The following is a 144,179-nucleotide window of genomic DNA, read 5'->3' on the forward strand; positions in this document are numbered from 1 at the left end:
AGTTCTTTGAATATATTGAATATTAGTCCTATATTGGATGTAGGATTGGTAAAGACCTTTTCCCAATCTGTTGGTTGCCATTTTGTCCTAATGACAGTGTCCTTTGCCTTACAGAAGCTTTGCAGTTTTATGAGGTCCCATTTGTCAATTCCAGATCTTAGAGCATAAGCCATTGGTGTTCTCTTCAGGAAATTTTCCTCAGTGCACATGTATTCAAGGGTCTTCCCCAATTTTTCTTCTATTAGTTTGAGTGTATCTGGTTTTATATGGGGGCCTTTGATCCACTTGGACTTGAGCTTTGTACAAGGAGAGAAGAATGAATTGATTTGCATTATTCTACATGCTGACAACTAGCTGAACCAGCGCCATTTGTTGAAAATGCTATCTTTTTTTTCCACTGCATGGTTTCAGCTCCTTTGTCAAAGATCAAGTGACCATAAGTGTGTGAGTTCATTTCTGGATCTTTAATTCTATTCCATTGATCTACCTTCCTGTCTCTGTACCAGCACTATACAGAACAATTTCCCTTATGAATATCTATGCAAAAATACTCAATAAAAGTCTCGCAAACCAAATTCAAGAACACATCAAAACAATCATCCATCATGATCAAGTAGGGATGCATCCCAGGGATGCAGGGATGGTTCAATATACGGAAATCCATCAACGTAATCCACTATATAAACAAACTCAAAGAAAAAAACCACATGATCATCTCATTAGATGCTGAGAAAGCATTTGACAAAATTCAACACCCATTCACGCTAAAAGTCTTAGAAAAATCAGGAATTCAAGGCCCATACCTAAACATAGTAAAAGCCATATACAGAAGACTAGTAGCCAACATCAAACTAAATTGAGAGAAACTTGGAGCAATCCTATTAAAATCAGGGACTACACAAGACTGCCCACTCTCTCCCTACTTATTCAATATAGTTCTTGAAGTCCCAGCCAAAGCAATCAGACAACAAAAGGAAGTCAAAGCGATACAAATTGGAAAGGAAGAAGACAAAATTCACTATTTTCAGATGACATGATAGTATACTTAAGTGACCCCAAAAGTTCCACCAGAGAATTCCTATAGCTGATAAACAACTTCAGCAAAGTGGTGGAATATAAAATTAACTCAAAAAAATCAGCAGACTTCCTCTACTCAAAGGATAAACATGTTGAGAAAGAAATTAGGGAAGCGAAACCCTTCACAATAGTCACAAATATTATAAAATACCTCCATGTGACTCTAACCAAGCAAGTGAAAAATCTGTATGACAAGAACTTCAAGTCTCTGAAGAAAGAAATCGAAGATCTCAGAAGATGGAAAGATCTCCCATGATCATGGATTAGCAGAAGTAATATAGTAAAAATGGACATCTTGTCCAAAGCAATCTACAGATTCAATGCAATCCCCACCAAAATTCCAACTCAATTCTTCATAGACTTAGAAGGAGCAATTTACATATTCTTTTGGAATAACAAAAAACCCAGGCTAGCAAAATTTTTCCTCAATAATAAAAGAACTTCTGGTGGAATCACCATCCCTGACCTCAAGCAGTATTACAAAGCAATAGTGATAACAACTGTATAGTATTGGTACAGAGACAGGCAGGTAGATCAATGGAATAAAATTAAAGACCCAGAAATAAACTCCCACACATCTGTTCACTTGATCTTTCACAAAGGAGCTAAAATCATCCAGTGGAAAAAAAGATAGCACTTTTAACAAATGGTGCTGGTTCAACTGGCAATCAGCATGTAGAAGAATGCAAATCAGGCCATTCTTATCACCTAGTTCAGAGCTCAAGTCCAATTGGATCAAGGACCTCCACATAAAACCAGATACACTCAATCTAAGAGAAGAAAAGTTAGGGAAGACCCTTGAACACATGTGCACTGGGGAAAATTTTCTGAAGAGAACACCAATGGCTTATGCTCTAAGATCATGAATTGACAAATGGGACCTCATAAAATTGCAAAGCTTCTGTAAGACAAAGGACACTGTCATTAAGACAAAATGGCAATCAACAGATTGGGAAAAGATCTTTACCAATCCTACATCCAATAGAGGGCTAATATCCATTATATACAAAGAACTCAAGAAGTTAGACTTCTGAGAATCAAATAACCCTATTAAAAATGGGGTACAAAGCTAAACAAAGAATTCTCGGGTTGGGGATTTAGCTCAGTGGTAGAGCGCTTGCCTAGCAAGCGCAAGGCCCTGGGTTCAGTCCCCAGCTCTGAAAAAAAGAAAAGAAAAAAAAAGAATTCTCACCTGAGGAATAAAAAATGTCTGAGAAACGCCTAAAGAAAGTTTCAACATCCTTAATCATCAGGGAAATGCAAATCTAAACAACCCTGAGATTCCACTAGACAGAATGGCTAAGATCAAAACTCAGGCAACAACAGATGTTGGAGTGGATGTACAGAAAGAGGAACACTCCTCCACTGTTGGTGGGATTGTAAGCTGGTACAACCACTCTGAAAATCAGTCTGAAGGTTCATCAGAAAATTAGACATTGTACTACCTGAGGACTCAGCTATACCTTTCCTAGGCATATACCCAAATTATGCTCCAACATATAACAAGGATACATGCTCCACTAAGTTCTTATCAGCCTTATTTATAATAGCCAAAAGCTGGAAAGAACCCAGATGCCCTTCAACAGAAGAATAGATATAGAAAATGTGGTACATCTATATAATGGAGTACTGCTCAGCTATCAAAAATAATTACTTCATGAAATTCATAGGCAAATTGGTAGAACACGAAAATATCCTGAGTGAGGTAACCCAATCACAAAAGAACACACATGGTATGCATTCACTGATCAGTGGATACTAGCCCAAAAGCTTGTGTTACCCACAGATAAAATCCACAGACCACATGAAGCTCAAGAAGAAGGACGACGAAAGTGCAGATGTTTCAGTCCTTCTTAGAAGAGGGAACAAAAATATTCGCAGGAGGAAATAAGGAGACAAAGTTTGGAGCAGAGACTGAAGGAATGACCATCCAAAGACTGCCTACCTGGGGATTCATCTCATATACACACAGCCACCGAACCCAGACAATATTCCTGAAGCCAAGAAGTACATGGTGACTGGAGTCTGGAGTCTAATATTGCTGTCTCTTGAGAGGCTCTGCTAGAGCATGACAAATACAGAGGGGAATGCTCGCAGCCAACAATTGAACTGAGAACGGGGTCTTTACCTGTGTGTTTTAAGCTTAGGGATGGGAAGACTATGTTTTAGTTTGTCCTGGCATGTCCACATGCTAAATGTCTTTCTGAACTGGAAGTTTCTATGTAAACTTTCTCTAAGGATAAAGGAAATTCTTCCTGGGTTGCCATTTTTCTAAAAATAAGCATTTGTGTGAAAAGCTTATTTTTCCATACTGAGTATAAGCTAGTTAGCCCCCGTGGTCTGTCATCTATGTGTTTCTTCTATTTCACATGTAAATTCTCATGTGGTGTGGAATAAGCTGGCTATATAATGAAGGCTTTTATTTGTCCTAGAACATTTAAGTGTGTTTGAAAATATCTATAAAATCATTAGGAATCCAATAATGGCTATAACAAGGCAAGATGGATGGACACTAGTGAGGCAGTGAACAAGGGGGAGCAAGAGAGAAAGTGTATTCTTGTCACTTTGTAATATAGCCAGTGAAAAATACTCAGGAACAGTGAGACTGTGCTACTGGATAAGTTCCTAAATTAACAAAAAAAAAAAAGGAAGAAATGCTCAATGAAATTTTGAACAGGCAAAGAAATCAATTCTTTTTCCATAGTCTGTAGGGACCCTTGTTTGGGTTGCCTGATGTCTTGAGAGTGGTACTCAGGTCTTAAATCGGAGTTGACTCTGGCAATCTACCCTCAAGGATGTGCTCTCAAAGTTCATACATATTAGAATGTACACACGTATACACACACACACACACAGACACACACACACACACTTTAATTACTAATGCTCTTCATTATTTATCAAGTGTTTGTTGTTATTTGTAATCTTTAAAGGAAGTGAAATTAAAAGAATTACAAAACAATTATCTGGGGAAAAAGAAATCATTGTCCCTGGCTGCAATCACCTTCTGAGGGAGAGCTTTGCTCTGAGGTTGTAGCAGGAAGGGAAATGAAGTGCAGAGACACTACAGAGGCTCCTGATATTGTGTTCGAGGAAGGAAGAGTTTTGACTAGTAGTGTGATATGACAGCATAGTCCTTCATGATGGCTCAGGAATCAGAAAGAACAAGACTATTGCTTTATGAGAGGTCTCTGAAGCCACTGTTAAATTTCCTAGACTGCTGGAGAGATAGCGACTTCCTTTTCAAACCTGCTTGCCCATCACCATTGTGGAAAAGAAGAGGATTGGTTTAATGTGGGTAAAAAGGCACAAATGACAGAGGAAAAACCAACTAGGAAAAGAACCATGTGCAGCATTTTCAGATTTCATGTGGAATTTTGCACTTGGGCTGATCCCTATCCTTTCATCTCAGGTTACTCGTTTTGTGTGATGGGGCTTCCCAGTTCCTTCTGCTTTAAATCTAGGTAGGTCAGAGCTTTAAAGACCCTGGCTCTAGTCATCACTGTAAGAAAATTATGAGAACCTAGAACATCATGAAGTGTTAAATACCTCCAAAGAATTTTAACTGAAACCATGGCGGTAATCCTTACCCCTCCAATTGTGCATGGACAGGATTTCTTGTTTGTCTCTCTCCATCTGAAAGAGAGACTACTCCTTGGAAAAGCACCAAACAGGCCATAATATCTGACAGGATGTCTATCTGCACTGCTCGTAGATACTTATGTAAGGAACAGACTTGCATTCAGCTTCAGAGCCAACATACTTTTACAAATTTTTAAGGAGCCTGTAACATGGCCCCTGATTAAGCACTCTAGAAGAGGAAGTGTTGAACTCTGTGAGTTCAAAGACAGTCAGGTCTATACAAAAAGTTCCATGCTAGTGGAGGCTACATAGTGAGACCTTATCTCAAAAAGAAAAAAGAGGACCCGCGGATCCCGGCCCGCAGCAGCTCTCTGCTCCCAGACCCAGTGAGAGAGAGAACCAACCGCCTGGTCAGGTGGGCACTCCTGAGGCTGCAGAGCGGAAGAGACCACCAACACTGCTCACCCCTGCCCACATCCCTGGCCCAAGAGGAAACTGTATAAGGCCTCTGGGCTCCCGTGGGGGAGGGCCCAGGAGCGGCAGGACCCCTGTGCCTGAGACACCGCCGGAACCTGAAAGAAACAGACCAGATAAACAGTTCTCTGCACCCAAATCCCGTGGGAGGGAGAGCTAAACCTTCAGAGAGGCAGACAAGCCTGGGAAACCAGAAGAGACTGCTCCCTGCACACACATCTCAGACGCCAGAGGAAAAAGCCAAAGACCATCTGGAACCCTGGTGCACTGAAGCTCCCGGAAGGGGCGGCACAGGTCTTCCTGGTTGCTGCCGCTGCAGAGAGCCCGTGGGCAGCACCCCACGAGCGAACTTGAGCCTCAGGACCACAGGTAAGACCAAATTTTCTGCTGCAAGAAAGCTGCCTGGTGAACCCAAGACACAGGCCCACAGGAACAGCTGAAGACCTGTAGAGAGGAAAAACTACACACCCGAAAGCAGAACACTCTGTCCCCATAACTGACTGAAAGAGAGGAAAACAGGTCTACAGCACTCCTGACACACAGGCTTATAGGACAGTCTAGCCACTGTCAGAAATAGCAGAACAAAGTAACACTAGAGATAATCTGATGGCGAGAGGCAAGCGCAGGAACCCAAGCAACAGAAACCAAGACTACATGGCACCATCAGAGCCCAATTCTCCCATCAAAACAAACATGGAATATCCAAACACACCAGAAAAGCAAGATCTATTTTCAAAATCATATTTGATCATGATGCTGGAGGACTTCAAGAAAGACATGAAGAGCTCCCTTAGAGAACAAGTAGAAGCCTACAGAGAGGAATCACAAAAATGCCTGAAAGAATCGCAAAAATCCCTGAAAGAATTCCAGGAAAACATAAATAAACAAGTAGAAGCCCATAGAGAGGAGACATAAAAGTCCCTGAAAGAATTCCAGGAAAACATAAATAAACAAGTAGAAGCCCATAGAGAGGAGACACAAAAATCCCTGAAAGAATTCCAGGAAAACACAATCAAACAGTTGAAGGAATTAAAAATGGAAATAGAAGCAATCAAGAAAGAACACATGGAAACAACCCTGGATATAGAAAACCAAAAGAAGAGACAAGGAGCTGTAGATACAAGCTTCACCAACAGAATACAAGAGATGGAAGAGAGAATCTCAGGAGCAGAAGATTCCATAGAAATCATTGACTCAACTGTCAAAGATAATGTAAAGCGGAAAAAGCTACTGGTCCAAAACATACAGGAAATCCAGGACTCAATGAGAAGATCAAACCTAAGGATAATAGGTATAGAAGAGAGTGAAGACTCCCAGCTCAAAGGACCAGTAAATATCTTCAACAAAATCATAGAAGAAAACTTCCCTAACCTAAAGAAAGAGATACCCATAGACATACAAGAAGCCTACAGAACTCCAAATAGATTGGACCAGAAAAGAAACACCTCCCGTCACATAATTGTCAAAACACCAAACGAACAAAATAAAGAAAGAATATTAAAAGCAGTAAGGGAAAAAGGTCAAGTAACATATAAAGGCAGACCTATCAGAATCACACCAGATTTCTCGCCAGGAACTATGAAGGCCAGAAGATCCTGGACTGATGTCATACAGACACTAAGAGAACACAAATGCCAGCCCAGGTTACTGTATCCAGCAAAACTCTCAATTAACATTGATGGAGAAACCAAGATATTCCATGACAAAACCAAATTTACACAATATCTTTCTACAAATCCAGCACTGCAAAGGATAATAAATGGTAAAGCCCAACATAAGGAGGCAAGCTATACCCTAGAAGAAGCAAGAAACTAATCGTCTTGGCAACAAAACAAAGAGAATGAAAGCACACAAACATAACCTCACATCCAATTATGAATATAAAGGGAAGCAATAATCACTATTCCTTAATATCTCTCAATATCAATGGCCTCAACTCCCCAATAAAAAGACATAGATTAACAAACTGGATACGCAACGAGGACCCTGCATTCTGCTGCCTACAGGAAACACACGTCAGAGACAAAGACAGACACTACCTCAGAGTGAAAGGCTGGAAAACAACTTTCCAAGCAAATGGTCAGAAGAAGCAAGCTGGAGTAGCCATTCTAATATCAAATAAAATCAATTTCCAACTAAAAGTCATCAAAAAAGATAAGGAAGGACACTTCATATTCATCAAAGGAAAAATCCACCAAGATGAACTCTCAATCCTAAATATCTATGCCCCAAATACAAGGGCACCTACATACGTAAAAGAAACCTTACTAAAGCTCAAAACACACATTGCACCTCACACAATAATAGTGGGAGATTTCAACACACCACTCTCATCAATGGACAGATCATGGAAACAGAAATTAAACAGTGATGTCGACAGACTAAGAGATGACATGAGCCAAATGGACTTAACGGATATTTATAGAACATTCTATCCTAAAGCAAAAGGATATACCTTCTTCTCAGCTCCTCATGGTACTTTCTCCAAAATTGACCATATAATTGGTCAAAAAACAGGCCTCAACAGGTACAGAAAGATAGAAATAATCCCATGCGTGCTATCGGACCACCACGGCCTAAAACTGGTCTTCAATAACAATAAGGGAAGAATGCCCACATATACGTGGAAATTGAACAATGCTCTACTCAATGATAACCTGGTCAAGGAAGAAATAAAGAAAGAAATTAAAAACGTTTTTGGAATTTAATGAAAATGAAGATACAACATACCCAAACTTATGGGACACAATGAAAGCTGTGCTAAGAGGAAAACTCATAGCGCTGAGTGCCTGCAGAAAGAAACAGGAAAGAGCATATGTCAGCAGCTTGACAGCACACCTAAAAGCTCTAGAACAAAAAGAAGCAAATACACCCAGGAGGAGTAGAAGGCAGGAAATAATCAAACTCAGAGCTGAAATCAACCAAGTAGAAACAAAAAGGACCATAGAAAGAATCAACAGAACCAAAAGTTGGTTCTTTGAGAAAATCAACAAGATAGATAAACCCTTAGCCAGACTAACGAGAGGACACAGAGAGTGCGTCCAAATTAACAAAATCAGAAATGAAAAGGGAGACATAACTACAGATTTAGAGGAAATTCAAAAAATCATCAGATCTTACTATAAAAACCTATATTCAACAAAACTTGAAAATCTTCAGGAAATGGACAATTTCCTAGAGAGATACCAGGTATCAAAGTTAAATCAGGAACAGATAAACTAGTTAAACAACCCCATAACTCCTAAGGAAATAGAAGCAGTCATTAAAGGTCTCCCAACCAAAAAGAGCCCAGGTCCAGACGGGTTTAGTGCAGAATTCTATCAAACCTTCATAGAAGACCTCATACCAATATTATCCAAACTATTCCACAAAATTGAAACAGATGGAGCCCTACCGAATTCCTTCTACGAAGCCACAATTACTCTTATACCTAAACCACACAAAGACACAACAAAGAAAGAGAACTTCAGACCAATTTCCCTTATGAATATCGACGCAAAAATACTCAATAAAATTCTGGCAAACCGAATTCAAGAGCACATCAAAACAATCATCCACCATGATCAAGTAGGCTTCATCCCAGGCATGCAGGGATGGTTTAATATACGGAAAACCATCAACGTGATCCATTATATAAACAAACTGAAAGAACAAAACCACATGATCATTTCATTAGATGCTGAGAAAGCATTTGACAAAATTCAACACCCCTTCATGATAAAAGTCCTGGAAAGAATAGGAATTCAAGGCCATTACCTAAACATAGTAAAAGCCATATACAGCAAACCAGTTGCTAACATTAAACTAAATGGAGAGAAACTTGAAGCAATCCCACTAAAATCAGGGACTAGACAAGGCTGCCCACTCTCTCCCTACTTATTCAATATAGTTCTTGAAGTTCTAGCCAGAGCAATCAGACAACAAAAGGAGATCAAAGGGATACAGATCAGAAAAGAAGAGGTCAAAATATCACTATTTGCAGATGACATGATAGTATATTTAAGTGATCCCAAAAGTTCCACCAGAGAACTACTAAAGCTGATAAACAACTTCAGCAAAGTGGCTGGGTATAAAATTAACTCAAATAAATCATTTGCCTTCCTCTATACAAAAGAGAAACAAGCCGAGAAAGAAATTAGGGAAACGACACCCTTCATAATAGACCCAAATAATATAAAGTACCTCGGTGTGACTTTAACCAAGCAAGTAAAAGATCTGTACAATAAAAACTTCAAGACACTGAAGAAGGAAATTGAAGAAGACCTCAGAAGATGGAAAGATCTCCCATGCTCATGGATTGGCAGGATTAATATAGTAAAAATGGCCATTTTACCAAAAGCAATCTACAGATTCAATGCAATCCCCATCAAAATACCAATCCAATTCTTCAAAGAGTTAGACAGAACAATTTGCAAATTCATCTGGAATAACAAAAAACCCAGGATAGCTAAAGCTATCCTCAACAATAAAAGGACTTCAGGGGGAATCACTATCCCTGAACTCAAGCAGTATTACAGAGCAATAGTGATAAAAACTGCATGGTATTGGTACAAAGACAGACAGATAGACCAATGGAATAGAATTGAAGACCCAGAAATGAACCCACTCACCTATGGTCACTTGATTTTTGACAAAGGAGCCAAAACTATCCAATGGAAAAAAGATAGCATTTTCAGCAAATGGTGCTGGTTCAACTGGAGGGCAACATGTAGAAGAATGCAGATCGATCCATGCTTATCACCCTGTACAAAGCTTAAGTCCAAGTGGATCAAGGACCTCCACATCAAACCAGACACACTCAAACTAATAGAAGAAAAACTAGGGAAGCATCTGGAACACATAGGCACTGGAAAAAATTTCCTGAACAAAACACCAATGGCTTATGCTCTAAGATCAAGAATCGACAAATGGGATCTCATAAAACTGCAAAGCTTCTGTAAGGCAAAGGACACTGTGGTTAGGACTAAACGGCAACCAACAGATTGGGAAAAGATCTTTACCAATCCTACAACAGATAGAGGCCTTATATCCAAAATATACAAAGAACTCAAGAAGTTAGACCGCAGGGAAACAAATAACCCTATTAAAAAATGGGGTTCAGAGCTAAACAAAGAATTCACAGCTGAGGAATGCCGAATGGCTGAGAAACACCTAAAGAAATGTTCAACATCTTTAGTCATAAGGGAAATGCAAATCAAAACAACCCTGAGATTTCACCTCACACCAGTGAGAATGGCTAAGATTAAAAACTCAGGTGACAGCAGATGCTGGCGAGGATGTGGAGAAAGAGGAACACTCCTCCATTGTTGGTGGGATTGCAGACCGGTAAAACCATTCTGGAAATCAGTCTGGAGGTTCCTCAGAAAATTGGACATTGAACTGCCTGAGGATCCAGCTATACCTCTCTTGGGCATATACCCAAAAGATGCCTCAACATATAAAAGAGACACGTGCTCCACTATGTTCATCGCAGCCTTATTTATAATAGCCAGAAGCTGGAAAGAACCCAGATGCCCTTCAACAGAGGAATGGATACAGAAAATGTGGTACATCTACACAATGGAATATTACTCAGCTATCAAAAACAATGAGTTTATGAAATTCGTAGGCAAATGGTTGGAACTGGAAAACATCATCCTGAGTGAGCTAACCCAATCACAGAAAGACATACATGGTATGCACTCACTGATAAGTGGCTATTAGCCCAAATGCTTGAATTACCCTAGATGCCTAGAACAAATGAAACTCAAAACGGATGATCAAAATGTGAATGCTTCACTCCTTCTTTAAATGAGGAAAAAGAATACCCTTGGCAGGGAAGGGAGAGGCAAAGATTAAAACAGAGACTGAAGGAACACCCATTCAGAGCCTGCCCCACATGTGGCCCATACATATACAGCCACCCAATTAGACAAGATGGATGAAGCAAAGAAGTGCAGACCGACAGGAGCCGGATGTAGATCGCTCCTGAGAGACACAGCCAGAATACAGCAAATACAGAGGCGAATGCCAGCAGCAAACCACTGAACTGAGAATAGGTCCCCTGTTGAAGGAATCAGAGAAAGAACTGGAAGAGCTTGAAGGGGCTCGAGACCCCAAAAGTACAACAATGCCAAGCAACCACAGCTTCCAGGGACTAAGCCACTACCTAAAGACTATACATGGACTGACCCTGGACTCTGACCTCATAGGTAGCAATGAATATCCTAGTAAGAGCACCAGTGGAAGGGGAAGCCCTGGGTCCTGCTAAGACTGAACCCCCAGTGAACTAGTCTATGGGGGGAGGGCGGCAATGAGGGGAGGGTTGGGAGGGGAACACCCATAAGGAAGGGGAGGGGGGAGGTGGATGTTTGCCCGGAAACCGGGAAAGGGAATAACACTCGAAATGTATATTAGAAATACTCAAGTTAATAAAAAAAAAAAGGAAAGAAAAAAGAGGAAGAGAGGAAACAAAAAAAGAAACAAAGAGAAAAGGGTGAGGAGGTCAGGGAACTGGCTTGAGCTCCTGAGAAATAAGAATGGTTTGTAACCTTGTTACACAATGCTCCACTGCTCTCCTGGCTGGGTTTTCAGTGTCTTCTTTGTATCATTGTCTCTAATCCACATACAAACCAGAAGTGTCTTGCAAAGGAACCCAACCATGTTTTGTGAGCTGTGAGATCCAGTATTTTGGGCATGTATGTGGGTATGTGAACCTGTAGGACTGGCTGTGAAAAGCATTTAGAAAGTATTTGTCTTTTTTCACAGGCCTTCAAGAGGATAAATTGGAGCTTATTGAAATGGCCTTAAACCAAACTTTCTATACAAAATAGACTGCTCAGATTTGCTTAAAGTGGAATTCTCCTTAAGTGGTTGAAACTAATAGCTCCCAGCCACTGGCTCATTAGCTGTGTTTGGGGCTTAGGACAGGATCAGGAACTTGAGTCTTGTAAGAGCTTGGATCCCAAACAATTGTTCACATTGGAGAATGTTAAGTCCTCATGTATCTGTGGTGAACCTAATGTCCACAGAGGAGGTCAAAAAAGCATGGACTCAGGCCTCAACATCAGACTCCTAGCTTAGTGGCCTTTATCCTGTTTAGGAAATAAAAACACAAGTTTCCTCACAGGCTTACTATGTATTACTTGTAATTCTGTTACTGCACACAGTTGGGGCATTTGTTTGAAGTAGCTTTGCTCTTCTAGTTCCTCTGCATTTGCAGCCTGACATCCGCCTTGTCTACCCAAAGGTTCCTCAGTATCTCTTTCCAGATTTGAAATTTACAAGGCTCTTAAATTCCCCAAGTTCAGTGACTTTCTTGTTTTGCCCTGGTGCATCCTGTCATTTACCCCTGTCCTCTTGTTCAAACAGTAAGCTCCTCTGAGAGGCACGTCCTTTGTTCTTCCACTGAGTAGTGGGAGAAGCATATAAATAAAAGATGGAAGAAATTCCTGTACACTGTTAGCTTTTGCTTACATCATTGCCATTGGCTTCCTATTTAGGCTGATGCTCTGAACCTCTAAAAAGCTTTTTCTGTGGTGGTGATAGGTTCCCATGGAACTTGTATTAAGTCCCAAGGGACTGAAAGCCATAACACTACATGCATATAATAAAACAAAACAAAGCATAGCAAAAAGAAAAGTCCACCACCAATGTCCAAGACATCAGAAATCAATAGAAGTGCTGAACTGATTGATAAGATATGATAAACGTCTCAATATTGTAAAGAGAGGAAAACTGCAAGCGATACAAGGTTGTTTATAGAAAAGGCTGGGACAACAGATGGAGGAAAACATGAAGCCAACAGTGGGTGGCCCTTGGTTGCAGAGGTTGAAGGCCGAGATTGTAGAATGGTTCAGAAAAGTTACCTGCTTCAAGCCTCCCAAATTATGGTAGCAGGTGGGTCTGGTTATGATTGTATACTCTATTAAAAGGATAAAGAACAGGAAATTTAAGATGCTATGATACGAGAGCATCCAGAGGAAAATTCCTAGGCCAATTTTTGCAAGAGGGGATGTCACTAGAGTAGAAGCAGAGAAATATTATAGAAATTGATGCCTGAATTAAAAATAGAAAAAATAAATAGAAATAGCCACAGATAGAAGGGATAAGTTTATCCAAGTTATAAGGGACACTGTGGGCAAAGGTATGTAAAACTTGGGAAATAATAAGTTCTCCTGTGAGGGTAAGACCTCAGACACAAGTAATTATGAGAAAAACCCAGGCTAAGGTTGCCAGTGGCTTTGGCCTATATAAGCTTTAAGACAGAGCTCAAAATCTTGATTCAGCAATAATGAGGGAGAAACTGAAAGGGGTTGGACTTGAGGAGGGGAGAACTGTGATTTGATTTAGTTCATTCAAATCTCTTTTCCTATATTACAAGATAGCTGCAGATATAGGAAGAAGTACAGCCAAAATGAGGCAGTTGCAGGAGTCCAAGAGAGATAATATGGTGACTTACTCTTAAAATACTAATAGAGAGTTTGGAGAGAAAGGAGAAAAAGTGAGCAGTTGTTGAAAGGTAGCATATATGAGACAAGGGAACTGACTGGATCGTGAGTCAAGGACAGGAGGGTGTGAAATGTGACATTCAGGCTTGTCACTTTGGCAAAGGGTAGATGGTAGTGCTGTTTATGCAATGGGGTACCACTAGCATAGAAAAAGCAGGAATTCAGGTTAGAACAGGAGTTGCTACTAATATATCAAAGTGGAAATGCTTAGTAGACAGTTGGAAGCACAAGTCTGAAGGTAAGAGCTCTAGTATAAACTAGAAATAAAAGTTTAGGTGCAGAAGTAAAGGAAAATCCAAAAAGAATAGACAATAAAATATTCAGAGATATGGAGGTTAGCACACAAGTTTCTTATTTCTCCTTCCCACTGCTCCAGAAATGTCAAACAAAATTAAGATGGATATGTAACCAGTTGAGGTAGCAAAGTGGGCCCCATAGTGGAGTAATAGAGCTAGTGGTGAGAATGGGCATATTTAAAGTATTTTGTTTTGTATTGGTTAAGGTGGAAGATGGTGGCTTGGGGATATGGTACAGTGGTAGTAGTAAATGTGGTGGCAAGTGGATGAATGCTAAATGGTAAAGTTAATTTGTATGACTGTACTTGTCAATGCTAGGTTATGGAGTACGCAGAGAAGAGTCAAGTCTGAGTCTTCAACTTGAGTAAGACTACAACAAAGATTTAGATGTCGATACCTTATTTGGTTGGGAATAAATAAGGAAGGAGCACACTTAGTCAAAACATCTGGTTCATAAAATATCCTTTCAAATCTGCATTGCAATGCATTGCTCTTGTGGAGATGACAAAGATGCAGCTTTTGACATGTTAATTCAGTATTCAAGGGACAAGTTAGTGGAGAGACAAATTTGGAAGCTTCCCTTACCTAATGATGGCTGAGATTCCTAAGATGGTAGCCCACAGCAACCAGCATTTAGAGAGCAGAAGGGGGAAAGATCTCTAGCCAAGAAAGCAAGGCAGACACAATTGTGTAGGCTGACAAGCAGACCGATGGGTGTCTAGGTGATATCCACAGAGGACAGTGTGTCAGCATTAAAGGAACATGCTGCAGAAAGGGCAAACGTGATGAGCACAGAAAATGACCACAAGCTTCAACAAGATGTAGTTATTTTATGAATTGACAAGATTTTAGTGGTTGAGGGGGACACCCTTATAGCAGAAGGGGGAGGAGAAGGGGATGGGAAACTGGGAAAGGAAATAACATTTGAAATGGAAATAAAAATATCCAAGAAAAAAGAGAAAGATTTTAGTGAAACTGTGTGCCTGTAACATAGAGAGTATTATGTTTCCATTACTGTTAAAAGTACAAGAGATCATCAATTTAAAAATAAAACAAAAGCAACTTTGGCTTGTGATTTTTAGAAGTGTCAGTCCATAGTCTCCTGGTTCTCTCACTTTGGGCCAATCCTGGAAGAGAGTAAAGATATTCAGGAAAGATGGTGATAAGGAAACAGGCAGAAAGGAGCTGGAATCCAATATCCTTTCCAAAGATGTACCCCTCATGATCTAACTTCCTCTCAGCAGACCTTATCTCCTAATCAAGGTGTGATTACATGGGCTTTGGGGAACATTTAAAGATCAAAATATTTAAAGGTCCACTGTAGATGAAAAACTGTCAGCGATAAGTCCTCCATTGTGTATGAAATACCAAAAATAGATATTGGTAGAACTCATTGTGAACATTGGTTCCACCTAGTTAAGGATAATGGTAGCTGGAGGAGAATGGGTGTGGTATTGGCTCCCATAGACTCATGCATGTGAATGCTTACCCCATAGAAAGTGGCACTATTGAGAGGTGTGGCCTTGTTGGAGTAGGTGTGGACTTCTGGGAAGAAGTGTGTGATTGTTGGGGTGGGTTTTGAGGTCTCCTGAATTCAAGCTAGGCCTAGTGTAGCAGTCTCCTTCTGCTGCTTGTGGACCAAGATGTAGAACTCTCAGCTTCTTCTCCAGTACCATGTCTACCTGTGTGCTGCCATGTTTTCTGCCATGATGATCATGGAGTAAACTCCTGAAACTCTAAGCCAGCCTTAATTAAATGGTTTTTTTCACAAGAGTTGCCATGGTTATGGTTATTCTCTTATTTCACAGCAATGGAAACCCTAAGACAATGAGGATTAAGGCTTTGAAGATTAAATCATATTTGCATATCAACACAAATGATTTACTAGAGAATAGAGCAGTGATATTCTGGAGCAGGTGAAAGGGCACAGAATTGGTGGCTGTCCTAAGACATGTTTATGCAGAGTGACAGCAGTTTGCTGGATATATGAGTAAGGAAAGGGAAGTGGAATTTTGTTCTGAAAAAATTCATAGAAGGCTCTAGTAAATATAAAGAGAGGTGAATAGAGCAAAGGTCATGGTTACAAACTGATTTTAAGGTTATTTGAAAAACTTCTACTCAGAAAAGGGAAGGGAATCATTGTAAGTTCTGCAAAAGCTCCACCTTTGGTTGGAGGATGGTCAGTGAATTATATAGCAAGACATCCTTCTTACACCAACATTTCAGCTGCTGTCATTTACTGTTGTTATATGGCTGATATTTGTATGGACAGAGCCAGGAGGCTGGCTGGGTAGCTTCTGGCCTTTGCTCTGCCACAGATCCCTGGCCTAGAAGGTTAGAGCTCCGTGTGTATTTCAGCCTCATAAATTGTTCATCAAGTCTGACAACAAGCTCCAGATTTGTCACTCCCTAATGTGGTTGTGGCTACAGCTGTCTGACATCAAACTCTGCAGAGCAAATGCAGTAAATCATTTGTCCTTTTGTGTGAGAAGAAAAATAGAAAATTACATTCTTCGCAGATTTCACTGCCCCATGTGCTGGTGCTTCTGTCAAGTGCTCCCTCTTGGAAACATGAAAGCATGACGCCAAGGACCCTACTTCCTCAGTAACTCGCGGGTGGATAGAGGGAGAACACTGAAAAGCAACAGAAGCACATTGTGACTGACGTCAGCTCACAATCCTCTCAACGGCAACGAAAGCTAAACATCTAAAAGCTGGGTTTCATATTTTGCAGACCAGAGGCTACACTTGAGAAAGACTGAGAATTTCTTTAAGTCATCTAATCTATCAGGGAAGAAGCAGAGATGTAACTCAGTTCTGAGGCACAGCTTGAAGTCTTGAAAATCAAGTGGTTCATTTGGTCCTGGCTGTGAGTTAAAATCTGTACCTGCCAACCTGTTTAATAAATGAAAAAGCAAATTACTACTGCTGCTGCTGCTGCTGCTGCTGCTGCTGCTGCTGCTGCTGCTGCTGCTGCTACTGCTGATATGACAATGATGGTGATTATAATAACCAGGATGGCAATTGTATTATTTCCTTTTTGTTACTATGATAAAGTGCTGAGTAAAGCAATTTAAGAAAGACAAAATTTACTTTGGCACACTTTCCACATCATAGTGAGGGAAGGCATGGTGGCAAGAACATGATAAAAAAAAAAACAGTCACATTGCATCTGCAGTCAGGAAGCAGAGAGCTACATGGTTCACTTTCTTAGTTTATTATTAATTAATTAATTAACTCTATTTTCTCTCCTCCCACTCCCTTCCCCTTCCCCCACCATGCTCCCTCTCTTCCTACACAGAGAAGGAGAGGCCTCCCATGTATATCAACCTACCTTGGCATATCAAGTTGCAATAGGACTAGATATATCTTCTCCTATTGAGGATAGACAAGGCAGCCTGGTTAAGGAAAGGGGTCCAAAGGCAGGCAACAGAGTTATAGACAGCCCCTGCTCCTGTTGTTAGAATATTTTTAATTCAGTCTAGAACCTTAGCCTGTGAAATCATGCTGTGCATATTCAGAACAGATATTTCCACTTCGATTAACGTATTGTAGAGAATGATTCTCAGTCATATCCAGAGATTTGTTTCCATGAAGATTCTAATTCCTACCAAGTTGACAGTAGCAACCATTACCAGATGTCTATGAAGAAGGAGGAGAATGAGAACTCAATCAATTTCTCTGGAAATCAGGAAAGAGGATCATAGATTCCAGGACACTTCAGCTGTCATTCATCATTCAAGGCCCGTTCTTATAGCCAGGTGGAACAGCCTGGCACCAACTGTAGGCCCCAGTATGCTCAAAAAGGATAACCGCTGAAGGAAATGTTTGAGTTCTTGACACAAGACTTACAGCAACATGGAGGTAAAGGTAGCAGCTAGGTTTTCTGAGTCGAGTTTCTAGGATCATCTTTCAAAATAATCAGATCATCTCTTCTCAAATAGGTAGAGCTCTAGAGGCCAAAAGACAGAAGTAATCCAGAACCAAACTATTCCGAGCTTCACTGGGGAATAAGCATTGCCAACTGAGACCAACCTTTAAAGCCCTTTCGAGTTTTCTTCTGCTAGAATTCAATTAGTCATCTATGTTCCTTTTCTCTCTCCCTCTGTCTCTCTCCTTGCTCTCTCACTCTCTTATTAATGCTGTTATTTCTTTTAGTACAGGGTCTTGCCTCAGGTTTCCTGGTACTTGATAGCTCAGTCTGGCACCAAACTAATGGTAATCTTTAGACTTCAGCATCAAAAGTGCTTGGATTACAGAACTACACCACCACAGCCAAGCTCAGTCTTTTCTTATTTGCTTTATTTACCAAGCACATTGGGGCTTACTATAAAAAAGTAATTGGTAATAAATATCTATGTTTTATCTAACCAAATGTGTATACTTTTTCACAGAACTCTAATGCTGTGCATCTGGATCATTCAATGAATAGTGGCAACCTTGGTCAGAATGCCTTTTTAACCAATTGACAAAGTTTCAGAGGAATCTCCTTTCATATGCAGCATGAATGGTTCCTTGAACATGAGGACTTCCAGAGATGGCTAAGGAACATTAGACTTGGATTTGGATTTCCCTCGCATGGTATTTATGACTATTTGTAGAAAAGGTGAGAACAGTATCTGGGAGCTTGTCATCAAGAGTCAGAGGCCCCTTTCAAAGGTACATGAGAAGAAACCTGGGACAAACTCTCCAGTCATTGCAATGCAAGGCTAAGGAATTTGTCTTGTCAATCAATGAAGACCTTTCAATCTTGGGAAGGGAAACATTGAATTTCAGTTTTCATGAAGGTCAAACTGAAATTTCTAATTGTGTTCCTCTTTGAGCATAGGCAATGAAACAGGAGCATTACTAATACACAAAATTTAGCTAGTGAGAAAAATCATATTTATACCACATTCTTATTACAGTTACCTCCAGATAGCCTTTAGGGTAGACATTACTTAGAAATGACATTAGATTTTTAATTTTTTGCATTAATAAGAAGCATTCATTCTGGCATGTACATCAACCTTACCTAATATTTAGAAATAATTTATCATTAACAATCTTATGTATGCATATTATGCATTAACAACATTCTTCTGACAGGTCCATGAGCTTCAGCCAACACACGGGTCATGACTGAGCATGTCACAAAAGAACACTAGAGGTTATAAAGCATGTAGCGTTGAATATAGCACACATATTGTCTCTGTTCGTGATATTCCTTTAGGCACCTTCCAGTGTCTGACAATAACCTGGAAGCACCCTCTTCCCATCTACCATTAAATCTCACAGCAGCTCACTCTTCTCCAATAAGTTTCTTTAAGATCTTGGTCTGATCTCGATGCATCATATGCTATTCTACAATCTTTTTCACCATCCAGACTCTGGAAAAATTCTCCTTTCAATGTGTGACCTCATCCTCTCCTTACCCTTGCACATGTTTCACTGAATTCTGCTCTCTTTTGCCTCTATACCTTCTCATGGCACAATCATCTCATCAAAAGTGGCCGTGGTTTTTCATATGTTCAGCCTCTAAGTTTCCATGTAGACAGTGGGGTTAGGACTTTAAAGAAGTGCTGGGTTGTTCTTGTTGCTTCAAGGTTAGTATGTAGATCAACAGCAATAGACTGGCTACAGACCTGAAGTTCTCTACTCTATTATTTCATCTTACCATGTTTCTTTTGAGCCTTAAGTCCTTTAAGAGCCCCGAGTTCTCAAAACTGTTTAAAGGTAATGAAAGGGAATTTTCTTATTGGAAGTCAATGGTAGATCTGCCTAGGAAACCCATTTAGGTGAGAGAGTGAACTGGGAAGGAGAATACCTGGCTTCTGATCTTGATTCTACTAATTAGAAGCCATGTGACTGTGAGGAAACTGTTTAGCTTTTCTGTGTCTCAGTATTCCTAGCTGTGGTATAGAGAGAATAACAATGTTCATCTCATTGATGTTTGTGAGACTGAAATCCATTGTTCTTTTTGAAGCAATTAGATCATCTTAGGCACTGAATTGATGACAGTATTATCATCTTTTTTAAGTAGGTATATATTTATGGGAGAGACTCAATGAACAATTCTTGTGAAACATGTGTGTGATTCCTAAAAGCAGTTTTCCCCTGAAGCCACTCCATTTCAGAGCCGTCCTTCATACCTTACCTGTGTTGTCATTGTGTTGTTGTCATTGTTGCCCATTGATGCAGTCTAGTCTTCTACATCTGCCCAGAGACATGAAGCTTAGACTTTGCAGTACTCCCACCCTAAAAACCAGCCATGTGATGTGTTTAATTCTCAGCCTGTTCCACTCTTCCCCTACTATTTTGACCAGGGATGAAACCATGCCACATATGAACATGATTCACCTGAATATCCGCAGAAGAGATTGTTGTAATTTGTTTTGTCCTTTGTGCCTTGGGTACGTGACAGTGACCTGAGAAAAAGTTTTTCCTATAGGTCCACCCTCTGTGCACATTATCATTACCTGATGGCGATCTAGACTGATCCCTCAGTCTACCTTCCCAAACTGCCTCTGCCAAGAAAGTAAGCTGAGGAAACTACAAAATGAATGATCCTATCTATTGGCTATGTTTTTGGTCATGGAACCAAGTGTATGTACATTGAGTGCTGATGTACTCTATCTGTGCTGGATGCTGCTGTCACAAAGGAGACCGAAGGTCATAGTTTGCTATGAGAAGCAATCTCTATTACCAGCCAACAGAGTCAGGGGAGTTGTGAGGGTTCATATAAATAGCCTAGCTCCTTAAATCAAAACAAAGTACGATTGTTCCCAGTTCCATCTTGATGTTTTCTGCAGCCATTTATCACTTGTTCCAGCTGTAACCCTTCTCCACTTCCCAAGGATCTCTAGAAAGAGAGAAATTAACAGACAAATAAGGAAGCCCTTTCTATGATGAATATGTAAGGTAAATTTTTGGAGGCTATCCCACTGTTGACAAAACTCAGGCTCCAAAGCAAAACCTGAGGAGGGACCCTGCAGTCCTGCTCATAAGTGGTTTTGGCCACAATGGAAGTTATAACTATCATCTCACTCTACTGTTTGAGTTTAGTGAGCCCATGAAGACTCTGCTCATGGGGAAATATATAGTTATGGTCTGTGGGAAAGAGCCTTGAACTTCATTGTTGTTAAGGATTTATATTCTAATTCTTAATTAGCCATGTGACATTGGGTAGTTTATATATCACCCTCCAATCTCTCCAATTGGTTTAATAATGGTATTTTTCTCGGGGAAAATAATATTGAATATTTTAAAACTTCCTCTATGGAGCCAAACACACTACGTGTAACCTTCCACTGTTTTATGCTATTTTGATTAGAAATTCTTCCCCTTTCCTTTCTCCTTTTTCTTCCCCCCCTCTTCTCTTTTATCTCATCCTTGTACCCATTCATTTTTCCTCTCAGTGCTTTCTTTCTGTCTGTCTTCCTGTTGTCTAGCAGACTCCCTAAGCAAGTGGGCAGCAATAAACCTGTAAGTGCAGATGTCAATGTCATCAGGTGGATCTAAGCTGATTCCTGGCAAAGAATTAACAGTTGCAGCCACAAGGTTTCTGGGATAGAGAAGGTGAGGACAGAGTTCATATGGTCAGATTTCTGCCTTTCTCTGAGGAGGTTAACCTGTACATTTCATCTAATGAGTATGTTAAAGCAGTAATGAGTTCAATGCAGTCCATTTTTCTGGGAATTAATGGTTGAGGAAACAATATGGCCCTTTTTGGAGCCATTAGTGCTGGACTATTACTGATTCCGAGAAGGACTATATTAATGCTCTGGTAAGGGTATGGACACAATGCTTTCTTGGATTGCCTGATTGCCTGTGGGCATGTACTTGGTGTTTTGAACCTCAATGTCCTCCCTATTAGCTACACAGCTGCATATACTATTTTCTTTCCACTCTATGCTCATACCAATAATATTGTATGTTTGGGCAATTTAAAGTAATGTGATGGTCAATGCCATTGCCAGCCCTTAAATTAGACAGTGCCCTTTAAATGAAAGGCACTTTGCTCAAACACAAAAACATCATCTGGAAAAGAATGAATGATGGTTTTGGTTGCCTTTGGTTACCTCCTTTTAATCTGAGCCTAGAAGTCACAATGCCAGGTTTTTAGTATCAGGAAGCTAAGAGTCATGCTTTTCTCCTAAATATGTTTTGTCAAGGTCTGTCTGCAGCATTGGGGAACTCATTGTACGTTTCCAGATAATACCAGCATAGTATGTCCTGCCACTGTCTAGGCCACATAAAACTTATGAAGAAGGGATGAAGAGGGGAGACAGGTAAAAAAAAAATTAGTGTTTACATGGCCAATCACTGATCACATAAAGCATGCCAACATCAGAATTAGAACTAACATTAGGGTGTCCCTTCACATCTAGTCATTTCTATTCCCTGAGTACAACAGGGAGGCCTGGAAGTATTCAAAATATGTATTGCTCTGGGTGCTGGCTTGGCTTCTGGTGGAGCTGAGGGCTTCCACTAGAGATGTGGGCTAGGATAGAGTGATTATGGGAAGGGGTAACTAAGGTTAGCATGGGTGGGTTCTAGGGGAGTTTTGGTGGTCCCCAAGTGGAAGCTTCCCCCAGGATCTGCTCTGGACTTTAGTGGAGAAGGGTGCTTACACTTCTGGATCTGGATAGGGTGACTTGAACTGGGGGAAAAAACAGGATAACTGAACTTGTGGAAGCTACGAAGTAAAGAAACGACTAGAAAGAGCCAGGGATAAGATCATGTCCTCCAGTGCATAAATCATCTGCTGGGAACCCAGCAACTGAAATTTCCAGTACCCTCCATAATAGTGCCTTCAGCTGAGGACTAAGCTTTCAATACACAAGCAGAATATAAATTGATGAATCAAATCTTCCATGGAGAAAGTCTTGCTAGGAAGAGATGCCAGGTGTATTAAATGATGAATTTAGTGATACTTTGGTTTACACACTGGCATGTGATCTTTATACCCTTAAGGTGGGTAACTATCTTTGGACCACACCTAGAACAGCAATGGACTAGATGATGACTACCATAAGCTTTGAAGAGACCAGAGACTCTTTATGCCTCAATAATTTTAAAAGCTATATATCCTTTAATCTATATGTGTTTTTTGTAGTTATATGTTAGGCTAATTAATATTTAGTGTTAATTCAGAAATAATGAAAAGTAAATGTTAAATATAATTACTGTATTTGCCTGACTTATTTCACTTAGCATAATTTTGCAAAATACAGAATTTCATGGTTTTTATGATTGGGTAACGTCATATAAATATATATATACACATACATACATGTATACATATATATATACACACACAAACACACTCACACATATATTACTATGAACATTTTAAAGTAATTGAGTTGGTCTGAGTAGCACACAATTGTAATCCTAGCACTTGGAAGTTTGAAGTAGAAGGACTCCTCTATGTTTTAGGCCAGTATGGGCATATACTACACATACACATACACATACACATACACATACACATACACATACACATACACATACACATACACATACACATACACATACATGCATATACATGTGTATTTTCATGTATGTATAGCCTGAACAAGTCTCAAAAGCACAGAAAACATAAAGAGGAATATGAATTGACAATAGATTAAGTGAGAATCTGATGACATTAAAACAAAGGAAAAGGAAATAATAAACTATGTTAAATTTAATGATATAAAAAGTGGATTGAAAGTAGAAATTATTAAACCACACAAAGGAAATACCGACTATCTGTTATTTAAAGTAGATATGCTTCATATATAAACATATAATTGTACTTTGTACAGTTGCCAAAGGAAAGTATCAGCAACATAAATATCAAGACAAAGACTATTGGGAGAGATAAATATTAATCTTTCATAATAATAAAACCACAATGAATCAGAACCATTTAATAACCATAAATACATGCTTAATACATAAATACAAGACTTAATAAATGAAATTCAAAATGCATGGATCATAGATTAACAGAATTGAAAGAGAAACATGCCCAAGTTGTTGTAGTGCTTAAAAACTTTTCATGAAATATAATTTGATCACATTATTTTCCCACCTCCAACTCATTTCAGAACTTTCTCCATATCTACCTAACTTCATGTTATTTATTTCTCTTTTTAAAAGACAAATCAAGCACACAATCACAAAAAAACGAATAAATCATGGAGTCTATTTTGTGTTGGCTAATTACTCCTGAGCACAGAACCTGCCCTAGAATGTAGTTGATATACTCTGTGTCACTGCTTTAAAGAAAACTGTTTTTCCACATCCCAGGAACTATTAATTACAAATAGTTAATTAGAGGTGAGAATTTTTATCCATTTCCCTGTCTCTATGTTGGGATTTTTGGCTGGCTTGAACTTGTGCAGGTCTTGTGCATGTTGGCATGGCCTCTGTGAGTTCATATGTGCATCAGTCCTATTGTATCGGAAAATGCTGTTTTGATTTGGAGTCATCCACTGTTTCTGGCTCTAACATATACCTGCCTCCTTTTCCTCATAGACCCCTAATCCTGGAGGAAAGGTATGTGATCCAGACATCTCTCTTACTGCTGAGTGCTCCAGTGCCTCTCACTCTGCTTGTTGTTCAGTTATAGGTCACTGTGTTAATTGCCATATACTGAGAAAGAAGCTTTTTCTGATGAGGGTTGCAGAAAGTGATGATCTACAGGTATTATAATATGGCATTAGAAGTCATTCTGTTGGCATATTTATTTGACAGAAAAATAGTAGTAAGTTTTCTCCTAGGGCCCACTGAACTATCTTCATTACTATTGTCAATTACTGGTCCCATCTCATGGAGCAGATTTTACATCCAATTTAAAAATGGTTGGCTATCCCCATAATAATGTTTTTTTCCAGTAATGCATAAGTAGACATAGCTTGCATTGTTCAACAAGCCTTCCTCTTCCAGTAGTATATGTATTACCTTCTAGCACCATGAACACCAGTCAGTAGTGGTAAAGCTTCTAATTGAGAACCACCTTGATTTCTCCATACTCAATGACAAGTGTATGTGACATATTCAGCAATAGAATTGCACCATTAACTTGTAGAGGATAGCCAATAGCATTGCTATTGCCTCTAATATTTGCGGGTACCTATGGTACCCTTTTGACCAATGACTCAAAAATGTAATTCATTCCTGGCACTGGGGTGTTTATTTGGTAGAATATAATGTCTGGTTGTAGCATTGTCTCCCCATTATATGCATGTTTTAGGAAGAGTCTACACTATTAGGTTTGCATATAGCTTTTCAAAAGACTTTTTGTATTAGTTGTGCTCCCTACATTTCCTCCTTTATTCTGCCCTTCCAAACCTGTATTAAATCTTATTCAAGTTTCCTGTTTGTCCTTTTTTAACTTTACTCTATTTCCCTTTCCTTAGGAGTTACCATTTTTAACAGTTGCATCTTACCAATTAATAGACTACTAGGAAAATTTCACTGAAATATAAATCTTAACATTATTCTTCAAATTGAAGTCATCCATGGAATTAGAATTGATTTTAATTTCTGAATGATAATGAAATACAAGATATCAAAGCATGATTAATGAAAATAAAGCAATGCTTAGAAATAAAATGTGACCTTTGAGTCTTAGTACTGTCGTAGCTCTCTAGCCAAGTTCCATTCTCTGGAGTGCCTTTCTCTTGCTTAATGAATTGCTTCTCTTTCTATTACCAATAATACAATGAAGTAGGCAAAATAAAATCTAAAATTTTGTTGTAGACAGCTACAGAAAATAAAGTAAACAGAAATTATAAGGAAGGACATGTGGTGTGTGTGTGTGTGTGTGTGTGTGTGTGTGTGTGTGTGTGTGTGTGTGTGGTGTGGGGGGGGGAGGAAGGTGGCCGGGAGACAGGGAGGGAAAGAGAGACTGAAACACAGAGACAGAGGGAGAAGAGTGATAGCAATAATTAGAGCCTATTTATCCACATTTAGGGAGCTGAGACAAAAGGATCACTATAAGTTTGAGTCTAGCCTAGGCTACTGATTTAATATAGGCCACCTTTAGATTCTGTGTCATAATTAAAACAAATAGTGCAAAACAAAAATAGTAAGAAATTAGTTGAAGAATGAAGGTTGTTGAAGCTAATGCATGATGATGCACTACATCTGCATTGTTGTATATGAATTAAAATTAATTAACTTCAGAAACCTTTATGATAAGAAAACCCCATACCCAGATGGTTTTATTGGTAAACACTCTCAATCATTTAGGGAATAAATGACACTTCTCCTATACAAACTACTTCTGAACACAGAAGAAGACTGAACAAAACCATAATCTTTAAAAAAAAAGACAACATAACTTTTGCACCAAAATAGTATTCCTCATGAAAACAGAATTTTAAAAATATACTAAATTTGTTAAAAAACATATGAATATACACATGCACATATATAATATAATAAGTACAAATTAATTTGTGATTTCAGATCGGCTAAACATTTCAGAAGTAATTGGCATAATTCACAATAATGAATTATAAAGGAAAGAAATCAAATTAACATTTCAATAGACACATAAAACCTATTTGATAACTTTCAACAATAGTCCCTGATTAAAAAAAAAACAATTTTATTTACTCTTATATTTTAAGTGTTTATTTTGTATTATGAGTGTTTTGCCAGCATGTATGTAGCATGGTTAGTTAAATATAACTGAGATGTTGACCAAAGGGATTCCCTGGGAATTCCCAAACAGCCCAGGCTTTTTTCAAGACTTCAGGTTGCTCTTCACAAACTGACAGCGAGGCCCCATTGCTGAAGACACCACCTATATAACTCATTGAACCTACAGAATTGAATTGATGCCCAGATATAGCCTTCATCCCTATGTTCTAGTGTCTCTGACAGGAAGGTACTCACCACACTACCAAAAAAACAATGAACGAAAACATCAACCCAGCTACAAACCCTTTGATCTACAATGGTTCCCCACCTGCAAAACATGCTAGGGCAACAGCAACACACAGCTGTGGGAGCAACAAACCAATATCTGATTTGACTCCATGAGATGGAATCTAAGCCTGACCCTGCTTGCGTGACCAAGAGCCTGAGACTAGATGGTTTAGAGACCTAAGGTAAAACCAAATACCACTGTAAAAATGTTTTTAAAAAGAAAAAAAGACCAGACAGGTCTTCCTGGTTGTTGCCGCTGCAGAGAGCCCCTGGGCAGCACCCCACGAGCGAACTTGAGCCTCGGGACCACAGGTAAGACCAAATTTTCTGCTGCAAGAAAGCTGCCTGGTGAGCTTGGGACACACGGAAGCAGAATTTCTCTAGAACCGGGCACGTTCTGTGTTTACCGGAAGTCCCACACCCGCGGATCCCGGCCCGCAGCAGCTCTCTGCTCCCAGACCCGGTGAGAGAGAGACCCAACCGCCTGGTCAGGTGGGCACTCCTGAGGCTGCAGAGCGGAAGAGACCACCAACACTGCTCACCCCTGCCCACATCCCTGGCCCAAGAGGAAACTGTATAAGGCCTCTGGGCTCCCGTGGGGGAGGGCCCAGGAGGGGCAGGACCCCTGCCGGAGACACCGCCGGACCCTGAAGGAAACAGACCGGATAAACAGTTCTCTGCACCCAAATCCCGTGGGAGGGAGAGCTAAACCTTCAGAGAGGCAGACAGGCCTGGGAAACCAGAAGAGACTGCTCCCTGCACACACATCTCGGACGCCAGAGGAAAAAGCCAAAGACCATCTGGAACCCTGGTGCACTGAAGCTCCCGGAAGGGGCGGCACAGGTCTTCCTGGTTGCTGCCGCAGCAGAGAGCCCCTGGACAGCACCCCACGAGCAAACCTGAGCCTCGGGACCACAGGTAAGACCAAATTTTCTGCTGCAAGAAAGCTGCCTGGTGAACTCAAGACACAGGCCCACAGGAACAGCTGAAGACCTGTAGAGAGGAAAAACTACACGCCCGAAAGCAGAACACTCTGTCCCCATAACTGACTGAAAGAGAGGAAAACAGGTCTACAGCACTCCTGACACACAGGCTTATAGGACAGTCTAGCCACTGTCAGAAATAGCAGAACAAAGTAACACTAGAGATAATCTGATGGCGAGAGGCAAGCACAGGAACCCAAGCAACAGAAACCAAGACTACATGCCATCATCGGAGCCCAATTCTCCCACCAAAACAAACATGGAATATCCAAACACACCAGAAAAGCAAGATCTAGTTTCAAAATCATATTTGATCATGATGCTGGAGGACTTCAGGAAAGACCTGAACACACTTAGGGAAGCACAGGAAAACATTAATAAACAAGTAAAAGACTACAGAGAGGAATCGCAAAAATCCCTGAAAGAATTCCAGGAAAACACAATCAAACAGTTGAAGGAATTAAAAATGGAAATAGAAGCAATCAAGAAAGAACACATGGAAACAACCCTGGATATAGAAAACCAAAAGAAGAGACAAGGAGCTGTAGATACAAGCTTCACCAACAGAATACAAGAGATGGAAAAGAGAATCTCAGGAGCAGAAGATTCCATAGAAATCATTGACTCAACTGTCAAAGATAATGTAAAGCGGAAAAAGCTACTGGTCCAAAACATACAGGAAATCCAGGACTCAATGAGAAGATCAAACCTAAGGATAATAGGTATAGAAGAGAGTGAAGACTCCCAGCTCAAAGGACCAGTAAATATCTTCAACAAAATCATAGAAGAAAACTTCCCTAACCTAAAAAAAGAGATACCCATAGACATACAGGAAGCCTACAGAACTCCAAATAGATTGGACCAGAAAAGAAACACCTCCCGTCACATAATTGTCAAAACACCAAACGCACAAAATAAAGAAAGAATATTAAAAGCAGTAAGGGAAAAAGGTCAAGTAACATATAAAGGGAGACCTATCAGAATCACACCAGACTTCTCGCCAGAAACTATGAAGGCCAGAAGATCCTGGACTGATGTCATACAGACCCTAAGAGAACACAAATGCCAGCCCAGATTACTGTATCCAGCAAAACTCTCAATTAACATTGATGGAGAAACCAAGATATTCCATGACAAAACCAAATTTACACAATATCTTTCTACAAATCCAGCACTACAAAGGATAATAAATGGTAAAGCCCAACATAAGGAGGCAAGCTATACCCTAGAAGAAGCAAGAAACTAATCGTCTTGGCAACAAAACAAAGAGAATGAAAGCACACAAACATAACCTCACATCAAATATGAATATAACGGGAAGCAATAATCACTATTCCTTAATATCTCTCAATATCAATGGCCTCAACTCCCCAATAAAAAGACATAGATTAACAAACTGGATACGCAACGAGGACCCTGCATTCTGCTGCCTACAGGAAACACACCTCAGAGACAAAGACAGACACTACCTCAGAGTGAAAGGCTGGAAAACAACTTTCCAAGCAAATGGTCAGAAGAAGCAAGCTGGAGTAGCCATTCTAATATCAAATAAAATCAATTTCCAACTAAAAGTCATCAAAAAAGATAAGGAAGGACACTTCATATTCATCAAAGGAAAAATCAACCAAGATGAACTCTCAATCCTAAATATCTATGCCCCAAATACAAGGGCACCTACATATGTAAAAGAAACCTTACTAAAGCTCAAAACACACATTGCACCTCACACAATAATAGTGGGAGATTTCAACACCCCACTCTCATCAATGGACAGATCATGGAAACAGAAATTAAACAGTGATGTAGACAGACTAAGAGAACTCATGAGCCAAATGGACTTAACGGATATTTATAGAACATTCTATCCTACAGCAAAAGGATATACCTTCTTCTCAGCTCCTCATGGTACTTTCTCCAAAATTGACCATATAATTGGTCAAAAAACGGGCCTCAACAGGTACAGAAAGATAGAAATAATCCCATGCGTGCTATCGGACCACCACGGCCTAAAACTGGTCTTCAATAACAATAAGGGAAGAATGCCCACATATACGTGGAAATTGAACAATGCTCTACTCAATGATAACCTGGTCAAGGAAGAAATAAAGAAAGAAATTAAAAACTTTTTAGAATTTAATGAAAATGAAGATACAACATACTCAAACTTATGGGACACAATGAAAGCTGTGCTAAGAGGAAAACTCATAGCGCTGAGTGCCTGCAGAAAGAAACAGGAAAGAGCATATGTCAGCAGCTTGACAGCACACCTAAAAGCTCTAGAACAAAAAGAAGCAAATACACCCAGGAGGAGTAGAAGGCAGGAAATAATCAAACTCAGAGCTGAAATCAACCAAGTAGAAACAAAAAGGACCATAGAAAGAATCAACAGAACCAAAAGTTGGTTCTTTGAGAAAATCAACAAGATAGATAAACCCTTAGCCAGACTAACGAGAGGACACAGAGAGTGTGTCCAAATTAACAAAATCAGAAATGAAAAGGGAGACATAACTACAGATTCGGAGGAAATTCAAAAAATCATCAGATCTTACTATAAAAACCTATATTCAACAAAATTTGAAAATCTTCAGGAAATGGACAATTTCCTAGACAGATACCAGGTATCGAAGTTAAATCAGGAACAGATAAACCAGTTAAACAACCCCATAACTCCTAAGGAAATAGAAGCAGTCATTAAAGGTCTCCCAACCAAAAAGAGCCCAGGTCCAGACGGGTTTAGTGCAGAATTCTATCAAACCTTCATAGAAGACCTCATACCAATATTATCCAAACTATTCCACAAAATTGAAACAGATGGAGCCCTACCGAATTCCTTCTATGAAGCCACAATTACTCTTATACCTAAACCACACAAAGACACAACAAAGAAAGAGAACTTCAGACCAATTTCACTTATGAATATCGACGCAAAAATACTCAATAAAATTCTGGCAAACCGAATTCAAGAGCACATCAAAACAATCATCCACCATGATCAAGTAGGCTTCATCCCAGGCATGCAGGGATGGTTTAATATACGGAAAACCATCAACGTGATCCATTATATAAACAAACTGAAAGAACAGAACCACATGATCATTTCATTAGATGCTGAGAAAGCATTTGACAAAATTCAACACCCCTTCATGATAAAAGTCCTGGAAAGAATAGGAATTCAAGGCCCATACCTAAACATAGTAAAAGCCATATACAGCAAACCAGTTGCTAACATTAAACTAAATGGAGAGAAACTTGAAGCAATCCCACTAAAATCAGGGACTAGACAAGGCTGCCCACTCTCTCCCTACTTATTCAATATAGTTCTTGAAGTTCTAGCCAGAGCAATCAGACAACAAAAGGAGATCAAAGGGATACAGATCGGAAAAGAAGAGGTCAAAATATCACTATTTGCAGATGACATGATAGTATATTTAAGTGATCCCAAAAGTTCCACCAGAGAACTACTAAAGCTGATAAACAACTTCAGCAAAGTGGCTGGGCATAAAATTAACTCAAATAAATCAGTTGCCTTCTTCTATACAAAAGAGAAACAAGCCGAGAAAGAAATTAGGGAAACGACACCCTTCATAATAGACCCAAATAATATAAAGTACCTCGGTGTGACTTTAACCAAACAAGTAAAAGATCTGTACAATAAGAACTTCAAGACACTGAGGAAAGAAATTGAAGAAGACCTCAGAAGATGGAAAGATCTCCCATGCTCATGGATTGGCAGGATTAATATGGTAAAAATGGCCATTTTACCAAAAGCAATCTACAGATTCAATGCAATCCCCATCAAAATACCAATCCAATTCTTCAAAGAGTTAGACAGAACAATTTGCAAATTCATCTGGAATAACAAAAAACCCAGGATAGCTAAAGCTATCCTCAACAATAAAAGGACTTCAGGGGGAATCACTATCCCTGAACTCAAGCAGTATTACAGAGCAATAGTGATAAAAACTGCATGGTATTGGTACAGAGACAGACAGATAGACCAATGGAATAGAATTGAAGACCCAGAAATGAACCCACACACCTATGGTCACTTGATTTTTGACAAAGGAGCCAAAACCATCCAATGGAAAAAAGATAGTATTTTCAGCAAATGGTGCTGGTTCAACTGGAGGGCAACATGTAGAAGAATGCAGATCGATCCATCCTTATCACCCTGTACAAAGCTTAAGTCCAAGTGGATCAAGGACCTCCACATCAAACCAGACACACTCAAACTAATAGAAGAAAAACTAGGGAAGCATCTGGAACACATGGGCACTGGAAAAAATTTCCTGAACAAAACACCAATGGCTTATGCTCTAAGATCAAGAATCGACAAATGGGATCTCATAAAACTGCAAAGCTTCTGTAAGGCAAAGGACACTGTGGTTAGGACAAAACGGCAACCAACAGATTGGGAAAAGATCTTTACCAATCCTACAACAGATAGAGGCCTTATTTCCAAAATATACAAAGAACTCAAGAAGTTAGACCGCAGGGAAACAAATAACCCTATTAAAAAATGGGGTTCAGAGCTAAACAAAGAATTCACAGCTGAGGAATGCCGAATGGCTGAGAAACACCTAAAGAAATGTTCAACATCTTTAGTCATAAGGGAAATGCAAATCAAAACAACCCTGAGATTTCACCTCACACCAGAGCGATTGGCTAAGATCAAAAACTCAGGTGACAGCAGATGCTGGCGAGGATGTGGAGAAAGAGGAACACTCCTCCATTGTTGGTGGGATTGCAGACTGGTAAAACCATTCTGGAAATCAGTCTGGAGGTTCCTCAGAAAATTGGACATTGAACTGCCTGATGATCCAGCTATACCTCTCTTGGGCATATACCCAAAAGATGCCTCAACATATAAAAGAGACACGTGCTCCACTATGTTCATCGCAGCCTTATTTATAATAGCCAGAAGCTGGAAAGAACCCAGATGCCCTTCAACAGTGGAATGGATACAGAAAATGTGGTACATCTACACAATGGAATATTACTCAGCTATCAAAAACAACGAGTTTATGAAATTCGTAGGCAAATGGTTGGAACTGGAAAATATCATCCTGAGTGAGCTAACCCAATCACAGAAAGACATACATGGTATGCACTCATTGATAAGTGGCTATTAGCCCAAATGCTTGAATTACCCTAGATCCCTAGAACAAACGAAACTCAAGACGGATGATCAAAATGTGAATGCTTCACTCCTTCTTTAAATGAGGAAAAAGAATACCCTTGGCAGGGAAGGGAGAGGCAAAGATTAAAACAGAGACTGAAGGAACACCCATTCAGAGCCTGCCCCACATGTGGCCCATACATATACAGCCACCCAATTAGACAAGATGGATGAAGCAAAGAAGTGCACACCGACAGGAGCCGGATGTAGATCGCTCCTGAGAGACACAGCCAGAATACAGCAAATATAGAGGCGAATGCCAGCAGCAAACCACTGAACTGAGAATAGGTCCCCTATTGAAGGAATCAGAGAAAGAACTGGAAGAGCTTGAAGGGGCTCGAGACCACAAAAGTACAACAATGCCAAGCAACCAGAGCTTCCAGGGACTAAGCCACTACCTAAAGACTATACATGGACTGACCCTGGACTCTGACCCTGGACAGTGAACTAGTCTATGGGGGGAGGGCGGCAATGGGGGGAGGGTTGGGAGGGGAACACCCATAAGGAAGGGGAGGGGGGAGGGGGATGTTTGCCCGGAAACCGGGAAAGGGAATAACACTCGAAATGTATATAAGAAATACTCAAGTTAATAAAAAAAAAAAAAAAAAGAAAAAAAGACCAAAAGTCTAGCAATAAAATGGCTCCTAATGACAGTTTGCTATGCTCACAGATCAATATCTTAGTAGGCATCCTTAGAGAAGCTCTAAACAGGATGTCTGCATCAAATCCCCTCCTCTGGGTTCAGGAAACCCTACAGAAGAGGAAGCAGGCTTGATATGGAGGAGACCAAGAAAACAAGGCCCTCTAAAAAGCACGGTCAATGCACGTATAAACTCACAGAGACGGAGGCAGCATGCACAGGGCCTGCACAGGTCTGCACTAAGTCTTCTGTGTACACATCATGGCTTCTAGGTTAGTGTATTAATTGTTTTCCTACGTGTGTGAACACGTGGGTATCTGATTTTTTTTTTAATTTTTTTTAAATTTATTTAATACTTAATAATAATTCTTTGGTTTCTGGGCAAACATCCCCCTCCCCCCTCCCCTTCCTTATGGGTGTTCCCCTCCCAACCCTCCCCCCATTGCCGCCCTCCCCCCACCAGTCTAGTTCACTGGAGGTTCAGTCGTAGCAGGACCCAGGGCTTCCCCTTCCACTGGTGATCTTACTAGGATATTCATTGCTTCCTATGAGGTCAGAGTCCAGGGTCAGTCCATGTATAGTCTTTAGGTAGTGGCTTAGTCCCTGGAAGCTCTGGTTGCTTGGCATTGTTGTACATATGGGGTCTCGAGCCCCTTCAAGCTCTTCCAGTTCTTTCTCTGATTCCTTCAACGGGGGTCCTGTTCTCAGTTCAGTGGTTTGCTGCTGGCATTCGCCTCTGTATTTGCTGTATTCTGGCTGTGTCTCTCAGGAGCGATCTACATCCGGCTCCTGTCGGTCTGCACTTCTTTGCTTCATCCATCTTGTCTAATTGGGTGGCTGTATATGTATGGGCCACATGTGGGGCAGGCTCTGAATGGGTGTTCCTTCAGTCTCTGTTTTAATCTTTGCCTCTCTCTTCCCTGCCAAGGGTATTCTTGTTCCCCTTTTAAAGAAGGAGTGAAGCATTCACATTTTGATCATCCTTCTTGAGTTTCATTTGTTCTAGGCATCTAGAGTAATACAAGCATTTGGGCTAATAGCCACTTATCAGTGAGTGGATACCATGTATGTCTTTCTGTGATTGGGTTAGCTCACTCAGGATGATATTTTCCAGTTCCAACCATTTGCCTACGAATTTCATAAAGCCGTTGTATTTGATAGCTGAGTAATATTCCATTGTGTAGATGTACCACATTTTCTGTATCCATTCCTCTGTTGAAGGGCATCTGGGTTCTTTCCACCTTCTGGCTATTATAAATAAGGCTGAGATGAACATAGTGGAGCACGTGTCTTTTTTATATGTTGGGGCATCTTTTGGGTATATGCCCAAGAGAGGTATAGCTGGATCCTCAGGCAGTTCAATGTCCAATTTTCTGAGGAACCTCCAGACTGATTTCCAGAATGGTTTTACCGGTCTGCAATCCCACCAACAATGGAGGAGTGTTCCTCTTTCTCCACATCCTCGCCAGCATCTGCTGTCACCTGAGTTTTTGATCTTAGCCATTCTCACTGGTGTGAGGTGAAATCTCAGGGTTGTTTTGATTTGCATTTCCCTTATGACTAAAGATGTTGAACATTTCTTTAGGTGTTTCTCAGCCATTCGGCATTCCTCAGCTGTGAATTCTTTGTTTAGCTCTGAACCCCATTTTTTAATAGGGTTATTAGTCTCCCTGTGGTCTAACTTCTTGAGTTCTTTGTATATTTTGGATATAAGGCCTCTATCTGTTGTAGGATTGGTAAAGATCTTTTCCCAATCTGTTGGTTGCCGATTTGTCCTAACCACAGTGTCCTTTGCCTTACAGAAGCTTTGCAGTTTTATGAGATCCCATTTGTGGATTCTTGATCTTAGAGCATAAGCCATTGGTGTTTTGTTCAGGAAATTTTTTCCAGTGCCCATGTGTTCCAGATGCTTCCCTAGTTTTTCTTCTATTAGTTTGAGTGTGTCTGGTTTGATGTGGAGGTCCTTGATCCACATGGACTTAAGCTTTGTACAGGGTGATAAGGATGGATCGATCTGCATTCTTCTACATGTTGCCCGAAAGCAGAACACTCTGTACCCATAACTGACTGAAAGAGAGGAAAACAGGTCTACAGCACTCCTGACACACAGGCTTATAGGACAGTCCAGCCACTGTCAGAAATAGCAGAACAAAGTAACACTAGAGATAATCTGATGGTGGGAGGCAAGCACAGGAACCCAAGCAACAGAAACCAAGACTACATGGCATCATCGGAGCCCAATTCTCCCACCAAAACAAACATGGAATATTCAAACACACCAGAAAAGCAAGATCTAGTTTCAAAATCATATTTGATCATGATGCGGGAGGACTTCAAGAAAGACATGAAGAACTCCCTTAGAGAACAAGTAGAAGCCTACAGAGAGGAATCGCAAAAATGCCTGAAAGAATTCCAGGAAAACACAATCAAACAGTTGAAGGAATTAAAAACGGAAATAGAAGCAATCAAGAAAGAACACATGGAAACAACCCTGGATATAGAAAACCAAAAGAAGAGACAAGGAGCTGTAGATACAAGCTTCACCAACAGAATACAAGAGATGGAAGAGAGAATCTCGGGAGCAGAAGATTCCATAGAAATCATTGACTCAACTGTCAAAGATAATGTAAAGCAGAAAAAGCTACTGATCCAAAACATACAGGAAATCCAGGACTCAATGAGAAGATCAAACCTAAGGATAATAGGTATAGAAGAGAGTGAAGACTCCCAGCTCAATGGACCAGTAAATATCTTCAACAAAATCATAGAAGAAAACTTCCCTAACCTAAAGAAAGAGATACCCATAGACATACAAGAAGCCTACAGAACTCCAAATAGATTGGACCAGAAAAGAAACACCTCCCGTCACATAATTGTCAAAACACCAAACGCACAAAATAAAGAAAGAATATTAAAAGCAGTAAGGGAAAAAGGTCAAGTAACATATAAAGGCAGACCTATCAGAATCACACCAGACTTCTCGCCAGAAACTATGAAGGCCAGAAGATCCTGGACTGATGTCACACACCCTAAGAGAACACAAATGCCAGCCCAGGTTACTGTATCCAGCAAAACTCTCCATTAACATTGATGGAGAAACCAAGATATTTCATGACAAAACCAAATTTACACAATATCTTTCTACAAATCCAGCACTACAAAGGATAATAAATGGTAAAGCCCAACATAAGGAGGCAAGCTATACCCTAGAAGAAGCAAGAAACTAATCGTCTTGGCAACAAAAGAAAGAGAATGAAAGCACACAAACATAACCTCACATCCAAATATGAATATAACGGGAAGCAATAATCACTACTCCTTAATATCTCTCAATATCAATGGCCTCAACTCCCCAATAAAAAGACATAGATTAACAAACTGGATACGCAACGAGGACCCTGCATTCTGCTGCCTACAGGAAACACACCTCAGAGACAAAGACAGACACTACCTCAGAGTGAAAGGCTGGAAAACAACTTTCCAAGCAAATGGTCAGAAGAAGCAAGCTGGAGTAGCCATTCTAATATCAAATAAAATCAATTTCCAACTAAAAGTCATCAAAAAAGATAAGGAAGGACACTTCTTATTCATCAAAGGAAAAATCCACCAAGATGAACTCTCAATCCTAAATATCTATGCCCCAAATACAAGGGCACCTACATACGTAAAAGAAACCTTACTAAAGCTCAAAACACACATTGCACCTCACACAATAATAGTGGGAGATTTCAACACCCCACTCTCATCAATGGACAGATCATGGAAACAGAAATTAAACAGTGATGTCGACAGACTAAGAGAAGTCATGAGCCAAATGGACCTAACGGATATTTATAGAACATTCTATCCTAAAGCAAAAGGATATACCTTCTTCTCAGCTCCTCATGGTACTTTCTCCAAAATTGACCATATAATTGGTCAAAAAACGGGCCTCAACAGGTACAGAAAGATAGAAATAATCCCATGCGTGCTATCGGACCACCACGGCCTAAAACTGGTCTTCAATAACAATAAGGGAAGAATGCCCACATATACGTGGAAATTGAACAATGCTCTACTCAATGATAACCTGGTCAAGGAAGAAATAAAGAAAGAAATTAAAAACTTTTTAGAATTTAATGAAAATGAGGGTACAACATACCCAAACTTATGGGCCACAATGAAAGCTGTGCTAAGAGGAAAACTCATAGCGCTGAGTGCCTGCAGAAAGAAACAGGAAAGAGCATATGTCAGCAGCTTGACAGCACACCTAAAAGCTCTAGAACAAAAAGAAGCAAATACACCCAGGAGGAGTAGAAGGCAGGAAATAATCAAACTCAGAGCTGAAATCAACCAAGTAGAAACAAAAAGGACCATAGAAAGAATCAACAGAACCAAAAGTTGGTTCTTTGAGAAAATCAACAAGATAGATAAACCCTTAGCCAGACTAACGAGAGGACACAGAGAGTGCGTCCAAATTAACAAAATCAGAAATGAAAAGGGAGACATAACTACAGATTCAGAGGAAATTCAAAAAATCATCAGATCTTACTATAAAAACCTATATTCAACAAAACTTGAAAATCTTCAGGAAATGGACAATTTCCTAGACAGATACCAGGTATCGAAGTTAAATCAGGAACAGATAAACCAGTTAAACAACCCCATAACTCCTAAGGAAATAGAAGCAGTCATTAAAGGTCTCCCAACCAAAAAGAGCCCAGGTCCTGACGGGTTTAGTGCAGAATTCTACCAAACCTTCATAGAAGACCTCATACCAATATTATCCAAACTATTCCACAAAATTGAAACAGATGGAGCCCTACCGAATCCCTTCTACGAAGCCACAGTTACTCTTATACCTAAACCACACAAAGACACAACAAAGAAAGAGAACTTCAGACCAATTTCCCTTATGAATATCGACGCAAAAATACTCAATAAAATTCTGGCAAACCGAATTCAAGAGCACATCAAAACAATCATCCACCATGATCAAGTAGGCTTCATCCCAGGCATGCAGGGATGGTTTAATATATGGAAAACCATCAACGTGATCCACTATATAAACAAACTGGAAGAACAGAACCACATGATCATTTCATTAGATGCTGAGAAAGCATTTGACAAAATTCAACACCCCTTCATGATAAAAGTCCTGGAAAGAATAGGAATTCAAGGCCCATACCTAAACATAGTAAAAGCCATATACAGCAAACCAGTTGCTAACATTAAACTAAAGGGAGAGAAACTTGAAGCAATCCCACTAAAATCAGGGACTAGACAAGGCTGCCCACTCTCTCCCTACTTATTCAAGATAGTTCTTGAAGTTCTAGCCAGAGCAATCAGACAACAAAAGGAGATCAAGGGGATACAGATCGGAAAAGAAGAGGTCAAAATATCACTATTTGCAGATGACATGATAGTATATTTAAGTGATCCCAAAAGTTCCACCAGAGAACTACTAAAGCTGATAAACAACTTCAGCAAAGTGGCTGGGTATAAAATTAACTCAAATAAATCAGTTGCCTTCCTCTATACAAAAGAGAAACAAGCCGAGAAAGAAATTAGGGAAACAACACCCTGCATAATAGACCCAAATAATATAAAGTACCTCGGTGTGACTTTAACCAAGCAAGTAAAAGATCTGTACAATAAGAACTTCAAGACACTGAGGAAAGAAATTGAAGAAGACCTCAGAAGATGGAAAGATCTCCCATGCTCATGGATTGGCAGGATTAATATAGTAAAATGGCCATTTTACCAAAAGCAATCTACAGATTCAATGCAATCCCCATCAAAATACCAATCCAATTCTTCAAAGAGTTAGACAGAACAATTTGCAAATTCATCTGGAATAACAAAAAACCCAGGATAGCTAAAGCTATCCTCAACAATAAAAGGACTTCAGGGGGAATCACTATCCCTGAACTCAAGCAGTATTACAGAGCAATAGTGATAAAAACTGCATGGTATTGGTACAGAGACAGACAGATAGACCAATGGAATAGAATTGAAGACCCAGAAATGAACCCACTCACCTATGGTCACTTGATTTTTGACAAAGGAGCCAAAACCATCCAATGGAAAAAAGATAGCATTTTCAGCAAATGGTGCTGGTTCAACTGGAGGGCAACATGTAGAAGAATGCAGATCGATCCATCCTTATCACCCTGTACAAAGCTTAAGTCCAAGTGGATCAAGGACCTCCACATCAAACCAGACACACTCAAACTAATAGAAGAAAAACTAGGGAAGCATCTGGAACACATGGGCACTGGAAAAAATTTCCTGAACAAAACACCAATGGCTTATGCTCTAAGATCAAGAATCCACAAATGGGATCTCATAAAACTGCAAAGCTTCTGTAAGGCAAAGGACACTGTGGTTAGGACAAAACGGCAACCAACAGATTGGGAAAAGATCTTTAAAATCCTACAACAGGTAGAGGCCTTATATCCAAAATATACAAAGAACTCAAGAAGTTAGACTGCAGGGAAACAATTAACCCTATTAAAAAATGGGGTTCAGAGCTACACAAAGAATTCACAGCTGAGGAATGCCGAATGGCTGAGAAACACCTAAAGAAATGTTCAACATCTTTAGTCATAAGGGAAATGCAAATCAAAACAACCCTGAGATTTCACCTCACACCAGTGGGAATGGCTAAGATCAAAAACTCAGGTGACAGCAGATGCTGGCGAGGATGTGGAGAAAAAGGAACACTCCTCCATTGTTGGTGGGATTGCAGACTGGTAAAACCATTCTGGAAATCAGTCTGGAGGATCCTCAGAAAATTGGACATTGAACTGCCTGAGGATCCAGCTATACCTCTCTTGCGCATATACCCAAAAGATGCCTCAACATATAAAAGAGACACGTGCTCCACTATGTTCATTGCAGCCTTATTTATAATAGCCAGAAACTGGAAAGAACCCAGATGCCCTTCAACAGAGGAATGGATACACAAAATGTGGTACATCTACACAATGGAATATTACTCAGCTATCAAAAACAACGACTTTATGAAATTCGTAGGCAAATGGTTGGAACTGGAAAATATCATCCTGAGTGAGCTAACCCAATCACAGGAAGACATACATGGTATGCACTCATTGATAAGTTGCTATTAGCCCAAATGCTTGAATTACCCTAGATCCCTAGAACAAATGAAACTCAAGACGGATGATCAAAATGTGAATGCTTCACTCCTTCTTTAAATGAGGAAAAAGAATACCCTTGGCAGGGAAGGGAGAGGCAAAGATTAAAACAGAGACTGAAGGAACACCCATTCAGAGCCTGCCCCACATGTGGCCCATACATATACAGCCACCCAATTAGACAAGATGGATGAAGCAAAGAAGTGCAGACCGACAGGAGCCGGATGTAGATCGCTCCTGAGAGACACAGCCAGAATACAGCAAATACAGAGGCGAATGCCAGCAGCAAACCACTGAACTGAGAATAGGTCCCCCGTTGAAGGAATCAGAGAAAGAACTGGAAGAGCTTGAAGGGGCTCGAGACCCCAAAAGTACAACAATGTCAAGCAACCAGAGCTTCCAGGGACTAAGCCACTACCTAAAGACTATACATGGACTGACCCTGGACTCTGACCCCATAGGTAGCAATGAATATCCTAGTAAGAGCACCAGTGGAAGGGGAAGCCCTGGGTCCTGCTAAGACTGAACCCCCAGTGAACTAGACTATGGGGGGAGGGCGGCAATGGGGGGCAGGGTTGGGAGGGGAACACCCATAAGGAAGGGGAGCGGGGAGGGGCATGTTTGCCCGGAAACCGGGAAAGGGAATAACACTTGAAATGTATATAAGAAATATTCAAGTTAATAAAAAAAAAGAATACGTGTTGTATTCCTCCGAGGATGTGCAGATTTTCTTTGCATATTTCTATTTTATTTTGTAACAAAACACTTTTATTGAAATACGCAACATGCATGCACCCAAGTGCTGGAGTCACAAGTGTTTGAGAGTTGAGTTTCATGCCAAGTGGCTAATAGATCATTATAACCCTGGGATATTTTCTCTGCACCTTCCAACACCAAGATCCTCATAAACAACACCAGTATTTTAGTTTTTAACACTCCTTGCCATAGTCTTTTCTTTTGAATTTTACATAAATAAAATAATCAATTTAATAGTCTTTTATACTGAATGTCTGTAAAACTCTTGTATGCAGAATACGTATTGCTTTGTGGTATCAAAATGAATGAGATTTACTTACTCGTTGTTTGATTCTATTGTTGACAGACACATGGCATTATTTGAGGTTTGTTTTAAACAATTCTGTTTTGAACATTGTTTTGCCATTTACTATACCTCCTTGATAAAATTGGGTGTTTTCCATCTTTGTGACTTTCAGATGTGTTAAAGATTTTGCACTTACCCATCCTGTTTACCTGGTAATTCTCAATGACTCAGGATACTGAATGCCTTTCCACATATATCAGTCTCTTGAATATCTTTACTTCTAAGTGTTGTGTTCAAATCTCCAAGTTAAAATGATTTTTTTCTCAGAAAAAAAAGTATACATTTATATAATGGCAAAACACCCTGAACTGAAATTTTTAAATGCCTCCTACAGTAGTTCCAAAAGCCACAAAATACTTAAATATAAGCATACCAAAAATGGAGACAATTATAGCCAAAAATTACAGAAAAATTCTAAGAAAAATTTGAAACAGTCTAAAATACATAGATTATCTTTGTTTGTCTTAATATGGACAAAATGTTACTTTTTATGCAATAAAACATTTTTATAAAATGTTAATTTTATAATGCAATAAAATCTTCACAAAAAGATGCAACCTAATAATAAAATCAAAATGGAATGGCATGTAACTAGAAAGTCAAAATAACTGAATGCAAGAAATTGGGTGTCACATGGTCATCCTGTAAAAAGAATGCATTAAAATTTGAGGGAGCTACTCCTCTCCAATTGTTAGCTATAACAGTGAGAAGGCATAATTTGACACTTTGTATAGTGTATAAGCTGGAGAGCTAGACAGAGGGACAGTAGTAATTGTCCTCAAATACAATGCATCACTGGAAAGTTTCTAAAGTGGAAGCTCCTTATTATAAATTCATTTTTGTCTATCCATAGTATGGCTTGATCTCCAGGGATGGAGAAACAACTTTAAATTATACCAGGTTATCCAAAATATCTATATCTGCTAAGGTCTGGGTATTTATTCACTATGAACCAAAGGTCCATGTGTTACAGGTGTTTTCCCAGGGTGGACCTATTAACACATATGAAATTAAACCTTATGACCACAGAAAGACATACACAGAAATTTCATAATAGTATCATTTATATTAGCACCAAACTAGAAAAATAACAAAATCTATCAATGGGTGAATTAATAAATAAAATGTATATTAGTGATCTATATAGTCTACAACAATGTGAGGGGAACATGAAATTATGGTCATGAAATGAGTTAGATGAACATATACAGATTCAACTATTTCATGTATATGGGATTCTAAAAGAGACAAATCAAGTTTATAGTAACAGAAATCAAATTATGAACTATACACATGGATGAAGCAATAAATGAGAAGAAATAAAAAGAAAGAATCATGCTTTGTGTCCTGAATTGAGTTTTATATACTTAATATTTTTATACTATGTATCACACTTTTTGCTTATAACTGCGACAAAATATCTAAAAGAAATCACTTAAAAGAGGAAAGATTTATTTTGGCTCAATGCTTCAGAGGTTTCTATCCGTGGGTAGCTGGCTATTTCACTCTAGATCTTAAAGCACAATATTCTGAAGAAATATATGGCAGTAGAGGCCACTCACGTCATAGCAGACAGGAAGGTAAAACAGGAAAAGAAAAAAAGAGTTTTAGACCCCATTAAAGTGACACTCCCAGTAATTTACTTTCTACCTCCTAGGCCTATTCCTCCTAATAGCCTGTTCAACTATCTCCCTAATTGTCAGAGGGTTAATCCCACAATGAAGTTGCCACCTTCCTATTTCCATCATCTCTTTACTGTGACACTAGTCAGGGACTAAGCTTTAAGTAGAAGGGCCCAGAGAGTGGATACCATCATGAGCAAACCACAAAACATTTCTGCATGCAAGGTAAGCCTTGGTAACTTTATAAAAATACAGCAAAGGCATTTTCTCAGAAAACTCAAGGAAATATTTAATACATCTAGCAGTCTTATTGATTACCACAAACCAGGCAGTATTTGAAAAATTTTCTCATAGGTTAATTTAATTCTCACAACAACTATGAACTTTTGCTCTTTCTGGCTGGATAACCTTTGACAGTTTATTCAGCTTTGCTGAGGCCAAGTATCCATTTGTACAGAACAAAGCAATTGAGCTGTTTGGGTTAAAAGCAAAGAAACCCAGAAGGATTTTTTGTATCAAAGTAGCTTTGATGTTGTTTTGAGAGCACTCAGTGACACATGGTCACTTTTCATTTACACAAAATTGTTTTGGCCTCTATGTGGAAAACAGGCTGAAAGTGGAAAGGGAGACAGGCTTGGAGATTACTGCAGTTGTCCAAGGAAGGGTTAATAAGATCTAGAGAAAACACTAGACAGTCAAACTTGTGGCTGCATATAGAATGGAGAAATCCCTCTCATTGTTATGCATGAAGGCCCAGAACATTCCAATGAGCATTGAAGAATTAGACTCAGGTTCCAAGATCCCTGCTTGCAAAAGCTTTCCAAGGAGTCAGGCAGAAATGATAGAGTAGGAGCATGATCTGAAGTGACAACCCTCCATCTGCAGGGCCGTGCATTCATCTCTGAGACTTTAATCATAATCAATTGACTCTAAACGGCTGCCTAACCGTCTGTTCCTTTCAGGGCCACAGTTTTCAATCTAAACCTGGGAATCTACAGAGTTAATGTCTATAAAAAACAGAGGCAGGACAGCCGGATACAGATGCAGAGCAGGATGCTTGGCCCCAAGTAGCCTTGAGCTAAAGTGGAAAGAAACACAGCTCCTCAAGCCTTCCAATGGACAGTGGGTTTTACAGTTTCATTCAAAATCAAATTTGCTATTGGAACAAATGATGGTGATTTTACCCAAGCTACAACAGGAACAAGGATCCTGATTACTTCCAAGGGGTACTACAACAAGCCTGGGTGCTCTCTGTCCTCTCTGAATGCAGTTCCCATCACTGGGCACCTAAAAGGTCCAACACATCTTCTGAGAAGGGTCACAGAGCAGTCATCCTTTAATACTAAATACTCTATTTAAAATAATACTAAATTCTTTATTCTCACAGTTAACCAGGCTCCCCCAGAATCCTTACTAGGCCTGAGTTTGCCTCATTCACAGATAACACAGTCCTTCAGGATTATTCAGCCTCCAAGGCTCTCTTTGGAGCTGACACCCATAGAAGCAAGACTTGTTCTTGACATTTCATTTTTCCATTCATTATACCTATTGACAATTTTTGGTACATTCAGAAAAATAAGTGAATATTTTGGAGAATAACAAGGAATGAAATAGCAGTCAGCTAAACCCCTAGTATGACAATATCCTGGCAACTGTTCTCTTTAGTAAGAGAACCATGTGGCAAACCCGACGTCCTTCCACAGTGAAAACACCTGAAGCACGGTAAACAGGAACTTTTTCAGCAGGTAAACAGGAACTTTTTCAGCAGAATAAAGGATTCTATAAACAAGAGCTACAATTAACACTATTGATGCTGCTGAAAATGAAACTTTGCCATAAGATCAGTGCTACTGATTATGTTTATTAGAAAAACACCCAAAACATTTAACTGCCCAGACAGAGACCCTGCAGTGATTGAGCAATGCCTCCTCATATGTTCCTCCTCTTAGTCTGTGGTAACTTCTACACTATTTATAGCTACATAGATTTGCCCAGAATAGGTAATTCATACAAGTGGAATCTGACAATATTTATCCTTTTATGTTTTATTTATTTCTTTTACACAGTGTTTCTAAATTTTGTCCATATTTTAACACATACATGAACTTAATTCATTTTTATGGCTGAACTCTATTCTATTATATAATATGACATCTATTTGTTTATTCATTTGATGAAGTCTTAAATTATTTTCATATTATGACTACTATAAATAATTATAACTAATTAACATTGGTTTATAAGTATCTATGGGCTCCTCCTGGGTTTTGCCTGTGATGTATGCTTTGGAGTGCAATGGTTGGGTTATATGGTTCTAAGATCCTCTCTGGCCCTTCATGTTCTCCAGCTCACTTGTTTGCTTTGGTCATAATACATGTCACATTCTATGGCCATTACCTATCTATACCTATCTTTCACAGAATTATGAAATGTAGCATATATATGTATAGTTTCATTATTTCTTCAGTTAAAATTTACAATTTACAATAACCAATTTAAAAACTATTCATCAATATGAATCTATAAACAAAATCTTAGTTTATTTGCACAATGGAATATGATCCTGCCATAAAAACAACTAAATCCTGATCTACATACTACTGGGATGGGATTTCAAAGATTATTCCGAATGAAGAAGAGATGCAAACGTGCAATGTATTTAAATGGCTACAGCACTGATATGCCACTCTTTTCCTAGCCGGATGCTGTCCTTATACAAGTTGTTTCACTTCTATATTATCTTCTGAAAAATAAAGTAGTAAATGTTCAACCTCCCTTCCAAAAGTCCTGCTTAGTTTTCCAGTAGACACAGGTTTCTTATCTCCTTGAGGTGAAATCAAACTGTCAACCTAGAGCATATCCACAGTTGCTAAGTCTTGGAAGACAGCATGAGTCAGCCAGCTCAGGAAAGGATGTGGGGACTAATATGTGCTTAAATTACTGGGCCACTCTCCTCCAAACCTAAAACTGGCATTTTCAAAATTATGGGATTATATAACTCCAAAGATGTAGAGTGCTCACTTGAGCATTGCAAAGGGCAGCATGTTCTGACATAAGTGGAACTCAATATTGTTATAGATCCCACATCCTTGGGGAGCCACAGCTGTGAAGCCAGCGTGACTACCTAAGAATGAGGATGTTTTAATACCACTTCTTTTACTAAACTATGAGGAAATATCCCGCAGAGTTACAAGTGGCAAGGAGTTGAGTGCACCCAAGGTTAGCCTGGAAGAAAACCAGGTCCAGCATGAGGCACAGTGAGGCTGGCAAGGTCACGCTGACCATAACAATAACAGGACACCATCCTTACTGCAGGAGAAGGTCAAAGACTGGTTTTATGTAAAAATTGCACTTAAACAGCTTTGACTTCCCTAAATGACTTTATACCTAAGCACTATCTCTGAACCTTGAAGCTTCTTGAGTCATCTACATTGAAACAATGTAATTCAACTGTATGTTTCAATTGGTACACATGTTCATTGTTATCTACCCAAAATCTCCAAATATCTAGACATTGTTATATTGGTGATGATGATATAACATTTTGAGAGATTTCTGAGCATGCTGTAAATCATATCTCAAATTCTGATCATAACCCTATATGGCATATTATAGTTAAGGATCAGAAAAAAAGATTTTCCAAGGTCCTCAAATAATTAGTGTCATAATTGGACCTTAGAGCACATTATGCTTGTCACAGACCTCACTGCTTCCTTTCTGTCTCTCTGTCTGATAGTTTTCTTACTCCATCACATTTCTCTTACCTTCAACAGAAGGAGAGAAGCTAAGGATGCCTTTCATCTCCTGACAGGGCTTCAGTTTAAAGCTCAGGTCCAAGTTTTATAAGCTTCTACAAAGCAACCAATGGTTGAGGCCTGAGTTTGAAAAAGATATCTTTCCACATGCATGAGATTTGCATTTAGGTTGATAATGGGGGGAGTTGCAGGGGAGGTCACCTGTTACTGAACTAGGAACAGTGAAGGTCTCAGCTTTGAAATCATTAGTAGACAGATCAGATGAAATCTATCTAAGTGCTGAAACATCCTTCTGTCAATCAGAGGCACAGTGATATGACTTCTACAGTTTGTAACTCCTGCTCCTTGGAGTCCTGCACACCCTCCCTTCTCTCTGAAGGGGGAAGAATCATGTAAGAGTTAACCAGACATAATGGGTTTTGAAACAAGGTAGTCATCTTGGATCTTTACCAAGTGTCCAGAAATAAGTAATGGGTTGATGAGTTAAGTCAGTCTCCTACTCCTAGGAAATGAAAGGACAAAGTCTAGAGGAAACAAACAAAGCAGCAAGCAAAGCCCTCATCTCGATAAGCCCATTCCTGTAGCTGTGTATTTCTGTCTGCTTGGACCTCCTACTGGTATTCCTCCACCCTTATCTGATTACTAAGCCTCCCTGCAGCAGCTCAAGTCCACTTTAAAGACCATCCCCCAGGAGGACATTATTCACCCTCTTTTGAGTCCAGACACTGGGGACCTTTCTACCTGTACATTTGTTGCCTGTTGTCCTTAACTCCACCCTCCTGTTCACATTCCCAGAATGTACCTCACATTCCTTTGTAAGGCTTGGAGATGCTTGAGACCCATAAATCACTAATCACAGTACCAAAGTACTCAGCACTGAGTCTGGCATAAAGTAATAGCCCAATGAATGTTCATTGAATTGAATGCTTTGAATAGCGTTTGGGGACTGGCACACATTCCCTTCTCTCCATGGGCCCACTGAGTTTTGACTCAGAAAGAAAGGAAACATTTGCTCTTCCTGAGTTGGCTACTGCCTACTGCTATTTCATTGACTTCAGTCCTTAGCATGTGGGTAAACTGTTTGTTTCCTCAATTTTGGGCCCTGGACTCCACCTGCCCATTATATCTCTTCTAATCCAAGCAAGAGTGAGTAGTTTTTCAAGTAGATTTAGTTCAAACTCTCAGTTAGAGAAATCTGCCACTTAGGAAAGTGACCTCCAAGGAGAGAAGACTCAGACAAGTGATTTGATTCAGTGGAAGAATTCTTTGTTTATGAATATAGGGATAAAAGGTAAGACAGATGAAAATGCAGCAACACCAAAAAAAAATTCAGCTTCAGACCTTATTGAGTGTCTTCTTTCTTTTTCCCATCCATAGCAGCCCAGCATGAGAGTTCCACACTGAGGTCACGATAAGAAACCACTTTCAGAGGTAGACTGACATTTCCACCCAATCATGCCCATAGACAGTGGCAACACATGTTTGTCCTAGTTTGAGTTCTAGCTCTGTGCTGAGGTGAGCTAGCCTCCCTCATATCCCTTTAGTCTCATTACATGGGAATTGATTATCTACATGCTGAGTATCATGCTGAGATAGTCATGGATATGCAGCAGATGGACAGATGTAAAGAAGTAGATCTTAAAGATGCTTTCTAACTGGTACTTCATACACATCTGTCCTGTATAGGTTGTTCTCAGCCACAAATCCAATCCATACCCATGGAAACACAGTTTATTTCAAAGGTCATTTTGAAATGTATACTGAAGTTGTCCAAAGGCATCTTGTTTATGAGTGACTAATATTACACTCATTCACTCTACTGTCCATACTAGACTGTTTTTGTCCGTTCACAGGCTGATTGGGTTGATTCTTACCTTTGAATATTCATCTAGATCATATGTTAGTACACAACTTCCTATACTATCTGTGTTAATTTACATACCCACAAAAAGTGTGTATGAGTTCTCTTTTCTCCACACCTGTATTAGCAAGTGCTTATCTTACTGTTTTTGTTAGTAGTCATTCCAGTAAGAATGGTATGGCATTATGGCTTTTATTTGCATTTTCCCAGTGACTAGTGATATGGAACACTGTTTTACATATTTGTTTAAATTGATATGAAAAGGCATATATTAATCTACCACATGGTGTGTGTGTGTGTGTGTGTGTGTGTGTGTGTGTGTGTGTGTGTGCCATCCCAGCACTCGAGTGGCTGAGGCAAGAGGATTATGATTTTTAAACCAACCTGGGCTATGTTTTAAAGACCTATCTTAGAAAAGGCACTTGACCACAATTCATGACCACAACCTTCTTTGTCTTTTATCTTACATTGAAAGAATTCAGTATTTCCTAAGTATGACACTCAGCATAAGTTTTCACATCTTTCTGTTGGACTGGGCATGTCTATATAGATATCAGCTTTTTGTTGACTTTTTTCTCTTAAAAATTTTGTTATCCTCATTATGTTTTTCCCTCCCTCTACTCATTCTCATTACTCCCTACCTATCCAGATCCATCTTTTTATGTCTCTAGCTAGGAAGCAAACAGGCTTCTAACAGATGAAAATAAAATAAAAAAATAAGATAAAACAAAAACTATTATGTAAGAATAGGAGAAAACAACAGAAGGAAAAGAACCCAAGACAAGGCATTAAAAATCAGAGACCCGGAAACCGGAAGAGACTGCACTCTGCGCACATCCAGACGCCAGAGGAAAGCACCGAACGCCATCTGGAACCCTGGTGCACGGAGGCTCCCGGAAAGAGCGGCGCAGATCTTCCCGGTTGCTGCCGCCGCGGAGAGGACTTAGGCAGTACCACACTAGCAAACTTGAGCCTCGGAACCACAGGTAGGACCAACTTTTCCGCTGCAAGAAACCTGCCTGGTGAACTCACGACACACAGAGGCAACATTCCTCTAGGACCGGGAACTTCCTGTGTTTACCGGAAGTCCCACACCCGCGGATCCCGGCCCGCAGCAGCTCTCTGCTCCCAGACCCCGTGGGAGAGAGACCTCACCGCCTGGTCAGGTGGGCGCTCCCGAGGCTGCAGAGCGGAGGAGACCATCAACACTGCCCACCCCTGCCCACATCCCTGGCCCAAGAGGAAACTGTATAAGGCCTCTGGGTTCCCGTGGGGGAGGGCCCAGGAGCTGCAGGACCCCTGCGCCTGAGACACCGCCTGAACCTGAAGGAAACAGACCGGATAAACAGTTCTCTGCACCCAAATCCCGTGGGAGGGAGAGCTAAACCTTCAGAGAGGCAGACAAGCCTGGAAAACCAGAAGAGACTGCTCCCTGCACACACATCTCAGACGCCAGAGGAAAACACCAAACGCCATCTGGGACCCTAGTGCACGGAAGCTCCCGGAAAGGGCAGCGCAAATCTTCCTGGTTGCTGCCGCCGCAGAGAGCTTCTGGGCAGCACCCCGCGAGCACACTTGGGCCTCGGGACCACAGGTAAGACCAACTTTTCTGCTGCAAGTGACCTGCCTGGTGAACTCAAGACACAGGCCCACAGGAACACCTGAAGACCTGTAGAGAGGAAAAACTACACGCCCGAAAGAGGAACACTCTGTCCCCATAACTGGCTGAAAGAAAACAGGAAAACAGGTCTACAGCACTCCTGACACACAGGCTTATAGGACAGTCTAGCCACTGTCAGAAATAGCAGAACAAAGTAACACTACAGATAATCTGATGGCGAGAGGCAAGCGCAGGAACCCAAGCAACAGAAACCAAGACTACATGGCATCATCGGAGCCCAATTCTCCCACCAAAATAAACATGGAATATCCAAACACACCAGAAAAGTAAGATCTAGATTTAAAATCATATTTGATCATGATGCTGGAGGACTTCAAGAAAGACGTGAAGAACTCCCTTAGAGAAACACAGGAAAACATTAATAAACAAGTAGAAGCCTACAGAGAGGAATCACAAAAATCCCTGAAAGAATTCCAGGAAAACACAATCAAACAGTTGAAGGAATTAAAAATGGAAATAGAAGCAATCAAGAAAGAACACATGGAAACAACCCTGGATATAGAAAACCAAAAGAAGAGACAAGGAGCTGTAGATACAAGCTTCACCAACAGAATACAAGAGATGGAAGCGAGAATCTCGGGAGCAGAAGATTCCATAGAAATCATTGACTCAACTGTCAAAGATAATGTAAAGCAGAAAAAGCTACTGGTCCAAAACATACAGGAAATCCAGGACTCAATGAGAAGATCAAACCTAAGGATAATAGGTATAGAAGAGAGTGAAGACTCCCAGCTCAAAGGACCAGTAAATATCTTCAACAAAATCATAGAAGAAAACTTCCCTAACCTAAAAAAAGAGATACCCATAGACATACAAGAAGCCTACAGAACTCCAAATAGATTGGACCAAAAAAGAAACACTCCTCCATTATTGGTGGGATTGCAGACTGGTACAACCATTCTGGAAATCAGTCTGGAGGTTCCTCAGAAAATTGGACATTGAACTGCCTGAGGATCCAGCTATACCTCTCTTGGGCATATACCCAAAAGATGCCCCAACATATAAAAAAGACACGTGCTCCACTCTGTTCATCGCAGCCTTATTTATAATAGCCAGAAGCTGGAAAGAACCCAGATGCCCTTCAACAGAAGAATGGATACAGAAAATGTGGTACATCTACAAAATGGAATATTACTCAGCTATCAAAAACAACGGCTTTATGAAATTCGTAGGCAAATGGTTGGAACTGGAAAATATCATCCTGAGTGAGCTAACCCAAACACAGAAAGACATACATGGTATGCACTCACTGATAAGTGGCTATTAGCCCAAATGCTTGAATTACCCTAGATGCCTAGAACAAATGAAACTCAAGACGGATGATCAAAATGTGAATGCTTCACTCCTTCTCTAAAAGGGGAACAAGAATACCCTTGGCAGGGAAGAGAGAGGCAAAGATTAAAACAGAGACTGAAGGAACACCCATTCAGAGCCTGCCCCACATGTGGCGCATACATATACAGCCACCCAATTAGACAAGATGGATAAAGCAAAGAAGTGCAGACCGACAGGAGCCGGATGTAGATCGCTCCTGAGAGACACAGCCAGAATACAGCAAATACAGAGGCGAATGCCAGCAGCAAACCACTGAACTGAGAATAGGACCCCCGTTGAAGGAATCAGAGAAAGAACTGGAAGAGCTTGAAGGGGCTCGAGACCCCATATGTACAACAATGTCAAGCAACCAGAGCTTCCAGGGACTAAGCCACTACCTAAAGACTATGCATGGACTGACCCTGGACTCTGACCTCATAGGTAGCAATGAATATCCTAGTAAGATCACCAGTGGAAGGGGAAGCCCTTGGTCCTGCCAAGACTGAACCCCCAGTGAACATGATTGTTGGGAGGAGGGCGGTAAGGGGAGGAGGATGGGGAGGGGAACACCACCCATATAGATGGGAAGGGAGGAGTTAGAGGGATGTTTGCTTGCAAAACAGGAAAGGTAATAACAATTGAAGTGTAAATAAAACATAACCAATTTAACAAAGATGGAGAAAAGGAAAATAAGAAGGTAATTGTTTAAGTTGTATCATATTTATTCAACATTTACTATATGCTTTTGCTGATTTGAAAACAAGCATATTGCTGGCCACAAAACATACATTAATGCACTGATCTTACCGTGAAAAGTTATATAATAAAGTCTTGGAGATACCAAAACAAAAAAAGAAAAAAGAAAAAAAAAGAACTAGTCAGTGAAATTATTCCTAATGATATTCTGCTATATTCATAGACTAGAGCCTACAGTAGTCTACATCATAGAGGCTTCATCCAGCAACTGGTAGTAGCAGATGCAGAGACCCACAGCCAAACATTAGGAGATCTCAGAGAATCCCAAGAAAGAGGCAGAGCCACGATTGTAGGAGTCAGGGGGTGTCAAGGATACCACAATAACAGCTCACAGAATCAACAATCCAAGGCTAATAAGGGCCCACAGAAACTGAAACAACAGTGAGCCTGTACATCACAATCGCACCCCCCCTTCCAGTCCTCACCTCACACAGTCTCTACCCCCACCACTACCTTGCACTCCTTCTCCTCTGAGAAGGGATACCCTGCCCCTAGGTACCAATGCATGTTGGTACAACAAGTCTCTAGGAGTAGGCATATGTTCTCACACTGAGGACAGATAAGGCAGCCAAGTTAGGGAAATAAGATCCACAGGCAGGTAACAGACTCAGGGACAGCCCACCCCATGCTCCAGTTGTTAGGGAACCTACACGAAGACCAAAGTGCACATCTGCTACATATGTGTGGGGGTGCCTAGGTTCAGCCCATGTATGCCATGTGGTTGGTGGTTCAGTACCTAGAAACTCCCAAGGTTCCAGGTTAGTTGATTCAGTTGATCTTATGGAGTTCCTACTCCCTCCATGTCCTTCAGTTCTTCCCCCAATTTTTTCCAGAAGACTCTGCAAGCTCTGTCTAAAGTTTGGCTGTGGGTCTCTACATCTGTTTCAGTCAGCTGCTGAGTAGATCCTCTCAGAGAACAGTTATACTAGGCTCCTGTCTGCAAGCATAAGAGAGTATTAATAGTGTCAGGTAGTAGTTCTTCCCATGAGCCGGTCACTTGTTGGCCATTCCCTCAGTATCTGTTCCATCTTTGTCCCTGTACTTCTTGTAGGCAGGACAAATTTTGAGTCAAAGGTTTTATGGGTGAGTTGTTGTCCTTAGCCCTCAACTTGGAATCCTGCCTATCCTCCAACTCTAGGTACCTCAGCTAGGGTCACCCTCACAGCCTCCCTGGAGCCTCCCCCATCCCTGGTCTCTGGCATGTCCTAGAGATGACCCTGGCACCGTTCATTCACCCTCCCAGTCCTCTCTTCCAGTCTAGCCTTACATCTGATTCCTCTCATCCCACATTCCCCTCCCAATACCCTGTCCCACCCAGTTCCCTCCCTCTATCAACCTCCAATGACTATTTTATTTCCCCTTCTGAGTGAGATTCAAGCATACTTCCTTTGGTTATCCTTGTTATTTAGTTTCTTTAAACCTGTGATTTGTAGTGTGGTTAACCTGTATTTTTTGGCTAACATACACTTATAAGTGAGTACATATCATGCATGGCCTTTTGGGTCTGGGTACCTCACTTAGGATGATATTCTCAAGTTTCATCCATTTGCCTGCAAATTTTATAACGTCTTTGTTTTTAATAGCTGAATAATATTCCATTATGTAAATGTACATTTTCTGTTTCCATTCTTCAGTTAAGGGATATCAGGATTGTTTGCAGTTTCTGATTATTAACAAATAAAGTTTCTATGAACATAGTTGAGCAAGTTTCCTTGTGGGATAATGGAGCATCTTAAGTATATGCATAGGAGCCATATGGCTGGAACTTGGGGTAGAAATATTCCCAATTTTCATATAAACCATCAACTTGATTTCCAAAGTGGTTGTACATACAAATTTGCACTTTTGCCAGTAATGGAAAAGTATTCCTTTTTCTCCACATTCTTGCCAAAATGTGCTGCCCCCTGAGTATTTGATCTTAGCCTTTATGATTGGTATAAGCTGGAATCTCAGAGTTGTTTTGATTTGCATTTCCCTGATGACTAAGGATATCGAACATTTCTTTGTTTCTCAGCCATTGGAGATTCATCTCCTGAGAATTCTATGTTTAGCTCTGTACTTCATTTTTAAATTGGGTTATTTGGATTGTTGGTATCTAGGCTGCCATTTTGTCCTTTTGACAGTGTTCTTTGCTTTACAGAAACGTTTCAGTTTCTTAAGGTCTCGTTTATTAACTGTTGGTCTCAGTGCCCATGCTGTTGGTTTTTAGTGTTCTGTTCAGAAAGTTGTCTTCTATAACAATGCTTTCAAAGATATTCCTCACTTTCTCCTCTATTAAATTTAGCATATCTGATTTTACTTTGAAGTCTTTGATCTACAGTGTCTTTTGCCTGCTTTTGAGACAGACCCTCTCCTCCTACTAGTTTGCCTCTTCTAGCCTTACTGTGAGGGAAGATGCGTAGGCCTATTATATCTTGTTATGCTGTGTTCTGTTGATATTCCTTGGAGACCTGCCATTTTCCAAAGGGAAATAGAGTTGTGGATCTAGGAGAAAGGGGAGGTGGGGGTGGAGATTGTCAGGAGAAGAGGAGGGGGAAGCTGCTATTAAGATGTAGTATATGAGAGAAGAATATATAAGCAAATAAATAGGAAGCAATATCTCAGTGTGCATGTAGATATCACAGTGAAACCTATTTGCAAAAAACGACATGTACTAGTAGTGATAATCTTTAAAGTAAAAGAAAGGCCTTACATTACTGATCTCATACTGATCTACAGTAACTAGAATAGTTAGGACAAACAACATCTTAATTAGGTAGAAGAAATAAAAATTTAAATTTATCAATACTTAAAAAGATTATAAAACACAAGCAAATGGTATTTTTCCTAGCAATATAAGGTTGAAAGTACAAAACAAGGAAGTGCAACTCCGTAACAACATCAGACTAACCTCTCCTGGAGAGAGAAAGAAAGGAAAGGAAAAGATAGAAATTAAATTGGTGTGATTGAAAAAGGAAAAGAAAATTATTCACAGCATGATTGCTATATAGCAAAATCTGACTGTGTCTAAAACATAATCTAAAACTGATGGCTGGAGAGCCCAGTTGTTAAGAAGTCTTCTTTCTCTTGCAGAGAACCTGGGCTTATAGAAAACCAGGAATTATGTGGTAGCTCACAATCACCAAAACTCCAGTTAAAGGATTATATGCCCTCTTCTGACCCCCAGGAACACCAAGCATCCACATGGCGCAAAATGAGGGTACATGGAGTCAAATACTCATACACATAAAATAAGAATGGCTTTAAAAGATAATCTCATATGGGGGAGGAGAGGGGAGGGAATGAGGGTTTATGGACAGGAAACTGGGAAGGGGAATAACATTTGAAATGTAAGTAAAGAAGTATATCTAATAAAAAGTTTAAAAAAGATAATCTAAAACTAATAATTGAGTTTTGTACGTGGTGAACATAGACTATAGTGGTCTCATCAAGAGGTCCATACTAAGGCACACGGCCTGTGGATGTGTGACTTTATATGACAAGAGGGAGTTATAATTAAGGTAAGGATGTTTAGGAAGAAAAACTTTTCTTGAATCACCTAGGTGACAAGCTATAATCATAAGAGTGAGATAACAGGGCCAGTGGAAGAAAAATCACAAGATATTATATAGCTAGCTTTTAGATAGAAAATATGGTTGTGACTCAAAGAATGCAGGAAGCCACTACAAACTAGGAAAGGAAAGAAGTTCTTTTCCAGTGCTTCTGGAAAGAATGCAGACCTAGTGGCATTTTGGTTTTAATCCACAAAGACTAATTTTGTAGTTGTGGCTTCCAAAGCAACCCAGTCATAAATTTGTGGTAATTTATTCCAGCAGCCATAGTAAACTAAGGCAACAAGTTTGTAGAAGTTAAGCTCATTGAGTGAAATTAAGTATACATTTATTGTTCAACATCTTTAGTCATAAGGGAAATGCAAATCAAAACAACTCTGAGATTTCACCTCACACCAGTCATAATGGCTAAGATCAAAAACTCAGGTGACAGCAGATGCTGGCGAGGATGCGGAGAAAGAGGAACACTCCTCCATTGTTGGTGGGATTGCAGACTGGTACAACCATTCTGGAAATCAGTCTGGAGGTTCCTCAGAAAATTGGACATTGAACTAACTGCCTGAGGATCCAGCTATACCTCTCTTGGGCATATACCCACAAGATGCCCCAACATATAAAAAAGACACGTGCTCCACTCTGTTCATCGCAGCCTTATTTACAATAGCCAGAAGCTGGAAAGAACCCAGATGCCCTTCAACAGAGGAATGGATACAGAAAATGTGGTACATCTACACAATGGAATATTACACAGCTATCAAAAAAATGACTTTATGAAATTCGTAGGCAAATGGCCGGAACTGGAAAATATCATCCTAAGTGAGGTAACCCAGTCACAGGAAAACACACATGGTATGCACTCAATGATAAGTGGCTATTAGCCCAAATGCTTGAATTACCCTAGATGCCTAGAACAAATGAAACTCAAGACGGATGATCAAAATGTGAATGCTTCACTCCTTTTTTTTTTTTTTGATTGGCCTGGAATTTTATTTTATTTTATTTTATTTTCGTTTTTTTTACATCCCCCCTCCCCCCTCCCCTTCCTTATGGGTGTTCCCCTCCCAACCCTCCCCCCATTGCCGTCCTCCCCCCAACAGTCTAGTTCACTGGGGGTTCAGTCTTAGCAGGACCCAGGGCTTCCCCTTCCACTGGTGCTCTTACTAGGATATTCATTGCTACCTATGAGGTCAGAGTCCAGGGTCAGTCCATGTATAGTATTTAGGTAGTGGCTTAGTCCCTGGAAGCTCTGGTTGCTTGGCATTGTTGTACATATGGGGTCTCGAGCCCCTTCAAGCTCTTCCAGTTCTTTCTCTGATTCCTTCAACGGGGGTCCTATTCTCAGTTCAGTGGTTTGCTGCTGGCATTTGCCTCTGTATTTGCTGTATTCTGGCTGTGTCTCTCAGGAGCGATCTACATCCGGCTCCTGTCGGTCTGCACTTCTTTGCTTCATCCATCTTGTCTAATTGGGTGGCTGTATATGTATGGGCCACATGTGGGGCAGGCTCTGAATGGGTGTTCCTTCAGTCTCTGTTTTAATCTTTGCCTCTCTCTTCCCTGCCAAGGGTATTCTTGTTCCCCTTTTAAAGAAGGAGTGAAGCATTCACATTTTGATCATCCTTCTTGAGTTTCATTTGTTCTAGGCATCTAGAGTAATACAAGCATTTGGGCTAATAGCCACTTATCAGTGAGTGGATACCATGTATGTCTTTCTGTGATTGGGTTAGCTCACTCAGGATGATATTTTCCAGTTCCAACCATTTGCCTACGAATTTCATAAAGCCGTTGTTTTTGATAGCTGAGTAATATTCCATTTTGTAGATGTACCACATTTTCTGTATCCATTCTTCTGTTGAAGGGCATCTGGGTTCTTTCCAGCTTCTGGCTATTATAAATAAGGCTGAGATGAACATAGTGGAGCACGTGTCTTTTTTATATGTTGGGGCATCTTTTGGGTATATGCCCAAGAGAGGTATAGCTGGATCCTCAGGCAGTTCAATGTCCAATTTTCTGAAGAACCTCCAGACTGATTTCCAGAATGATTGTACCAGTCTGCAACCCCACCAACAATGGAGGAGTGTTCCTCTTTCTCCGCATCCTCGCCAGCGTTTGCTGTCACCTGAGTTTTTGATCTTAGCCATTATGACTGGTGTGAGGTGGAATCTCAGAGTTGTTTTGATTTGCATTTCCCTTATGACTAAAGATGTTGAACATTTCTTTAGGTGCTTCTCAACCATACAGCATTCCTCAGCTGTGAATTCTTTGTTTAGTTCTAAACCTCATTTTTTAATAGGGTTATTTGTCTCCCTGCCGTCTAACTTCGTGAGTTCTTTGTATATTTTGGATATTAGCCCTCTATCAGTTGTAGAATTGGTAAAGATCTTTTCCCAATCTGTTGGTTGCTGTTTTGTCCTAACAACAGTGTCCTTTGCCTTACAGAAGCTTTGCAGTTTTATGAGATCCCATTTGTCGATTCTTGATCTTAGAGCGTAAGCCATTGGTGTTTTGTTCAGGAAATTTTCTCCAGTGCCCATGTGTTTGAGAGTCTTCCCCACTTTTTCTTCTATTAGTTTGAGTGTATCTGGTTTGATGTGGAGGTCCTTGATCCACTTGGACTTAAGCTTTGTACAGGCTGATAAGAATGGATCGATCTGCATTCTTCTACATGCTGACCTCCAGTTGAATGACTATTTCTTTCCAGTCATGTTGTGTTCTATCTTGGGCCTCTAGTCTATCCAGAGGCTAGTTCCTGCCCTTCCGGGTAGTGTCAAGGGTGAGCTTCTTCTTATGGCACGAGTCTCAAGCTGGACCAGTCATTGGCTGGCCACTCCACAAGTTCTGAGTTTTAATCTGGTACATATTGCTGACAGAACTAATTATAAGTGGAAGGTTTTCTGGCTGGGTTGGTGTTCCAATCCCTTCACTGGAAATCTTGCCTGGGTATAGGAGATGACCAGTTCAGGCTCTGCATACCCCAATTGTCAGGAATCTTCACTACAGTTAACCTAATAGATTCTAGGAAGTTTCAATTGCACTAGGTTTCTTGTCCATGAGATGCCTCCCGATTTCAGAAGTTTCTCCCAGTAGTCTCTCCCTCCATTCCCTTACTCAACCTGATTCCTCCTCTTTCCATGCCTACACATCCACAGTCTACCTACAACATCTATTCTATTTCTGCATCCCAGAGAGATCTTAGTAACCCCCTGTGGACCCCCCTTTGACTTAGCATTTCTGGGTCTATGAATAACAGCATGCTTATCCTTTACTTTATAGCTAATATTCACATAAATGAGTGGTCTTCACGTATACCATGCCTAAGAATAATAGGAATAGGAGAATCCCAACTCGATGGCCCAGAAAATATTTGAACAAAACCATAGAAGAAATTTTCTCCAACCTAAAGAAAAAGATGGCCATAAATATACAATAAGCCTACAGAACACAAAATAGATTGGACCAGAAAAAAATCTTCTCATCACATAATAGTCAAAACACTAAATACACTGAACAAAGAAAGATTAAAAGCTGTAATGGAAAAAGTCCAAGTAACATATAAAGGCAGACATATCAGAACTACACCAGACTTTTCAACAGAGACTCTAAAAGTCAGAAGGGCCTGGGCAAATGTCCTGCATACACTAAGAGACCACAAATGCCAGCTCAGCTTCCTATACCCAGCAAACTTTCAACCATTTTAGACAGAGAAAACATGATGTTTCAAGACAAAACCAAATTTAAACAATATCTATCCAGAAATCCAGCCCAACAGAAGATACTAGTAGGAAAATTCCCACGCAAGAAAATTAGCTATAATCATCTTATACCAGTAAAGCCAAAACAAAGGAATCTCTCTCTCTCTCTCTCTCTCTCTCTCTCTCTCTCTCTCTCTCTCTCTCTCTCTCTCTCTCTTTCTCTCTCTCTCTCTCCCCACCACCACCAAAATAACAGGTATTATATATTTTTTATTTGAAAAGAGATTATACAATATATTCTGGTCATGTTTTTCCTTCTCCCAACTCCTAACTCCTCCCAAATTTCTCCTACCTCCCCACCAACTCTATGCCCCTTTCCCTTCTTCTTTAAAAACAAAACAAAACAGAAAGACCCAAGAAAGACACACACACATGCACACACAAATACTCTCAAAAATCGCCTGGATTCCTTTGCATAATATAATATCCAGTTCTATTTATTTACCTAAAAATGTCATACTTCCATCTTTAGTCATAGTTAAATAAAATCCCCATTGTATTCATGTATAACATTTTATCTGTCTATCATTTATTATTTTAAAGACAAAGTCTCTCTATGTAGCTCAGGCTGCTTTCAAAATTATTATGTTATCCCAGGCTGGGTTGGAACTTTTTATCTGCCACAGTCTTCTGAGTGGTGAGATAACAGAATGTATCCACTATTCCCAGCTCAAGTCCAGTTTTTTTTACCACTTTCTAAACTTGTTTACATAGTAGTCATTCAGTCTGAAATGCTTTGGGTACAATTTCTACCTATATAAAAAATGTTCTTCAGAAGACTCAATTTGTCTGCTATCTCTTTCAAAGCTACTTGTTATAGTGTGATCATTTTCTGAGTGACATTTTCTTAATCTGAGCCACAGATAATATATCATTAATTTTATAGGATGATCAACTATTCCAAGGTGATCCCTGATACAGCAGGTGCTATGTTTGTTCTATGGCAGTGACTCAGCACAATAATGAGTAAAGGACTCTGGAAATATCTGTGGCATTGAAGCTAACTAAAATTCTCTCTATATAAATCAGACCATGTTTTTTTATGCCAGGATGATTCAGCCTGGGACCAGTTCCTGGAATGTTAGACAAATAATGAGAAAAGTAGAAGCTAGGAGGCACATGTACAATATGGTTTGGCAATCACTTACCTCTCCTTGCTCCAGTCTGTTTACATGGTTAACTGGACCTTACCCATAAATGATGCTGCAATATGGGAAGAGAATTACTCATCTGTTTAAGACACAACCAGGATTTTGTCAGACCAGAGGCCTATGCTTGGCAGGGGTGCAAATAGTTTCAATTTCTGGATCATTAACAACTCTGATTGAGTAATGATGTAGACCTGTCTCATAGCTGCCTGTGATGAGGACTGGAAAGCCACAAGTTTTATATCTGGGATAAAATTTGTCCTCAGCATTGAATCTAAATCTTCAAACATTCAAACAGAGGCCTGATGAATAGGCTGAGCCTTGAAGCTCTCTAGAACAAGAGAATATTATTAAACTGAAGGTACAAGTAAATGAGGCAGAGAAGCCCCAGGTTGTGAGTGCTTCCTCTCTGAAAGCCTGTGATGGTATCATAAAGGGGGCATAACTCATATGGCTTCATTAAAAAAATAAAACATTATGCTAACTAACTAACAAATAAAAATATCACGCAGCTGGTTTACAGAAGCCATTCCAACACTCCAATCCCAAACTCTAGACATCTCAGTGAACTTCTATACAATTCCAATGGCCACTCTACAGCCATGTAGATTCACATAGGGGTTTACACTTTCACCATCAATTTCATTTTTATGGACTTTATCTACAACAGAAAAAGGAAAGGGAAGTGTGGTAAGGTTGAAGAACTAGAGAAAGTATTATTATTTTCTTTCATATTTCCTTTTGCTATATTTTACTCTTTCTCATCACCAAATGTTACTCTTACTTAGTCTCATTTAAAAATATTATACTGTACATATACTTACATACATTTACACACATATATGGCTAAGATCAACATATGAGGGAAATGCATTATTTTCTTTTGGAGTTTGTGTGACTTCAGTTAATATGACATTTTTCAAATCCATCCATTTTCCTGCAAATTTAATGATTTCATTTTTCTTTGCAGCTGAATAATACTCCATTGCATGTATATACCAAATTTTCATGTATATACCAACTTACCTATTGATAGCCATATAGGCTGTTCTCATTTCCTCATTATCATAAATAGACCAGCAATAAAAGAGATGTGTAAATATCTCTGTGGTAGGATCTCTGTGAAGTTGTTTAGGTGCATGCCCAAGAGTGGTACAACAGGAGGTTCCTGCATTAAGGGAGCCACAGTAACCAAGGCTTATCTCACCCTCCTGTGAAGTTGAAGATCTGTCCCCTGTTCTCCAAAGTTGTAAGATCCTTCACTGAGTACAGACACTTTGGTGAATTAAAGACAAAAAGTATATAAAATCATAAAAATGACACCAATCCTAGATGCTAGACTTTGGATTTTACTGGAAAAATTCATAAGTTCAAGAATTTTAATTGTGCCCAGTAATTATTGAGAGCTAGTGATGAGTAAGTTACTGAAAGCAAGTAAAGCCAGTAAATGAATGCTTATTCCCTTGAAGGCAAAATTAAGTCCACCCTATTACATGGACCATTTTCTCTGCAAATTCAGTATGTTTAGTTTCAAAATCATATTTTCTGTTAAGATCTTTTGTTACACAGTGATCCTCAAATAAAAAAAATGATAGCATCCACTGATCTCTTAAAGCTGGTATTATAAACTTTCTTTAGCTCTTCAATTATCACCTGGCATCTCAATTGGCAATCATCATCTTAGAATTGTCATCAGTTGCTTTAGAATCTAACTGCTACATCTCTCCCTTATGTCCACAAAACCCTTACTCTACTATGGCCATCTCAGACCAAATGACATCAAACCTGGCTTAACCTATGACAATAGCTATAGCTAAAGTGGCATTCTTTGGTTATAAGATAACAATGGCAAAAGGAATCTTCAGTGGGAAAATAACTTTGTGTGTGAAGACTACTGGGACCAAAACAAAATACAGTAGCACGGAACTTGATGCCAAAACAGCGAGCCTCCCTGGGACAGCTTCAGTTGGTGACGTTCTTCTTCTGTTCTGCACATCACTTACATTACATTCTAATTCTCTAAGGGAGCTATTCAAATACTTAGATGATTACTTAAATGTAAATTTGATTTTAAATGAATTAGATTAAACACAATTGATAGTTAATTGAATTGAACACAATTGATAATTAAGTGAATTTATTTAATTACTTCTGGGTAAGATGGACTGAATATATCTTCCCACTTTGCATGAGGATATGTGAAATAATAGTTTTCATGATACTAGATATCAGTCAAGAGTCAGATCGATCCCATGAAATACAGATGTTTTGAGCTCTGTGAATTCTCGGGTTCTTTGAATATACAGTTTTGAAAGTTTCTGGGATATCATTTAAGGAGGGAATATCTAAGACTGAATGTGATGATATCCCTGAGTTGATAGAAATCAGAGTCTGGGAAGACAAAAAGAGTGAAATCATAGTATGGAGTACTGAGAGGGGAACATGCACCTACAAAAATTTTTGAAACCTAAAAATATGTCTTCACTATCATGTGTATATGAGGAAACTATTGGATGTTGGGTAAGAATGCTTTCAAACAATGAGAGTTGGTGACAGAGACTGCTCCTACCATCAGCCAACCTAGAGAGACTCATAATACACCTGGCAGTTGGAGAGTACACAATAATCTCTTGCCTCACACCTGGCTCTGGAATGAGTAGTTCCTGCCTTAAATCTTAAACCCACGATCCCAAAAGTTTATACTGTGTTTACCTAGCTCAGCTGCCCTCTAGGTTAAAACCATACATGAGAATTCAAATAAATTTAGTAACAAAGTGAAATAAAAATGTCTTATTCCCATAAATGGTTGCAGTGGCACATAGTTGTAATCCTAGTACTTGGTGGGGGTGGGTAGTGGCAGAATGATCAGGAGTTGAATACCACCCCTACAGAGAATTCAAAGCTAATCTGAACAAAATGGTATACACGTATATATGTATATACACATGCAGCACGGCTTCAGTCCTTGTGGTAGTATGAGTGAGATGACACCCCCCAAATTCATGTACATTTGAATTCTTGATCCCCAGTTGGCAGGTCTGTTCGGAGAGGCTTAGGAAGTGTGGCCTTGCTGACAGAAGTGTATCACTGGAATGAGTTTGGAAATTTTCAAAGCTATGTGCTGTTTCCAGTGTGCTCTCTCAACTCACTGTTTGTGGTTTGAAATATGAACACACAGCTGATGTCCAGTTTCCATGTCTGACTACGTCCATGCTTCCATACCATGATAGTAATGGGCTTTTATTCCTTTGGAATCCTAAGGCCAAATAAACTGTTTCTTCTATAAATTGACTTGTTCCATTGGTTATTGTGGTTCTGCCCTCTGCTTTCTCCCTCAGAATGTCCAGACACTACTACAAACAAGGCAGGAAAGGATGAATCTGGGTCTGGAATGTGTAGGTCAGCAGGATTCAGGTCCAGCCATGAGTGCCAGGGTGTGGTGTGGGGATGGGGTGAGAGGGTTGATGGGGGCCTTCTCACAGGATTTCAGTGAAACACCCCTGTTAGCCAATATTCGATGAAACAGCTTGTGCTCTTTGTTCAGGATGAACAAGGACTATACAAACTTTGGAAGTAGGAAGAGGTTCTTCTTAGGGTGAAGTTTCACTGACCAAAGCTTAAAGTTCTAAAAATACTTCATTTCCATGGAGAGGTATTCCTGTAATTCCACCAAGGACTATGTGACGAGGTTGAGAATATGGGGGAAGGGCTCCCAGATAAAGTCAGTCAAAGAAGAGGAAGCCCTGCTGAGAAGGGACTCCTTCATTTCACACCAAGTTCAGGGGAGCTGTCTGGACATAGGAAACTAGGGATCTTCCAACAGTTTGTGTTGTTTATCACAACAATAGAAAAGTAACTACACAAGAGAAGCAGTGAGACCCAGAAAAACAAACCCAAAGAGCAAGAAAGAAAAGAAACAATCGCTGAAAGCAAACACTAATGTCAGATTTTATAGATAAAAAATGATGACAATTACTCTGATTGTGTCCCATAAACATAAAAGACAGATAAAGTCAGCAGAGTCAATGAATGTGTTTATTCTCATGGAGGTGAAAGTAAGGCCATTCTATTGGAAATTAATTAAACTTTCACATATAACAATTACAACATAAAACATTTAAAATGTAACTGTATAAGATTAACAAATTAGATATAGAAGAAAAACGAAGGTGAACTAGAGAGTGTAGTGATTTAAAAAAAAAAATTCCAAAATGGAAATCTAAATAGAAAAAGGAGAATGAAAAGAGAAATAAACAATCAACCCTAAAGTAAGCATTCACATTAAAAAATAGCTTCAGTTAGAAAAATTAAAAAACAACAACAACAGCAGCAGCAGCAGCAACAATAACAACAATAATAATAATAATAATAATTTCAGAGTGCGCTCAGAGAGAGTGACCAGCGAGGATCGGACGGGGAGCCATACCGCATCCGCAGGGGCCAGTCTCAGGAATGTCTTCTGCGGCGGCACAGATCTTCCTGGTTACTGCGGCCGTGGAAAGCTCATAAGCAACACCCCACGAGCAAACTTGAGCCTCGGGACAACAGGTAAGACCAACTTTTCTGCTGCAAGCGACCTGCCTGGTGAACTCAGGACACACAGAGGCAAAATTCCTCTAGGACCAGACACTTCCTGTATTTAGCGGGAGTCCCAAACCAGTGGATCCTTGCCCGCAGCAGCTCTCTGCTCCCAAACCCCTTGGGAGAGAGCCCTCACCGCCTGCTCAGGTGGGCACTCCTGAGGCTGCAGAGCGGAAGAGACCACCAACACTGCCCACCCCTGCCCACATCCCTGGCCCAAGAGGAAACTGTATATGGCCTCTGGGTTCCCATAGAGGAGGGCCCAGGAGCAGCAGGACTGCTGCATCTGAGACACCGCCGGAACCTGAAGGGACCTACCGGATAAACAGTTCTCTGCACCCAAATCCCGTGGGAGGGAGAGCCAAACCTTCAGAGAGGCAGGCATGCCTGGAAAACCAGAAGAGAATGCACTCTGCACACATTACTGATTCCAGAGGAAAACACCAAACGCCATCTTGAACCCTGGTGCACGGAAGCTCCCGGAAAGGGCGGCACAGATCTTCCTGGTTGCTGCTGCCCTGGAGAGCTCATAAGCAACACCCCACAAGCAAACTTGAGCCTCGGGACCACAGGTAAGACCAAGTTTTCTGCTCCAAGCGACCTGCCTGGTGAACTCAAGACACAGGCCCACAGGAACACCTGAAGACCTGCAGATAGGAAAAACTACACGCCCGAAAGCAGAACACTCTGTCCCCATAACTGGCTGAAAGAAAACAGGAAAACAGGTCTACAGCACTCCTGAAACACAGGCTTATAGGACAGTCTAACCACTGTCAGAAATAGCAGAACAAAGTAACACTAGAGATAATCTGATGGCGAGAGGCAAGCGCAGGAACCCAAGCAACAGAAACCAAGACTACATGGCATCATCAGAGCCCAATTCTCCCATCAAAACAAACATGGAATATCCAAACACACCAGAAAAGCAAGATCTAGTTTCAAAATCATTTTTGATCATGATGCTGGAGCACTTCAAGAAAGACGTGAAGAACTCCCTTAGAGAACAAATAGAAGCCTACAGAGAGGAATCACAAAAATCCCTAAAAGAAATCCAGGAAAACATAAACAAGTAGAAGCCCATAGAGAGGAGACACAAAAATCCCTGAAAGAATTCCAGGAAAACACAATCAAACAGTTGAAGGAATTAAAAATGGAAATAGAAGCAATCAAGAAAGAACACATGGAAACAACCCTGGATAGAGAAAACCAAAAGAAGAGACAAGGAGCTGTAGATACGAGCTTCACCAACAGAATACAAGAGATGGAAGAGAGAATCTCAGGAGCAGAAGATTCCATAGAAATCATTGACTCAACTGTCAAAGATAATGTAAAGCAGAAAAAGCTACTGGTCCAAAACATACAGGAAATCCAGGACTCAATGAGAAGATCAAACCTAAGGATAATAGGTATAGAAGAGAGTGAAGACTCCCAGCTCAACGAACCAGTAAATATCTTCAACAAAATCATAGAAGAAAACTTCCCTAACCTAAAGAAAGAGATACCCTTAAGCATACAAGAAGCCTACAGAACTCCAAATAGATTGGACCAGAAAAGAAACTCCTCATGTCACATAATAGTCAAAACACCAAATGCACAAAATAAAGAAAGAATATTAAAAGCAGTAAGGGAAAAAGGTCAAGTAACATATAAAGGCAGACCTATCAGAATCACACCAGACTTTTCACCAAACTATGAAAGCCAGAAGATCCTGGACAGATGTCATACAGACCCTAAGAGAACACAAATGCCAGCCCAGGTTACTGTATCCTGCAAAACTCTCAATTAACATAGATGGAGAAACCAAGATATTCCATGACAAAACCAAATTTACACAATATCTTTCTACAAGTCCAGCACTACAAAGGATAATAAAGGGTAAAGCCCAACATAAGGAGGCAAGCTATACCCTAGAAGCAAGAAACTGATCATCTTGGCAACAAAACAGATGGAGCCCTACCGAATTCCTTCTATGAAGCCACAATTACTCTTATACCTAAACCACACAAAGACCCAACAAAGAAAGAGAACTTCAGACCAATTTCCCTTATGAATATCGACGCAAAAATACTCAATAAAATTCTGGCAAACCGAATTCAAGAGCACATCAAAACAATCATCCACCATGATCAAGTAGGCTTCATCCCAGGCATGCAGGGATGGTTTAATATAAGGAAAACAATCAACGTGATCCATCATATAAACAAACTGAAAGAACAGAACCACATGATCATTTCATTAGATGCTGAGAAAGCATTTGACAAAATTCAACACCCCTTCATGATAAAAGTCCTGGAAAGAATAGGTATTCAAGGCCCATACCTAAACATAGTAAAAGCCATATACAGCAAACCAGTTGCTAACATTAAACTAAATGGAGAGAAACTTGAAGCAATCCCACTAAAATCAGGGACTAGACAAGGCTGCCCACTCTCTCCCTACTTATTCAATATAGTTCTTGAAGTTCTAGCCAGAGCAATCAGACAACAAAAGGAGATCAAGGGGATACAGATCGGAAAAGAAGAGGTCAAAATATCACTATTTGCAGACGACATGATAGTATATTTAAGTGATCCCAAAAGTTCCACCAGAGAACTACTAAAGCTGATAAACAACTTCAGCAAAGTGGCTGGGTATAAAATTAACTCAAATAAATCAGTTGCCTTCCTCTATACAAAAGAGAAACAAGCCGAGAAAGAAATTAGGGAAACGACACCTTTCATAATAGACCCAAATAATATAAAGTACCTCGGTGTGACTTTAACCAAGCAAGTAAAAGATCTGTACAATAAGAACTTCAAGACACTGAGGAAAGAAATTGAAGAAGACCTCAGAAGATGGAAAGATCTCCCATGCTCATGGATTGGCAGGATTAATATAGTAAAAATGGCCATTTTACCAAAAGCAATCTACAGATTCAATGCAATCCCCATCAAAATACCAATCCAATTCTTCAAAGAGTTAGACAGAACAATTTGCAAATTAATCTGGAATAACAAAAAACCCAGGATAGCTAAAGCTATCCTCAACAATAAGATGACTTCAGGGGGAATCACTATCCCTGAACTCAAGCAGTATTACAGAGCAATAGTGATAAAAACTGCATGGTATTGGTACAGAGACAGACAGATAGACCAATGGAATAGAATTGAAGACCCAGAAATGAACCCACACACCTATGGTCACTTGATTTTTGACAAAGGAGCCAAAACCATCCAATGGAAAAAAGATAGCATTTTCAGCAAATGGTGCTGGTTCAACTGGAGGGCAACATATAGAAGAATGCAGATCGATCCATGCTTATCACCCTGTACAAAGCTTAAGTCCAAGTGGATCAAGGACCTCCACATCAAACCAGACACACTCAAACTAATAGAAGAAAAACTAGGGAAGCATCTGGAACACATGGGCACTGGAAAAAATTTCCTGAACAAAACACCAATGGCTTATGCTCTAAGATCAAGAATTGACAAATGGGATCTCATAAAACTGCAAAGCTTCTGTAAGGCAAAGGACACTGTGGTTAGGACAAAACGGCAACCAACAGATTGGGAAAAGATCTTTACCAACCCTACAACAGATAGAGGCCTTATATCCAAAATATACAAAGAACTCAAGAAGTTAGACCGCAGGGAAACAAATAACCCTATTAAAAAATGGGGTTCAGAGCTAAACAAAGAATTCACAGCTGAGGAATGCCGAATGGCTGAGAAACACCTAAAGAAATGTTCAACATCTTTAGTCATAAGGGAAATGCAAATCAAAACAACCCTGAGATTTCACCTCACACCAGTGCGATTGGCTAAGATCAAAAACTCAGGTGACAGCAGATGCTGGCGAGGATGTGGAGAAAGAGGAACACTCCTCCATTGTTGGTGGGATTGCAGACTGGTAAAACCATTCTGGAAATCAGTCTGGAGGTTCCTCAGAAAATTGGACATTGAACTGCCTGAGGATCCAGCTATACCTCTCTTGGGCATATACCCAAAAGATGCCTCAACATATAAAAGAGACACGTGCTCCACTATGTTCATCTCAGCCTTATTTATAATAGCCAGAAAATGGAAAGAACCCAGATGCCCTTCAACAGAGGAATGGATACAGAAAATGTGGTACATCTACACAATGGAATATTACTCAGCTATCAAAAACAACGAGTTTATGAAATTCGTAGGCAAATGGTTGGAACTGGAAAATATCATCCTGAGTGAACTAACCCAATCACAGAAAGACATACATGGTATGCACTCATTGATAAGTGGCTATTAGCCCAAATGCTTGAATTACCCTAGATCCCTAGAACAAACGAAACTCAAGACGGATGATCAAAATGTGAATGCTTCACTCCTTCTTTAAATGAGGAAAAAGAATACCCTTGGCAGGGAAGGGAGAGGCAAAGATTAAAACAGAGACTGAAGGAACACCCATTCAGAGCCTGTCCCACATTTGGCCCATACATATACAGCCACCCAATTGGACTAGATGGATGAAGCAAAGAAATGCAGACCGACAGGAGCCGGATGTAGATCGCTCCTGAGAGACACAGCCAGAATACAGCAAATACAGAGGCGAATGCCAGCAGCAAACCACTGAACTGAGAATAGGTCCCCTATTGAAGGAATCAGAGAAAGAACTGGAAGAGCTTGAAGGGGCTCGAGACCCCAAAAGTACAACAATGCCAAGCAACCAGAGCCTCCAGGGACTAAGCCACTACCTAAAGACTATACATGGACTGACCCTGGACTCTGACCCCATAGGTAGCAATGAATATACTAGTAAGAGCACCAGTGGAAGGGGAAGCCCTGGGTCCTGCTAAGACTGAACCCCCAGTGAACTAGTCTATGGGGGGAGGGCGGCAATGGTGGGAGGGTTGGGAGGGGAACACCCATAAGGAAGGGGAGGGGGGAGGGGGATGTTTGCCCGGAAACCGGGAAAGGGAATAACACTCGAAATGTATATAAGAAATACTCAAGTTAATAAAAAAAAAAAAAAAAAAACTGCAAAGCTTCTGTAAGGCAAAGGACACTGGGGTTAGGACAAAACGACAACCAACAGATTGGGAAAAGATCTTTACCAATCCTATAACAGATAGAGGCCTTATATCCAAAATATACAAAGAACTCAAGAAGTTAGACCGCAGGGAAACAAATAACCCTATTAAAAAATGGGGTTCAGAGCTGAACAAAGAATTCACAGCTGAGGAATGCCGAATGGCTGAGAAACAGCTAAAGAAATGTTCAACATCTTTAGTCATAAGGGAAATGCAAATCAAAACAACCCTGAGATTTCACCTCACACCAGTGAGAATGGCTAAGATCAAAAACTCAGGTGACAGCAGATGCTGGCGAGGATGCGGAGAAAGAGGAACACTCCTCCATTGTTGGTGGGATTGCAGACTGGTAAAACCATTCTGGAAATCAGTCTGGAGGTTCCTCAGAAAATTGGACATTGAACTGCCTGAGGATCCAGCCATACCTCTCTTGGGCATATACCCAAAAGATGCCTCAACATATAAAAGAGACACGTGCTCCACTATGTTCATCGCAGCCTTATTTATAATAGCCAGAAACTGGAAAGAACCCAGATGCCCTTCAACAGAGGAATGGATACAGAAAATGTGGTACATCTACACAATGGAATATTACTCAGCTATCAAAAACAACGAGTTTATGAAATTCGTAGGCAAATGGTTGGAACTGGAAAATATCATCCTGAGTGAGCTAACCCACTCACAGAAAGACATACATGGTATGCACTCATTGATAAGTGGCTATTAGCCCAAATGCTTGAATTACCCTAGATCCCTAGAACAAAGGAAACTCAAGACGGATGATCAAAATGTGAATGCTTCACTCCTTCTTTAAATGAGGAAAAAGAATACCCTTGGCAGGGAAGGGAGAGGCAAAGATTAAAACAGAGACTGAAGGAACACCCATTCAGAGCCTGCCCCACAGGTGGCCCATACATATACAGCCACCCAATTAGACAAGATGGATGAAGCAAAGAAGTGCAGACCGACAGGAGCCGGATGTAGATCGCTCCTGAGAGACACAGCCAGAATACAGCAAATACAGAGGCGAATGCCAGCAGCAAACCACTGAACTGAGAATAGGTCCCCCGTTGAAGGAATCAGAGAAAGAACTGGAAGAGCTTGAAGGTGCTCGAGACCCCAAAAGTACAACAATGTCAAGCAACCAGAGCTTCCAGGGACTAAGCCACTACCTAAAGACTATACATGGACTGACCCCGGCCTCTGTCCCCATAGGTAGCAATGAATATCCTAGTAAGAGCACCAGTGGAAGGGGAAGCCCTGGGTCCTGCTAAGACTGAACCCCCAGTGAACTAGACTATGCGGGGAGGGTGGCAATGGGGGGAGGTTTTGGAGGGGAACACCCACAAGGAAGGGGAGGGGGGAGGGTGATGTCTGTCCGGAAACCGGGAAAGGGAATAACACTTGAAATGTATATAAGAAATACTCAAGATAATAAAAAAAAATAAATAAATAAATAAAAAAAACAATATGAGTCAAAAACAAAACAAAACAAAAAAAAAGAGTTAATAAATGATCTGTTAAATAGTATGTCATTAAAGTTCAGAAGATAATTTATACGAATATAGAATTTTAATAACTACTAAAATTAGTAAAAATTCTGATTGAATTTAAAAATAAAATGTTGTTTCGATTAATGGACCCATCTAATATAATTCATGTGGATTAAGAGGTTCATGTGTGACTTGAACGGCAATTTCTCACAGGACCTGTCCAGGACCCAGCGCCCAGAATATGTGGAGATTGTCTTATTAGGAAAAGAGGTTTGTTTTTAGTATGATTAAGTGTGTGAAGACGAGGAAGCTGACTACATTAACTGAGTTGACAATAAAGGCCACCACATGGATCTTATAGGAAGCACAGGAAGGCAAGAAAAGAGACTGCAGCGAAGATGTGGCCACAAGCCGATGACGCCAAGGAACATGTGGGGTCCCAGATGTGGGAAAACGAAGAGGAGGACTTCCCTAGAGCTTTCGGAAGAAGCAAGCTGGCACAAAGCTTGCTTTCCAATTTTGTTGTGTTTGGTGTATTTCAGTATTTAGAATATTTCAGAGTACAAATTTATTTACTGGTGTTATATGACATCATACATATTTATGCTTCACATACTGTTTCAGAAGCTTAATGTAATTCTGCAGCAGGCAGATCAATTGAACTAGAAATAGAGTATTTCTTTAATCTAGAGGCAGTGGTATAAACTGTAATCCTATACCCTGGGAGGTTAAAGCAGAGGGATCAGGAGTTCAAGCATTGGCTACAAGCAAGTTTGAGGCCAGCCTGTGCTACATGAAACACTATCTCAAACAAATAAAACCAAAACACAACAACAGAGACAAATATCAGATATCTTTCTTAATCCTACCTAGTTCTACTTCTAGTAACAGTGTAACTTGGGACAAATCACACATCTTTAATGTCTTCCATATCCCAAACCTAGTAGAATATGTTCTTTTTTTTAATTATTTAAAGTAGATCTTTTGGGTCTGGAGAGATGGCTCAGAGGTTAAGAGCAATGACTGTTCTTCCAGAGGTCCTGAGTTCAATTCCCAGCAACCACATGGTGGCTCACAACCATCTGTAATGGGATCTGATGCCCTCTTCTGGTGTGTCTGAAAACAGTTACAGTGTACACACAAACATAAGATAAATAAATAAATCTAAAAAAAACCTTTTTTATCACTTAATAAAAAAAAAAAAAGAACTAATTATTGAAGCAATGGTAACCTCTTTGGGGCTATGTCCCTGAAGAAAACTGGCTCTCCTTACCCCAGAAACCATATAGCTGCTCAGCCTGGGGTGGGATGAGCTTTCCCCAAGCTTCTGTAAGTGCATGTGTGCATGCCATGTCTGTCAAATATTGTTTGACTGATCTAATTTCTCTGGCTCTTACTGTGAAAAGGAGCTCATGAGATTTATCAATGATAAGTTTGTGGGACAGTGCTAACTAAAGTAGTATAATCTAGAATATCCTCATTGATACAGTAGTGAAGAGATAACTTGAAATAAGTCAAATTTGGCTTTGTCTACTTGAATATGATATTTCATATAATCACCTGCATGGTGGTTTGAATAAACTTGATCCAGGGAGTGAGTGGTTTTATTAGGAGGTGTAGCTTTGTTGGAAGAAGTGTGTCACTGTAGGGGTGGGCCTTGAAACCCTCCTCCTAGCTACCTAGATGCCAGTCTTCTCTTGTTTGCCTTCAGAACAAGATGTAGAACTCTCAGCTTCTCCAATGCCAGGCCTGCCCAGATGCTGCCATGCTTCCACCATGATGATAATGGACTGAACCTCAAAACCTGTAAGCCAGCCCCAATTAAATGTTGTCCTTATAAGCGTGGCCTTAGTGTCTCTTCACAGCAATAGAAACCCCACCTAAGACAGAAGTTGGTGCTAGAAGTGGGATACTACTGTGTTATGTTTTTGTTTGGACGAATATGGTTTTTGCTGACTTTGGATTTGGGAAGCAGTGGGATGCTTTAAGTGGGTCTAAATGGACCATCCTAGTGGGAACATGGAAGTCATTGATGCCAAGGATGACTTGAAATGTCTGTGTGTGTGTGTGTGTGTGTGTGTGTGTGTGTGTGTGTGTGTGTGTGTGTGTGTGTGTGTGTACATTTGTACATGCCATGGCTCACAGAGAGGTCAAAAGAAAATTTTAGGGAATCCTCTCCACTGAGTAGATCCCAAGCTGGAACATGACTCCTCTGACATGGTGCCTTTAACAACTGAACCATCTTATGCCACTCACTTGAATTTTTGAAACAGGACTTCTTACATGGATGGACACTAAGTAATTTAGCTAAGATGGCTTGCCAGCAAGACGAATGTGCAGCAGTATTTACCCCTCCGAACGAGGATGGAAAGCATGTCACTATACCCCACATGTCACTATACCTCGCATCTAACTGTACCACACATGTCACTATACCCCACATGTCACTATACCACACATATCACTATACCCCACGTATCACTATACCTCACATGTCACTATACCCCACATATCACGGTACCAAACATGTCACTATATCCCCATGTCACTGGACACCAAAAGTCACTATACCCCACATGTCACTATACCCCACTTGACATTGTACCCCACATGTCACTATACCCCACATGTCACTATACCACACATATCACTATACCACACGTATCACTATACCTCACATGTCACTATACCCCACATATCACGGTACCAAACATGTCACTATATCCCCATGTCACTGGACACCAAAAGTCACTATACCCCACATGTCACTATACCCCACTTGACATTGTACCCCACATGTCACTGTACCCCACATGTCACTATACCCCATATGTCACTGTACCACACATGTCTCTATACCCCACATGTCACTGTACCCCACATGTCGCTGTAAACCACATGTCACTGTACCCCCTTGTCACTGTACCCCACATGTCACTGTACCCCACATGTCACTGTACCCCACATGTCACTGTACCCCACATGTCACTGTACCCCACAAGTCACTATAACACACAGGACACTATGCCCCACATGTCAATGTACCGCACATGTCACTGTACCCCACATGTCACTGTGCCCTATGTCACTGTACCCCAATGTCACTGTACCCCAATGTCACTGTACCCCACATGTCACAGGACCACACATCTCACTTTGCCCCACGTCTCACTATACCCAACATGTCACTATACCCCACACATCACTGTACCAAACAAGTCACTATACCACACATGTCACTATACAGCACATGTCACTATAGCGCAAATGTCACTGTACAGCAACTGTCACTATACCTCACATGTACTGTACCCCACATGTCACTGAACCCCACATGTCACGGTACTCCACATGTCACTATACACCACATGTCACTGTACCCCACATGTCACTATACCCCACATGACACTGTACCCCACATGTCACTATACCACAAATATCATTGTACCCCACATGTCACTATACCCCACATGTCACAATACACCAAATATCACTATACTATACGTGTCACTGAACCCCACATGTCACTATAACCAACATGTCATTATAGCCCACATGTCAACGTACCCCACATGTCACTGTACCCCACATGTCACTATAACCCACATGTCACTATACCCCATATGTCATTATACCCCACATGTCACTATACCGCACAAGTCACTGTAACCCACATGTCACTATACCACACATGTAACTATACCCGACATGGCACTGTACCCCACATGTCACTCTACCCCACATATCACTATACCCCACATATCACAATACCCCACATGTCACTGTAACCCACATGTCACTGTACCACCCATGTCACTATACCCACATGTCACTGTACCCCACAAGTCACTATAACACACATGACACTATACCCCACATGTCACTGTACCCCACATGTCACTGTGCCCTATGTCACTGTACCCCAATGTCACTGTACCCCACATGTCACAGTACCACACATCTCACTGTACCCCACATATCACTGTACCCCACATGTCACTATACCCCACACATGACTGTACCAAACATGTCACTGTACCACACATGTCACTATACAGCACATGTCACTATACCGCAAATGTCACTGTACCGAAACTGTCACTATACCGCACGTGTACTGTACCCCACATGTCACTGAACCCCACATGTCACGGTACTCCACATGTCAATATACACCACATGTCACTCTACCCCACAGGTCACTATTACCCAAATGTCAATATACCCCAATGTCACAATACCCTACAAGTCACTATACCCCACATGACACTGTACCATACATGTCACTATACCCCACATGTCACTGTATGCCACATGTCACTGTACCCCACATGTCACTGTACCCCACATGTCACTATACCCCATGTATCACTATACCTCACATGTCACTATACCCCACATATCACTGTACCCCACATGTCACTATTACCCAAATGTCAATATACCCCAATGTCACAATACCCTACAAGTCACTATACCACACATGTCACTATACCCCACATGTCACTGTACCCCACATGTCACTGTACCCCACATGTCACTGTGCCCCACATGTCACTGTACCCCACATGTCACTATTCTGCACATGACACTGTACCCCACATGTCATTATACCACAAATGTCATTGTACCCCACATGTCACTATACCCCACATGTCACAATACACCAAATATCACTATACTATACATGTCACTGAACCCCACATGTCACTATAACCAAAATGTCATTATACCCCACATGTCAATGTATCCCACAAGTCACTATACCCCACTAGTCACTGTACCACACATGTCACTATACCCCATATGTCATTATACGCCACATGTCACTATACCCCACAAGTCACTGTAACCCACATGTCACTATACCACACATGAAACTATACCCGATATGGCACTGTACCCAACATGTCACTCTACCCCACATGTCACTATACCCCACATGTCACAATACCCCACATGTCACTGTAACCCACATGTCACTATACCCCACATGTCACTATACCCCACTTGACATTGTACCCCACATGTCACTGTACCCCACATGTCACTGTACCCCACATGTCACTATACCCAATATGTCACTGTACCAAACATGTCTCTATACCCCACATGTTACTGTACCCCACATGTCACTGTAACCCACATGTCACTGTACCCCCATGTCACTGTCCCACACATGTCACTGTACCCCACATGTCACTGTACCACCCACGTCACTACACCCACATGTCACTGTACCCCACAAGTCACTATAACACACATGACACTATACCCTACCTGTCACTGTACCGCACATTTCACTCTACCCCACATGTCACTGTGCCCTATGTCACTGTACCCCAATGTCACTGTACATCAATGTCACTGTACCCCACATGTCACAGGACCACACATCTCACTGTACCCCACATATCACTGTACCCCACATGTCACTATACCCCACACGTAACTGTACCACACATGTCACTATACAGCACATGTCACTATACCGCAAATGTCACTGTACCGCAACTGTCACTATACCGGATGTGTACTGTACCCCACATGTCACTGAACCCCACATGTCACGGTACTCCACATGTCACTATACACCACATGTCACTGGACGCCACATGTCACTGTACTCCAAATGTCACTGTACCCCACATATCACTATACCCCATGTATCACTATACCCCACATGTCACTATACCCCACATGTCACTGTACCCCACATGTCACTGTACCCCACATGTCACTGTGTCCCACATGTCACTGTACCCCACATTTCACTATACACCACATGTCACTGTACCCCACACGTCACTATTCCGCATATGACACTGTACCCCACATGTCACTATACCACAAATCTCATTGTACCCCACATGTCACTATACCCACATGTCACTATACCCCACATGTCACTATACCCCACTTGACATTGTACCCCACTTGACATTGTACCCCATAAGTCACTGTACCCCATATGTCACTATACCCCATATGTCACTGTACCAAACATGTCTCTATACCCCAAATGTCACTGTAACACACATGTCACTGTAACACACATGTCAGGGTACCCCCATGTAACTGTCCCCCACATGTCAATGTACCCCACATGTCACTGTATCACCCATGTCACTACACCCACATGTCACTGTACCCCAATGTCACTGTACCCCAATTTCACTGTACCCCACATGTCACAGGACCACACATCTCACTGTACCCCACATCTCATTGTAACCCACATGTCACCATACCCAACATGTCGCTGTACCCCACATGTCACTGTACCCCACATATCTCTATACCCCCCATGTCACTGTATCCCTCTAGTCCCTATAGCCCTTATGTCACAAGTCCCCACTTATCACTGTACCCCACATGTCACTGTACCCCACATGTCTCTATACCCCTCTTGTCATTCTACCCCACATTTCACTGTACCCCACATGTCACTGTACCCCACATGCCACTGTTCCCCAATGCCATTGTAACCCACATGTCACTATACCCCACATGTCGCTGTACCCCACATATCTCTATACCCCCATGTCACTGTATCCCTCTAGTCCCTATAGCCCTTATGTCACAATTCCCCACTTATCACTGTACTCCACATGTCATAGTACCCCACATGACACTATACCCCACATGTCACTATACCGCACAACTCACTGTACCCCATACGTCACTGTACCCCACATGTCTCTACACCCACCTGTCACTGTACCCGACATGTCACTGTACCCGTCATGTCACTTTTAAACCCATGTCACTATACCCCACATGTCACTGTACCCCATATGTCACTGTATACCACATGTCTCTATACCCCACTTGTCATTCTACCCCACATTTCACTGTACCCCACCTGTCACTGTACCCCACATGCCACTGTTCCCCAATGACATTGTACCCCACATTTCACTATACCCCACATGTCGCTGTACCCCACAGGTCACTGTACTGCACATGTCACTATATCCCACATGTCACTGTACCCCACATGACACTATACCCCACATGTCACTGTACACCACATCTCACTGTACTCCACATGTCACTGTAACCCACATGTCACTCTACCCCATATATCACTGTACCCCACATGTCAGTGTACCCCCAAAGTTACTGTACACCACATTTCACTGTACCCCACATGTCACTATACCCCCATGTCAATATACCCCATATATCACTGTACCCATATGTCACTGTACCCAAGGAGTCACTATACCCCACGTCACTATACTCCACATGTCACTACACCCCACCTGACACTGTACCCCACATGTCACTGTACCGTATATGTCAGTGTACCCCACATGTCACAGTACCCCACATGTCACTGTATGCTATATGTCACTGTACCCCACATGTCACTGTACACCACATGTCACTGTACCACAATGTCACTGTACCCAACATGTCACTATACCCCTCATGTCACTGTACCCCACATCTCACTGTACCCCACATATCACTGTCCCCCACATGTCACTGTACACCACATGTCACCGTACAACACATGTCACTGTATACCACATGTCACTATACCCCACATGTCACTGAACCCACATGTCACTATACCCCTCATGTCACTGTACGCCATAGTCACTATACCCCAGTTATCACTGTACCCCACATGTCACTGTACCGTATATGTCAGTGTACCCCACATGTCTTGTACCCCACATGTCACAGTACTCCACATGTCACTGTATGCCATATGTCACTGTACCCCACATGTCACTGTACACCACATGTCAATGTACCCCACATGTCGCTGTACCCCAATGTCACTGTACCCCACATGTCAAGGTACCCCACAGATAACGGTACCCCAAGCCTCACTTTATCCGTTTTCTCTGTACCCCATATGTCACTATAACCCACAGGTCACGGTACACTACATGTCACTGTACCCCACATGTAACTATATCCCCCATGTCACGGTACCCCACAAGTCACTATACCCCCCATGTCACTGTATCTCTCTAGTCCCTATAGCCCTTATGTCACAATTCCCCACTTATCACTGTACTCCACATGTCACTATAACCCACATGTCATGGTACACCACATGTCACTGTACCCCACATGTCACTGTACCCCATATGTGACTGTACCCCTCATGTCACTATACCACACATGTCGCTGTACCCCACATGTCACTATACTCCACATGTCAGTATAACACACATGTCACTATACCCCACAAGTCACTGTACTCCACATGTCACTATACCCCACATGTAACTATACCCAACATATCACGGTACACCACAGGTCACTGTACTGCACATGTCACAATATCCCACATGTCACTGTACCCCACATGACACTATACCCCACATGTCACTATACCCCACAACTCACTTTACACCACATGTCACTTTACCCTACATGTCACTCTACCCCACATATCACTGTACCCCAGATGTCAGTGTACCCCCAAAGTTACTGTACACCACATTTCACTGTACCCCACATGTCACTATACCCCACATGTCACCATACCAAACATGACACGATACCCCACATGTCATTATACATTACAGGTCACTGTACGCCACATGTCAGTATGACCCACATGTCACAATACCCCACATGACACATTACCACACATATCATTATACCTCACAGGTCACTGAACCCCACAAGTCACTATTGCCCACATATCACTGTACCCCACCTGTCACTGTACTCCCCATGTTACTATATTCCACATATCACTGTACCCCAAAATTCACAACATGCCCCATGTCACTGTATCCCACATATCACTATACCAAACATGTAACTGTACCCCACATTTCACTATACCCCACATGTCTCTGTACCCTACATGTCACTGTACCCCACATGTCTCTATACCCCTCCTGTCATTATACCCCACATTTCACTGTTCCCCACATGTCACTGTACCCCACATGACACTATACCCCACATGTCACTATACCCCACAACTCACTGTACCCCATATGTCACTGTACCCCATATGTCTCTACACCCACCTGTCACTGTACCCCACATGTCACTGTACACCACATGTCTCTATACCGCTCTTGTCATTCTACCCCACATGTCACTGTACCCCACATGCCACTGTTCCCCAATGCCATTGTACCCCACATGTCACTATACCCCACATGTCATTGTACTTCACATCTCACTGTATCTCACATGTCACTCTACGCAACATGTCTCTGTACCCCACAAGTCACTATGCCCCACATGTCACTGTACCCCACATATCATGGTACCCCACATGTCACTGTACCCTCAATGTCACTATAAATCCCATGTCACTATACCCCACATGTCACTATACTCCAACTGTCACTATACCCCACATGTCACTGTACCCCACATGTCACTGTACCGAACATGTCATTGTACCCCAATATAACAGCACCCCATCTATCACAGTACCCAACAGGCCACTATACTCCACATGGCACTGTCCCCACATATCACTGTTCCCCCCATGTCACTATACCCCACATGTCACTCTACCCCACAAGTCACTATACAACACATGTCACTGTACCCCACTTGTCACTGTACCCCACAGGTCAGTGTACCCCACATATCACTTTACCCAACATGTCACAATACCCCACATGTCACTATACCCCACTTATCACTCTACCCCACATATCACTATGCCAGACATGTCACTGTACCCCACATGCCACTGTACCCCAATGTCACTCTATCTCACATTTCACTATACCCCACATGTGACTACACCCCACATGACACTATACCCCCCATGTCACTATACCCCGCAGGTCACTTTACCGCACATGTCACTATACCCCACATTTCACTGTACCCCAAAGTCACTGTACCCCACATGTCACAGTAACACACATGTCAATGTTCACCAAATATCACTGTATACTCAATATCACTATATCCCCCATGTCCTTCTACCCCAATGTCACAATACCCTACATGTCACTATACCACACATGTCACTGTACCCCACATATCACTGTACCCCATATATCACTATAACGCATATGTCACTGTACCCCACATGTCACTATACCCCACATGTCACTGTACCCCACATGTCACTATACCCCACATGTCAATGTACCCCACATGTCACTGTACCCCAATGTCAATATACTACACATGTCACGGTACCTCACGTGTCACTGTACCCTCATGTCACTGTACCTCACATGGCACTCTACCCCACATATCACTTTACCCCACATGTCAAAATCCCCTACATGTAACTATACCCAACTTGTGACTGTACCCCACATATCACTGTGCCCCAAATGTCACTTAACCCCACATGTCACTGTACCCCAATGTCACTCTACCCTACATGTGAGGGTACCCGACATGTCACTGTATCCCACATCTCACTGTACCCCACATCTCACTGTACCCACATGTCACTGTACACCACATGTCACTATACCCCACTTGTCACTGTCCCCCACATATCACTGTACCCCACATGTCACGGTACCTCACATCTCACAATACCCCACATCTCACTGTACCCCACATGTCACTGTACAACACATATCACTGTAGCCCACACATCACTGTAATCCACATGTCTCTATACCCCACATGTCACTGTACCCCACATGTCACTATATCCCACATGTCACTATAGCCCACATGTCCCTGTACCCCACATGTCACTGTACCCCACATGTCACTATATCCCACATGTCACTATAGCCCACATGTCACTGTACCCCACATGTCACTGTACCCCAAATGTCACTATACCGCACATATCACTGTAACCCACATGTCAATGTACCCCACATGACACTTTACCCACCAAGTCACTGTACCCCACATCGCACTGTGCAAAATATGACATTATACCCCACATGTCACTGTGCCCCACGTGTCACTATACCCCACATATCACTGTACCAAACATGTCACTGTACCCCCTATGTCACTATACCCCGCATTCACTCTATCCCCATATCACTGGACACCAAAAGTCACTATACCCCACATGTCACTATATCCCACATGTCACTATACCCCACTTGACATTGTACCCCACATGTCACTATACCCCAATTATGACATGTACCCCACATAACAATGTACCCCAAATGTCACTGTATCCCACATGTCACTATACCCCAAATATAAATCTACCCCGTAAGTCACTGTACCCCACATGTCAATCTACACCACATGTCATGGTACCCAACATATCACTGCATCCCACATCTCACTGTACGCCACATCTCACTGTACCCCACATCTCACTGTACCCCACATATCACTGTACCCCACATGTCACTATGCCCCAAATGTGACTACACACCACATGACACTATACCCCACATGTCACTATACCCCACATATCACTGTACTCCACATATCACTGTACCCTGCATGTCAGTGTACCTCACATGTCACCATACCCCACATGTCACCATACCCCAAATGTCACTCTAACCCATATGTCTCTATACCCCACATCTCACTATACACCACATTTCACTATGCCCCACTTGTCACTGTACCCACATGACGCTGTACCCTACATGTCACTGTACCCCACATGTCACTGTATCCCACATATCACTGTACCACTAATGTCTCTGTACCCCATATCTAACTGTACCCCACAATCACTGTACCCCACATATCACTATACCCCACATGTCACTGTACCACACATGTCACTATACACCACATGTCACTGTACCCACGTGTCTCTATACCCCAAATGTCACTATACCACACATGTCACTCTACCTCACAAGTCAATGTACCCAACATGTCACTATACACCACATGTCACTATACCCACATCTCACTGTACCCCAGACTTTACTGTACCCCACATCTCACAGTACCCCACATCTCACTGTACCCCTCATGTCACTGTAACCCACATGTCACTATACCCCACATAACACTGTACCCCCAATGTCACTATACCCCACTTGTCACTGTACCCCACATGCTAATGTACCCCACATGTCATTATACCCCACATGTCACTGTTCCCCACATGTCAGTGAAAAACGCATGTCACAATAACCCACAAGTCACTATACCACACATGTCACTGTAACCAACATGTCACTATACCTCACATCTAACTATACCCCACATCTCGTTGTACTCCACATGTCACTCTACCGCACATGTCACTCTACCCCACATAACGCTTTACCCCACATATCTCTGTACCCCACATGTCAATGTACCCCACATGTCACTGTAAACCACATGTCACAATACCCCACAAGTCAATATACCACACATGTCAATGTACCGCACATGTCACTCTAACCCACATGTCACTATACCCCACATGCGACTATACCCCACATTTCACCGTACCCCTGATGTCACTGTACCCCACATGTAACTACACCCCATATGTCACTATACCCCAAATGTCACTATACCCCACATCTCACTATACCCCACATTTCACTATACCCCACTTGTCACTGTACCCACATGCCGCTGTACCCCACATGTCACTGTATCCCACATGTCACTCTATCCCACATATCACTCTACCACTCATGTCATGTACCCCACATCTAACTGTACCCCACATGTCACTGTACCCCACATATCACTATACCCCACATGTCACAGTACCAGACAAGTCACTATACACCACATGTCACTGTACCCCACATGTCACTGTAACTCAAATGTCACTGTACCCCACATGTCCCTATACCCCACATGTAACTGTACAGCACATGACACTGTACCCCACATGTCACTGTACCCCCATGTCACTGTACACCACATCTCAGTGTACCCCACATGTCACTGTACCCACATCTCTCTATGCCCCACATGTCACCATACCACACATGTCACTCTACCTCACAAGTCAATGTACCCAACATGTCACTATACCCACATCTCACTGTACCCCAGACTTTACTGTACCCCACATGTCACTGTACCCCACATCTCACTGAACCCCACATGTCACTGTACCCCTCATGTCACTATACCCCACATAACACTCTACCCCCAATGTCACTATACCCCACTTGTGACTGTACCACACATGTCAATGTAGCCCACATGTCACTCTAACCCACATGTCACTCTAACCCACATGTCACCGTATACCACATTTCACTGTACCCCACATGTCACTGTACCCCACATGTCACTGTATCCAACATGTCACATTACCCCACATATCACTATACCACACATGTCACTCTAACTCACAAGTCGCTGTAACCAACCTGTAACTATACCTCACATGTAACTATACCCGACATCTCACTGTACCCAAGTTTTCACGGTACCCACATGACACTGTATCCCACATCTCACTGTACCCCAGATTTCACGGTACCCCACATGAGACTGTACTCCACATATCAGTGTACCCCACAGGTAACTGTACCCCACCTGTCACCATACCCCATATACCACTGTACCCCACATGTCTCTATACCCCACAAGTCATTGTAACCCACATGTCACTGTACCCCACATGTCACTGTACCCCCATATCACTATACGTCACATGTCACTGTACCCCAAATTCACTATACCCCATATGTCACTATACGCCACATTTCACTGTACCCCACATGTCACTCTACCCAACATGTCACTGTGCACAATATGTCACTATAGCCCAAATGTCACTATACCCAACATGTCACTGTACCCCACCCGTCACTGTAACCCACATTTCACTGTACCCCACATGTCACTATACCCCACCTGTCACTGTACCCCACATGTCAGTCTAACCCACATATCACGGTGCCACATATTTCGCTATACCCCACATTTCACTATACCCCTTATGTCACTGTACCTCATATGATACTGTACCCCACATGAATCTATACACCACATGTCACTGTACTCCACATGGTACTTTATCCCACATGTCACTGTAACCCCCATGCCACTATACACCACATGTCACTCCACCCCACATGTCACTATACCCCACACGTCACTATACCCCACTTGTCACTGTATCCCACATGTCACTGTACCCCCCAAGTCATTGTACACCACAGATCACTGTACCCCACAAATCACAATACCCTACTTGTTACTATACCCCACTTTTCACTGTTCCCCACATGTCACTGTACCCTACATGTCACTATACCACACATGTCACTCGACCTCACAATTCACTGTAACCAACATGTGTCTATACCCCACATGTCAATAAATCCCACATCTCACTGTACCCCACATTTCACTCTACCCCACATGTCACTATACTCCTAATCTCACTGTACCCTACATGTCACTGTACACCCCATGTCACTATACCCCACATGCCACTGTACTCCACAAGTCACAATATACCACATGTCACTATTCCCCAATTGTTCCTGTACCCCACATGTCAATGTACCCCACATGTCACTGTATACCACATTTCACTGTACCCCACGTGTCACTATAACCCACATGTCACTGTACCCGACCTGTCCCTGTATCCCACAGGTCAAAATACCCCACATGTCACTATACCACACATGTCACTCTACCTCACAAGTCACTGTAACCAACATGTCACTATACCTCACATTTCACTACACACCACATCTCACTGTACCCCAGATTTCACTGTAGCCCACATGTCACTGCAGCCAAAGTCTCACTGTATCCCACATCTCACTGTACCCCACATTTCACTTTACCCCACATGTCACTGTAGCCCAAATCTCACTGTACCCTACATGTCACTGTACACCCCATGTCACTATACCCCACATGCCAATGTACCTCACAAGTCACAATACCCCACATGTCACTTTTCCCCAATTTTTCCTGTACCCCACATGTCACTATACCCCAAATGTCACTCTAACCCATATGTCTCTATACCCCACATCTCACTATACCCCACATCTCACTATACCCCACTTGTCACTGTACCCACATGCCGCTGTACCCCACATGTCACTGTACCCCAAATATCACTCTAAACCATATGTCTCTATAACCCACATCTCACTATACCCCATATTTCACTATATCCCACTTGTCACTGTACCCACATACCGCTATACCCCACATGTCACTGTACCTCACAAGTCACGGTGTCCCACATATCACTGTACCACTCATGTCACTGTACACCATATCTAACTGTACCCCACATGTCACTGTATCCCACATATCACTATAGCCCACATAACCCTGTACCACACATGTCACTATACACCACATGTCACTGTACCCCACATGTCACTGTACCTCAAATGTCACTGTACTCCACATGTCTCTATACCCCACATGTAACTCTACAGGACATGGCACTGCACCCCACATATCACTTTACCCCACATGTCACTGTACCACACATGTCACTATACACCAAATGTCACTATACCCCACATGTCACTGTACCCCTATTCACTATACCCTACACATCACTATACCTCAATTGTCACTGTACACCAAATATCACTGTACCCCCATTTCACAGTATCCCATATGTCACTATTCCCCAAATGTCATCACACCCCACTTTTCAGTGTATGCCACCTGTCACTGGAACCCACATGTCACTGGACCCCACATGTCACTGCACCACACCTGTCACTATATCCCACAAGTCACTATACCCCACAGGTCACTGTACCCCATATGTCACTGTACCCCACATGTCTCTATACACCATATGTCACTGTACCACACATGTCACTGTACCCCAAATGTCACTGTACCTCATATGTCACTGTAAGCCATATGTCTCTATACCCCACATCTCACTATACCCCACATTTCAATATACCCCACTTGTCACAGTACCCAACATGTCACTATGCCCCACATGTGACTACACACCACATGACACTATACCCCACATGTCACTATACCCCACATATCACTGTACTCCACATATCACTGTACCCCAATGTCACTGTACCCACATGTCATGGTACCCCACATCTCACTGTACCCCACTTCTCACGGTACCCCACATCTCACTGTACCCCACTTCTCACTGTAACCCACATGTCACTGTACCCCACATATCACTATAACCCACATGTCACTGTACCACACATGTCCCTATACCCCCATGTCACTATACCCACATGTCACTGTACCCCCTATTCACTATACCGCACACATCACTGTACCCCACATGTCAATGTACCCCATGTGACACTATACCCCCAAGTCACTGTACCCCACTTGTCACTATTCCCCACACATCACTGTACCAAACATGTCACTGTACCCCCCATGTCACTATACCCCCCCATTCACTCTATCCCCATGTCACTGGACACCCAAAGTCACTATACTCCACATGTCACTATACCCCACATGTCACTATACCCCACTTGACATTGTACCCCACATGTCACTATACGCCAATTATGACATGTACCCCACATAACAATGTACCCCAAATATCACTGAATCCCACATGTCACTATACCCCAAATGAAACTCTACCCCGTATGTCACTGTACCCTACATGTCAATCTACCCCACATGTCATTGTATCCCACATATCACTGCATCCCACATCTCACTGTACCCCACATCTCACTGTACCCCACATCTCACTGTACCCCACATGTCACTGTACCCCACATGTCACTATGCCCCACATGTGACTACACACCACATGACACTATACCCCACATGTCACTATACCCCACATATCACTGTACTCCACATATCACTGTACTCCGCATGTCAGTGTACCCCACATGTCACCGTACCCCACATGTCACTGTACCCCAAATGTCACTCTAACCCATATGTCTCTATACCCCACATCTCACTATACCCCACATTTCACTATACCCCACTTGTCACTGTACCCACATGCCGCTGTACCCCACAAGTCACTGTACCCCACATGTCACTGTGTCCCTCATATCACTGTACCACTCATGTCACTGTACACCACATCTAACTGTACCCCACATGTCACTGTACCCCACATATCACTATACCCCACATATCCCTGTACCACACATGTCACTATATACCACATGTCACTGTACCCCACATGTCACTGTACCTCAAATGTCATTGTACCCCACATGTCTCTATACCCCACATGTAACTCTACAGCACATGGCACTGCACCCCACATATCACTTTACCCCACAAGTCACTCTACCACAAATGTCACTATATACCACATGTCACTGTACCACACATGTCACTGTACCTAAAATGTCACTGTACCCCACATGTCTCTATACCCCACATGTAACTGTACAGCACATGTCACTGCACCCCACATGTCACTGTACACCCATGTCACTATACACCACATGTCACTATTCCCTACCTGTCACTATACACCAAAAGTCACTATACCACAATTGTCACTCTACCCCACATGTCACTGTACACCACATCTAAGTGTACCCCACATGTCACTATACCCCACATGTCACTGTACCCACATGTCTCTATACCCCACATGTCACTATACCACACATGTCACTCTACCACACAAGTCAATATACCCAACATGTCACTATACACCACATATCACTATACCCACATCTCACTGTACCCCAGACTTTACTGTACCCAACATAACACTGTACCCCACATCTCACTGTACCCCACACGTCACTGTACCCCACATGTCACTATACCCCACATAACACTGTACCCCCAATGTCACTATACCCCACTTGTCACTGTACCCCACATGTTACTGTACCGCCATGTCACTATACCCCACGTGTCACTGTACCCCACATGTCAGTGAAAACCGCATGTCACAATACCCCACAAGTCAGTATACCACACATTTCACTGTATCCCACATGTCACTGTAACCAACATGTCACTATACCTCACATGTAACTATACCCCACATCTCACTGTACCCCAGATTTCACGGTACCCCACATGACACTGTACCCCACATCTCACTGTACCCCACATGTAACTCTACACCACATGTCACGCTACCCCACATAACACTGTACCCCACATATCTCTGTACCCCACATGTCACTGTACCCCACATGTCACTGTAAACCGCATGTCACAATACCCCACAAGTCACTATACCACACATATCACTGTATCCCACATGTCACTGTAACCAACATGTCACTATACCCCACATGCCACTATACCCCACATTTCACTGTACCCCAGATTTAACGGTACCCCACATGTCACTACACCCCATATGTCACTATACACCAAATGTCACTATACCCCACATTTCACTCTACCCCACATAACACTGTACCCCACATGTCACTGTACCCACATGCCGCTGTACCCCACATGTCACTGTATCCCACATGTCACTGTATCCCACATATCACTGTACCACTCATGTCACTGTACCCCACAACTAACTGTAAACCACATGTCACTGTACCCCACTTATCATTATACCCCACATGTCACTGTACCACACATGTCACTATATACCACATGTTACTGTACCCCACATGTCACTGTACTCCAAATGTCACTGTACCCCACATTTCTCTATACCCCACATGTGACTGTACAGCACATGGCACTGCACCCCACATGTCACTGTACACCCCATGAAACTATACACCACATGTCAATATACCCCACATGTCACAGTACCCCCTTGTCACTGTACACCACATCTCAGTGCACCCCACATGTCACTATAACCCACATGTGACTGTACCCACATGTCTCTATACCCCGCATCTCACTATACCACACATGTCACTCTACCTCACAAGACAATGTACCCAACATGTCACTATACACCACATGTCACTATACCCACATCTCACTGTACCCCAGATTTTCTGTACCCCACATGATTCTGTACCCCACATATCACTGTACCCCACATGTCAGTGTACACCTCATGTCACTATACCCCACATAACACTCTACCCCCAATGTCACTATACCCCACTTGTGACTGTACCACACTGTCAATGTATGCCACATGTTACTATGACCCACATGACACCATACACCACATGTCACAGTATACCACATTTCACTGTACCCCACATGTCACTACATCCCACATGTCACTGTACCCAACATGTCACATTACCCCACATATCACTATACCACACATGTCACTGTACCGCACATGTCACTGTACCCCACATGTCACTATACCCCACATGTCTCTATACCCCACATGTCACTGTACCCCTCAGGTCACTGTAAAGCACATGTCACTATACCCCACATGTCACTATACCACACATGTCATTATACCCCACATGTCACTGGACCCAACATATCACTGTACCCCATATGTCACTATACCCGAAATGTCACTATACCCCACATGTCACTGTACCCCACCTGTTACTGTAACCCTCATGTCACTGTACCCCACATGTCAATATACCACACATGTCACTGTATCCTACATATCACTATACCCTATTTATCACTGTACCCCACATATCACTGTACACCACATGACGCTGTTCCCACATGTCACTGTACATCAATGTAACTGTACCCCACATGTCGCTGTACCCCACATGTCACTGTAACCCGTATATCACTTTACCCGACATGTCACAATACCCGACATGTCACTATACCCCACTTATCACTGTACCCCCATATCACTGTACCACACATGTCACTGTACCCCACATGTGACTGTACCGCAATGTCATTGTATCCACATGTCACAGTACCCCACATGTCACTATAGCCCACATCTCACTGTACCCCACATCTCACTGTACCCCACATGTCACAGCACAGCACATATCACTATACCCCAAATGTCACTTTACCGCACATGTCACTGTACCCCACATGTCACTGTACCCCAATGTTGCTGTACTCCACATGTCACGGTACAGCACATGTCACTGTACCCCAAATGTCACTGTACCCCACCTGTCATTATACCTCACCTGTCACTATACCCCACATATCACTGAACCCCCCATGTCACTGTGCCCCACATGTCACTATACCACACATGTCACTAAACCCCACCTGTCACTCTACCCCCCATGTAACTGTACACCACATGTCACTGTACCCCGCAGGTCACTTTACAGCACATGTCACTGTAACACACATGTCACTGTACCTCAAAGTTGCTGTACCCCACATGTCACAGTACACCACATGTCACTGTACCCCACATGTAGTTGTACCCCTTTATCACAGTACCCCACATGTCAAATTACCCCTCATGTCACTGTACCCCCCATGTCACTATACCACACATATCATTGTACCCAACAAGTCACTATACCCCACAAGTCACTATAAACCACTTGACACTGTACCTCACATGTCACTGTACTGCACATTTCACTGTACCCCACATATCACAATGCGCCACATATCACAATATGCCACATGTCACTATACCCCACTTATCACTGTACCCCACATATCACTATACCCCAAATGTCACTGTAACCCACATGCAAATGTACTCCAATGTCACTCTACCCCACATGTGACTCTACCCCACATGTCACTGTACCCCACATGTCATTGTACCCCACATGTCACTGTATCCCAGATGTCACTGTACCCCACATGTCACTGTACCCCACAGGTCACTCTACTCCACATGTCACTGTATCCGACATGTCACTGTACCCCACATGTCACTGTTCCCCACGTCATTGTACCCCACCTGTCACTGTACCCCACCTGTCACTGTACCCCACAAGTCACTTTACCCCACATGTCACTGTACCCCACAAATCACTTTCCCCCACATGTCACTGTACTCCACATGACACTATACCCCACATGTCACTGTACCCCACATTTCACTGTACCCACCACTTCACTATGCCACCCATGTCACTGTACCTCACATGTCACTATATCCCACATGTCACTATGTCCCACATATCACTATTCCAAACATGTCATTATACCCCACATGTCACTGTAACCCACATGTCACTGTACACCACATGTCACTGTATCCCACATCTCACTGTAACCCACATGTGACTGTAACCCATATGTCAATGTACCCCACATGTCACTATACCCCAAATATCACTATACCCCACATGTCACTGTCCCCCACATGCCACTGTAGCCCAGATGTCACTACACCGCACATGTCCCTATACCCCACATGTCACGGTACCACACATGTCACTGTAACCCACATGTCACTGTACCCCACATGTCAATGTACCCCACATGTCACTATACCCCAAATATCACTATACCCCACATGTCACTGTTCCCCACCTGTCACCGTAACCCTTATGTCACTGTACCCCACATGTCACTATACACCACATGTCAATATACCCCATATGTCACTATACCCTACATATCACTATACCCTACTTATCACTGTACCCCACATATCACTGTACCGCACATGAAACTGTACCCCACATGTCACTGTACATCAATGTCACTCTACCCCACATGTCACTGTACCGCACATTCACTGTCACCCACATTTCAACATATCCCACATGTCACTCTACACAACATGTCACTGTACCCCACATATCACTCTACTCCAAATGTCACTATACCCCACATGTCACTGTACCCCACCTGTCACTATAACCCACAAATCTCTGTAACACATGTCACTGTACCCTACCTGTCACTATACCCCACATGTCAATATACCCCACATTTCACTGTACCCCATATGTCGCTGTACCCCACATGTCTCCATACCCCACATGTCACTGTACCCCACATGTCATTGCACCCCACATGTTACTGTACCCCCCATGCCACTATACCCTACAAGTCTCTGTACCCCATATGTCACTGTACCCTATATGTCTCTCTACCCCATATCTCACTATACCCCACATTTCAATATACCCCACTTGTCACTGTACCCAACAGGTCACTGTACCCCACAATTCACTGTACCCCAATGTCACTGTACCCACATGTCACAGTACCCCACATCTCACGGTACCCCACATCTCACTTTACCCCACCTCTCACTGTACCCCACATGCCACTGTACCCCAAATCTCACTGTACCCCACATGTCATTGTACCACACATGTCACTATACCCCATACCACTCTGTACCCCCCATGTCACTATACCCCACATTCCACTGTTCCCCATGTGTCACTGTTCCCCACACGTCACTATACTCCATATGTCCCTAGAACCCACAAGTCACTGTACCCCATATGTCACTGTACACCACATTTCACTGTACACCACATGTCATTATACCCCACATGTAACGGTACCCCACCGTTCACTGTACCCCCCATGTCACAATACCCCACATGTCACTATACCATATATGTCACACTAATTCACAAGTCACTGTACCCAACATGTCACTGTACCTCACATGTCACTATACCCCACATCTCACAGTACCCAAGATTTCACTGTACCCCACATGTCACTGTACCCCACATGTCACTGTACCCCACATGTCACTGTACCCAACCTGTCACTATAACCCATATATCACTGTACCCCACATGTCGCTGTACCCCATATGTCACTGTACCCCACATGTCATTGTACCCCAAATGTCACTGTACACCCATATCACTATACACCATGTCACTGTAACCTACAATTCACTATGCCCCACATGTCAATATGCGCCACAGTTCACTATACCCCACATGTCACTCTACCCAACATGCCACTGTACCCCACATGTCACTATACCCAAATGTCACTATACCCCACATGTCACTGTACCCCACACATCACTGTATCTCACATGCCATGTACCTCACATTTCACTATACCCGACATGTCACTATACCTCACATGTCACTATACCCAACATGTCACTGTACTCCACATGTCACTGTACACGACATATCACTTTACCCCACATGTCAAAATACCCCACATGTCAAATTCCCCACTTATGACTGTACCCCACATAACACTGTACCCCAAATGTCACTGTACCCCATATGTCACTGTACCCCTATGTCACTCTAACCCACATGTCACGGTACCCCACATGTCACTATACTCCTCATCTCACTGTACCCCACATCTCACTGTACCCACATGTTACTGTACCCCACATGTCACTATACCCCACATGTCACTGTATCCCACATATCACTGTACCCCAAATGTCACGGTACACCACATGTCAATGTACCCCAAATGACACTGTTCGGCACAAGTCACTATACCCAACATGTGACTAAACCCCACATGACACTATACCCACATATCACTATACAGCGCATGTCAGTGTACCCCACATTTCACTGTACCCCACATGTCACTCTATCCCATATGTCACTGTACCCCATATGTCTCTATACCCCACATCTCACTATGACCCACATTTCATTATACCCCACTTGTCCTGTACCCAACATGTCTCTGTACGCCACATGTCACTGTACCCCATATGTCACTGTACCCCACATGGCTCTATACCCCACATGTCACTATACCCCACATGTCACTGTACCCCACATTTCACTGTACACACATATAACTATAACCCACATATCACTGTACCCCACAATTCACTCTACCCCACATGTCACCATACGCCACATTTCACTCTAGCCCACATGTCACTGTACCCAACATGTCACTGTACCCACATGTCATTATACCCCAAATGTCACTATACCCCATATGTCACTGTACCCCACCTGTCACTATACCCCACATGTCACTATAACCAACATGTCAGTGTACCCCATATGTCACTGTACCCCACATGTTGCTATACCACACATGTCAATGTACCCCACATGTCAATGCACCCCACATGTTACTGTACCCCCATGCCACTATACCCCACATGTCACTGTACACCACAAGTCACTATACCTCACATGTCCCTATAACCCACATGTCACAGTACCCCACATGTCACTATGCCCCACATGTCAGTATACCCCACATGTCACTATACCCCACATTTCCCTGTACCCCACCTTACACTGTACCCAACATGTCACTATACCCCACATATCACTGTACTCCACATATCACTGTACTCCACATATCACTGTACCCCACATGTCACTATATCCAACTTGTCACTGTACTCCACATGTCACTATACCCGATATGACAATGTACCCCACATGTCTCTGTACCCCAATGTCACTATACCACACATGTCACAGTACCTCACATGTCACTGTACCCCACATGGCACTCTACCCCACATATCACTTTACCCCACCTGTCAAAATACCCCACATGTCACTATACCCCACTTTTGACTGTACCCAAAATATCATTGTACCTCAAATGTCACTTTACCCCACATGTCACTGTACCCCAATGTCACTCTACCCTACATGTGACGGTACCCCACATGTCTCTGTATCCCACATCTCACTGTACCCCACATCTCATTGTACCCACATGTCACTGTACACCACATGACACTATACCCCACATGTCACTGTCCCCCACATATCACTGTACCCCACATGTCGCGGTACCTCACATCTCACAGTACCCCACATCTCACTGTACCACACATGTCACTGTACAACACATATCACTGTACCCCACACATCACTGTAATCCACATGTCTCTGTACCCATCATGACACTGTCCCCCACATGTCACTCTACCCCACATATCACTGTACCACCCATGTCAGTATACACCACATGTCACTATACCCCACATGTCTCTATACTCCACTTGTCACTGTAACCCACATGTGACTGTACCTCACATGTCACTATACCATACATGTCACTCTACCTCACAAGTCAATGTAACCAACAAGTCACTATACCCCACATGTCACTATACCCACATCTCACTCTACCCCAGATTTCACTGTACCCCACATGTCACTGTACCCCAAATCTCACAGTACCCCACATGTCAATGTACCCCACATATCACTATACCCCACATAACACTGTACGCACATGTCATTATAAACCACATGCCACTGTTCCCCACATATCACTGTTCCCCACATGTCACTGTACCCCCATATCTCTATACCCCACATTTCACTGTACCCAACAATTCAGTATACCCCACATGTCACTATACGCCACATTTCACTGTACCTAACATGTCCCTGTACGCCACATGTCACTATACCCCAAAGTCACAATACCCCACATGTCACTGTACCCCACCTGTTACTCTAACCCACATGTCACTGTACCCCATATGTCACTGTACCCAACCTGTCACTATACCCCACATGTCACTCTACCCCACATGTCACAGTACCCCATATATCAATGTATCCCACATGTCTCTATACACCACATGTCACTGTACCCCACATGTCACGGTACCACACATGTCACAGTACCCCCATATCAATATACCCCACATGTCACTGTACACCACAATTCACTATACTCCACATGTCACTATACGCAACATTTCACTGTACCCCACATGTCACTGTACCCAACATATCACTGTACCCCACAAGTCAATATACCCCAAATGTCACTATACCCCACATGTCACTGTCCCCCACCTGTCACTGTAACCCACATGTCACTGTTCGCCAATGTCAATGTACCCCACCTGTCACTATACCCCACATATCACTATACCCCACATGTCAGTGTACCCCACATTTCAGTGTACGCCACATGTTACTGTACCCCCATGCCACTATACCCCACATGACACTATACTTCACAGGTCCCTATAACCCACATGTCACTGTACCCCATATATCACTATACCACACATGTCATTATACCCCACATGTCGTTATACCCCACATGTCCCTGTACCTCCCATGTCACTGTACCCAATATGTCACTATAAACCACATGTCACTGTACCCCACATGTCACGGTACCCCACATATCACTGTACTTCACATATCACTGTACCCTACATGTCACTATACCCACTTGTCACTATACCCCACATGTCACTATATCCCCACATGTCACTGTACCTCACATGTCAATGTACCCCACATGTCACTGTACCCCACAAGTCACTGCATCCCACATGTCACTGTACCACTCATGTCACTCTACACCACATGTAACTGTACCCCACTTGTCACTATACCCCGCTTGTCACTCTTACCAACATGTCACTGTATCCCACATGCCATGTACCTAACATGTCACTATGCTCCACATATCACTGTACCTCACTTGTCACTATACCCACCATGTCACTGTACTCCACATGTCACTGTACCCGACATATCATTTTAACCCACATGTCAAAATACACCTCATGTCACTATACCCCACTTATGATTGTACCCCACTTATCACTGTACCCCAAATGTAACTGTACCCCACATATAACTGTACCCCAATGTCACTCTACCCCACATGTCATGGTACCCCACATGTCACTGTACCCAACAACTCACTGTACACCACATCTCACTGTACCCCACATCTCACTGTAACCACATATCACTGTACCCCACATATCACTATACCCCACATGTCACTGTACCCCACATATCACTGTACCCCACATGTCACGGTACAGCACATGTCATTGTACCCCACAAATGACTACACCCCACATGACACTATACCCCACATGTCACTGTACCCCGCATGTCAGTGTAACCCACATGTCACTGTACCCCACATGTCGCTGTACCCCATATGTCACTGTAACCCATTTGTCTCTATACCCCATATCTCACTATACCACACATTTCACTAAACCCCACTTGTCACTGTACCCAACATGTCACTGTAACCCACATGTCACTGTAATCCAATATCAGTGTACCCCGTATGTCACGGGACCCCACATCTCACTGTACCCCACATCTCACTGTACCCCATATCTCACTGTACCCCACATATCACAGTACCCCACACATCACTGTACCCCACATTTCTCTATACTCCACTTGTCACTGTACCCAACATGTCACTGTACCCCACATATCACTGTACCCCAATGTCACTCTACCCCACATGTGATGGTACCCAACATGTCACTGTACAACACTAGTCACTGTACCCCAACGTGCTGTACCCCACATGTCACGTTACAGCACATGTCACTGTACTCCAAATGTCACTGTACCCTACACGTCACTGGACCCCACATGTCACTATACCCCACATGTCACTTATCCCCCAATGTCACTATAGCCCCCATGTCACTGTACCCTACAAGTCACTATACCCCACATGTCACTATACTCCCCTGTCACTACACCCCACTTGACACTGTACCCCACATGTCACTGTACCGTATATGTCAGTGTACCCCACATATCACTGTACCTCACATGACACGGTACCCCACATGTCACTGTATGCCATATGTCACTGTACCCCACATGTCACTGTACCCCACATGTCACTATACCCATCATGTCACTGTGCCCCACATCTCACTTTACCCCACATATCAGTGTCCCCCACATGTCACTGTACCCCACATGACACCGTACAACACATGTCACTGTACCCCACATGTCACTGTACGCCATAGTCAGTATACCCGACATGTCACTAAGCCCGCATGTCAATGTATCCCACATGTCACTGTACCCCATATGTCACTGTTCCCCACATGTCTCTACACCCACCTGTCACTGTACCCCACATGTCACTGTACCCGTCATGTCACTCTTAAACCCATGTCACTATACCCCACATGTCAGTGTACCCCATATGTCACTGTACACCACATGTCTCTATACCCCTCTTGTCATTCTACCCCACATTTCACTGTACCCCACATTTCACTGTACCCCTCATACCACTGTTCCCCAATGTCAATGAACCCCACATGTTACGGTATCCCCCATGTCATTGTACCCCACATCTCACTGTATCTCACATGTCACTCTACCCAACATGTCTCTGTACCACACATGTCACTATACCAGACATGTCACTGTACCCCACATATCATGGAACCCCACATGTCACTGTACCCCCAATGTCACTATACACCCCATGTCACTATACCCCACATGTCACTATACCCCAACTGTCACTATACCCCACATGTCACTGTACCCCACATGTCAGTGTACCCCAATATAACGGCACCCCATCTATCACAGTACCCCACATGCCACTGTTCCCAACATATCACTGTTCCCCCCATGTCACTAAACCCCACGTGTCACTCTACCCCACTAGTCACTATACAACACATGTCACTGTACCCTACTTGTCACTGTACCCGACAGGTCAGTGTACCCCACATATCACTTTACCCGACATGTCACAATACCCCACATGTCACTATACCCCACTTATCACTCTACCCCACATATCACTGTACCAGGCATGTCACAGTACCCCATCTGCCATTGTACCCCTATGTCACTCTATCCCACATGTCACGGTACCCCACATCTCACTGAACCCCACATTTCACTATACCCCACATGACACTCTCCCCACATATCACTGTACCACACATGTCACTGTGCCCCACGTCACTATACCACACATGTCACTATACCCCACATGTGACTACACCCCACATGACACTATACCCACCATGTCACTATACCCCGCAGGCGACTTTACCGCACATGTCACTGTACCCCACATGTCACTGTACCCCAAAGTGACTGTACCCCATATGTCACGGTAACACACATGTCACTGTACACCACATGTCACTGTACACTCAATGTCACTATATCCGCCATGTCCCTCTACCCCAATGTCACAATACCCTACATGTCACTATACCACACATGTCACTGTACACCACATATCACTGTACCCCATATATCACTGTAACGCATATGTCACTTTACCCCACATATCACTATACCCCACTTGTCACTGCCCCCCACATGTCACTATACCCCACATGTCAATGTACCCCCATGTCACTGTACCCCCAATGTCACTATACCCCACATGTCACTGCCCCCCACATATCACTGTACCCCACATATCACGGTACCTCACATCTCACAGTACCCCACATCACACTGTAACCCACATGTCACTGTACAACACATATCACTTTACCCGACACATCACTGTAATCCACCTGTCTCTATACCCCACATGTCACTGTACCCCACATGTCACTCTCCCCCCCATATCACTGTACCCCTCATGTCAGGATACACCACATGTCACTATACCCCACATGTCACTATACCCCACATGTCACTGTACCCCACATGTCACTATATCCCACATGTCACTATACCCCATATGTCACTGTACCCCAAATGTCACTATACCGCACATATCACTGTAACCCACATGTCAGTGTACCCCACATCGCCCTGTACACAACATGTCACTATGCCAAACATGTCACTGTAACCCCCATGTCACTATATCCCCCATTCACTATATCCCCATGTCACTGGACACCAAAAGTCACTAAACCCCACATGTCACTATACCCCACATGTCACTATACCCCACTTGACATTGTACCCCACATGTCCCTATACCCCAATAATGACATGTACCCCACATAAAAATGTACCCCTAATGTCACTGTATGCCACATGTCACTATACCCCAAATGTAACTCTACCCCGTATGTCACTGTACCCCACATGTCACTCTACCCCACATGTCATTATACCCCACATATCACTGCATCCCACATATCACTGTACCCCACATCTCCCTGTACCCCACATCTCACTGTACCATACATATCACTGTACCCCACATGTCACTATGCCCCACATGTGACTTCACACCACATGACACTATACCCCACATGTCACTGTACCCCACATATCACTGTACTCCACATATCACTGTACCCCGCATGTCAGTGTACCCCACATGTCACCCTACCCCACATGTCACTGTACCCCAAATGTCACTCTAACCCATATATCTCCATACCCCACATCTCACTATACCCCACATTTCACTATATCCCACATGTCACTGTACCTCAAATATCACTGTACCCCACATGTCTCTATACCCCACATGTAACTGTACAGCACATGGCACTGCACCCCAAATGTCACTGTACACCCCATGTCACTATACACCACATGTCTCTGTACCCCACATGTCACTATACCACAAATGTCACTATACCCCAGTTTTCACTCTACCCCACATGTCACTGTACACCCCATGTCAGTGTACACCACATCTCAGTGTACCCCACTAGCCACTATACCCCACAAGTCAGTGTACCCACATGTCTCTATACCCCACATGTCACTGTACCCCACATATCACTGTAATTCAAATGTAACTGTACCCCACATGTCTCTATACCCCACATGTAAAGGTAAAGCACATGGCACTGCACCCCACATGTCACTGTACCACACATGTCAATGTACCCCACATGACACTCTAACCCACATGTCACTATACCCCACATGCCACTATACCCCAATTTTCACGGTACTCCTGATGTCACTGTACCCCACATGACACTCCACCCCATATGTCACTATATCCCAAATGTCACTATAACCCGTATGTCACTGTACTGCACATGTCACTCTACCTCTCATGTCACTGTACCCCATATGTCTCTATACCTCATATGTCACAGTACCCCAAATGTCACTGTACCCCACATGCCACTATACCGCACATGACATTGTTCCCCACATATAACTGTGCCCCACAACTCACTGTACCCTCATGTCACTATACCACACTTGTTACTATACCCCACATGTCACTATACCCCAAATAACACTGTACCTCACATGTCACTGTACCCCACAATTCACTATACCCAACATGTCACTATACCCCAAATAACACTGTACCCCACATTTCACTGTACCCCACATTTCACTATACCCCACATGTCACTATACCCCACATGTCCCTGTACCCCACATGCCACTGTGCCCAATATGTCACTATAAAACACATGTCACTGTAACCCACATGTCACTATACCCCACATATCACTGTACTCCTCATATCACTGTACCCCATATTTCACTATACCCCACATGTCACTGTACCCCATATGTCACTGTACCCCACATGTCACTGTACCCCAATATCACTATACCACACATGTCACGGTACCTCACAGGTCACTGTACCCACATGTCACAGTACCCCACATGTCACTGTACACAACATATCATGTACCCCACATGTCACCATACCCCACATAACACTGCACCCCCCATGTAACTATTTACCACATGCAACTGTTCCCCACGTGTCACAGTTTCCCACATGTCACTATACCCACTCGTCACTGTAACCCACATGTCACTATATCCCCACATGTCACTGTACCCAACATGTCAATGTACCCCAATTTCACTATACAACAAATGTCACGGTGCCTCACATGTCACTGTACACACATGTCACTGTACCCAACATGTGACTGTACCCCACATGTCACTGTATTCCACATGTCACTGTACCACTCATGTCACTGTACCACACTTGTAAATGTACCCTACTTGTCACCATACCCCTATTGTCACTATACCCAACATGTCACTGTATCCCACATGCCATGTACTCACATGTCACTATACCCCACATATCACTGTACCTCACATGTCACTATACCCAACATGTCATGTACTCCACATGTCACTGTACCCCACATAGCACTTTAACCCACATATAAAAATACACCTCATGTCACTACACCCCACTTATGACTGTACCCCACTTATCACTGTACCACAAATGTCACTGTACCCCACATGTCACTGTACACCAATGTCACTCTACCCCACATGTCATGGTACCGCACATGTCACTGTACCTCACATCTCACTGTACCCCACGTCTCACTGTAACCCACATATATCAGTACCCTACATGTCACTATACCACACATGTCACTCGACCTCACAATTCACTGTAACCAACATGTGTCTATACCCACATGTCAATAAACCTACATCTCACTGTCCCCCACATGTCACTGTACCCCAAATCACACTGTACCCTACATGTCACTGTACACCCCATGTCACTATACCCCACATGCCACTGTACTCCTCAAGTCACAATACACCACATGTCACTATTCCCCAATTGTTCCTGTACCCCACATGTCCATGTACTCCACATGTTACTGTATACCACATTTCACTGTACCCCACATGTCACTATAACCCACATGTCACTGTACCTCACCTGTCCCTGTATCCCACATGTCAAAATACCACACATGTCACTATACCACACATGTCAATCTACCTCACAAATCACTGTAACCAGCATGTCGCTATACCTCACATGTCACTACCCACCACATCTCACTGTACCCCAGATTTCACTGTAGCCCATATGTCACTGCAGCCCACAACTCACTGTATCCCATATCTCACTGTACCTCACATTTCACTGTACCCCACATGTCACTGTAGCCCAAATCTCACTGTACCCTACATGTCACTGTACACCCCATGTCACTATACCCCACATGCCGCTGTACCTCACAAGTCACAATACCCCATATGTCACTTTTCCCAATTTTTCCTGTACCCCACATGTCACTGTACCCCACATGTAACTCTACCCACATGTCACTCTACCCCACATAACACTGTACCCCACATATTTCTGTACACCACATGTCACTGTACCCCACATATCACTGTAAACCACATGTCACAATACCCCACAAGTCACTCTACCACACATGTCAATGTACCCCACATGTCACTCTAACCCACATGTCACTATACCCCACATGCCACTATACCCCAAATTTCACTGTACCCCATATGTCTCTATACCCCATATGTCACTGTACCCCACATGTCACTGTACCCCACATGCCATTGTTCCCCACATATCACTGTTCCCCACAGCTCACTGTACCCTCATGTCACTATACCACACATGTCACTATACCACACATGTCACTATACCCCAAATAACACTGTACCCCACATGTCACTGTACCCCACATTTCACTATACCCCACATGTCACTATACTCCAAATAACACTGCACCCCACATTTCACTGTACCCCTCATTTCATTAAACCCCACATGTCACTATACCCCACATGTCACTGTGCCCAATATGTCACTATCAACCACTTGTCACTGTAACCAACATGTCACTATACCCCACATATCACTGTACTCCTCATATCACTGTACCCCACATGTCACTATACCCCATATGTCACTGTACCCCACATGTCACTGCACCCCACATGTCACTGTACCCCAATGTCACTATACCACACATGTCACGGTACCTCACATGTCACTGTACCCACATGTAACTGTACCCCACATGTCACTGTACCCCACATGTCACTGTATCCCACATGTCACTGAAACACTCATGTCTCTGTACCCCAATGTAACTGTACCCCACCTCTCACTATATCCCACATGTCACTGTATCCCACTAGCCATGGACCGCACATGTCACTGTATCCAACATGCCAGGGACCTCACAGGTCACTATACCCCACATGTCACTGTACCTAATATGTCACTATACCCAATATGTCACTGTACTCCACATGTCACTGTACCCCACGTATCACATTACCCCACATGTCAAAATACCCCACATGTCACTATACCCGACATATGTCTTTTCCCCACATTACACTCTACCCCAAATATCACTGTACCCAACATCACACTGTACCGCAATATCACTCTACCCCACAAGTAACGGTACCCCACATCTCACTGTACCCCACATCTCACCGTACCCACATGTCACTGTACCCCACAGTTCACTATACCCCACATGACACTGTACCCCACAAATCACTGTACCCCACATGTCACGGTAAAGCACATGTCACTGTACCCCACATGTCACTGTACGGCACATGTCACTATACCCCACATGTCACTATACCCCACATGTCAGTGTACCCCACTTGTCGGTGAAAACCACATGTCACAATACCCCACAATCACTATACCACACATGTCACTGTAACCCATATGTCACTGTAACCCACATTTCACTAAACTCCACATGTCACTATATCCCACATGTCACTGTACCCCAAATGTCACTGTACCCCAAATGTCACTGTACCCCACATGTCACTGTACCCCCCATGTCACTGTACCCCCCATGTCACTGTACCCCACATGTCACTATACCCCACAAGTCACTATACCCCACATGTCACTATACCCCACATTTCACTGTACCCCACATGTCACTGTACCCAACATATCCCTGTACCCCACATGTCACCGTACACCACATGTCACAGTATACCACATTTCACTGTACCCCACATGACACTATCCCCCATATGTTACTGTACCCAACATGTCACATTACCCCACATATCACTATACCACACATGGCACTCTAACTCACAAGTCACTGTAACCAACGTGTTACTATACCTCACATGTAACTATACCCGATATCTCACTGTACCCAAGATTTCACGGTACCCCACATGACACTGTACCCCACATGTCAGTGTACGCCACATGTTACTGTACCCCACCAGTCACTATACCTCACATATCACTGTACCCCACATGTCACTGTACCCCATATGTCATTGTACCCCGCATGATCTATACCCCACATGTCATTGTACCCCACATGTCACTGTACCCCCATATCACTATACGCCACATGTCACTGTACCCCACAATTCACTATACACCACATGTCACTATACGCCACATTTCACTGTACCCCACATGTCACTCTACACAACATGTCACTGTACACAACATGCCAGTAGAGCCCAAATGTCACTATACCCCAAATGTCACTGTACCCCACCCGTCACTGTAACCCACATTTCACTGTACCCCACATGTAACAATAACCCACATGTCACTATACCACACATGTCACTGTACCCCACATATCACTATACCTCACATGTCACTGTACCACACATTTCACTATACTCCACATTTCACCATACCCCTTATGTCACTGTACCTCATATGTCACTGTACCACACATGAATCTATACCCCACATGTCACTGTACTCCACATGGCACTTTACCCCACTTGTCACTGTATCCCCCATATCACTCTATCCCCCATGTCATTGTACACCACATGTCACTGCACCCCACATGTCACTATACCCCACATGTCACTATACCCCACTTGTCACTGTATCCCCCATATCACTGTATCCCCCATGTCACTGTACACCACATGTCAATGTACCCCACAAGTCACAGTACCCCACATGTCACTATACCCCACTTTTCACTGTAACCCACATATCTCAGTACCCTACATGTCACTATACCACACATGTCACTCGACCTCACAATTCACTGTAACCAATTTGTGTCTATACCCACATGTCATTAAACCCCACATCTCACTGTACCCCACATGTCACTGTACCCCAAATCTCACTGTACCCTACATGTCACTGTACACCCCATGTCACTATACCCCACATGCCACTGTACTCCTCAAGTCACAATACACCACATGTCACTATTCCCAATTGTTCCTGTACCCCACATGTCCATGTACCCCACATGTTACTGTATACCACATTTCACTGTACCCCACATGTCACTATAACCCACATGTCACTGTACCTCACCTGTCCCTGTATCCCACATGTCAAAATACCCCACATGTCACTATACCACACATGTCACTCTACCTCACAAATCACTGTAACCAACATGTATCTATACCTCACATGTCACTACACACCACATCTCACTGTACCCCAGATTTCACTGTAGCCCACATGTCACTGCAGCCCACATGTCACTGTATCCCATATCTCACTGTACCTCACATTTCACTATACCCCACATGTCACTGTAGCCCAAATCTCACTGTACCCTACATGTCACTGTACACCCCATGTCACTATACCCCACATGCCACTGTACCTCACAAGTCACAATACCCCACATGTCACTTTTCCCAATTTTTCCTGTACCCCACATGTCACTGTACACCACATGTCACTCTACACCACACGTCACTATACCACAATGTCACTATACCCCACATGTCACTGTACCCCCTATTCACTATACCCTACATGTCGCTATACCTCAATTTCCACTGTACCCCACTTATCATTGTACCCCCATCTCACTATACCCCACATGTCACTGTACCCCACCTGTCACTATATCACACATTTCACTCTATGCCACATTCCATGTACCCCAAATATCACTCTACCCCACATGTCACTGTACCCCAATGTCACTCTACTCCACATGTCATGGTACCCCACATGTCACTGTACCCCACATCTCATTGTACACCACATGTCACTGTACTCACATGTCACTGTACCCCACCTGTCCCTATACCCCACATATCCCTGTACCCCACATATAACTGTACCCCACATGTCACGATAGAGCACGTGTCACTACCCCACAGGCCACTGTACCCCACATGACACTGTATGCCACATGTCACTATACCCCGAATGTCAGTGTACCACACATGTCACTATACCCGACAGGTCACTGTACCCCATATGTCACTGTAACCCATATGTCTCTGTACCCCACATCTCACTATACCCCACATTTCAATATACCCCACTTGTCACTGTACCCAACATGTCGCTGTACCCCACATGTCACTGTACTCCAATGTCACTGTACCCACATGTCATGGTCACCCACATCTCACTGTACCGCACCTCTCACTGTATCCCATATGTCACTGTACCCCACATATCACTATACCCCACATGTCACTGTACCACACATGTCACTGTACCCCGATGTCACTATACCCCACATGTCACTGTACCCCTATTCACTATACCCTACACATCACTATACCTCAATTGTCACTGTACACCAAATATCACTGTACCCCCCATATCATAGTACCTCATATGTCACTATTCCCCAAATGTCATCACACCCCACTTGTCACTGTATGCCACCTGTCACTGGAACCCACATGTCACTGCACCACACCTGTCACTATACCCCACAAGTCACTATACCCCACAGGTCACTGTACCCCATATGTCACTGTACCCCACATGTCTCTATACCCCACATGTCACTGTACCCCACATGTCACTGTAAACCACAAGACACAGTACCCAACATGTAACTATACCCCACATGTCACTGTACCCCACATGTCACTATAACCCACATGTCACTGTACCCCACATGTCACTGTACCCAGCATGTCACTATACACCACATGTCACTATACCCCACATGTCACTGTACCCAAAATGTCACTATACCCCACATATCACTGTACCCCACATATCACTGCACTCCACATGTCACTTTAAACCACATGTCACTGTACCCCAATTGTCATTGTACCCCACATGTCACTGTAACCCACATGTCACTGTATCCCAATGTCAGTATACCACACATATCACGGTACCCCACTTATCACTGTACCCCGCATGTTACGGTAAAGGACATGTAACTGCACCCCATATGTCATTGTACCCCACATGACACTCTACGGCACATTTCACTATACCCCACATATGACTACACCCCACATGACACTATACCCCACGTATCACTATACCCCGCATGTCACTGTACCCCACATGTCACTGTAACTCACTTGTCACTGTACCCCATATGTCACTGTACTCCACATGTCTCTATACACCAGATCTCACTATGACCCACATTTCACTATACCCCACATGTCCCTGTGACCAACATGTCACTGTACCCCACATGTCACTGTTCCCCAACGTCACTGTACCCCACATGTCCTGGTACCCCATATCTCACTGTACCCCACATCTCACTGTACCCCACACATCACTGTACCACACATATCACTATACCCCACATGTCACTCTATCACACATTTCACTAACCCCACATGTCACTTTACCCCTTATGTCACTGTACCTAATATGTCATTGTACCCCAGATGTCACTGTGCCACTCATGCCACTATACACCACATGTCACTGCACCCCACAAGTCACTATACCACACATGTCACTATACCCCAATTGTCACTGGAACCCACATGTCAATGTACCCCCATGTCACTGTACACCATGGCACTGTACCCCACAAATCACTATACCCCACATGTCACTATACCCCACTTTTCACTGTACCCCACATTTCGCTCTACCCAACATGTCGATGTACCCCACATGTCACTATACCCTATATATCAGTGTACCCCAGGTTTCACTGTACCCCACATGTCACTGTACCCCAAATCTCACCATACACCACATGTCATGGTACCACACCTGTCACTATACCCCACATAACTGTTCCCCACATGTCACTATACACCACATTCCACTGTTCCCCACATGTCACTGTTCCCCAACGTCACTATACCCCATATGTCCCTGGAACCCACATCTCACTGTACCCCCTATGTCACTATACACCACATTTCACTGTACACCACATGTCATTATACCCTACATGTAACGGTACCCCACCGGTCACTGTACCCCACATGTCACAATACCCCACATGTCACTATACCATACATGTCACTCTACCTCACAAGTCACTGTAACCAACATGTCACTGCACCTCACATGTCACTATACCCCACATCTCACTGTACCCCAGATTTCACTTTAATACACATGTCACTGTACCCCACATGTCACTGTACCCCTCATAACAATGTACCCCTCATTTCACTGTAACCCACATGTTCTGTACCCCACATGTCACTGTACCCCACCTGTCACTATACCCCATATATCACTGTAACCCACATGTTGCTGTACCCCATATGTCACTGTACCCCACATGTCTCTATACCCCACATGTCATTATACCGCACATTTCACTGTACACCCATATCACTATACGCCATATGTCACTGTACCCTACAATTCACTATGCCCCACATGTCAATATGCGCCACATTTCACTGTACCCCACATGTCAGTCTACCCAACAGTCACTGGACCCCACATATCACTATATCCCAAATGTCACTATACCCCACATGTCACTGTGCCCCACATATCACTGTACCGCACATGTCGCTGTACCGATATGTCATGGTACCCCACATGTCTCTATACCCCACATGTCATTGTATCCCACATGTCACTGTACTCCACATGTCACTGTAACACATATCACTATATGCTACATGTCCCTGTACCCCACAATTCACTATACCCCACATGTCACTATACGCCACATTTCACTGTACCCCACATGTCACTCTACCCAACATGTCACTGTACCCCACATGTCACTATAGCCAAAATGTCACTATACCCCCATGTCACTGTACCCCACCCGTCACTGTAACCCACATTTCACTGTACCCATGTCACTATACCCCACCTGTCACTGTACCCCATATGTAACAATACCCCACATTTCACTATACCACACATGTCACTTTACCTCACACGTCATTGTAACCAACATGTCACAATACCTCACATGTCACTACACCCCACATCTCACTGTACCCCAGATTTCAGTGTACCCCACATGTCACTGTACCCCACATCCCATTGTACCCTACATATCTTGTACCCCACATGTCAATATACCCCACATAAAACTGTACCCCACATCTCACTATAACCCACATCTCACTGTACCCACATGTCACTGTACCCCACATGTCACAAAACCCAACATGTCACTGTACCCCACATATCACTGTACCCCACTTGTCATGATAGAGTACATGTCACTCTACCCCACATGTCACTGTACCCCACATGACACTGTACGGCACATGTCACTATACCCCACTTATGTCTACACCCCACATGACACTCTACCCCATATGTCACTATACCCCGTATGTCAGTGTACCCAACATGTCACTCTAACCCACATGTAACTGTACCCCATGTCACTCTACCCCATATATCTCTATACCCCATATTTCACTATGACCCACATTTCACTATACCCCATTTGTCACTGTACCCAACATGTCACTGTACCCCACCTGTCACTGTACCCCACATGTCACTATACTCCACATGTCACTGTACCCCACATATCCATGTACCCCACATGTCACTGTACTCCACATGACACTATACCCCACATGTCACTTTACCCCACATTTCACTGTACCCCACATGTCATTGTACCCCACAGGTCACTGTATCCCAGATGTCACTGTACCCCACATGTCACTATGCCCCACATGTCACTGTACCTCACATGTCACTGTACCCCACGTGTCACTATGTCCCAATATCACTATACCAAACATGTCATTATACCCCACATGTCACTGTAACTCACATGTCACTGTACACCACATGTCACTGTACCCCACATCTCACTGTACCCCACATGTGACTGTAACCCATATGTCACTATACCCCACATGTCACTGTCCCCCACATGCCACTGTACCCCAGTTGTCACTGCACCGCACGTGTCACTATATCCCACATGTCAGGGTACCACACATGTCAATGTACCCCACATGTCACTGTGCCCAACATATCCCTGTACCCCACATGTCACCGTACACCACATGTCACTGTATACCACATTTTACTGTACCCCGCATGATACTATACCCACATGTCACTATACCGCACATGTCAGTGTACGCCACATGTCACTGTACCCCACATGTCACTCTTCCCCATATGTCACTGTACCCCATATGTCTCTATACCCCACATCTCACTATAAACCACATTTCATTATACCCCATTTGTCCTGTACCCAACATGTCACTGTACCCCACAAGTCACTGTACTCCACATGTCACTGTACCCCACATGTCACTGTACCCTACATGTCACCATATGCCACATTTCATTCCAGACCACATGTCACAGTATGCAACATGTCACTTTAACCCACATTTCACTATACCCCAAATGTCACTATAACCCACATGTAACTGTACCCCACATGTCTCTATACCCCACATTCACTGTACATCGCAAGTCACTGTACCCCACATGTTATTGTACCCCCCATGCCACTATACCCAACATGTAACTGTACCCCACAAGTCACTATAACTCACATGTCCCTGTAACCCACCTGTCACTATGCCCCACATGTCACGATACCCCATATGTCACTATACCCCACATTTCCCTGTACCCCACAGGTCACGGTACCCCACATGTCCTTATACCCCACATATCACTTTACCCCACATATTACTGTACCCCACATGTCACTATACCCCACATGTCACTGTACCCCAATGTCACTATACCACACATGTCACGGTACCTCACAGGTCACTAAACCCACATGTCACAGTACCCCACATGTCACTGTACACCACATGTCATGCACCCCGCCTGTCACTATACCCCACATAACACTGCACCCCCCATGTAACTATATACCACATGCAACTGTTCCCCACGTGTCACAGGTCCCCACATGTCACTGTACCCCCATATCTCTATACCCCACATGTCACTGTACCCCACAATTCACTATAACCCACACATCACTATACGTCACATTTCAGTGTACCCCACATGTCACTGTACACAACATGTCACTGTACCCCACATGTCAATGTACCCCAATGTCACTATAACACAAATGTCACGGTACCTCGCATGTCACTGTACGCACATGTCACCGTACCCCACATGTGACTTTACCCCACATGTGACTGTATTCCACATGTCACTGTACCACTCATGTCACTGTACCACACATGTAACTGTACCCCACTTGTCACCATACCCAACATGTCACTGTATCCCACATGCCATGTACTCACATGTCACTATACCACACATATCACTGTACCTCACATGTCACTATACCCAACATGTCATGTACTCCACAGGTCACTGTACCCCACATAGCACTTTAACCCACATATAAAAATAGACCCTATGTCACTACACCCCACTTATGACTGTACCCCACTTATCACTGTACCACGAATGTCACTGTACCCCACATGTCACTGTACACCAATATCACTCTACCCCACATGTCATGGTACTGCACATGTCATGGTAGTGCACATGTCACTGTACCCCACATCTCACTGTACCCCATATCTCACTGTACCCACATGTCACTGTAACCCACATGTCACTATACCCTACATGTCACTGTAACCCACATATCACTGTATCCCTCATGTCACGGTACAACACATTTCACTGTACCCCACATGTCACTGTACCCCACATGACACAGTACTCCACATGTCACTCTACCCCAAAGGTGACTACACCCCACATGACACTATACCCCACATGTCACTGTACCCCGCATGTCAGTGTACCCCACAAATCACTGTACCCCACATGTCACGGTAAAGCACATGTCACTGTACCCCACATGTCACTGTACGGCACATGTCACTATACCCCACATGTCACTATACCCCACATGTCAGTGTACCCCACTTGTCGGTGAAAACCACATGTCACAATACCCCACAAGTCACTATACCACACATGTCACTGTAACCCATATGTCACTGTAACCCACATTTCACTAAACTCCACATGTCACTATATCCCACATGTCACTGTACCCCAAATGTCACTGTACCCCAAATGTCACTGTACCCCACATGTCACTGTACCCCCCATGTCACTGTACCCCCCATGTCACTGTACCCCACATGTCACTATACCCCACAAGTCACTATACCCCACATGTCACTATACCCCACATTTCACTGTACCCCACATGTCACTGTACCCAACATATCCCTGTACCCCACATGTCACCGTACACCACATGTCACAGTATACCACATTTCACTATACCCCACATGTCACTATACCCCACATTTCACTGTACCCCACATGTCACTGTACCCAACATATCCCTGTACCCCACATGTCACCGTACACCACATGTCACAGTATACCACATTTCACTGTACCCCACATGACACTATCCCCCATATGTTACTGTACCCAACATGTCACATTACCCCACATATCACTATACCACACATGGCACTCTAACTCACAAGTCACTGTAACCAACGTGTTACTATACCTCACATGTAACTATACCCGATATCTCACTGTACCCAAGATTTCACGGTACCCCACATGACACTGTACCCCACATGTCAGTGTACGCCACATGTTACTGTACCCCACCAGTCACTATACCTCACATATCACTGTACCCCACATGTCACTGTACCCCATATGTCATTGTACCCCGCATGATCTATACCCCACATGTCATTGTACCCCACATGTCACTGTACCCCCATATCACTATACGCCACATGTCACTGTACCCCACAATTCACTATACACCACATGTCACTATACGCCACATTTCACTGTACCCCACATGTCACTCTACACAACATGTCACTGTACACAACATGCCAGTAGAGCCCAAATGTCACTATACCCCAAATGTCACTGTACCCCACCCGTCACTGTAACCCACATTTCACTGTACCCCACATGTAACAATAACCCACATGTCACTATACCACACATGTCACTGTACCCCACATATCACTATACCTCACATGTCACTGTACCACACATTTCACTATACTCCACATTTCACCATACCCCTTATGTCACTGTACCTCATATGTCACTGTACCACACATGAATCTATACCCCACATGTCACTGTACTCCACATGGCACTTTACCCCACTTGTCACTGTATCCCCCATATCACTCTATCCCCCATGTCATTGTACACCACATGTCACTGCACCCCACATGTCACTATACCCCACATGTCACTATACCCCACTTGTCACTGTATCCCCCATATCACTGTATCCCCCATGTCACTGTACACCACATGTCAATGTACCCCACAAGTCACAGTACCCCACATGTCACTATACCCCACTTTTCACTGTAACCCACATATCTCAGTACCCTACATGTCACTATACCACACATGTCACTCGACCTCACAATTCACTGTAACCAATTTGTGTCTATACCCACATGTCATTAAACCCCACATCTCACTGTACCCCACATGTCACTGTACCCCAAATCTCACTGTACCCTACATGTCACTGTACACCCCATGTCACTATACCCCACATGCCACTGTACTCCTCAAGTCACAATACACCACATGTCACTATTCCCAATTGTTCCTGTACCCCACATGTCCATGTACCCCACATGTTACTGTATACCACATTTCACTGTACCCCACATGTCACTATAACCCACATGTCACTGTACCTCACCTGTCCCTGTATCCCACATGTCAAAATACCCCACATGTCACTATACCACACATGTCACTCTACCTCACAAATCACTGTAACCAACATGTATCTATACCTCACATGTCACTACACACCACATCTCACTGTACCCCAGATTTCACTGTAGCCCACATGTCACTGCAGCCCACATGTCACTGTATCCCATATCTCACTGTACCTCACATTTCACTGTACCCCACATGTCACTGTAGCCCAAATCTCACTGTACCCTACATGTCACTGTACACCCCATGTCACTATACCCCACATGCCACTGTACCTCACAAGTCACAATACCCCACATGTCACTTTTCCCAATTTTTCCTGTACCCCACATGTCACTGTACACCACATGTCACTCTACACCACACGTCACTATACCACAATGTCACTATACCCCACATGTCACTGTACCCCCTATTCACTATACCCTACATGTCGCTATACCTCAATTTCCACTGTACCCCACTTATCATTGTACCCCCATCTCACTATACCCCACATGTCACTGTACCCCACCTGTCACTATATCACACATTTCACTCTATGCCACATTCCATGTACCCCAAATATCACTCTACCCCACATGTCACTGTACCCCAATGTCACTCTACTCCACATGTCATGGTACCCCACATGTCACTGTACCCCACATCTCATTGTACACCACATGTCACTGTACTCACATGTCACTGTACCCCACCTGTCCCTATACCCCACATATCCCTGTACCCCACATATAACTGTACCCCACATGTCACGATAGAGCACGTGTCACTACCCCACAGGCCACTGTACCCCACATGACACTGTATGCCACATGTCACTATACCCCGAATGTCAGTGTACCACACATGTCACTATACCCGACAGGTCACTGTACCCCATATGTCACTGTAACCCATATGTCTCTGTACCCCACATCTCACTATACCCCACATTTCAATATACCCCACTTGTCACTGTACCCAACATGTCGCTGTACCCCACATGTCACTGTACTCCAATGTCACTGTACCCACATGTCATGGTCACCCACATCTCACTGTACCGCACCTCTCACTGTATCCCATATGTCACTGTACCCCACATATCACTATACCCCACATGTCACTGTACCACACATGTCACTGTACCCCGATGTCACTATACCCCACATGTCACTGTACCCCTATTCACTATACCCTACACATCACTATACCTCAATTGTCACTGTACACCAAATATCACTGTACCCCCCATATCATAGTACCTCATATGTCACTATTCCCCAAATGTCATCACACCCCACTTGTCACTGTATGCCACCTGTCACTGGAACCCACATGTCACTGCACCACACCTGTCACTATACCCCACAAGTCACTATACCCCACAGGTCACTGTACCCCATATGTCACTGTACCCCACATGTCTCTATACCCCACATGTCACTGTACCCCACATGTCACTGTAAACCACAAGACACAGTACCCAACATGTAACTATACCCCACATGTCACTGTACCCCACATGTCACTATAACCCACATGTCACTGTACCCCACATGTCACTGTACCCAGCATGTCACTATACACCACATGTCACTATACCCCACATGTCACTGTACCCAAAATGTCACTATACCCCACATATCACTGTACCCCACATATCACTGCACTCCACATGTCACTTTAAACCACATGTCACTGTACCCCAATTGTCATTGTACCCCACATGTCACTGTAACCCACATGTCACTGTATCCCAATGTCAGTATACCACACATATCACGGTACCCCACTTATCACTGTACCCCGCATGTTACGGTAAAGGACATGTAACTGCACCCCATATGTCATTGTACCCCACATGACACTCTACGGCACATTTCACTATACCCCACATATGACTACACCCCACATGACACTATACCCCACGTATCACTATACCCCGCATGTCACTGTACCCCACATGTCACTGTAACTCACTTGTCACTGTACCCCATATGTCACTGTACTCCACATGTCTCTATACACCAGATCTCACTATGACCCACATTTCACTATACCCCACATGTCCCTGTGACCAACATGTCACTGTACCCCACATGTCACTGTTCCCCAACGTCACTGTACCCCACATGTCCTGGTACCCCATATCTCACTGTACCCCACATCTCACTGTACCCCACACATCACTGTACCACACATATCACTATACCCCACATGTCACTCTATCACACATTTCACTAACCCCACATGTCACTTTACCCCTTATGTCACTGTACCTAATATGTCATTGTACCCCAGATGTCACTGTGCCACTCATGCCACTATACACCACATGTCACTGCACCCCACAAGTCACTATACCACACATGTCACTATACCCCAATTGTCACTGGAACCCACATGTCAATGTACCCCCATGTCACTGTACACCATGGCACTGTACCCCACAAATCACTATACCCCACATGTCACTATACCCCACTTTTCACTGTACCCCACATTTCGCTCTACCCAACATGTCGATGTACCCCACATGTCACTATACCCTATATATCAGTGTACCCCAGGTTTCACTGTACCCCACATGTCACTGTACCCCAAATCTCACCATACACCACATGTCATGGTACCACACCTGTCACTATACCCCACATAACTGTTCCCCACATGTCACTATACACCACATTCCACTGTTCCCCACATGTCACTGTTCCCCAACGTCACTATACCCCATATGTCCCTGGAACCCACATCTCACTGTACCCCCTATGTCACTGTACACCACATTTCACTGTACACCACATGTCATTATACCCTACATGTAACGGTACCCCACCGGTCACTGTACCCCACATGTCACAATACCCCACATGTCACTATACCATACATGTCACTCTACCTCACAAGTCACTGTAACCAACATGTCACTGCACCTCACATGTCACTATACCCCACATCTCACTGTACCCCAGATTTCACTTTAATACACATGTCACTGTACCCCACATGTCACTGTACCCCTCATAACAATGTACCCCTCATTTCACTGTAACCCACATGTTCTGTACCCCACATGTCACTGTACCCCACCTGTCACTATACCCCATATATCACTGTAACCCACATGTTGCTGTACCCCATATGTCACTGTACCCCACATGTCTCTATACCCCACATGTCATTATACCGCACATTTCACTGTACACCCATATCACTATACGCCATATGTCACTGTACCCTACAATTCACTATGCCCCACATGTCAATATGCGCCACATTTCACTGTACCCCACATGTCAGTCTACCCAACAGTCACTGGACCCCACATATCACTATATCCCAAATGTCACTATACCCCACATGTCACTGTGCCCCACATATCACTGTACCGCACATGTCGCTGTACCGATATGTCATGGTACCCCACATGTCTCTATACCCCACATGTCATTGTATCCCACATGTCACTGTACTCCACATGTCACTGTAACACATATCACTATATGCTACATGTCCCTGTACCCCACAATTCACTATACCCCACATGTCACTATACGCCACATTTCACTGTACCCCACATGTCACTCTACCCAACATGTCACTGTACCCCACATGTCACTATAGCCAAAATGTCACTATACCCCCATGTCACTGTACCCCACCCGTCACTGTAACCCACATTTCACTGTACCCATGTCACTATACCCCACCTGTCACTGTACCCCATATGTAACAATACCCCACATTTCACTATACCACACATGTCACTTTACCTCACACGTCATTGTAACCAACATGTCACAATACCTCACATGTCACTACACCCCACATCTCACTGTACCCCAGATTTCAGTGTACCCCACATGTCACTGTACCCCACATCCCATTGTACCCTACATATCTTGTACCCCACATGTCAATATACCCCACATAAAACTGTACCCCACATCTCACTATAACCCACATCTCACTGTACCCACATGTCACTGTACCCCACATGTCACAAAACCCAACATGTCACTGTACCCCACATATCACTGTACCCCACTTGTCATGATAGAGTACATGTCACTCTACCCCACATGTCACTGTACCCCACATGACACTGTACGGCACATGTCACTATACCCCACTTATGTCTACACCCCACATGACACTCTACCCCATATGTCACTATACCCCGTATGTCAGTGTACCCAACATGTCACTCTAACCCACATGTAACTGTACCCCATGTCACTCTACCCCATATATCTCTATACCCCATATTTCACTATGACCCACATTTCACTATACCCCATTTGTCACTGTACCCAACATGTCACTGTACCCCACCTGTCACTGTACCCCACATGTCACTATACTCCACATGTCACTGTACCCCACATATCCATGTACCCCACATGTCACTGTACTCCACATGACACTATACCCCACATGTCACTTTACCCCACATTTCACTGTACCCCACATGTCATTGTACCCCACAGGTCACTGTATCCCAGATGTCACTGTACCCCACATGTCACTATGCCCCACATGTCACTGTACCTCACATGTCACTGTACCCCACGTGTCACTATGTCCCAATATCACTATACCAAACATGTCATTATACCCCACATGTCACTGTAACTCACATGTCACTGTACACCACATGTCACTGTACCCCACATCTCACTGTACCCCACATGTGACTGTAACCCATATGTCACTATACCCCACATGTCACTGTCCCCCACATGCCACTGTACCCCAGTTGTCACTGCACCGCACGTGTCACTATATCCCACATGTCAGGGTACCACACATGTCAATGTACCCCACATGTCACTGTGCCCAACATATCCCTGTACCCCACATGTCACCGTACACCACATGTCACTGTATACCACATTTTACTGTACCCCGCATGATACTATACCCACATGTCACTATACCGCACATGTCAGTGTACGCCACATGTCACTGTACCCCACATGTCACTCTTCCCCATATGTCACTGTACCCCATATGTCTCTATACCCCACATCTCACTATAAACCACATTTCATTATACCCCATTTGTCCTGTACCCAACATGTCACTGTACCCCACAAGTCACTGTACTCCACATGTCACTGTACCCCACATGTCACTGTACCCTACATGTCACCATATGCCACATTTCATTCCAGACCACATGTCACAGTATGCAACATGTCACTTTAACCCACATTTCACTATACCCCAAATGTCACTATAACCCACATGTAACTGTACCCCACATGTCTCTATACCCCACATTCACTGTACATCGCAAGTCACTGTACCCCACATGTTATTGTACCCCCCATGCCACTATACCCAACATGTAACTGTACCCCACAAGTCACTATAACTCACATGTCCCTGTAACCCACCTGTCACTATGCCCCACATGTCACGATACCCCATATGTCACTATACCCCACATTTCCCTGTACCCCACAGGTCACGGTACCCCACATGTCCTTATACCCCACATATCACTTTACCCCACATATTACTGTACCCCACATGTCACTATACCCCACATGTCACTGTACCCCAATGTCACTATACCACACATGTCACGGTACCTCACAGGTCACTAAACCCACATGTCACAGTACCCCACATGTCACTGTACACCACATGTCATGCACCCCGCCTGTCACTATACCCCACATAACACTGCACCCCCCATGTAACTATATACCACATGCAACTGTTCCCCACGTGTCACAGGTCCCCACATGTCACTGTACCCCCATATCTCTATACCCCACATGTCACTGTACCCCACAATTCACTATAACCCACACATCACTATACGTCACATTTCAGTGTACCCCACATGTCACTGTACACAACATGTCACTGTACCCCACATGTCAATGTACCCCAATGTCACTATAACACAAATGTCACGGTACCTCGCATGTCACTGTACGCACATGTCACCGTACCCCACATGTGACTTTACCCCACATGTGACTGTATTCCACATGTCACTGTACCACTCATGTCACTGTACCACACATGTAACTGTACCCCACTTGTCACCATACCCAACATGTCACTGTATCCCACATGCCATGTACTCACATGTCACTATACCACACATATCACTGTACCTCACATGTCACTATACCCAACATGTCATGTACTCCACAGGTCACTGTACCCCACATAGCACTTTAACCCACATATAAAAATAGACCCTATGTCACTACACCCCACTTATGACTGTACCCCACTTATCACTGTACCACGAATGTCACTGTACCCCACATGTCACTGTACACCAATATCACTCTACCCCACATGTCATGGTACTGCACATGTCATGGTAGTGCACATGTCACTGTACCCCACATCTCACTGTACCCCATATCTCACTGTACCCACATGTCACTGTAACCCACATGTCACTATACCCTACATGTCACTGTAACCCACATATCACTGTATCCCTCATGTCACGGTACAACACATTTCACTGTACCCCACATGTCACTGTACCCCACATGACACAGTACTCCACATGTCACTCTACCCCAAAGGTGACTACACCCCACATGACACTATACCCCACATGTCACTGTACCCCGCATGTCAGTGTACCCCACAAGTCACTGTACCCCACATGGCACTGTTCCCCATATGTCACTGTAACCCATCGGTTTCTATATCCCACAACTCACTATACCCACATTTCACATACCCCACTTGTCACTGTACCCTACTTGTCACTGTACCGCACATGTCACTGTAATCCAATATCACTGTACCCCATATGTCACGGGATCCCACATCTCGCTATACCCCACATCTCACTGTACCCCACATGTCTCTATTCCCCACATGTCACTGCACCCCTCATGTCACTATTCCCCACATGTCACATACCCCACTTGTCACTGTTTCCCACATATCACTGTACCCCCCATGTCACTGTACACCACATGTCACTGTACCCCACATATCACTTTACACCACATGTCAAAATACCCCACATGTCACTATACGCCACTTATGACTGTACCCCACATAACACTGTACCTCAAATGTCACTGAACCCCACATGTCACTGTATCCCAATGTCACATCACCCCACATGTCACGGTACCACACGTCACTGTACACCACATCTCACTGTACCCCACATCTCACTGTGCGCACATGTCACTGTACGCCACATGTCACTATAGCCCATATGTCAACTGTACCGCTAATGTCTCTATACCCCACATGTCACTATTGCACACATGTCACTCTACCTCACAGGTCAATGTACCCAACATGTCACTGTACTCCACATGGCACTATACCCCACATATCACTGTACCCCACATGTCAGTATAACCCACTCTTCACTGTACCCGACATGTCACTATACCCCTCATGTCACTGTACCCCACATGTCACTGTAGCCCAATGTCACTATACCACACATGTCATGGTACGTCACATGTCACTGTACTCACATGTCACTGTACCCGACATGTTCCCTGTACCCCACATGTCACTATATCCCACATGTCACTGTACCATTTATGTCACCGTACCCCACATGTAACTGTAAACCACTTGTCACTATACCCCACTTGTCACTGTACCCCACATATCACTGTATCCCACAAGCCATGTACCTCACATGTCACTATACCCCACATGTCACTATACCTCACATGTCACTGTAATCAACATGTCAATGTACCCCACATATCACTTTACCTCACATGTCAAAATACTCCACATGTCACTATACCCCACTTATGACTGTACCCCACATAACACTGTACCCCGCATGTCACGGTACCCCACATGTCACTGTACCCTTCATCTCATTATACCCCACATCTCACTGTACCCACATGTCACTGTACCCCACATGTCACTATACACCACATGTCACTGTACCCCATACGTGATTGTACAGCACATGTCACTGTACCCCACATGTCACTGTACCCCATCTGACACTGTACAACACATGTCACTATACCCAACAAGTGACTTAACCCCACATGACACTATACCCACATGTCGCTATACCCCGCATGTCAGTGTACCCCACATGTCAGTGTACCCCACATGTCACTCCTCCCCATATGTCACTGTAACCCATATTTCTCTATACCCCACATCTCACTATAACCCACATTTCATTATAACCTACTTGTCCTGTACCCAACATGTCACTGTACCATACATGTCATTTTACCCCATATGTCACTGTACCCCACATGTCTCTATACCCCACATGTCACTGTACCCCACATGTCACTGTACCCCACATGCCACTGTACCCCACATGTCACTATGCCCCACATTTCACTGTACCCCACATGTCACAGTACCCCACATGTTACTGTACACCCATGGCACTATACCCCACATGTAACTGTACCCCACAAGGCACTATAACTCACATGTCCCTATAACCCACATGTTACTGTACCCCACATATCACTGTACCCGACATGTAACTGTACCCCACATGTCACTCTACCACACATGTCACTATACCCCACATGTCAAGGTACCCCATATGTCACTGTACCTCATATGTCACTGTACCCCACATGTCTCTATACCCCACATGTCACTGTACCCCACATGGCATTGCACCCCACATGTCACTGTACCCCCATGCCACTATACATGACATTTCACTGTATCCCACATGGCACTATACCCCACATGTCACTGTACCCCATCTGACACTGTACAGCACATGTCACTATACCCCACATGTCACTATACCACACATGTCACTCTGCCTCACAGGTCAATGTACCCAACATGTCACTATACACCACATGTCACTATACCAGACATATCACTGTACCCCACATGTCACTGTACCCCAATTTCACTATAACACACATGTCAAGTTACCTCACATGTCATTGTACCCATATGTCACTGTACCCAACATGTTCCCTGTACCCCACATGTTACTGTATCCCACATGTCACTATACCCCACATGTCACTGTACTCCACATGTCACTGTACCCGACATATCACTTTACCCCACATGTCAAAACACCCCACATCTCACTGTACCCCACATCTCACGGTACCCACATATCACTATACCGCACATGTCATAGTACCCCACATCTCACGGTACAGCACATGTCACTGTACCCCATATGTCACTGTACCCCACATGACACTGTATGACACATGTCACTATACCCCACGTGTGACTGAATCCGACATGACACTATACCCCACATGTCAATCTCCCCCAAGTCAGTGTACCCCACATGTCACTGTACCCCACATGTCACTACCCCATATGTCACTGTACCCCATATGTCTCTATGCCCCACATCTCACTATGACCCACATTTCACTATACCCGACTTGTCACTGTACACAACATGTCACTGTACCCCATATGTCACTGTACCCCACATGTCTCTATATCCCACATGTCACTGTACCCCACATGTCACTGTACCTCCATATCACTATAACCCTCATATCACTGTACCCCACATATCACTGTACCCCACATGTCACTCAACCCCATATGTCACTGTACCCCACGTGTCACTTTACCCCATATGTCACTGTAACCCACATGTCACTCTACCCCATATGTCACTGTACCCCACTTGTCACTGTTCCCACATGTCACTGTATCCCACGTGCCAGGTACCTCACATGTCACCATACCCCACATGTCACTGTAGCTCACATGTCACTATAGGCCACATCTCACTGTACCCCACATCTCACTGGACCCACATGTCTCTGTACCCCACATGTCACTACACCCTATATGTCACTGTACCCCACATGACACTGTATGGCACATGTCATTCTACCCCCCATGTGACTAAACCCCACATGACACTATACCCCACATGTCACTCTCCCCCGCATTTTAGTGTACCCCCCATGTCACTGTGCCCTACATGTCACTCTACCCCATATGTCACTGTAACGCGTATGTCACTATACCCCACATCTCACTATGACCCACATTTCACTCTACCCGACTTGTCACTGTACCCAACATGTCAAGGTACCCCACATGTCACTGTACCCCATAAGTCACTGTACCCCACATGTCTCGATACTCCACATGTCAATGTACCCCACATGTCACTGTACCCCCATATCACTAACCCCACATATAACTGTACTCCACCTGTCACTGTAACCCACATCTCACTGTACCCCACATGGAACTGTACCCCACTTGTCACTATACCCCACTTGTCACTGTACCCCACATGTCACAGTATCCCACATGCTGGGTACCTCACATGTCACTATACCACACATGTCACTGTACCTTACATGTCATTATACCCCATATGTCACTCTACTCCACATGTCACTGTACCCCACATATCACTTTACCCCACATGGCAAAATACCCCACATGTCACTATACCCCACTTATGACTGTACCCCACATAACACTATAACCCACATGTCACTCTACCCCATCTGTCACTGTAACCCATATGTCACTGTACCCCACATCTCACTATGACCCACATTTCACTATACCCGACTTGTCACGGTACCCAACATGTCACTGTACTACACATGTCAATGTACCCCATATGTCACTGTACCCCACATATATCTATACCCCACATGTAACTGTACCACACAAGTCACTATACCCCACATGTCACTCTACCCCCATATCACTATACCCCACATATCACTGTACCCCAGAACTCACTATACCCCACATGTCACTGTACCCACCTGTCACTGTAACCCACATGTCACTGTACCCCACATGTCACTGTACCCCACCTGTCACTATACCGCACATGTCACTATAACCCACATGTCACTCTACCCCATATGACACTGTAATATACATGTCTCTATACCCCACATGTCACTGTACCCCACATGTCGCTGTACCCCACATGTTACTGAACCCCCCATGCCACTATACCACACATGTCACTACACCGCAAAAGTCAGTATACCTCACATGTCCCTATAACCCATATGTCACTGTATGCCACATGTCACTGTACCCCAAATGTCACTATGCCCCACATGTCACTACACCCCTCATGTCACTATATGCCACATTTCCCTCTACCCCAAATATCACTGTACCCCACATGTCACTATACCCCACATATCACTGTACTCCACATGTCACTGTACCCCACATGTCACTGTACCCCACTTGTCACTGTAATCCACATGTCACTATATCCCACACGTCAATGTACCCCACATGTCACTGTACCTCAATGTCAGTATACCACACATGTCACGGTACCTCACTTGTCACTGTACCCACATGTCACTGTACACCACATGTCACTCTATCCCACATGTCACTGTACCACTCATGTCACAGTACCCCACATGTAACTGTAACCCACTTGTCACTATACCCCACTTGTCACTATACCGCACATGTCACTGTATCCCACGTGCCATGTCCCTCACATGTCACTATACACCACATGTCACTGTACCTCACAGGTCACTATACCCAACATTTCACAGTACTCCTCATGTCACTGTACCCCAAATATCACTTTACCCCAAATGTCATAATACCCCACATGTCACTATACCCCACTTATGACTGTATACCACATATCACTGTACCACACATGTCACTGTACCCCAATGTCACTCTACCCTACATGTGACGGTACCCCACATCTCACTGTACCCCACATCTCACTGTACTCACATGCCACTGTACACCACATGTCACTATACCACGCATGTCACTGTCCCTCACATATCACTGTACCCCACATGTCACTGTACCCCAATGTCACTCTACCTTACATGTGACGGTACCCCACATGTCACTGTATCCCACATCTCACCGTACCCCACATCTCACTGTACCCACATCTCACTGTACCACACATGTCACTGTACAACACATATCACTGTACCCCGCACATCACTGTAACCCACATGACTCTATACCCCACATGCCACTGTTCCCCACATGTCACTGTTCCCCACAAGTCACTGTACACCTATTTCACTATACCCCACATGTCACTGTACCCCACAATTCACTATACCCCACATGTCACTATTCACCACATTTCACTGTAACCCACATGTCACTATACCCCACATTTCACTATACCCCACATGTCACTCTGCCCCACATGTCACTCTACCCCATATGTCACTGTACCCCACATGTCTCTATACTCCACAAGTCACTGTGCCCCACACGGCACAGTACCACACATGTTAGTGTACCCCCATATCAATATACCCCACATGTCACTGTACCCCATAATTCACTATACCCAACATGTCACTATACGCCACATTTCACTGTACCCCACATGTCACTGTACCCAACGTGTCACGGTACCCCACTTGTCACTATACCCCAAATGTCACTATACCCCAATGTCACTGACACCACCTGTCACTGTAACCCACATGTCACTATGCCCCACATGTCACTATACCCCACATGTCAGTGTACCCCATATATCACTATAAACACTTGTCACTGTAGCCCACATGTCACTATACCTTACATGTCACTGTACCCCCATGTCACTATACACCACAAGACACTGTAGTCCACAAGTCACTATACCCCACATGTCACATTATCCCACTTGTCACTGTAACCCATATGTGACTGTACCTCACATGTCACTGTACCACACATGTCACTGTACCCCCCATGACACTATACACCACATTTCACTGTACCCCACATGTCTCTATAACCCACATGTCACTATACCACACGTGTCACTCTACCTCACAAGTCAATGTAACCGACATGTCACTCTACCCTACATGTCACTATACCCCACATCTCACTGTGCCCCACCTGTCACTATACCCCATATGTGACTATACCCCACATGTCACTCTTCCCCACATGTCACTCTACCCTATGTGTCACTCTACCCCACATGTCTCTATATCTCACAAGTCACTGTACCTCACATGTCACGGTACCACACATGTCACTGTACCCCCATACCAATATACCCCACATATCACTGTACCCCACAATTCACTATACCCCACAATTCACTATACCCCACATGTCAACGTACGCCACATTTCAGTGTACCTCACATGTCACTATTCCCCAAATGTCACTATAACCCACATGTCACTGTCCCCGACCTGTCACTGTAACCCACATGTCACTGTACCCCACCTGTCAATGTACCCCGCATGTAACTATACTCCAAAGTCAGTGTACCCCATATTTCACTTTACCCCACACGTCTCTATGTCGCACATGTCACTATACCCCACATGTCACTGTACCCCACATGTCACTGTACATCAATGTCACTCTACCCCACATGTCACTGTACCGCACATTCACTGTAACCCACATTTCAGTATATCCCACATGTCACTCTACACAACATGTCATTGTACCCCATATGTACTGTACCCCACATGTCTCTATACCCAACATGTCACTGTACCCCACATGTCATTGTACCCCACATGTCACTATATCCTCATATCACTAAATTCCATATGTCATGTACCCCACATTCCATAATACCCATCATGCCACTATATGCCACATTTCACTGTACCTCACATGTCACTGTACCCAACATGTCACTGTACCTCACATGTCACTGTACCAAACATGTCACTGCACCCCACATGTCACTCTACCCCAAATATCACTATACCCCACATGTCACTGTACCCACCTGTCACTATAACCCACATGTCTCTGTACCCCACATGTCACTGTACCCTACCTGTCACTACACCGCACATGTCAATATACCCCACATGTCACTGTAGCCCATTTGTCGCTGTACCCCACATGTCTCTATACCCACATGTCACTGTACCCCACATGTAATTGTACCCCATATGTTACTGTACCCCCATGCCACTATACACCACATGTCACTGTACCCCACATGTCACTGTACCTCACATGTCACTGTACCCTCATATCACTATACCCCGTATGTCACTGTACCCCACAATCCACAATACCCCACATATCGCTATATGCCACATTTCACTGTACCTCACATGTCACTTTACCCAACATGTCACTGTACCCCACATGTCCCTCTAACCCAAATGTCACTATACCCCACATGTCACTGTACCCCACCTGTCACTATAACCCCCAATCTCTGTACCCCACATCTCACTGTACCCTACCTGTCACTATAACCCACATGTCAATATACCCCACATGTCACTGTACCCCATATGTCGCTGTACCCCACATGTCTCTATACTCACATGTCACTGTACACCACATGTCATTGTACCCCATATGTTACTGTACCCCCATGCCACTATACCCCACAAGTCCGTGTACCCCAAATGTCACTGTACCCAAAATGTCACTATAAACCACATGTCACTGTACCCCCCATATGTCACTGTACCCCACATGTAATTATACCCCACATATCACTGTACTCCCCATATCACTGTACCCCACCTCTCACTATAACCCTCTTGTCACTCTACCCCACATGTCACTGTACCCCACATGTCACTATACCCCACATGTGACTGTACCCCAATGTCACAATACCACACATGTCACGGTACCTCACATGTTACTGTACCCACATGTCACTGTACCCCACAAGTCACTGTACTCCGCATGTCAATGTATCCCTCATGTCACTCTACCACTCATGTCACTGTACCCCACATGTAACTATACCCAACATGTCAATATAACCCCTTGTCATTGTACCCGACATGTCACTGTATCCCACATGCCATGAACCTCACATGTCACTATACCCCACATGTCATTGTACCTCACATGTCACTATACCCAACATGTCACTGTACTCCACATGTCACTGTACCCCACATATCCCTTTATCCCACATGTCAAAATACCCCACTTAAGACTGTACCCCAGATAACACTGTACCCCAAATATCACTGTAACCCACATGTCACAGTGCCCCACATGAAACTGTATGATACATCTCACTATACCCCACATGTGTCTACACCCCACATGACACTCTAACCCATATGTCACCATACTCCGCATGAGAGTGTACCCCACATGTCACTCTAACCCACATCTCACTGTAGCCCATATGTCACTCTACCCCATATGTCTCTATACCCCACATCTCACTATGACCCACATTTCACTATACCCCACTTGTCACTGTACTCAACATGTCACTGTACCCCACATGTCACTGTACCCCATATGTCACTGTACCCCACATGTCACGGTACCACACATCTCACTGTACCATACACGTCATTGTAACCCACATATCACTATACCACACGTGTCACTGTACTACACATGTCACTATACCCCATATGTCACTGTACCCCATATGCCACTGTACCTCATATGTCACTGTACCCCACATGTCTCTATACCCCATATGTCACTGTACCCCACATGGCACTGCAACCCACATGTCACTGTACCCCGCATGCCACTATACACAGCATGTCACTGTACCCCACATGTCACTATACCCCACATGTCACTGTACCCCACATATCACTGTACCCCACATGTCACTATACCCCACTTGTCACTGTACCCCACATGTCACTATACCACACATGTCACTATACCACACATGTCACTGTCCCCCATATATCACTGTACCGCACATGTCACAGTACCCCACATCTCACTGTACCCACATCGCACTGTACCCCGCATGTCACTAGACAACACATATCACTGTACCCAACACATCACTGTAACCCACATGTCTCTATACCCCACCTGCCACTGTTCCCCACATGTCACTGTTCCCCACATGTCACTGTTCCCCACATGTCACTGTACACCTATATCACCATACCCCACATGTCATTGTACCCCACAATTCACTATACCCCACATGTCACTATACGCCACATTTCACTGTGCACCACATGTCACTGTACCCAACATATCACTGTACCCCACATGTCAGTATAACCCAAATGTCACTATACCCCACATGTCACTGTACCCAACCTGTCATTCTAACCCACATGTAACTGCACCGCACATGTCACTGTACCCCTCCTGTCACTATACCCCATATGTCACTATACCCCACATGTCATTCTACCCCATATGTCACTGTACCCCACATGTCTCTATACACCACATGACACTCTACCCCACACGTCGTAGTACCACACATGTCACTGTACCCCCATATCAATACACCCCACATGTCACTGTACCCCACAATTCACTATACCCCATATGTCACTATACGCCACATTTCACTGTACCCAACAGGTCACTGTATGCCACATGTCACTATACCCCAAAAGTCTCTATACCCCACATGTCACTGTCCCCCACCTGTCACTGTAACCCACATGTCACTGTACCAATTTGTCACTGTACCCACATATCACTGTACCCCACCTGTCACTATGCCCCACATGTCACTATACCCCACATGTCAGTGTACCCCATATTTCACTATACCCCACATGTCACTCTGCCCCACATGTCACTCTACCCCACATGTCACTGTACCCCACATGTCACTGTACACCAAATGTTACTGTACCCCCCATGCCACTATACGCCACATGTCACTGTACCCCACAGTCACTATACCTCACAGGTCCCTATAACCGACATGTCACTGTATCCCACCTGTCATTATACCCCACATGTCACTATACCCAACATGTCCCTGTACCCTACATGTCACTGTACCCAATATGTCACTATAAACCACATGTCACTGTACCACACATGTCACAGTACCCCACATGTCACTATACCCCACATATCACTGTACTCCACATATCACTGTACCCCATATGTCACTATACCACTTGTCACTGTTGCCCACATGTCACTATACCCCACTTGTCACTGTACCCCACATGTCAATGTACCCCAATGTCACTATACCACACATGTAACGGTACTTCACATGTCACTGTACCCACATTTCACTGTACCCGACATGTCACTGTAAAACACATGTCACTGTATCCCACATATCACTGTACCACTCATGTCAGTGTACCCTACATGTAACTGTACCCCACTTGTCACTATACCCCACTTGTAACTATCCCCCACATATCACTATACCCCACATCTCACTGTACCCCACATCTCACTGCACCTCACATGTCACTGTACAACACATATCATTGTACCCCACACATCGCTGTAACCCACATGTCTCTATACCCCACATGTCACTGTACCCCACTTGTCACTGTACCCCCATGTCACTATACACCACATGTCACTGTACCCCACAAGTCTCTATACCCCACATGTCATGATATCCCACATGTCACTGTACCCCCCCATGTCACTGTACACCACATGCCACTGTTCCCCACATGTCACTGTTCTCCACATATCACTGTTCCCCCATATCACGGTACGCCACATGTCACTGTACCCCACATGTCACTGTATCCCACATATCACTGTACCAATCATGTCACTGTACCCCACATGTAACTGTACCCCACTTGTCACTATTTCCCACATGTCACTGTATCCCACATGCCATGTACCTCACATGTCACTATACAACACATGTCACTGTACCTCATGTGTCACCATACCCAACATGTCACTCTACTCCACATGTCACTGTACCCCACATGTCACTTTAGCCCACATGTCAAAATACATCTCATGTCACTATACCCCACTTATGACTGTATCCCAGTCATCACTCTACCCCAAATGTCACTATACCCCACATGACACTGTACCCCAATGTCACCCTACCCCACATGTCATAGTACCCCACATGTCACTGTACCCCACATCTCACTGTACCCCACATCTCACTGTACCCACATGTCACTGTACCCCACATATCACTATTCCCTACGTGTCACTATACCCCACATGTCACTGTACCCCGGATGTCGTTGTACCCCACATGTCACTGTACCCCACATATCACTGTACCCCCATGTCACTATACACCCCATGTACTTACCCCACAAGTCACTATACCCTACATGTCACTATACACCACTTGTCACTGTAACCCACATGTGATGGTACCTCACATGTCACTATGTCACACATGTCACTCTACCTCACAAGTCAATGTTACCAACATGTCACTATACCCCACATGTCACTATACCCCACATCTCACTGTACCCCAGATTTCACTGTACCCCACATGTACTGTTACCCAATTCTCACTGTACCCGACATGTCATTGAATCCCACTTGTCACTATACACCACATCACACTGTACCCCCCATGTCACTATACCGCACATGCCACTGTTCAACACATGTCACTGTTCCCCACATGTCACTGTACACCCATATCACTATACCCCACATGTCACTATATGCTACATTTCACTGTACCCCACATGTCAATTTACCCTACATGTCACTGTCCCCCACTTGTCAGTATACCCCAAATGTCAGTATACCCCACATGTCACTGTACCCAACCTGTCACTCTAATCCCACATGTCACTGTACCCCACATTTCATGGTACACCCATATAACTATACCCCGCATGTCACTATACGCCTCTTTTCACTGTACCCCACATGTCAATGTACCCAACATGTCACTGTACCCCACATGTCAGTATACCCCAAATGTCACTATACCCCCCATGTCTCTGTACCCCACCTGTCACTCTATCCCACATGGCTCTGTACCCCACATGTCACTGTGCCCCACAAGTCACTATACCTCACAGGTCCCTAAAACCCACATATCACTGTACCCCACATGTCACTATGCCCCACATGTCACTATACCCCCCATGTCACTATACCCCACATTTCCCTGTACCCCAAATGTCAATGTACCCAATATGTCAGTATAAACCACATGTCACTATACCCCACATGTCCCTGTACTTCACATGTCACTGTACCCCAATGTCACTGTACTCCATATAATCCTGTACACTGCATGTCACTATACCCACTTGTCACTGTACTCCACATGTCACTATACCCCACATGTCACTGTACTTCACATGTCACTGTACCCCAATGTCACTATTCCACACATGTCACGATACTTCACATGTCACTGTACCTCACTTTTCACTCTACCCCACATGTCACTGTATCCCACATCTCATTGTACCCCACATCTCACTGTACCCACGTGTCACTGTACTCCACATGTCACTATGCCCCACATATCACTCTACCCCACATATCACTGTACACCACATATCACGGTACCCCATATCTCACTGTACCCCACAGCTCACTGTACCCCACATGTCACTGTACAACACATATCACTGTACCCTACACATCACTGTAACCCACATGTCTCTATACCCCACATGTCACTGTACCCCACATGTCACTGTACCCAGCATGTCACTGTACCACACATGTCACTACACAACACATGTCACTGTACCCAGAAGTCACTATACCCCACATGTCACTTACCCCACTTGTCACTGTAATCCATATGTGACTGTACCTCACATGTCACTATACCACATATGTCACTCTACATCACAAGTCAATGTAACCAACATGTCATTATACCCCACATCTCAATGTACCCCAGTTTTCACTGTACCCCACATGTCACTGTACCCCATATCTCACTGTACCCCACTTGTCATTGTACCCCACATGTCACTAACACCCACATAACTCTGTACCCCCCATGTCACTATACCCCATATGTCACTGTTCCCCACATGTCACTGTTCTCCACATGTCACTGTTCCCCCATATCACTCTACCCCACATGTCACTGTACCCCTCAATTCACTATACCCCACATGTCACTATCGCCACATTTCACTGTACCCCACATGTCACTATAACCAACATGTTTTATAACTCACATGTCACTGTACTCCACATGTCACTGTACCCCAACTCTCACTATACCCCACATGTCACTATACCCCACATGTCACTATACCCCACATGTCACTCTACCCCATATGTCACTGTACCCCAAAGTCTATATACACCACATGTCACTGTACCTCACATGTCACAGTACCACACATGTCACTGTACCCCCATATCATTATACCCCACATGTCACTGTACACCACAATTCACTATACCCCACATGTCACTATAGGCCACATTTCACTGTACCCACATGTCACTGTATCCCACATGTCAAAATACCCCACATGTCACTTCACTGCACATGTCACTCTACCTCACAATTCACTGTAACCTATATGTCACTATACCTCACATGTCACAACACACCACATCTCACTGTACCCCAGATTTCACTGTAGCCCACATGTCACTGCAGCCCACATCTCACTGTATCCCACATGCCACTATACCCCACATTTCACTGTACCTCTGATGTCACTGTACCCGACATGTCACTGTACCCCCAATTCACTATACCCTACACGTCACTATACCTCAATTTCCACTGTACACCACTTACCACTGTACCCCCATGTCACTGTACCCCACATGTCACTATACCCCACATGTCACTAGACCACACATGTCACGGTAACTCACATGTCACTGTACCCACATGTCATTGTGCCCCACATGTCACTGTAGCCCACATGTCACTGTAGCCCACATGTCACTATACCCCACATGTCACTATACCCCACATGGCACTGCACCCCACATGTCACTGGACCCCCATACCACTATACCCCACATGTCACTATACCCCACATGGCACTGCACCCCACATGTCACTGGACCCCCCATGTCACTATACACGACATGTCACTGTACACCACATGTCACTATACCCCACATGTCACTATACTCCACTTGTAACTGTACCCAACATGTCACTGTACCCCCATGTCACTGTACACCACATGTCACTGTACCCCACCTGTCACTATACCCCACCTGTCACTGTGCCCCACATGTCTCTATACCGCACATGTCACTATACCTCACATGTCACTCTACCTCACAGGTCAATGTACCCAACATGTCACTATACACCACATGTCACTATACCCCACATATCACTGTACCCCAGATATTACTGTACCCCCAATGTCACTATACCCCACATGTCACTGTACACCACATGTTACTGTACCCCACATGTTACTATACCCCACATGTCACTGTACCCCACTTGTCCGTGAAAACCACATGTCACAATACCCCACAAGTCATTATACCACACATGTCACTGTAACCCACATGTCACTAAACTCCACATGTCACTATATCCCACATGTCACTGTACCCCCATTGTCACTGTACCCCACATGTCACTATACCCCACATGTAACTGTACCCCACATGTCACTATACTCCACTTGTAACTGTACCCAATTTGTCACTGTAGCCCCCATGTCACTGTACACCACATGTCACATTACCCCACATATCACTATACCACACATGTCACTCTAAATCAAAGGTCACAGTAACCAATGTGTCACTATACCTCACATGTAACTATACCCGACATTTCACTGTACCCCAGATTTCACGGTACCCACATGACACTGTACTTCCCATGTCTGTGTACCCCACATGTTAATATATCCCACCTGTCACTATACCCCACATATCACTGTACCCCACATGTCACTGTACCCCATATGTCACTGTACCCCAAATATCTCTATACCCCACATGTCATTGTACCCCATGTGTCACTGTACCTCACATGTCACTGTACCCCCATATCACTATATGCCACATGTCACTGTACCCCACAATTCACTATACCCCACATGTCACTATACGCCATATTTCACTGTACCCCACATGTCACTCTACCCAACATGTCACTGTACACAACAAGTCACTATAGCCCGAATGCCACTATAACCCACAGGTCACTGTACCCCACCCGTCACTGTAACCCACATTTCCCTGTACCCCACATGTCACTATACCCCACTTGTAACTGTACACAATATGTCACTATACCCCACATGTCACTGTACCACACATATCACTATACCCCACATGTCACTGTAACACACATTTCACTGTGCCCCATATTTCACTACACCCCTTATGTCACTGTACCTCATATGTCACGGTAACTAACATGTCACTGTACCCCACAAATCACAATAACCCAATTGTCACTATAAACCATTTTTCACTGTACCCCACAAGTCAGTGTACCCTACATGTCACTGTACCCCACATGTCACTCGACCTCACAATTCACTTTATCCAACATGTGTCTATACCCCACATGTCAATAGCCCAACATCTCACTATACCCCACAAATCACTGTACCCCACATGTCACTGTACCCCAAATCTCACTATACCCTACATTACACTGTATACCCCATGTCACTATACCCCAAATGCCACTGTACTCCACAAGTCACAATACACCATATTTTCACTATTCCCCAATTGTTCCCGTACCCCACATGTCAATGTACCACACATGGAACTGTATACCACATTTCACTGTACCCCACATGTCAGTATAACCCACATGTCACTGTACCCCACCTATCCCTGTATCCCACATGTAAAAATACCCCACATGTCACTATACCGCACATGTCACTCTACCTCACAAGTCACTGTAACCTATATGTCACTATACCTCACATGTCACAACACACCACATCTCACTGTACCCCAGATTTCACTGTAGCTTACATGTCACTGCAGTCCACATCTCACAGTATCCCACATCTCACTGTACCCCACATTTCACTGTACCCCACATGTCACTGTACCCCAAATCTCACTGTGCCCTACATGTCACTGTACACCCCATGTCACTATACCCCAAATGTCATTATACCACACATGTCACTGTATGCCACCTGTCACTGGAAAAAACATGTCACTGTACCCCACATGTCACTGTACCCCACCTGTCACTCTACCACACATGTCACTGTATGCCACATTCCGTGTACCTCATATTTCACTATACCACACATGTCACTGTACCTCACATGTCACTATACCCCACATGTCACTGTGCCACACATGTCACTATACTCAACATGTACTGTATTCCACATGTCACTGTACCCCACATATCACTTTACCCCACATGTCAAAATACCCCACATGTCATTATACCCTGTTATGACTGTACCCCAAGAAACAATGGAATCCAGAGTTCACTGTACACCACATGTCACTGTACCCCAATGTCACTCTACCCCACATGTCATGGTACACCACATGTCACTGTACCCCACATCTCACTGTACCCACATGTCACTGTACCCCACCTGTCACTATACCCCACATGTCCCTGTACACCACATATAACTGTACCCCACATGTCACGATACAGCACATGTCAGTGTACCCCACATGCCACTGTACCCCACATTACACTATACGCCGCATGTCACTATACCCGCCGGTAGGTGTACCCCACATGTCACTGTACCCCACATGTCACTGTACCCCATATGTCACTGTAACCCATAAGTATCCATGCCCCACATCTCACTATACCCCACACTTCACTATACCCCACTTGTCACTGTACACAACATATCACTGTACCCAAAATGTCACTGTACCCCAATGTCACTGTACCCCACATGTCACGGTACCCCACATCTCACTGTACCCCACATCTCACTGTACCCCACATGTCACTGTACCCCACATATCACTATACGCCATATGTCACTGTACCACACATGTCACTATATCCCACATGTCACTATACCCCACATGTCACTGTACCTCAAAAATCACTGTACCCCACATATCTCTATGCCTCACATGTAACTGTACCCCACATGGCACTGCACCCCACATGGCACTGTACCCCCAAGTCACTAAACACCACATGTCACTGTACCCCACATGTCATTATACACCACATCTCTCTATACCTCACTTGTCACTGTACCCCCCATTTCACTGTACCCCACATGTCAGTATACCCCACATGCCACTATACCCCACATGTCATATACCCCACATGTCACTTACCGCAATGTCACCGTATCCAACATGTCACTGTACCCCACATGTCAGTGTAAACCACATGTCACTGTACCCCACATGTCATTGTAACCCACATGTCACTATACCCCACCTGTCACTATACCCCACAGTTCACTGTACTCCACATGTCACTGTACCCAACATATCCCTGTACCACACATGTCACCGTACACCACATGTCACTGTATAACACATGTCACTTTAGCCCACATGTCACTATACCCCACATGCCACTGTTCCCCACATATCACTGTTCCCCACATATACTGTACCCCACATGTCTCTGTACCCAACATGTCACTATACCCCACATATCACTCTACTCCACATTTCACTGTACCCACATGTCACTGTACCCCCATGTCACTATACACCACGTCACTGTACCCCCTATTTACTATACCCTATAGGTCACTATACCTCAATTTTCATTGTACCCCACATATCACTGTACCCCAAATGTCACTGTACCCCACCTGTCACTATACCCCAACTGTCATTATACCACACATGTCACTGTATGCCACCTGTCACTGTAAACCACATGTCACTATACCCCAAATGTCATCATACCACACATGTCACTGTACTCCACCTGTCACTATACCCCACATGTCACTGTACCCCACATGTCTCTATACCCCACATGTCACTGTACCCCACATGTTACTGTACACCACAAGTCACGGTACACCACATGTAACTATACCCCACATTCCACTGTTCTCCACATGTCACTGTTCCCCACACGTCACTATACCCCATATGTCCCTGGAACCCACATGTCACTGTATCCCATATGTCACTGTACACCACATTTCATTGTAAACCACATGTCATTATACCCCACATGTAATGGTACCGCATCGGTCACTGTACCCCTACATGTCACTATACCACCCATGTTACTCTACCTCACAATTCACTGTAACCAACATGACTCTATACCCGACAGGTCACTATACCCCACATCTAACTGTACCCCACATTTCACTGTACCCAACATGTCACCATATACCACATGTCACTGTACCCCACTTTTCACTGTACCTCACATGTTACTGTACCCCACATATCACTGTACCCAACATATTACTCTACCCCACATGTCACTATACCCCAAATATCACTATACCCCAAATATCACTATACCCCACATGTCACTGTACCCCTCCTGTCAGTGTAACTCACATGTCACAGTACCCCACTTATCACTGTACCCCACATGTCACTATACCCCACATGTCACTCAACCTCACAAGTCACTGTAACCAACATATCACTATACCTCACATGTCACTACAACCCACATCTCACTTTACCCCAGACTTCACTCTACCCCACATGTCACTGTACCCCACATCTCATTGTACCCCACATGTCATTCTAAACCACATGTCAATATACCCCACATAACACTGTACCCCACTTATCTCTGTACCCTACATGTCACTGTACCCCTCATGTCACTGTACCCCACCTGTCGCTATACCCCGCTTGTCACTGTACCCAACATGTCACTGTACCTTTATATCACTATACCCCACATTCCACTGTTCCCCACATGTCACTGTTCCCCACATATCACTATACCCCATATGTTTCTGGAACCCACATGTCACTGTATCCCATATGTCACTGTACACTACATTTCACTGTAAACCACATGTCATTATACCCCACATGTAACGGTACCCCACCGGTTACTGTACCCCACATGTCACTGTACCCTACATGTCACTATACCACACATGGCACTCTACCTTACAATTCACTGTAACCAACATGTCTCTATACCCCACATGTCAATATAACCCACATCTCACTGGATCCCCACATTTCACTGTAACCCACATGTCACTGTAACCCAAATCTCACTGTACCCGACATGTCACTGTGCAGCCCATGTCAATATACCCCACGTGCCACTGTACCCCACAAGTCACAATACCCCACATGTCAGTATTCCCCAATTGTTCCTGTACCCCACGTGTCAGTGTACCCCACATGTCACTGTATACCACATTTCACTGTACGCCCCATGTCACTATACCCCACATTCCACTGTTCCCCACATGTCACTGTTCCCCACACGTCACTATACCCCATATGTCCCTGGAACCCAAATGTCACTATATACCACATATCACTGTAAACCACATGTCCTTATACCCCACATGTAATAGTACTCCACATGTCACTGTATCCCACATGTCACAATATCCCACATGTCACTATACCACACATGCCATTCTACCTCACAAGTCACTGTAACCAACATGTCACTATACCTCACATGTGACTACACACCACATCTCGCTGTACCCCAGATTTCACTGTAGCCCACATGTCACTGTAGCACACATGTAACTGTAGACCACATCTCACTGTAGACCACATCTCACTGTACCCCACATTTCACTGTACCCCACATGTCACTGTTCCCCAAATCTAACTGTACCCTACATGACACTGTACACCCCATGTCACTATACCCCATATGCCACTGTACCCCACAAGTCACAATACCACACATGTCACTTTACCCCAATTGTTCCTGTACCCCACATGTCACTGTACACCACCTGTCACTGTACCACCTATTCACGATACCCTACAGGTCACTATACCTCAATTTTCACTGTACCCCACATATCACTGTACCCCCCCCATGTCACTGTACCCCACATGTCACTATACCCCAAATGTCATTATACCACACATGTCACTGTACCCCACCTGTCACTATACCCCACATGTCACTGTACCCCATAAGTCACTCTACCCCACATGTCTCTATACCCCACATGTCACTGTAAACCATATGTTACTGTACACCACAAGTCACGGTACACCACATGTAACTATACCCCACATGTCACTACACCCCCCATGTCACTATACCCCACATTCCACTGTTCTCCACATGTCACTGTTCCCCACACGTCACTATACCCCATATGTCCCTGGAACCCACATGTCACTGTATCCCATATGTCACTGTACACCACATTTCATTGTAAACCACATGTCATTATACCCCACATGTAATGGTACCCCACCGGTCACTGTACCCCTACATGTCACTATACCACCCATGTTACTCTACCTCACAATTCACTGTAACCAACATGTCTCTATACCCCACATGTCACTATACCCCACATCTCACTGTACCCCACATTTCACTGTACCCAACATGTCACTATATACCACATGTCACTGTACCCCACATTTCACTGTACCTCACATGTTACTATACCCCACATATCACTGTACCCAACATATCACTCTACCCCACATTTCACTATACCCCAAATATCACTATACCCCACATGTCACTGTAACCAACATGTCACTATACCTCACATGTCACTACACCCCACATCTCATTTTACCCCAGACTTCACTCTACCCCATATGTCACTGTACCCCACATCTCATTGTACTCCACATGTCATTCTACCCCACATGTCAATATACCCCACATAACACTGTACCCCACTTATCTCTGTACCCTACATGTCACTGTACCCCTCATGTCACTGTACCCCACTATTACTATACCCCACTTGTCATCGTACCCCACATGTCACTGTACCTCACATGTCACTGTACCACAATGTCACTGTACACCGCATGTCACGGTACCACACATGTCACTATACCCACATGTCACTGTACCCCACATGTCACTGTACCTCATATGTCACTGTAACCTACATGTCTCTATACCACACATGTCACTGTACCCCAAATGTCATTGTACCCCACATGTCACTAACCCCACATGTTACTATACCCCAAAGTCACTGTACCCCACAAGTCAACGGTACACCACCTGTCACTGTATACCACATGTCTCTG

Source organism: Rattus norvegicus, chromosome X, assembly GCF_021556685.1.
Source record: "Rattus norvegicus strain SHRSP/BbbUtx chromosome X, alternate assembly SHRSP_T2T, whole genome shotgun sequence".
NCBI classification, from domain to species: domain Eukaryota; kingdom Metazoa; phylum Chordata; class Mammalia; order Rodentia; family Muridae; genus Rattus; species Rattus norvegicus.